Source organism: Conger conger, chromosome 2, assembly GCF_963514075.1.
Source record: "Conger conger chromosome 2, fConCon1.1, whole genome shotgun sequence".
NCBI lineage: Eukaryota > Metazoa > Chordata > Actinopteri > Anguilliformes > Congridae > Conger > Conger conger.
In genome coordinates this window covers 61,477,471-61,585,395 of record NC_083761.1, presented here as the reverse complement: position 1 = coordinate 61,585,395, position 107,925 = coordinate 61,477,471, and the positions used below count along the sequence as shown (strand labels likewise).

Below are 107,925 nucleotides of genomic sequence, written 5' to 3'. Positions count from 1 at the left end.
TTGGAGTAAGTGATACTCACATGCTGCTTATCCCCACACTACTTGAACAAGGTTGGCTAGCCAAGTCAAAACTGCTCCAGGGCCACTTCCTCCCATTTTCTGGAGAAAGTGGAAGTAGGGTTCTGTTTTCAGTGGCAGCCCCTCCATTTTCTAGCTCCATACAGACGTCCAATCTCTTCTAATTTGTCTAATTTGTCGTGCTGAAGCCTGTCAGCTGACGTGACCTGAAGGTCAACAGGCACAGTACCTGGCTAAGCTAATCTGCTGCTGGCTTCAGCCTGGCCTTCACCCTGCCCCACCAGCATGCGACAGCCTGGAAATGTCAACAGCACAGGTCAAAGGTCACCATGTTGTGTCTGAGGTCATTTTAACAACACATTTCCAGGGATTGCAGAAGTTTAAACAGAAACAAAACAAATCACTCACTTTGTGTCAACAGCGCTTCAGGAATCGTTAATCCTTGTTTGAGAAATATCTCACCAAAGCCTCATTCCAGACAAAACAGTTAATGTTTTAAAAGCTATCACGCAGTAACATGAGATCAAACATTAATCATTATAGGTTTGAAACCTGCCACCAGAGACCTGCATGTGCATGGGCCTGCCATATTATAGGAATTACTGTTTACATGCAGGAGAGTACACTGTAACCACTATTACACAACCAGCAATCATAGGCTTGATGGGTCACTTGTGTTTAGAATATTTGCTGGAAGGCTAAAGGACATGGACAGTGACAGTTAACTCAGTACTCTTCAGTTCTGTGCAGTTTCTGATAAATCTGGCAGGCACCAGTCAGGTCTGATCCTGTCATGTAAGGGAGTGCCAGTTGTAATTGCAGTTGAATTGGACAACCACTGACACGCCTGCTCCTTTACCATCTTGCAGTCGCTCATCGTACAAAGACTTTTACTGCAGGTCATCTCACTAAGATCATGTTACCACAGCAGGGTGGCCAGACCACCTCTACTGCATTCAAGAAAAATCCGGCCGCAATGGTTTTAGTTATGATGAGGCTGAAAGATTCAAGCATTTTGGCATGTTTCCTTCATCAGCGAAATTGTGTTGCAAGCTGAAATAAGAGGCCAGTCCATTCAGGATTCAGATCACATACCTCCCATAGGGGTGACCCCCAGAGACCGGGCATCGTGCCAGCCCTCCCTAAGATCTGCCTTTTGTACCGGAGTATAGGGTTGCCCACACCTGATCCACTTTGTGTGGTTGTCTATGGTCAAACTGTAAATTGAATTTCTCGAGTGTAATAACCTGTTTGTTCATTCATTCAGCCTGTTTAGTCATTCACTGTACTTCAAACTGCCATTCATGGTTACATTATACACTGCAAACATTGTTGGTTTATTCAAAGACCTGCTGACCAATTTTATCCGTTCAGACAAAACTGATGTTCCCTGCAGCCATTCCTTTCCAATAGGTCATAGTTCTCAGATTTGAGTAATATACAGAGCCAATCACACTGGGATTCTGTATACTGGAAGTGGGCACACATAATTACTAAAACTACCAACTGCCTGGAGAGGAAAATGGTAATGAGCAGAAATCTGCATTCAGTTATAATCAGTCTAAAGAATAAATCATGGAGATGCATGTTTTCAGTTACTTTGACTGATTGAGAACTCACAGTATATGCCCTTTGGGCAGCCTTACCAGAATGGTTTTAATATAAACAAATTTGAAAATAATCGTAAGTCTGTGACATTCTCATGAGCAATTTGAAATATTAATTTAAAAATGCTGTGTTGTGAGACTCATTCCAGTTGCTTAAATAGTAGTTCCGGGTTCATTTTGGTAGCACAAAGCTGCAGTAGACTCTCCAGGAAGCCTTGTCGGGTTGGAACAGTAGACTTGGACCCCTCTGAAATGCTACAGAAGTAAATGTAAAAGAGCAGGGGTTGGACGGCTGACAGCCACTTATCTAACGCGTCTCTTAGCACCACAATTGAACTGCAGTATGCATAAACACAATCAGTTTCCACAGTGCAGTGGACAACATTTCCACCCAAACAAATACCACAATTGTTGATATTTTGTTTCAGTGTCCTTATTTCACCTCTGAATGGCCTCTTGGCAACAGAAGGAGGGAGAAAGGCCTTTGATTCTCAAGGGCTGCTACCCCCCTCCCCCTGTCCCTGCCCTGTCGCGTTGCTGTGTGTGTGTTTCTGTGTTTTCAGGGCGTGACTTGGAGACCAGGCTTCCAGGAGCATACACAACTCACTCAGCTCAGCAGGTACGTCCTCCACAAGTATGACCCCGCCGGGTGACTACATTCACATGATGTTTCTCAAATGGGTCTCAGCACAGCAGCACACAATTTTACAATTACAATGTACAATTTAGTCATTTAGCAAGTCCATTTCACGTGGTATGCAAACACATGCATACACACAAACACACACACACAAACCTGGTGGCCTTTACCACAGATTCAGCCGATGGGTGTCAGTTTACAATATTGGTTAGATTGCCAATGGCATTTTTGAAAGCAAAGCCAAGCTTTGCTAAAATCTAATTTTATTCACATTAAAGTTTTATTTTTAAGTGCTTCATTTTGGTCTAGCCTGAAGGTGTATCTTTCAAGTTGCTGAGGGGAGACAAGAACAGTCCAAAGACATTCATTCATTTTCTGTGGCCATAATATAGATATTAAAAATCATATTTTCTTCTATCTGCAATCCATATTAGCTTTGGCTAACTTTAGCTCCCCGCAATTTTCAATAACCATTATTTCATAACATTCTTTCACCAGAAATTAAAATCACATGAATGTGAACAATTAAAACCACTATTGAGGCACTATAGGGTTTCTCAGTGCTGGAAATGCTCACCTTAAGTGAGCATTTCATGGAGTGGATTTGTGCATAGCTCCACGCTCTGGGTGACATCAGTATGTTAGTGTATGTGTGACCGTGTCACTATTGTAGCAGGGGCCCAGAGCTGAATGATGGTTGAGGGGGCCGTCACTGCGCTGCTCTTCAGAGGACTGCTGACTCGGGCAGATCCTGGGCTTCAGTCAGGGCTGTTAAAGCTGTTAAAAAACAGACATGACCACCCCCCAGTGCTCCCACAGAGAGCCACAATACGCATTGTTCCCCATTGAGTCCAGCACAAGCGCCCTGCTCAGAACGGCTCTGGGTGGGCAGGAACATTGCAATGTGTGCGAAACGGTCAGATGCATCTCTGCAGTACGAGTCCGTACATTGCCTGTGTTTGCAGGATGGCTGAGTCTACAGCCTTCCAAACCCATGCACTCAGATTATTCATCCACATGTCTCTGTGCAAACGCGGCTTACTTATACTCTCCGTGAGCACTTTATTGGGTATTTATTAGGGTTATTTATTACTTATTTTTTAAGTCTTATGCTGCTGTAGCCTGTCCACTTAAAGGTTTCAATGCGTTATGTGTTCAGAGATGCTCTTCTGCATACTACTGTTGTAATGCCTGGTTATTTGCATTACTATCACCATCCTGTCTTCAACCAGTCTGGCCCTTTGACCTCTCTCAATAACAAGGTGTTTTTGCCCACAGAATTGCTGCTCCCTAGATGTTTTTTGTTTTTACACCATTCTCTGCAAACTGTCTGACTGTTTGACTGTCTCTAGAGACCATGTCTGCATGCAGGATCTTCACAATACATGTAATGGCTCATACAATGCACGTCACCTCAAGCCACGTAGTGACTATGTCACGGTCAGAACAAAATCAGTCGTTAGCTTTGCAGAGGTTACCAACCAAACAATAACAGAAAATAACACATCACATTACATCAGTCACCGGTGAAGGATAGTGTTCACTATATTTGTATGATGTATTATTGCCACGTAGCATGTTCAGCTGAGGGTGGTGTTGGGCTGAGGCATGTTCAGCACTGTGGTGTTAAAGCATTAACATGTCGGGTGTGCTCAATAGGTGAATGGAGTATGTGTGTCAGGGAGACCGGTGCAGTGCTGAACAGATTAAGAGTAATAAGACCATAAGCTGTCAGCGTGTGCAGTCATAATGGGAGGATAAATACCGAGGGTGCCGTGCAGGCAGGAAGTGGGTGAAAGGTAAGGGGGAGGGACGGGGCAGGGACACCAAAATGTGAGAACAGGAGAAGGACACTGCAGATGCTGTGGATGGGCAGAGCCCGCAGCCGGACTGCGACGGCACGGCTCCCGATTCTCCGAGCCGCCGCCGTGCCGTGCCAAAGAGGAGGAGCCTGCGTGAAAGCCAAACAAAAACAAACACGCAGGCCCGCCCACGCAGGCACAGAGACGCGTTCCCGGAGCCAGCGTGTTCTATCACATGTCACGAGCAGCCATGGAAGCACGCACGCACAGACACACACACGCCCACGCTCCAGGAATTATGCGAACGCACCGCTCTCCTCTCCAGCCGCTCGTTTGCTTTTATTTCGGAAGCGGAAGGCTGCTCCGAACGTTACAAACCGCGACCGTGAGGGAAAAACGGTGGCTCTCTCGTGGGTTAAAAATGTTAATTTTTACTGGTACATTTCCTTCCCAGAGGAAAATGAAGGCGGGACGTTTTCCACCGTCGTTCTCCTGCTGCTGTTACATAAAGGCCGATCTGCCAGCCCTCTGTGCTGCGTCATGACTATACCCCCCCCCCCTCCCCCACACGTGACTGAACAGATCTCCCAGCACTGCGGGGTCTGGATAACACACGGCCGTGAGGTTCTGGTAGAAGAACCGGGACTCGTGCTGCAAGCACCGAGACAGCGCCCTTCGCAGTAACCTTGCAGGCGAGCGGTCCTTGGAGAGCCGAGAGTGTGTGCGTCTAGACTGCATGGAACAGGTCAGGCAGGGGTAACGACGGCAACAATGAGCCACCCCCCTCCACACACACACACAAGTCACATGCCACCTGATAACTCCACCCCCCCTGCAACTGACAACATTCAGCTTCACGTTCATACCTTAGACGCTGCCACCCCACCCCCTCCCCCCGACACACACAGTCTCTCACACACACGCACGCACACACTCTCTCATACTATATCTCACAGTGGTGGAGTGTGATTACGGCAGGCTTGGTTCCTCACTCGCGCTGCGTCACCCTCACAGTGACGAATAAGGTCTGTGGCCATGCAGCCATGGGACTCGGTAATTAACATTTGTTACGGCCATGCCGTTAGGCTCTGTGCTGGGGTATAAGAGACAGCTTTATCTTTTATTCCCCCCTCCCCTCCTCACTAAAGAACCATGTGTTAAAGTGATCAATGCACTCTGTTGTGAGGTTTCCATACTGGGACAGAGAGCAGCTTGGTGCTGCCCTGGGCTGCAGAGATGGCGCTCAGTGCATTAGCATGCGCCGCGGAGCAGGGCTCAGACGCCTGCCTGCCTTATATGGAGAGTTCAAATCTGCCTCACAAAAGGCACGCTGGGAGACTGTGATCTAGGCCACCAATCACTGGGGTTTGTAGTGGAAATGGGCTGATTAGCCTCTGTCTGGGCTTTCACACTGGGATGTAGAGGGTAGCCATGGAGCAGGGTTTTATTCAGTTCAGCGCTAGGCTTTGTCGTGACTTGTCTGAGTATTGCCGCTTTGTCTGAATGGCGTCAGATATTCCTCGGCTGTAAAACCACAGAGGGCATTAGTTATTCCTCATCACAGATTCTTTCCAAAATATTTTTATGCTTTTCATGCTTAGTCAGGCAACAGTTTTACTGACAAAAAAGAACATATTCCTTCTTCTGTGCTAAACACACCTGTGCTGAGATCAAGTCCAGCTGTGGCCCTTGTGCAGTCCCTGTGAGACGTTGCTGCAGCAATGTCCAATCACAGTGCTGCAAAGCACATGTTGTAAACGTGTCTATGACTGAGAGGTGGAGACCACCGCTGACCCTGTGTGCTAATGGCATGCATACGATGCTGCAATAGGGCCTCTCTCTCTCTATCCCTCTCCCTCTTGCTCTTTCTAGTTTCTCTCTCTCTCTCTCTATCCCTCTCTCTCTCTTCTCCCCCTCTCTTTCTCTCTCTCTCTCTCTCTCTCTATCCCTCTCCCTCTTGCTCTCTCTAGTTTCTCCCCCTTTCTTTCTCTCTCTCTCTCTCTCTCTCTCTCTCTCTCTCTCTCTCTCTCTCTATCCCTCTCTCTCTCTCTGTCCCTCTCTCTGTACAGTGTCTCTCATTTGCTCTGTGCTACTCACAGAAAGACTCCAGCTGCTGAGCACAAATGGGAAGTGGCTGTCAATGTTTTAATTCAGAAAAAGAAAAAAAAACACACATATGCAGCCAACTCACTAACCTCTCTCTCTCTCTGTCTCACACACATACACCAAGGCCTTTCTTATTCAGGATAAATCCAGAAGAATGCAGTAGTTGCATCTCTAATGCACGTCTCCATTACTCTGAGGAGCACTGTTCTTTAGCTCTTTGTTTAGTGGGACGCTTGAGTAACAGCCAAATCACATGACGTCAATAATATGTCAATATAACTGCTGTCCAAGTGAAGCAGACTCGCTTTACTGTTGTGGACAGTTTTGGATCACATTATAACACATAACTTTCAACTGCATAAACTGATAACTTGTGGATATAGGACATAAACAGCAATACAACAAATAGTAGCTACACCCTTTAACTGCAACTTATTGGCACAATTCCAGATGATTATTTTTACCCAATTTCCTCAAAATGAGTAACATGCGTACATCCGCCAGTTTTTGAAAGCCCTAAAACAGATGCACCAAAATATGCCGGGGCCATTGAGTCTGCGGAGAGCCCTCTGGTGATAAGCTGAGGTAAAACATTGCATATTAGTGTAGTTATGAGATTTGCCTCTTTACAGGTAATTCCACACACAATTTGTCAAACAAATGGAATTGCAGCTTAACCGTTGTCATAAATGATACCATTTGGTTGGCATTTTCTTCTTTCCTTTACGTAGTCTGCTTGAGAACAGTACATTACCGCTGGGCATGTTTTATATTGTGCTGCTGTGCAGACTAACTGATGGTCATGTTGATTGGCTGGTAGACAGGGCAGAGAAACTCAGAATCTTAATGAGATCTGAAACAGCAGTTTCTCTCAATTGACATTACGCTGCAGTTGGAGGCTGGGAACCATATTCCTCTTAGACCTGCATTACGCACACTCCAGGGATTAGTGTGTGCCGCCACCCTCGGCCTGTTACTGACTGTGCTCATTTGAAGTAGGCTCAGGTCTTCAGACATGCTGGCTGTCTGGCTGACATCAAGTCCTGCTGATTCTTCTTCCACGTAGGACCATAGAAAGTCTGCCTTGCTTGCTGTAGCAAAGAGGCAGAAAAATAAATAAATGAACAAACTTAGCATAATGAGTCATATTGGTGCACATAGCACGCTTCAGTGTTTATGCTTCATGCCTGTCTTTCAGCAGTGACTAAGCACACGGTAAAGACAAATGTCTCCCCACCACGTGCTACAGTATCTGTAATTAAGCGTTCACATGAGATCCTGTTTTCTCAAAGGTCACCCAGGAGCAGCGTGAGGTAGTGACCGCGCGGTGGCTGGACTGCCCAGCAGGTCACCCCTCACCTTGCTGTGGCGGCAGGTTTGCTTTGGCACGGGCTGCCCCCCCCCTCCCCCCCCCCCCGTCGGCACGAGGAAGGGGAGCTGACTCCATTGCTGCCCGCTCACCGGAACTGAAACAGTATCCCCAGGCCTGGCAGGAAGGAGATCTGCTACTCAGCACATAAATATTACTGAAGCCAATGTCACACAACCCAAGGATAAAACAACCAGCGCCATCACGACCTCCTCGTGGCTGGCAGACGACCAACAGGACCGTGTCTCCTATGAATTACTGACCGCGACGGGAAGAATAATAGAGCGAGGAGAATGGAGAGAAGGAGATGGAGGAGAGGGGGTGGAGATGCAGGTATTGCATAACATGTAAGAGCAGCCGTTCCTGTTGGTACAGTACGCTTTTCAAATTCCACACAAAACCGGCATGAAATCTCTGTTACTAGGGAAAAGGCACAGTATCACCGTATACTCGTCTTTATTCGGCCTTATCCAAGGCAGCGTACAGAGTACGAGTAATTACAATGCGCAAACAAAGCCACAGCCTACGAAGGCAGGAGGAATCGATTACACGTGAAGGTAAATTCGGGGAACGGAGTCATGACGTGGCCGAGTGTGGCTCGCTGCCTTTTTAATTAGGCGTATGTGTAGGTGCGATGTTATCTGTGGAGTAGCTGCACTGCAGGCAGGCTCCAGTCCACAGCACAGCAGATGCAGGAGCAGGATTAGTGTGGAGTGTCAGGAGCACTGCGGTACGCGTACACGGACCCCACACAGAGACGTGTCTGCCTGTGACAGCTTCCGCATCAGCCGGGGTGTAAAAGGATTGTTCCCACTGCTCTATTTTTAAACTTAAAGCAGAGATTAAATATATAATACCTTCTGTTACACACATCCTCTTCCCCCTGCTTTGTGGCTGTGGCATGCACGATGACAATATACACTATATTTAAAGGGCTTGGTAATATTTTGGTGTGCTAAAGAACACAGTAATTATATATACTTAGGAACGACCGAGGACATTCAGATTGATTTCAGCTGGATTCAAATGATAACAAAAACAAACTGTGTCGAGTCCTGATTCTCTTTCGATGCGTGTGGTGAATGCACTGGTAATGTGAACAGTGTGTGTCCTTAGCTGTGCCGGTGGTCACACTCTCTCTGCCAGGATGGGGGTGCTGGGCCTGGAACAGGGGGGAACAGGGGGGCACAGGGGAAGGCAGGGTCAGGTTCACGCGGCCCCTGTACAGGATGCCCCCAGTCAGTCCCCAGGATCCCAACCTCCTCCTGGAACAAAAGCAGAGACACAGTGTTCAGAAAACAAGAACTCACAAGACCCTTATAATCAAACTGCATCCCCCCGTACAGAAGGAAGGCACTGAACTAAGAACGCACCTGCCACTTTTAAACACACATGAGATCCTTTATTCCAGTGGTCTCCAACCCTGGTCTGAGAGAGCCATAGCGTCTGCTGGTTTTCATTGTTGCACATCATTAATCAATTAGAGCAGCTAATTACAGTTAACTCACCTCACCTGATTAGTTGGGTCTCAAATGGGTGTTCATTTTATGAAAATAAAAACCAGCAGACCCTGTAGCTCTCCAGGACCGGACCCCTACTATATTTAAATTCTCTATCACTAAATCAACCTATGATGTGAGACTGTTTGCTCGGCTCACAGTCCTGCCCTGACACAGTGAGAGTAGAGCCGTGAGTTGGAGATGAGTTTCTGTGGGGGGGCACTGGGTCAAAGCAAACTTCAATGGCGACTGTTAGAGCCAACATGGCTCCTCGCGGGCAGAGCGGGTGTCAGATGTAGCATGCGCACCCATTAGTGTGATTGAATCTGGCCGGGGGAGCAGAGTGACTGTGACAGCTGCCACACTCCGGCCCCCTGCCTCCCTGTCATTAGATCTGTCTCACAGGGCACGCAGCGCTCTCTGCCTTCCAAGCGCGGCGTGTTACAGGAACACTGGGGTCTGGAGCAAGGCATGCTGGGTATGGCCTGTATCGAGAGCAGGCCAGTAAGTCACGGCTGAGTCGGGGCCAACGGCAAGGGACTGGCCTGCCAGCCATACTGGAGCTGTCCGAGCACAGCCTTTCCACCATCTTAGCCCCAATCCCGCACTCTGTGTATGTCTAGACACCCTTTTACATCCACCCGATACCTAGACGGGCATAAACATTTAAACACAGAGTGTCATCTTGGACGACAGTCAGCATACCGCCAGCCTGTTGTCTGTATACAGTGCAGCCTCTTGGATCAGACATGATGATACACAGCCATCTGGCGAGGCTAAAAATCCTCCAGTCCCTTAGAGGGAGCATCAGGCTCATGCTCGCCCTGCAGACGGGGCCCGTGCTGGGGGAGAAGGTGTGGAGGGTCAGGGTGGAGGGTGGTGGTCTGCCAACTGCAGCCCTGTGGCACTGGAAGCCCCCCGCCGCCCGTTCTAGAAGAAATACATTTTTCCAAAAAATGAAAATGCAAAGGCATAGTGGTTGTTACGTAATCTGAGATTCCATTATTACATAGTGTGCAGGCTCCAACACTCTGCAAGCACAAGTTAGCAAATTGCATAATATTACGTTAAAGCAGCCAAGTCTGAAGGGTTTGATGTACATTTTTATGTCTAGTCCTCAACCAATCAGTAACCGCCAAGCCGACTCAACACAGTATCATGCAGTGTGTGTTCATGGTGAGAAGAACTCTTTGTCTGCTGGTTAGTGTTCTATGGAGGCATGAGGTTTAACCAGCAGTCTCACGGATACCATCAGCGCCCCAGAAATACAGCCCCAGCATGCTGATGTTAGTCTGACACCTAGTGGCGAGTTAGTAAAACAGCAGCAACATTGGCTGGCTGATATGCAGGTGTCTGCTTCCCTATCCATCCGTCCTCATCTCTCTCTTCCTCATCTCTTCCCATCACAGGGGAGGGGAGAAGAGGGAAGGAAAAACATAAAAGAAGAGTGTACCCCAGTGTGAGTGTACCTCTCCGCTGGTGGGACCCCATAGACCCAGATACGCCAGGACCGGGAGGCCTGGACTGGACCGTCACCAAGTGCCTAAAAATATGGCATAGATGTTCATGCTTATGTAAAGACAATGTGCACATCTGGCACCACTGCGTGAGTGTTATATTGATAAGACAGAGGGAGGACAGGAGAAACATAAACAGTTTAAGAAGCTGAAATGGGTGGAACAGCGCGCACTCACATTCCTGTCAATATGACTGCGGGCTTATCACAGGAGATGCAGGAATCCCTCTCCAGCAGCTTGCTGAAGGCAGGGACCAAATGGAGACTTTTAAATAATGCAAACCAGGCTTCAGGAACAGCACCAAAATGCAATGGTATCCATATGCCACTAGGGGAAGTCTGGAGTTATTATCATTATCACTATAATGTAGGGTTGTCCAATCCTATTCAAAACATGGTGCAGGTTTTTGTTTGAGCCCAGCTCTACTATACCCAATTCAACAAATGAGTTAATGATGGTCTCAATAAAGTAGACTCGGGTGTGTTAGTGCTGGGCGAGAAGAAAAGCCTGCACCCATGCAGTCCCTTTTTGGATAAGATTTGAGACCCCTGCTATAATGGATGCAAAATCTTTCCTTACAATACAGGTCTGTACTGCTTTACTATTGTGGGGAGGCCTGGCTCAGATCTTCCTCCAGCCCTCTTCCAGCTCCTCCTGCTTCAGAGGCCAGAGCTCCACATGATCTAGCTGGGGACCACAGGTGGCACCACCAGAAAACTTCATAGATGAATACAGCATTTCTGTCTGTGTCTTTTCCTGCTATGTTGTTCAGTTTACAAGTTATTTTACTTGCATAGACATGCATCATTAGAGGTGTTGTAACAGGAGAGCAGTGTCCAATGCATAATAATGTATAATATTACTACTACTACTACTACTACTACTATTACTACTACTAGTACTACTAGTTACTACTACTGCTACTGCTGCTGCTGCTACTACAACTAATTCTACTCCTAGTATTATTACTACTACTACAACGAAGAAGAAGATTATGCATTTATTTAGTATCCTCAATATTGCAGTAATCTGATATCCAGTCAATAATAAAACCACTCTCATTCAGAGATGGAAGCTGAATGGATTCCATAAAGTCAACAAATGGTTCACCCAGGTAGCTAAGTGCCTTGCTCCATTAAAATTGTAGCTGGAAATTTCCGGACTTGTAGCCCTCCAGCATTAGGGAATATTCAGAATAACCATGCCTTAATGACTGAAAGAAGGTCATTAGTAAGAGAGGATGCATTCACATAAAGCGGATATTCACAACATCCTTTTCTGTTGGGGTTTCCTTAATTTTCCTAAAGGAGTGATAATACTTTAGCACAGTGGTTCACAACATTTGCACAAAATGGGGTGCAGTTCCAACTCGAATCTGCTGTATGCCATAATGAAAAATAATCAGTACACAAACTTTTCCCCTTAAGGTCACTTATGGAGATTAAAAGGCATATGAATAATATTGTATTCTTCTATACATTTTGGGAACTGGAAAAGTATATATATTTAAGTATTTTCATTTATTTTGCACACAACATGTTTTGGGGCCTCACATTATGCAGAATGGGCCAAATGCAGCTCCTGGACCACAGGTAGATAAATCTTTGTGTTCTATTACAGTTGTAGTGTCTAGCCATGCGTTTCCCAAATGGCTTTGCATTTTCAGGAAGTTTAATTTCTCTCATTTTTAAATGGCTTTTCAGGCTATCAATCAGTCATTGCTTGATATCCATACAATTGTATAGCTTTAGTTTTATATTGCTAGCCCTGAATTTGATGAGTTTAAAGTACACAGTGAACACGGTGAATTGATTTCAGTTAAAGCTTCTCAGGCACCTAACCTACTCATTATGACAAGTGTTTTCAAACTATGTATGTGACTTTTCACTCCTTCCACAATTACTGAATTGGAACAAACTGTTAATTGTTCTTAATATGACACTTAACATCTCCTGAAGAATGATTTACCTCGTCAAGATTACATTATGTCAGAAATAGCTCTGTAATGTCTGCAGTGAAGAATAAAGATCCACATTCACATCCCAGGACATTTATCAGTCAGAGCATCTTATCCTCTGATTTTCTGTGGGGTTTTTTTCTGCTGTATGACAAATGATACATTTAAAGAGATGTTACAGTATATTTCTGTAATTCACTTACAGATCGGTAGGTAAACCCACCAAGGCCCTAATTGCTGAAGGTGTCACTGAAACCGTTGCTGGCACAAAAAACAAACAAAGTAGCAGTTTGGCCAGTCCCAGTACTGTGTGGGTGATGTAGGCTGCAGGTCCTGCAGTATGGAGCTCACATATTGGGAGTTGGCCTTCTGAGAGAGGCATCCTCATCTCCCAAACCCCCTTACAACTGCCCCTGACCAGGGAAGGATGAATGTGATCAGGTTCAGGCTGCCCAACCCTGTTCATGGACATCTAGGCTGCCCAACCCTGTTCATGTGTTTCTTAATATCTGTTCTTGTCTGTTCTTGTGAAGTTGTTTTACGTCATCATCTTTCAAGTATGGTTCCAATGTAAGAACATGAAAACATTCTTGGAATTGAGAAACACCCCTACTGTCCTGTAGTTTTTAAATTTCAACCCTAATGTGTCACACTCTTTCTAATTCTATGAATTAGCAGCTCAACAAGCTCTAGCTGTTGAAAGGGATGCGCTTTGTTACGGTTGGAGTGAAAACCTACAGGAATAGGGTTGGACAGCTCTGATGTACTCAAGGGCAAACAGTGCTGGATATGTTTAACCTCTATTTTTTTAACAATTGAGACTGTAACCAGGAAGCCATGTTAGAATTTGTCTCCACCCCCTGGGCAGTAACAATAACAGATTGTACCTCACTATTCTCCCCAGAACCTTTCCTCCTGTGCATTTGGTCCCTGTGCGTCACAAGGTGAGACACTCTGCTCTGTAAAGAGGGAATCAAAAACATGAGAAAAAAGAAGCACAATTCAGACAATTTCTAGGTTTCATTCAAATATTTTAACTTCATAAGTATATAATTCTTCCCAAATCATTTTATTCGTAAAAGGAAGTTAACAAAATATAGTAGTTATAATATTGGACAGTGAAACAAATCTTACCATGGATAATTTCTTTAGGAATGAGAATTTCTAGCATAAATGAATGACAATGTGGTGCTGCATCTGAACCTAAACTAAATTAATGGTCACATGACAGTGCAGTCCACTCAACCAAAACAAAAAATGACATCAACAATGATCTCATTTTGACATCAGTCGTTTTCAAGAATTCAAGTTATGCAGCTACACTGCAAACCTATTCTCTATATAGTCAAAAATATCACTCACCACATATACAGCTAACAATATTCTTTCAAACATAAATGAACTATTTCAGTGACATTTATTGATTTGCCAGCATCATACAGCAAAATTACTCTGCTAAACCTGTCTTACCAGCAGGCATATTTTCATGATTTTGACTGGGGATGTTCCCCCCTCACTGGCTTCAGGCTACTTTGGTTCATTTTAATACACTTTAAGCAGATGATGGGTTTCTTCCAGAAATAAATCTTACAAACAAAGTGTGACAATGAGTATTTAACAGCATTTGAACGAGAATGATTACATTGCCTGGACTCTATCATTACCTCAGGATTACTTCTAGATAAAACAATATGCTTGAGTTTCCGAATGTGAGAATATTGGCTTCACCTCCATCTCAATAAATCAATTATATTTATATAGCGCTTTTAACAAAGGGCCTTTGTCACAAAGCAGCTTTACAGAGAAACTGGTCCCCAAGAGTACGCCAAGGGCAACAGTGGCAAGGAAAAACTCCCTGGCTAACAGGAAGAAACCTTGAGCAGAACTCAGTAGGGGAACCCATCTGCTGCTGGTTGACACCGGTGTGTTGAAAGAATGGTTTTCAAAAAGAAAAACAGATTAATAAAAGTACATAAATGTCCAATTAAAAAGTTGAAGCAGAGTTGGGGTAGAGGGATGGCAGGAACACCAATGGGTGGCACTGTCAGGTAAGGGGCCAGGATTGGTCCTACAGCTGAATCAGCAGTGGCAGAAGGGAGTTGCACAGCTGGTCCATCTCTCTGCAGCTGTCCAGCAGTTGCTGAGTGGCAACATTCTGTTGGTCAGATTCGGCACTGACCTCTCCCAGTTTATCCCAGAATGTCAGCAGACCCCTTTGGTATACAACAGCTATATACCATATGTTATACAACTGGTGAGCGTATCGAAAAGAGCCAGTAAAACATGTAGGAATAGAACTTGAGCACAACAAAACACTCTTGGATGATAAAAATATAGTAGGAAAAGGGATTCAATCCTGATTAATAATATGCAGTGGTATTGACTGGCTGGCACAGGATGAAATGATACCATTGCAAGCTGTTTACGTTGTGTCACCTTTGTTTCCCACCTTTTCAAAGCATGTGACTCATTATCCAGGTTTCAAGCATGCTTGCATGTTGTTGGGGATGTCCTTGTTTGCAGTGCGGAGAGATGCATGGAAGCAGGAAGGAGAGAGAGCTCAACAATGAACATTATATCACATACAGTGAGAGAGTCAGGGATTCAGGCATTTTGAAGCAATGCACTCTGCTGTAGTCATCACATCAGCCTGAAGTAATGAGAAATCAAATATTTGCTATGGAGCCTCTCCCAGTGATACACTGAGATAATCCAGCAAGCCTCAAAGGACAGCATGTAGGCCAGAATATGGATCACAGAGCCATGAAAAAGCATACACAGTTGTTACCATGCCCCTATTCTATGACTTTCAACAGTCCTCTTCGTTGTATATTCCATACAGTATTAAAAAGTGATTAAAAAAAATAACCCCCTGGATGCACACAGTTGAAACTAGTGAAGAGGAAAGAACATCTAAATGGATGGGTGTTCTTTTTCAAGGGTGGATGCTTGTGTTGCCGTACCCACTGACAGCGTGAGCTGCTGTAGTTGGTCCTGCAGTGACCCCAGCTCCTGTTTGAGTGCTGCCTGCTATGTGGACAGAGCTCTAACCCTCCACAGGGCCTGCTGTTCTACCTGTCGTTCAGACTCCATGCTGGGCTGATCCTGCGGCCTGGTCTGTAAAACAGGCAGTGAATGTCAGCATGTAATACAAATGACAGCTTAAGTTTTCTTCAGGTGTTAGGTGGAAAAGGGACTGGCTTTGAGAACAGGAAGCTTCCACTCCTCACAATGTATTTTCTATGCAGTAATAGAGGAAATCAGGAACGGTGCAAATAACTATACTTAAGTATTTTTTACCTAATAGCCTTTATGCTTTTATGTGTACACATCAAGGTCTTGTTCCTTAAAGTTAACACCCAGTGTACTTAAACACAAAAGCATAACCAATGGGCTGATATCTCTCCACAGCCTCCTCCATTTGTATCATCCTTTTTTGTATGTCCTCTAATGCTTTCCCAGCCTCATTCACTGCTTGTAAGGTGACCTTTAAACAAAACACAGTTTTGTTACTGTGTCAGTTGGGGAATAGCCTATTTAGAATAGATTTACCAGTAACGTTGACTATAGTGAACCAATGTACATTCTCTTACAGTAGACCGAAAAGCTGACATAAAAACAAACATGTACAGTAAATAAAAGCCCATGAAGGTCACACATATGGTAGAACATTTATTGTTGGTTGTGTTGCTTTAATAATCGTTCAAAATGTGAAACGACGGAATGCTGCAGTCACTCATCTCCTTAGAGGTCTTCCAGGGTATTTGAACAGTGTGAATAGGTGACATATTTCTACAGTGGGTGAGGCTGGGGCACTTCAAAGTTAACCTTTACCTGTATGTATTCACATGAAGACCTGTGGGCAGAAAAACAAGACTGGAGTTGATGGAGTCATTTGTTGTTACAGCAACAGCTATTAAGGTCAGTGTGTGGTTAACTACATTTGAGGTAGATATATCCTGAATGTTTATGTTCCTTACTTCCTTTTCACTGAAGTTCAAAAGTCAAAAAATAAAACATAAATGCCCAAGTACAAAACTCAGTTTACTGAAATCACAATGTACTGTATTACTGCACATGCACAAAGCAGGCATACTATATCACATAAATAATTCAGCTTCTGAAGATCACATTTGGAAAACTGTTTCCAATCCATTCCCCAACTCCAAAATGAACAAACTTAAAAGACATGAGAATTAAAACATGTACTGTGAGCACATACACACTTGCACTCAGTACACACTCAGCCTGGACTTACACTCAGTACACACTCAGCCTGGACTTACACTCAGTACACACTCAGCCTGGACTTACACTCAGTACACACTCGGCCTGGACTTACACTCAGTACACACTCGGCCTGGACTTACACTCAGTACACACTCAGCCTGGACTTACACTCAGAACACACTCAGCCTGGACTTACACTCAGTACACACTCAGCCTGGACTTACACTCAGTACACACTCAGCCTGGACTTACACTCAGTACACACTCAGCCTGGACTTACACTCAGAACACACTCAGCCTGGACTTACACTCAGTACACACTCAGCCTGGACTTACACTCAGTACACACTCAGCCTGGACTTACACTCAGTACACACTCAGCCTGGACTTACACTCAGTACACACTCAGCCTGGACTTACACTCAGTACACACTCAGCCTGGACTTACACTCAGTACACACTCAACCTGGACTTACACTCAGTACACACTCAGCCTGGACTCACACTCAGTACACACTCAGCCTGGACTTACACTCAGTACACACTCAGCCTGGACTTACACTCAGTACACACTCAGCCTGGACTGCCAACCCAGTTTCAGGCTGGACTGGACAGTGTCTGAGCTCCTCTTCAGTGAGCTGCTGCCTAGCTGCTCCAGCACACACTGCAGGAGAGACTATGAGGCTATAAAGATCCTGCTTCAGGGCTACCTATTGCCAGGTTTGCCAGTTCAGTTAATGGCATGACATTCATATTCATAACTGTCAGCTTTGCCTTATGATACTCTGATATGAAATATCAAGTAAAGAGGCATGGTGGCTTGTTCTTGACTTGACCCAAGTAAAATGGCACCAACCCCCCTGCAGCTTGAACTACTGGTCTATGGTAAGATTTCCAGGTCCACTAATCAGGCCATAAACCATTGAGGCAGAAAGGGCTTTTAGTGAACCTCCTCTTTACAAGCCAGGAGACATTTTAAGGGTTGCTAGGGGAGAGATATACACAAACACTTATAGAGAGAAAGTATTAAGCTGAATTACAAATATTATGGCATAAGTATTTTGCAATGCTTGAATGAAGTATGAATGTGAATACAGTTGACTAGGCAGTGTTGTCTTTTTATTTTTACAGTAGCTGACTGTTAGACCTAAATTAGTGAGACATTGGGTGATTATAGGATTTTATTTTTGCTTTTTACCTTCTGCATACAAAATGAAATGTTTTTGTGACTACAAATATGAAAGATTTTGCAGATATATGCTGTAACCTTGTCAACTAAAGTGTTACTTTGAGGATTAGTGAGAACAGTAGCACAGTAATATAGATAATACAAAGATTGTATACATACATTTCTTCAGTAAGATCTCTGATTCTCAAATAAACATATTCAAGATTTTTTTGCTCTACTATTAAAAGCTGCGGCACAAATGCCTGACTTTCTACCCTGTATGACAGGACAGACTTGCCCTAGTTACAGTGCAGTATGGACCAATAAGACAAATGCAATTATTGCAATATTTATATGACCAGATTAATATATGAAACACTTACAGAAGATAATCAAATTAATTGTGAGCAAAACCAGAATGAAATCCATGAAAGAAGTAATGAAGAATACATGTATACACCCACCCACCCCACCCTGTCTCAGGTACCTTCTGGGTCAGGTGGGTGAATTATTGGAAAATAACTATTTCTATCAGTTAGCAATGGCGAAATGGCAATTTTCGCCTTGACTGGGTGAGGTGGGGTAGGGGGTTTGATTAGAGTGCAGTTGCGGAGTGGGAGGAAGGGGGAGGGAGTTTGTGAAGTGGGGGGTGGAGGTTGCAATCATGGACCAAAGGGGAACCTTCGATCACAGCTAAAATCTGGCCTAGTGGCCCAAATGTGCCATCCGACCCATCTGCCATCTGCAAGAATTACCAGACAGCCCGGCTGTGATGAGCAGCCATTTACTTCTCCTGAAATCAGGGTAGATTTGCCTTTCCAGCCAACAGGGTTTCTTGGGATGGTTTTAATTTCAAGGGTCGTGGAGCAGCATAATGGGTGATCTTGGACGTTTTCATAAGCCTGCTCTCCTACTGATGAAATTCTAGCTAAGAGCTTAATGCATTTATCACCATGGGAACCTTGAGAAGGACTGACAGTGCACTGCTGCATCCTCTATTACTCTCTCCCTGTTTTCCTAAAGTAACTGAACATGAGCGTAGCTTTGTATTTGTATTTTGCAGAATGCATGCACACGCTTCCAAAGACCATGTGGTTGCAATTTACACTGTTAAGATTCAAGGTTTAGCTCAGTTTTTAGCCCAGACACTTCGGTAAGGACCACTCCTCCACATAAACACTCCAGGTGATGGGCCACACACTCCATGCCCCCAGGTGATGGACCACAACCAGGCTTCCTGCCCCTGAATTCCTGCCTATGTGGTACACTCCCACAGCATGCCAGCTAACCTGCCCTCTAACTGGAGTGACTTGCCTAGTGTTTAGAAAAATTGAAGTGAAACGTATCGGTCTTTCTTCTTAGGTTTAGTAAATCAATGTGTGGATGGTTCAGTTCTACAAATTGGATAGCTTGTTTGTACATTCCAGTATCAAATGTCATTGGTCACTGGAGAATGAAGTGTGTGCTTACACAAAACATTTTCAAAGGCATATGCGCCTCAAAGCTCATGTTCACTGAAGAGAAAACATCTTACAAGTTGGCATGCATCTATCCACGAAAGCCCATTTTGAAGTCATGAAAAATATGAACTGAGCGGTATCTCAGGGAATAGACAGTAGTTTCTCTTTAGTAAACGTGGGTCCCTGGGCTTTCCTTGCACATCCCCATGGCTCACGCACGGGCTTTTCCCAGGGGGATTTGGTGCTGCTCCTTATTGCCACCCCTTCCCAGGGGCATATATAACCACCGTCATTGTGCCATCCAGGGGTGCTGCCATGGTAACAGGGTTACAAGAGGACAGATCACAGTAAGTGGGAAGACAGATGATGACATATGTGAAACAACAAGAGTGCAGGTGTGGTTTCGGCATCTACTTAATCCCCTGGCCAATTGATGACCTGAAGAGCAAATGCACACACATCCCTATTGCAAGTGCCATATTACACATATTAATGCCTGGCTGGCACACTAATTGTGTAGCCCCCTCTGGTGGACTGTTACAGTTTCTGCATATTTTCTTCAAAAGTCTTTTTGGTATCATAACAGTACACACAATATTACATACAACATTTATGAACCTGTGCTACTTCTGTGGTCAGTGTTAGAGAACAATTTAGGCATATCTCAGTGCAAGACAGATACATATTGGTCACTTTTGCTTTGTTGTTTGTTTGTTTATTTGTTTGATAAAAAAAAAAAAAAAAAAAAAAAAAAAATTAGGCCCTGGTCCTTATCCTTGTTGTACGGGTAGCAATTGAAATTGTACTTCCCTCTAGGGTCTTTCAGCGCACTTATCCCTGGTTATGGGTATGCACTTTGTTGTACGTCGCTCTGGATAAGAGCGTCTGCCAAATGCCAATAATGTAATGTAATGTAATATCCATATGCACACTGAGGAGCCCAGTTTGAGTTATAGCAATGACTCCCTCTCATTGATGGTTGGTTGTGGTATCTTCTGCAATTTCTCATCCATTTTTTAAAATTAATTTCCTTGGGACACCTTTCAGTTCTAGGTATGAAAGGAGTTAACGTCTAGCATATCTAGAACTGGTTTGGGAAAAAACTATAGCAATATTAATAATTGACTATTTTTTTAACATTTTACAGGATCAGACTATATTGGATATGCTAATAAGTTTTGCTGATTCCAAAGGCATGATTTTAGATCCACGATTGAGATTGCACCAGTCTTCAGGCATGAGAGCCTAATGTTTGTTTTCATAAATATGTTTGAGTTTGCTTCCTTAAGCATTACAGTGGAGGAATGCAAACATATCAGACTTTCCAAGAACAGTGTTTATACACAATTTAGACCAATTCTGGCACAGTCACTCGTGCTGAAAACCTGTGTGCAGCCAAAACCTCCTTCCAACATCAATCCCAGGGAAGGCTTCAGATAAAATGTGCAAATATGGAACAAAAACACAACTCAGCCAATACACTGTGCCGCAAGCCAACATCTCCACTGGCCTTCTTCCATAAAAGAAACACAGGTATTAAGTGGAGCTTAAAATGCCCTCGTAATGTAGGATTGTCATATTTTAGGATGACAACACTGCTTTATTAATGATAAGACAATGACAAGAAAGATAAAGTAGTAAATGTTCTGTTACAAGTTGTTCTGTTACTGATCTTCTGTCACCAAGTTTTTCATTACGCTTCGTATGAGAATAAACACAAGGCATTATTATCTGCTGCTGGATTTTTACCAATTTCATCTCTGACGGTTTTTTGTAGGTCGGTAAGTGACACACTTTGTGCACACGCCAACCAGCCTAATACTGTAGCGTTTGCGATCCTGGCCCATTGTTTTAATGGGCCTGACCATCCTTACATAAACCTGCCTCATAGACGAACATCTGGTTAAGTTCCAAATCCAGCTTCTCTGCAAGTTCTTCATCTTCTCTCTCTCCATCTCCAATATTTCACTTAATACAGAATTTGTATTTATTATGGACGGGTCTTCATTTGAGTTGACTCAAATGGGTTTTCTTTTCTTGCAATAAAACTGAATTATGATACATTACTGTATCACTGAAAAGTGAAAGACTGGGGCATTAACCAGATTCTACACACAAACACACAGTACATCACCAATTTTATTAACACAAAAGGCAGATATATACACCTTACAGTGTATCCATTTCAACTATTTACAAAATAGAGCTCATGGATGCGCTACACATGTATAAAAATATGCATTACATCTATATAAATATGTACACAATGTGCAAAACATATGGCATACGAACAATGAAGGGGACAGTCTCTGTAAAGGGTGGGGTGGGGTGAGTTGGGTGTGAAGGCAGAAGAGCTGCCTTGGGTTCCCAAGCCTGCATCGTTTCTTCCAAGAGGAATCTGCTTTCCATCCGTGTGTTTCTGTGATGAATGAGTAAAGCAGTGGTAGACCCTTAAAAACACAGCGAACGACCGGATAGCAACAATTTCTACAGAACAGAAATGAATGGTTCTTAATGGAAACAAACAGAGCAGAGGCAAAAGAAGTGAGACAGAGCCCAATTATACCCACATTTACATCTGCAGTAGAAACCGTTTTGTCATTAAGTGCTTACATTCTCCAAAGCCAGAAAAAATGCTTAAAATGGCTATGGTATGAGACACTGTCTGGTACAAGAACAGCCATTTTGGGTTTCCAACATGGTGTGGCAGAAACAGGATGCATTAGACTATCTTCCCACATTTGTTGTTGGCTTACTTAGAGTGCCAAGTGGTTCACACATTTAAAAAGACTATGTACATCTTCACTGTCCCGGTGAAATAACAATAAATCCCATTACACATATGTCGTTTTTTTTAAACAAAATGATTGCTTGTGTAAAAGTACTAAAAGGGCATTCAGTAGTTTACAGCCCTCTTTGGCAACATGTCAGGGCACTGACTGCAGAAGTGATGCTCTCAGTGCCCTGCTCTTCCACATGGCCAGACCCCACGTGCCCACGGACCTCTGGCACTTTGGCTGGACCGCGGCTCCATCATGGCCACGAGCAGCCTTCTCCTTCCTCTCTTCACAAAACCGCCATTACTACAAATACACATCCTCGCCACTAGAGGCGCAGGAGAGCTATAACTGAGCACCGCACAAATGCAAGTGATTTTGGTTTCTTGTGACGCGACGTCTTGCCGATATAACAATACTATCTATTTGGCATCGTTCCCACACACCCTAACCGGCTGCAGACAGGAGAGGGAAGGGTGTGACCTGGTCAAAGTGCAGAGAGCGCACAACCGCAGTCAGTGGCAGGGCATGACCAAGCCCAGCACAAACAGCCATCTACAGAAGTGGCTGAGCGGTTAAGCACTACCTAGTCTTAGTTAAAGCATAAAAGCAGACACCTGTTTTTCCTCTTCTTAAAACTGGTTTCAGAGTTACTGTAGAGCCATGTTCTATTTAGATGCAAGTGTAGGTGTGCCAGTAATAAAGAAAAACGCTCAACACTGAATTCCAAAGTGCTACAGGCAACCACTAGATGGAGATACCTCTCTACAATACCTCTCTAAGTCTGTACAGTCCTGACCAAGCAACTACATGGTCTCCTTCTGTATTACATTTGGTTGAAAGAAGTTAAGCAGCCAGTGGTGGGCACCGCTATTGCAGGTCAGTATGAAGTGGTCATTAGTGTTGTGTGCATATCGGTTTTGTGATATCCGGAGCTCAGAGGCTCCTATACTCACACACAGGTACAGAAGTGGGATAAGCCTGTGGTTTTGCAGCTTTCCTTTCTATGACTGGACATGTATGACAGCTGCTCTCCAGCCATGTTCGAGTCATTGGCCTTGCTGAAGTCACAGCAACGAGGGATAAACAATATACCACCAAAGCTTTCATGGAGACCTTTGATCATTAAAGGTACAGATGGATAGCTGTCCCTGTCCCCAATACTTGCATCCACTCCTAATTTTTTAACTTCATTATCTAAAACTGAGTTTCTGCTCAGTTTCCCCCCCCCCCCGAAAAACCCACTAAAAACTACCAACAGAATCACAAAGATTTTCAGGAAGAAAAAAAATGTGAACCCAAGATAAGGGTCCAATTCACAGACATTTTGACCAGCAGATACTTCATGCTTCCAATTTAAAGCGTCATACTTTCCAAAGTATGGAAGTTTTGAACCGTGAATGACCACATGAATGCTCTCAAGTAAATCACTAATGAAACCTTTGTTTGGTTGATGACATCATATTACCAGTGCAAAACTCCAAAAGCGACAGAAACCCCCAAATTGGAATTTCTTGGCTACAGTTACGGACTGACATAGAAGATTTCACAATACAGTATTGTTCCTAGGCATTCTGTCAAAGTGATACATGTCATCACTCATTAACAGAGAATACCACTGCAGTGCAGTACCCAACTGGAATTCCTAAAGAACCTCAAATTGATCTTTGTCTCTCTTTGTATATGGTTCCAAACCAAAACCTGAAAAACTGCCTAGCGTCTGTAACCTGAAGGCTGACTCATTCAAATTTCGATCAATATCTATCCAAATACTTCCAAATTCCCCTAAAGGCACGTGCCTGACGACTGAATAACCACATGTGGCTGAGCAGACAGCACGCAAGGCAGTCTGGAACAAGGTACCGGACCGCATGAAGTGCTCAGCAGGGATACAGCCTCAGACTGGGGCTCCCTGTCACTGATGTGCAACGGTGAAGCAGGATTCTGTGCGTTTAGTGTGCAGCCAATGTGGATGGCACCAGTGAGACTGCTATCAATGACAGAGGTGCCAGCATTCAGCAAGTATTGCAGTATGATCTTTAGTGCCCAATTCATTCGTTGTGCGTTGTGCTCCATTGATAATATGTAAAGTTTTGAAAGGAAAACTTTGCAGAGTTGTATATACACAGGAAGATATGGTACACACGCCTTATATGAGTTACATGCACTTGTTGGTAGCCCTATTTGATATCCATTCCAGTAAAGGAATCAGATCCAGACTGATAGTGATATCTGGTTTACCCATCCCCTCTACGAAGACATACACTAGCGCTCACTAGATATACACAGACACATACTCACTCACTCACACACACACACACACACACACACACAGACATACACACACACACACACACACACACACACATACACTAGCACCCACTAGACATACACACAGACACACACACACAAGTGCTCACTAGACATACACAGACAAACACAGACACATACTCACTCACACACACACAGACTAGAGCTCAACAGACATACAGACACATTCTCTCTCTCTCTCTCTCTCTCTCTCTCTCTCTCTCACATACACACACACACACACACACAAACACACACTCAGACACACTCAGACACACTCAGACACACACACAATTAACCACAGCATGCCAATCATTACTGAATATGTGACCTTCGACTGCTTATCATATCCCTGCTGGGCATTAATCCAGCTAAACTCCAGCATGACTGTACAGCAGTTCAACTCCTACGTTAAAAACAGCCCCATTAAAAAGAACTGCCTCCATAATAATTTACACAACATTTACAAAGGCCTCTGCATAGATGCCAGAGGTTTCAATTCTTCGGAAAAAAAAAGACAGATGGTAGATAAAAAGAATGAACTACAATTAAAAGAAGCCTCTCCGTTAAAAAAGATTCTTATGTTGACCAGCTGAAGCGAGCGTTTCCTGACCCTTAAAGCAGATGTGAGTCCCCGCACTGATCTCAGGAGCTCTCGTTGCAACAATAGAGACAGGTGTGCACTCCCTGCCTTTCACATCGCGTGAGAAAACTAAATAAGGACAAATTCCCTTGTTACATATAATGAGGGCACAGTTGACACAAAAATGTTTTTGTAAAGTTGTGGAATAAATCGCCTGCCTTCCCTTGTTGTAGAATCCTGGAGTTTGAATGGATACAAAAAAAACAGCATGAACATAATTTGCTGCCGAGATAAGAGACGAGGAAAAGAATATGTGCCGACCGTTTCAACGTCCGAGTCCCCCGGCCACCACCTATCCTCCCCTGCTGTTATTCTGGAGCGCTAAGCATTGGCAACGGCTCCCCTTTGACCAGTTTCCTGCCAATGAATAACAAAAGGCAGGAGGTAAACTAGCGAGCTCAGAGCCGTAATGTCTGCTGTGTTGATTGAGGTATGTTCGGAAACAAACCTGCCGCAATCAGAGGGAAGCCATTTTGCGGAGCTAAAAACAACAGCCACTCGTCAACCCTGTCACAGCCCAGCGACGGTTCACACAGCCGCCGGAGCGATGTGAACAGCTGCTGAACGACACCTCTGCAGACTCGGCAGAGCGCTGCACTGTTGTGAAGCCAATTACAGTAACCAGCACCAAGTCTCTTAAGGACAGTTAGTGTTGTGTTTAAAAACACCCTGTTTCGGCTAATATCAGTCCCGTATGTCCCAGTTAGCAGTTACTGGTAGACTGGAAAGAAAGGGGTGGGGAGGGGCCGGTGTCCCAAGGCTTAAGAGGAGGCGGTAGCATTCGGTCTGGGCCAGAAATGAAGAGATGGGGGAGATGGAGAGATCCCATCTGTTTGATAGCCTGCCCAGTTCTGTTTGGCACCGGTGGAGAGCGCAGAGGAGAAGTACAGCCGCCGCCTCGGGCCCCGTGAAGAGCAGAGATCCATCTGAACGATTAGGGCTGACCAGGACCCCTCGGGGGGGAAAGGCGGGAGCAGGAACCCAACGCTCCACCACGTACTGTTCCCAGCCCTGCTCACGCTCCTGTTCCACATCCACTGGGACCTCCGGGGAGGGGATATGCCCCCCTTTGATGGGACAGCCCTGGGGAGTGGACCTTCAGGACAGGACGGGACAGACCTTGTCCCACTGCAGGCCTGCACTTATCCTCCCCTGGGTCAGCCGCTAGGGAGCTTCCTGTCTACCGCCCGCCCCCTTACTGGGGGCTTCCTCTTTATAACCCGCCCCCAGGTGGGGGCTTCGTGTCTACAGCCCGCCCCTCACCCAGGCCCGGCCAGGGGAGGGGCTCATGGGTAAGAGCGCGGGGGGCCTCCTGGTGCCAGAGACCGCCCGCCCTCCTGGCTCCCGCACCCTCAGTCCCAGTGCAGCTGCAGGTCGTGTCCGTCCAGGAAGTCCGTGGAGATTCCCAGCGGGGTGAGCGTTCCGGCCGGGCCGGGCATGGTGAGGTCCAGCCACTCCATGTTGTCCAGCGCGCCGTCGTGCAGGTCGAAGGTGGAGGGGGCCGGCGGGGGGACGAAGCCCAGCTCCGACGTGTCCATGGGGGAGTGGGGGTGGTCCAGGAGCTGGCTCTGAAGCTCCTCCATTAGCCCCAGCGTCCGCGGCTCACCCCCGCCCGACAGCGTGCCCTCCAGGAAGGCCTCCAGCTGGTTGTCGGAGGCCAGGGTGGCCAGGCTGGGGGCCGGGTCCAGGGCCAGGGAGGGCGGGGGCCCCACCTGCACCTGGGGAGGGGGCCGCGACAGCACTGTGTTCACGGGCAGGGTGGTGATGCAAGCCGTCACGGGGAGAGTCTTAGCCAAGGACGGCGTGTCCTGCCGTATGAAGGGGGGGATCTCTGCAAGAAACAAACACAATATTGACGGTTATATGAGCATAATAATAAATAATGCTATTCTCAATGCAGAATTCTATATCTGAGGGCATGAAATTACATTTTACACCCACTGGCCAGCCATCACCAGCCATTCTAAATATTCTATCAGCCACATTACCTCTTACAATATAACACAACCTGGTTGGTTACCTGCCAAAATGGCGGCTAAAGTAGAAAATCTTACCAGCCACAATCAAAATTTTCCCTACATTTGCCTGGTGGCTGGTGTCAATTTCACACCCTCCCAGACTCTATTCTGCTTCAGTGATGTGATGATAGGCCAGTGCTTCCAACAATTCTCAACTTGCAGATAACCAGTTCCAAGTCTCATAGGGACCACCAGTCATTGTAAGGTCAACAACATGCATTACGTGATGACCAACTGTAATTACTGAGGCAGCCATGTTGGTAGGGACTGGCGCTGGTACACACAGGCTCTCTCAATTTAAGCAGCCTGTTTGCAGCCTGTTTACTGCCATTATGAAAGAAGTACCATGTAGCCAAACAAAGAATGAGTAATGTACCCATTTAAAAATAACAACAGGACCTGGAAACTTGTGAATTATTAATTTATTTCACCTCCGCTTAGTGAAGGTGAATCGTTTACTGCTCTGTGTTCTGTAGTGGGGTCTTATATTGGGCATAGGGCTAAAAATATTCTTGAAAAAATGTATTTGATGAATCATATTCAGCACATTAAAGTGTAAATGGTGCCTGTGCACTGTATCATTGAAGCACCAAGTCAGCACTAACACCAAACTTCAGCACAAACACCAAACTAAAGCACAAACACCAACCTCCAGCCCTAACACCAAACTCCAGCACTAACACCAAACTTCAGCACTAACTTCAGCACTAACACCAAACTTCAGCACTAACACCAGCACTAACACCAAACTTCAGCACTAACACCAGCACTAACACCAAACTTCAGCACTAACTTCAGCACTAACACCAAACTCCAGCACTAACTTCAGCACTAACACCAAACTCCAGCCTTCCTCACCTCCGCTCTCGATTAGTATGTCAAACAGGTCGTCCATCTGCTGGCTGGTTGCTGTGGGAACCTGTGGAGGAACAGACAGGAGTAAGCGAGTCAGAGGACATCATAAGTAGAAGAGATGAGCACTCCAGCAAGTGCAGGTGTCTTTCGGCTGCAATGTCTGTGCTCATGTTTCCCCAGTCACTATTCAATTCAATTTTATTAGTGTAGTGCTTTTTCCAGAAGACTGCCACAAAGATCCTTTACAGAGTAACCGAAGGACAAACACCAGGCCTGAACCTCCAAACAGCAAGCACATGAGGCAACACACACTCACCTGTGTGAGGGCGGGGGTCTGCAGGCTGCGGGTCTGTTTGACGGCCTCTTCATAGCGGGGCGGGTCTTTGCTCTTGGGGGCGTGGCTAGTGAAGGTGGAGGGCGGGATAATGAAGGTGGACTGTGAGGGGGAGGGGGGCTGGAGGAGAAAGAGATTCTTAAGAACAGACCAACACTTCACTTCACTGACATGTTTAACTTTATACTTTCACTACGAACAAATCACAAAAGAAGAATGATACGGATAATGAATTATGCTGGTATTCCTTTCAGGCCTGGGTCAAATACGCAATTGTTTTGGATTCAAATACTTTTCTGTGGTTGATTGTCTGGTACAATTGAGCCAACCAAGAGGACCAAAAGGTGGGATCGGCACTTTTTGAGCGTATTTCATAGGTTCCAATATATCAGACAAGCTCAGTAAAAAAAGCATTTGAATCCAAAACAATTATGTACATATTTGGCCCAGGCCTGATTCCTTTGCAAAGTGACGCTCTGTACCTTGTTCTTGGGCCCGTTGGGAATGGAATGGATGGGTGAGGCCCGGGGAGGGGGCCTGCTTTCCGGAGAGCTGCTCAGGAAACACTGGGGGATCTCGGCCCCCACCTGGTTCTGTCCGGGACTGTACTGGAACCCGGAACCGGGCGTGGTGCACACGGTGAAGGTCTGCGAAGGATTACACGCATCATGGTCACAAGCTGCGGCCAAAATATTATTTATTGTAATAAGTAATATTGCGGGCGAGCCTGGCTGTGGAGGCGGCGGTGGTGCGGGTCAGATAAGCGTGGTGAGAGGAGTTGTTTTTGGCGGCGGCCGGCTGCAGCGGGTGCCTGGCATGCCGCAGTCATGCAGGGCTGTCAGTAAGAGCACGGTCCACTCATCGCTCTCGCCCGGCTCCTGCAACAGGTGCTGAGCAAAGGCTTCAGCCCGGCCTGCTTCTAATGCGATTAGCGGGGGAATCTCTCATACCGCCCGCACCCAGGCTCAACCGCACCGCCAAGGCGCCGTTACCCGGGCAACCGCACCGCTAACTGACCCTGCCAATGGGTGCGCTGCTAAACCAGGGAGGGCTGCTCGGCTGGTTTGAGAAAGGCGCTGAAATCGGCGGGCCTTCTCCATCAAGTTGATGAACCTCCCTACTCCACCAGCTGGCTGACCCCGAGGCTTTAAGATAAAAGACTCATCGTCGCCTTTGATCAGAGCCCCGCACAGTGATTTACTCTCACTGCCTTTATTCCCGCAAATGAGAGCAGGCAGCTTGGAAATAAGCAGCCCCCCGCTCCTTAGCCGAAGCGTTTGTTGCACAAAATCCCGTTAATGACGAGCGAGAAGACGTCTCGGTTGTTCCCTGGCTCAGAGCACAGTTTGGACGGAGCAGAGATTTAAGGTCATTTCTCTTCCTTGCAGCCACAATAATGAACTCCAGAAGTGCCAAGATAAGTTTTTGAAATGTTAATGCTATTTTCTGTTTAAAGCAAAGGTCTCTCTTGCAAAATTGACTGCCACCTCATTGCATTCCCAGCTAAAAATTTTAATCGAACTTTAAAAGGGCAAGGAGTACTAGATCATCTATAATGATTACAAGTAATTACCAGGAATGTGTTATCTATATTTGAATACAACCATGCCTATTACTGTAAGAACCACTGGACCTCTACTGGACCTCTACTTCTTAAGTTCTGTGGATGTGCTTGAGGGGTGACTATCATTCATATCATTACAAAAGTATGCATCATTTCAACTGTGGCTCGACAATTCAAGCCGTAGCTTGCCTGCTATGAGCTTGAAATTAATCTGGAAGGGTTAATCCTCTCTTTATTGACAGGAGCGGCTGTCAACCCAACTTCATAGACACACAAGGTGTGAAATTGCGCCGCCGGTTTTTTGAAACCGAATCACGATGCAGAAGGTCACCAAGCTGATTAATGGAAAAAATATTTGTTTCATATATTGGTAATCAGCCAATATAAACGCCAGCTGTTTCTGTGTCCATCTGTCCATGTGTATGCTATCCCATGATAATTAGCTAGATTTTAGTAGCAGCTAGAAATGTACCAAAGCAGCAAAGCATTCAGACACATTCACGAGTCTCTGAAGACTCTCAAAGAACTGCAGTATACGTTTCAGTGCTCGAATGGTGTGTTTACTGTAACTATTTGGGCTACAGTCCTGTACATACTTTAGGTCCCTGTATAAAAGGTGCAGTGTGGCTCACCTTGGCCATGTGGTGGTTCTGTGTGGGGAACTCCTGGGGTGCGGGGGTCTCTGCTTTCTGGGGCTGCTGGGTAACCGGGGTCTGGATCAGGCTCTGGGCCTGAGGAGACACTGCAGTCTGGAGGGCTGGCTGCTTCTGCATGGATGGAAACAGCACGTCAGTTAGACACACTACAGGGCATAATTAAACTGCCACTAAACTGGGCCTTTTCTGTCAGCTTAGTTTTAAATTGCATCTACCGCATCTGGAAGTGATGCTCTGCTGCATTATGAAAGCTGAGTATAAGCGTAGGTAAATAGAGAGACTAATTTTGATGGTCTTTGGGACCTGATTGGTCAGTGTAATTGGGCAGTTAGAGGTGAAGAGGAGACAACAGTTTTCCATATGCTAATCAAGAAATTTGAGGGAAAGGTGAAGTACTGAAGGCATTTCTGTGCGGTATCGCCAACATTTTTGCTTGATGGAAACTTGATGAACTGAACATACACCCCTGCAGGAAACCACTGTTATACAATCCAGTGCAACAAGTCATTCAAAAAGAGTTGGGTTGGAATGCCGGGTGAAAGCATTCTGAACATTTTGGGATTATGAGTCTTCACATTTTCTGCCTACTTTTCAACAATGAGAGGAAGCAGAAACTAATTTTAAAAGCCAATCCATCCATCGTGGAGTGCTTGTTGTTCTCATGCAGGCTTAGAGTAAGCCCATCAGTGCTGCATATGTGGCTGGAACAGGGACAGTAATTAAAAGCTCATTTCATCTCAATAACTGCCGGCCCACTGAGTTCAGGCAAATCTGCTCATTGTTCCTTCATGGATATTACAGCGACACAGTGCAGTCTGTAAGTATTTGGACAATGAAACATTTATTTTAGTTGTTTTTGCTCTGTACTTGAGAAAATTAACAGTAGAAATAAAACACTCACTTTGTGGCTAAAGTGCAGTTTCACCTTCACCTTGAGATTTTTTTTTTTTTTTTTTTACATCCATATTGGGTGAACTGTGCAAGAATTACAGCCCTTTTCATACATAGTACCCACAATTTTTGAGGACCAAAAGTAATTGGACAGATTAACACAAAATTGAATTAAGTCATTTGTATTCAATATTTCATTGCAAATCCTTTGCAATCAATGACTGTCTGACATATATGACCCATAGACATCACCAGATGCTGGTTATCTTCCCTGGTGAAGCTCTAACAGGCCTGTACTGCAGCCCTCTTGAGGTCCTGCGTTTTTAGGGGGCTATTTGCCTTCAGTCTGGTCTTCAGCAAATTAAATGCATGCTCAACTGGATTGACTGACTTGGCTAGTCAAGAATATACAACGTTTTGGCTCAAAACTCCTTGGTTACTTTTGGCTGCCTTTGGATCATTGTCCAGCTGCATGATGAAGTGTCGCCCAATCCGTTTTGATGCATTTTCATGGATCTAGCAGAAAAGTTATTTCTGCATACTTCAGCATTCATCCTGCTGCCTTCAGCAGTGACATCATCAAGGAACAAAAGTGAGCCAATTCCAGTAGCAGCCATACATGCCCAAGCCACATACCTCCACCATGTTTGACAGATGAGGTGGTATGCTTTGGATCATGAGCTGTTCCTTTTAGCCTGATTCATTCTTTCCATCACTCTGGTACAGGGTGATCTTTATCTCATCTGTCCATAACAGTCTGTTCCAGAACTTAATGTACGTTTTCCCCAACTGCAACCTGGCCCTCTTGAAATTTTATGCAAGAACTAACAATGAAACTTACCACACCTGTCTAAGAAACATTTGAGCAGCCAATTGTCAAATGACTTTTGATCCCCTAAAATTGGGGGGACTATGAATAAAAAAGGCTACAATTCCTATACTGTTCACCCAATTTGGATGTAAAATTAAGGCTAAAATTCTGCACTTAATAGTCATAATTGATTTCAAATTCAATGTGCAGGAGCACAGATCCAAAACAAAAACAAACGTGTCACTGTTCAAATGCTTATGGACTGCACTGTATGTCATAGGCTGTGATGGACATTGCCATCAGGGTTTAACGCTGGAGTCATGAAGATGACATAATGCTACTTAATGCTCGATAACGTTACCCTACACTTTAACTGTGGAGAATGGGGTGCTTCTGTGGCACAGACTCAGTATGACTCAGGCCAGACAGTGGTACCTGCAGGCTGACCGCAGCGCTGGGCAGCTGGATGGTGGTGGAGTTGCCGGGCAGGGAGACGGGCAGCAGTATCTGGGTGCCGGGCTGGGTGGTGAGCAGGGTCTGGGGGACCTGCTGGGGGCTGATGAAGAACTGGGGCAGGTTGGCGGTGGGGGCCAGCGGGGCGTGGGCCTGGGCCTCCTCCTGCTTCACCGGGCCCTGCAGGGCCCAGACAGCCGAGCAGCTGGAGGACACCCTGCTCTCCTCCTTGACGGGGGTGGGGGCGGCGGGCGAGGGGGGCGCGCCTCCCTGCTGGCTCCTCTTCTCCACCTCCAGCTGCATCTTCAGCGCCTCAACCAGCCGCTGCTCCTGCTCCAGCTTGCGCATCAGCTCCTCGATCTGCCGCTCCTTCTCGTGGAGCCGCCGGTCCTTCTCCTCAGGGACCAGCTTGCGAGGCGAGGCCCCGGGGCCCAGCCGGGGGCCGTCCGGCGGCCCCGCCTCCTCCGAGGCCATGCTGGAGGGGTCGGAGGGCACGGGCGACACGGGGGGAGTGGAGCTCATGCTCTCCGGCGCCGCCTGCTGGACGCTCGAGAGCTGCTGGAGTGTCGGGGAGGCCGCCACCTCCATGGCGACAGAAGGCAGGGCGGTGCCAGCAGGGGGCGCTGTTCCATTGGAGACCTCCTGGTAAGGCCTCAGTCGCTCGATGAGGTCCGTCTTGGTCCCGGACACAGGAAGGCTTCGTAGTTTCAGCTCCAACTTTAGCTCTGCCACCTGGGGCCAAAGAGTTAGCGACAACATTTAACGCCAACACTAACACTTTGACTTCCCCTCCCTTTCAACTCCCCCTTTATTGTCTGACCATTGACCAGAACACTGTTTCCAAAATGCTTCCAGGTATTATCTTCACTCTTTATCATTGCTGCACTTATTTGTATTTGGCTATCTCTCAGATAACGGCTGCTATCGCAGGTCTTCGCACCTTCATTTCCTCCAGGTTGGCGGGCAGAGGCCCGGGTTTGCGGTTGGTCAGCGTGTTGTTGGGGCGCACGGGGGCAGCTGTAGGAAGCGACACCACAATGGAGGTGGGCAGCGTGTTGTTGGCAGGGCTGCTCTGCCCCTCAGCCATCGGCCTTGTGGGGGAAGAGGAAACTCTGTTAATATCACGAGGGAGCAACTTCCTCCACCGGCTTCATGCACAATAAACAATCTCAGAAGGGAACAATACAGGCTGAAGAATAACAGCCTGTGTTAAACAAATCCCACACAAACAACAGCCGTAATGGAACAGGAAGCCGGGACTAACCTCAGCGACATCCTGCAGTTAATTAACGTTACTTAACAGGATCTGTTAGTGGAAAGTACCTTGCGGCCTTTTCAGAAGGTGTAATAAATGTTTATAGTATATGTTTTTCGACCGCGTGAGTACGGGCAGGCTTGAACGCACGCCGCGCCAGCGCTCGGCCGCAGAGCTCAGGACGTACTTGAGCGGGGCGGGCAGGATGGCCTGGTAGTTGTAGTGTTGCTGCTGCTGCTGGCTGAGGATCTGCAGCTGCAGGAAGAGCTGCTGTTGCTGCAGGAGACGGGCGTAGGAGGAGTCCATGGGCGCCTCGCTGGGCTCCTGCTTCTGGTCCGGGGGGATGTACTGGTGGTACTTCAGCTTCTTCACGCGGGGCTTGGCCTCTTTGCCCTTCTTGCCGCGGCTCTTGTCGCCGGGCTGCTTGGGCTGGCTCTGCTGCGGTGGGGAGAGCCGGGAGACGGGTGAGCACACGGCGTGAGCCAGGGAATCCCCCCCCCGGCCACCACGCATTAAACACAGTCAGGCTGAACAACAGAGGATGCGCCAGAACAGGCCGAGGCCGGGTTGTTAGCGCTGAACAGGTTGGATGGGGACTACACGCCCGCGCCACAATAAGGGAAGTGGAAACCGGTACAGCCCGCAAAGGGAAGTGACCCTTATTGTTCACGAGCGTAAAGTCACAGGATACGCGCGAAACAATAACGGCCGGTGCACAGATAATTACTCTAAAGCCGTCTGAACTTTACAGCCCAAGTGGAGGCGGACACTGAGCAACTCATCTGAGCAGCCGCGAAAATGTCAGACCCTATCCTGCAGGCACCGGGATCAGCAATATGCACCCTACACACTACAGCAACCAAGACCGCAGCAGCCTCTGGTCTCTGCCACAACGACAATGATAAACACACTAAATACAAATGATTATTCTCATCAGTTTATAATCAGGAACAAAAACCACAACAATGTATGTCAAATAAACACATACATTTTATTCATCTATTGTATAACATGTTAAAGTATGCAAAGTGGTTAGGTGACCCTTTGGAGAAATAATACACCCCGCTACAGCTGAGTCACATGATATGCTCAGGGGCAGGTTTCAGTGCGTCTCACTGTCTTATCGGACAGGACACCTGCAGAATAACGGTCATCCTGACTCTGTCGAAAAAACTACATGACCAAAACTGGAGGAGAACATACCCTGTACCCTGTACAATAGCCAATGATGTCTCTAAAGTCAGCGACGGCAGTGTCTGAACAGTTAAGAGCTGATAAGAGTGAGTTTAATTTAATTTAAGCAAGAGACATGCTGACCTTAGTACAAAATGGCCAGTTTGAGATATAGCTGGACTGTGGCCAGAAAAAGGATTTAATTTATCCTTGATTATACTGCAAATACTTCTGCTTTCAGTCACAGCAGAAGAACATCTACCACATAAAAACAGTCACTGTGAACAATACATTTTGCCTTCCTATTTGCAAAGAGACGCGTGAGTAATTAGTGAATCCTGTGTGTGACCCTGTGAGTGTTTATCCTCCTGTGCCAGGGTCACCACTGTATTAAAACAAGGGATAAAAACCTTGGACACTCTACAATTACAAATCTGAAATCTCTATTTTGAGTCTGAACCTTTTAATCTGTCTGAATGGTTCCAATTTCTGTACAGGTGACGATGGATAGTTTTTCTTTTTAAGACTCTTACACATCCACAGACAGCTTAGTTCAACACAGCCATTAAAGGACATGACGGTCACCGCATCCTATGACAAACCTTCACGAGGGTTGGCCCGGGCTTTGTAGGTGCAGTGGTGGTGATTGGCAGAGAGGGGACCGGCTGGCGACTAATGGGCTGCTCATTGGTGGACACAGGCTTGAGGAACTCTTGTGTGGGTGGGGAGATCAGAGGGTAGTACTGCGATAAGAACAGAGACAGACAGATGAGCTACACGGCATGGCATGTGCAGCTTATTCATCGGTTTCGCACACAATGGCTGAGAAGAACATCAGCAGAAAATACCTAAAGCACAATTAAATACCCCGAGAAAACAAAGCATGAACGTAAACCAAGAATGCCTTCTCATACCTAGGAATAGAGATAAGAAACAGAAAATGGAAAGTGAAGTTCTCCTTTCACGGTCTAATGCAGGTTAACTGAAGGACTTTTATGAAAGAAAGACAAGTCCATGATGGACAAGATATCATTTGCACTGGGCAGGCCAGGGAGCAGCAGGAGTGAGGAGGAGGAGGCTTAGGAGGGTTGAGCAAACGTACCTGCAGGGTGGAGTTGGGCAGTGGGGAGGAGGCCTCTGCCACTTTGACCTCTCCAGGGGACGCAACTGAGTTTTGGGATTCCTGGCTGGCCGGCTGCTCAGGGGAGAAGGCATCGCTGCTGTCCTCGTCGAACGTGTACACGTCCAGTGCCTGGGGGAAGTTCACCTGACCCTCTGCGGGATCAACACGGGGGACAAGGCAGAGCGCAGCTTATCAACCGTGAACTGCTTTCCACGTACGGGCGTGTGCGTGAAGTGGGCGGGGCAGGGCGAGCCTGGCGCTGCGGCGAGCTCCATTACCAATGATGGCCTCCTTCACACTGGAGTCCACGGGCAGGATGTTCTTCTCCACCAGCTCCATGGGTCCCGGCCGCTGGGCGATCTTCTCGTTGAGGTCATCGGCCAGGCGCGCCCTCTTCAGCTTGAGCTGCGTGGCCTGGAGAGAGGGCTCCGCCAGGGTCTCTGTGACACACGGCCACAACCGTCTCAGCACTCGCCATTCTGCGCAATAAACTGCGCTCGCCGCTGATTCACTCACGTTTCTCAATTTCACTTACCTCCCGTCAAGCGGCTCATCAAAACCACACGGCTCAACACGTTACTGTAATACTACGAAGGAGAGTTTCAGTTCTATCGGCTTTTGGTGGAGCTGTTGCGAGATATAAAAATCTTGGAACACTTGAAGATGTACTACTGTTGACATGTAATACTCATCGCAGAAAGTACAAATGTACAATTTATGGGCTTCAAAAACATTTACTCCTGTAGTTTATGCCCCCATTCCAATTTTCAGTGGTCTCCGTTCAATAACAACAGGTCACCTTATCAATTTCTCCATTTAATTTACACTCTAGAATGCTCTTAAATCATCTCATAAGGGAATAAAACAGTGAGGCTTGTGGAATGGCTCAGATTTGTCCAATTGGCACTCAGCATGATGGCTGCTGAGCCCGGTTGACCTCTCAGTGCCCGGTCCTAAAAAAACAACCACACTCCTCTCGCAGAGTGAGGCCGTTAATCCCGCATTTTACAAACCGTCGCGTCCAAATCGGCCGGTCAACTGAAAGAGCTCATCACATTCCATCAGTGTGGACGGGGGCTACCTTGCAGGATGTGCATGCGGACCAGCTCCGAGCGCTCCGGACGGCTGCGGATCTTGTGCTTCAGGAAATTCTCTGTCTGCGGAGACGATAGGGCAATATCAGACACCGTAGAAACAGCACTTTCTATCCATTAGCTAGGTGGAAACAAAAGGCCTTTTTTATTGGCAGCCGCAAACTTTTCTTATTGTTTACATTGAAGATTAGTGCACAGGTCCTGCTGTGAGGGATAGCGGCAGGGTACATGTGCCTTGCGTTTGACATTAAGAGCGAAAGCCCCTATAAGCAGGCCGGGATGAAGGGATGAGGGCCGTAGCAACCGGGCGCAGCGAGGTGGTCTTACCCGCGCTCTCTCCAGGCTGCGTATCTGCTCGTGGAAGGCCGCAGGGCTCTTCAGAGCTGCAGGAAAGCAATAAAGAAAAGCAAGATCAGCCTCTCAGTAAGACACTTCAAAACCCACACGCACACTCCCTTTCATCTCCAGCGCCTCATCTGGGGGCTGCTACTGTGCTCACACTCCACGGAGGAGGATCCTTCAGGGTAGAATGAAGCTCGATACAGGTTAACATGCGGGCGTTTATGTGTGAAAATCACACTATATGCCGCGCACGATCGAGTTTTCACCCCTCAAACTTGATGACCTCGTTTTCATTTCAAATATAATATAGCTGGGATAAAAAAAAAAATCCATTATCAAGGAGTCTTAAATGACATATAATGCAAGAAATACCAGTACAAGAAATGTGAGAATTATTCTTGACAAAAGAATGTTCTCGCACTAACACCAAGTTGGGTGGCCAAAACCAATGCCAAGTTTAATTTTCACTAAATGACTAGGACACCAGGAACTGTACGGTGTTATGCCAATGTATTACATTTAGCGTAAACACTGCAAGACGTCATTGCCCAAAGTTCTAGCAGACGGCCAAAAAGCAGAAACGGATGAGTATTTTCACTCATCCAGGATGACTTGCATAGCACAGTTTCTAGGTGTTTTTTTTATATGTCTTGTCATACTGAAAGTCAGGAAGCTGAATAACTACAGTACAGGCCAAACGTATGAGGCCACCTTTTTATTGTGTTTAATGTATAACTTTCTTGGCGCAATATGTCTGCTTGGCCTTGCACATCTAAGCCTAACTTCTTTGCCGTATTTCTTGCAACTTTAGCACCTATTTTACTTTACTACAAGCCAACAGTTCGAGGCTACCTGTGGTTTTAAAGAAAACTTGAGGTGGATAAGATTTCAGTCAATTCAGCCCCTACCCCTCATACTCCCTCCCACCCCTCTACCTCCCACTTTTCAAAATGATTGGACAGAATACCAATAATTGTTTTAATTGTAATTAAAGCCAAAGGAGGCTATTTTCTGGAAAGTCATGCCTAAGATTATTTTTGAAGCAAAGAAAAGAAATTGAATGAAAATATTTGTACCTAGGTCTGCTATTCAATAGGTAACTGATAATACCCTATGAACGAGTCAGGTATGAGGAAATAATTGCCCGACAGGGTGGTGCTATGGCCCAACACGAAGCAGAGTTTACCACCCTGAAGGGCAATTATTTCCTCATACCTGACTCGTTCATAGGGTATTATCCCCATATACCATGGCTAACTTGCCAGTAATGTAGGTATGGACAATTTATTTTTAGTTTAGAAACAAATGTATTAATTACAACGCAATGGGAACGGGAGAAAGAACTCCCTGTTCCAAGACTAGGTATATTCCTCTATGCTTGCGGCACTTTCGGTTGTTTTACGGAGCGAATTACAGACAGAAAACCCGGTGTTGAACTGCGGGACTGGAGCTGGTGGGATGCTCTTGTATTCCTGATGCACAAACAATGAAAGCTCAGTACATGCACACACACAATGCTGCATCCCCGGTACAGAGACCTGCACACTCAGACCTCAGGAAATAGCTTTTGTTAATAGAGGCTTGCACATCCACTGAAGTATAAGAACATTAGATATACTGCCATGAGGAAATTGCTAAAAGATTAGGCATCGCCTCTTTGAAAACTTATAAGCAAGGGCTCCAAATTGAGAACACAGCATATATGCCAGCACATGCTTTTTAAGTTACTAAAATTCCAAGCTAAAGTTTCTGTGAAATATTTCCATGGAAAGTTCCGAACAGTGCAAGGCAGAGTGACCCAGACGCAGTAAGTAAGCTGGAAGTTTTTACGGCTGGGTTGTTTAAGAAAAAGTAACGGACCAGAGAGAGAGCCTTCGGGGATGTAATCAGTAAAATAAATCAGATGTACCCGAAGACCATCTCGGCCCAGAAGAATCGTGTCCATTCATTGAGGGTCAGCAGGGAGGTCTGAGCAGCCACTGCTGGGAGGCCAGGAGAAGAGATAATGACTTCAGCCTCAGGCTGAGTCACAGAGCACGCCGGGGCTCTGGGAGGTGCTGTGGGGGCCTTTATGTGCAATAAGGGAACATCCACCGAGCAGACACACCATCCTGCCTGAGCCTGAGTCCCTACTGCTCCATCCAGACGCCAGTCTCACACACCCACACGGCTCAGTTAACCGCAATAGGATGTAACATTTTATCCCAACAAAGAGTGATTGCTCCATTAAAGGATTCTCTGTCACACCAGGGATGGGAGCTCCCTGGAGGATACTTGTGGGAAAACCTGAAAACAGGAAATTAAATCTACCCCACCAGTTGAAATTCAGCTGCAACAGATCGCACTATAATGTTACCTAGCTCAGCTCTTCTACATATTTGTGTGGGAGGTTGTGAGGTGTTGTGAGGAACATGTGGTAAGGGCTGTTAGTGTGCTCTGGGGTGTGTGTGTTAAACAGCATGTAAGTACCTGGGTAACGATAAAACAAACCTGGACGCGATGTACAAATAACAGGAAATGGATATTACACATGGCAATTTACCTAAGAGCTACGGCAGTCAATTTCTATTCAGTCCACAATAGTATGTGATCTGTGTATACATATATTACTTCCTATGGTGGAAAGAACTGCTGTACCACAAAAATGTCAGTTTCCTTAAAACGGTAAAACATACGTAAATACCATGAAATAATAGCTCATTGTCTGTACTTTGTCTCATACTCTTTCCATCTCAAATCCAAATGACTTGCATTTATAGCAAAAGTAACAAATTTCACTTTTGGACAGCACTATATATAGACAGAGATGATATGTATGGAATATATATTTGGAATATTTTTATTGGCAGGCAGAAAAATCTTTACATTGGGAACCGATATGGTTTTTATTTCTCCTTATCCTGTAATAGGAGACTCTAAAAATCCATTTGGACTGGATTATATAAGTAACCAAATAAGAGGTGAAATATTCTGTAATATGGCCAAAACAAACTGCAGAAAGAATTGTACATTTCTCTACTCACTCGGTTCACACTGAATCTGATATATAAGTAATGATATGGATTACAATTATGCTCTTATTCCAAAATAGCAATTTCCTATATATAATGGCCATTACAGGCTTGGACACATAACTTAATCCATCTTTCTTTTGAAATCTCTCAGACGTGATACTTTCAAAGAGCTTTTAAAGTATCTGAACGCCCAAATGTCAGATGCATTGACTATGAGCAGTGCGCTTAGAGAGAATGAGAACCAGCTGTTAGCAGGTATCAGCTTGCAAACATCTTCACAACCCCAGCCACATGTGTGCCTTCACCAAAGGCTAAGCTGTCAGAATGTAAATTCTCCCTGACCAGCGGAGCACAGCAGCGTAACTCTATTGTTTGTGTACGCACCTCAAACCATTCAGACACCGGCTCCTACGAGACACCTCTAAATCAAGTCCTATCTAGCAGCATCTGAAAACACTGACCAGAATAACATTTAAACCTGCGGGATGCGGCAGCAATCCAAGGACGATTGGCACCCTCTTCCACTGGGAACTCCAGCGGGAGTTGCAGCCTTTGACTTTGATTGGTAAGAGTGCCAGGGCCCGTACTTACGAGGCATGATGCCCTGGTCCACCAGCTGCTCCCGGGTGCGTCTCTGCTGCAGTCGGAGCTGGAGCACTGCGGGAGAGGACAGAGGAGAGGGTGGGGGGTTTATTCTCCAGCTGAAACAGCGCCGGCCGTCTTTAAGGGCCTCCTGAGCCGTCTGTCTGAGATTTCTGGGCAGGACGTGGCCTTATGTAACCTTGCGTCTAGTCCAGCACATATATGCAGACACACGGAAGCCGGCTCCCTGCACCATAGAAAAAGCACACGCTTCCTGATCAACACGGAGAATAAAATCGCAATACCAGGCGGCAGGACTGCACGCGGCAGCCAAGTGTCTCAATTCAAGGGCAGCACATGTAATTTTACTGGGGGAAAAAATATTTGCCTTTTCAGCTACAAAATTATTTAATGTGGAAATAATTTGGATTTAAAACATTTGAAAAGTGAGGCGAAATTCCACAGCTGCTTGTACAAGCTATACATCTTCTTAGTCTGTCGTTGTACAGAGAGCCTGAAACACAGACTTTCTGACGTTGGTTTGCCCATCTATAAGCAGCCTCTGCCAAAAATAATCAAGCCTGGTGATTTTATTTTCGATTGCAGTCTGATGAAAATAATTACTTGCAGTGGAAAAACAATCTGTACAAATTACTGACTTGGGAAATGTGATAAAATCTTAAATTCAATTACCATAACGGCCTGCCAATATGTCCACATGAATGAAGAGAATCGAGCATGCCGTGATCTTCAGGACTGAAGTACACATAATTCTTATGCAAAGGTGTGAGGTGAAAATCATGCAAATAAAAAAGCTGTGCAAATTAGGAGTAGGGTTACACTGCTGATCTAATGACACGCCAGAGTCAATTACAGTACGACAGCTGATTAGCCTTCAGAATTTCTAAACGCTGATAAATACATATAGGCTACATATAAAAGCTGACATAATTTGACATTCTAAGGAATAAGCATACTGAAATGAGAGCTTCAAAGTTAATACTGAACAAGGTGAAACACGGCCTAGTCATTGTACAATGTATAGTAGGCCATTTCCAATCACATCCTGAGCTAAAGCCAGCACTGTGGGGTTTGTGTTTGTTTCCTGAGAGAAAGCAGAAGCTAAACTGAATTCCAATGTTTGAATGTTTGCTCTGAGAAACTCCAAAAGGGGAGTGCTCTCAGTCGTTCAACAAATCTGTTTAATCATCTGAAGATGTCACCCCACTAAGCATCTGTTACAAGTGACTGCAGAAAACAATTATCTTTACACATAAAACCGAAGCCCATCCCATAGCTGCCTATGCAAAAGCCAGTGCAGCGTTCTCAAACATGAGACGACCAAAACTATAATATAAATAATATAAATAAAATGGAAGAATTGTGGAATTTACTATACTGGATGATCAGATAGATGATGTATCTGTAGATGAGGCTACCTCAAGGAAGTTTGCCAGTTCCAAATCATAATTGGGTGGGATTATCACTGGAGTGAGGCAGTCTCAATGACTTCTGGTACATGTCCATCGTTTGGTCACTTACTGATGGCTTTCTACTTGGGAAGGTCAGAAATAATTAATAATAATAATAATTTGTTATTTAGCTTTTAACCTTTTATCCAAAGCAACTTACAGTTAATTTTGACTAAGTAGGGGCCAATCCCCCCAGAGCAATGCAGGGTCACGCCCAAAAGCTGTGCGGGTCTTATCATGGCTACACCAGAGTTTGAACCACCGACCTTCTGGATCCCAGTCATGTGCTTTACTCACTAGGCTACAGGCTGAAATGTTGCATCCAGCAATTTGTTCAGAAGGGATAAAAGTAACATAGCCACAACAGGGTTGGGTGGTGCCGAACAGTGTACATCATGAAATGAGAACCATAAAAACTTGGCCGTGGAGTGGAATGCATGATAATGGAGCATCACTGTGATAAAGGAGAAACTGAACAACGTTTTTCAGATGCCAACTAACCCCCATGCAGATCAATAGATAATTCATAGGCAAAGTGCCAGCAGTGAGCTTTACAAAATATACTTCTTAGACTGACTTTTATTATAAAGTAAATTCTATGAGGTGCCCACCAACAGCTGTGCAATTAAAATAATTTCCCTAAAGTGATCAGCATGCTGCTGAAGAGGATGTTATAAAATATGGCGATTAACCAGAAAGTCAAAATTCTCATTGATTATTTTTCTGTAATCTCATTAATATACTTGTTCAATTAGTGTTACTTTAGTCAATAATTTTATTTTATACCATTTTCCATCATTTCAGTTTCATTATCAGTGATGCATTAGTTCTGTTCATTGTCTTAACTTAATTATCTTGTCGCTAAAAGGACAGACATCAGATAATGATTAATGTTTACTAGACTTCCTAAAACTGTGAGCATATATGGTTATAAGTTCAGACACAACACAGTTACAGCCTACGTACACAAAAGCAGAATTAAGACACATAGCTACACAGTGACTGAGAACACTGCTGCTGACCGCTCCAGCAAATCCAAGTTCCTGGGAAGAAAGCAGTGAGAAGATGCAGTACTGATTCCACCAAACAAACCTGTTTACATGGGAGAAACAGAGCAAACACTGGATACACTGGAGTTAAACGGCCACATTAATCATTTTGCCTGATAATAAACAACTGGGCAGGGAATGTGGTCTGAATCCAGTCTTTTCTTCATAAGGGTGCCAGCTGCACTCAAAATCCAGGGTCTGCGTCTAATTTTCAAGAAATAATTGCCAAAGGTTACCGCAGAGATATTATCCAGCAGATATCATCGGCAATTCAGCGCACAGTGAGCACGCTCACAACGAACCCGTGGCATGCAGATGATTGGCTTGCGCAATTTGGTGTTGTTTGGTTATAAGATGCATATGGTTGAAAAAAACAAACAAGCACATATTTTAAGACATTAGTCATTTTCATGTGGTGTTACATTTTTGAGAATATGTTTCAGAAGACAGAGAAGAGCTCAATAAGGTCCATAGCTAGAGCGAAACTAATGGGAGAATGAGACGCCAGCAGAGAAGGCCTCTTGAAGGCTTCATGCTAGACAAGCAGTTTGCACATCAGTTACTGAAATAGAAAAATATGCAGATTTATGGTCCATGTTTGTCAGGCTAAATATAGACAGACATACTATTATTTCAGCAGTTCAACAGCAACAAAGCTAGGAATTCAGAATAGTAAAAAAAGATTTTTATATCTCACACTTTGGAGGTTACTTTTAAACGTAATGGCTTTCACATTGCACTCTGCAAAAAGACGGAATCTCTTTAATGTCCTATTTTCATGTTAAATTGTAAAACGCATGTAATAGTGAATATAGCAGAACCTGTTGACATTGTCTTTTAAATTTAAAATCAGAACTGGTCAGAAATTAAGCAAAAACTCTTGCCATTAATTCCAATAATGAATTCCTCCAGGGAGTTAACAGTTACTTTACTAAAGAAACATAACATGGAAGTAATAATGGGTGGAGTGAGTGTTTCTAAGGCGAGGATGTAATAAATTTAATGACTGTCATATTTTTATCTTTACACTATCTGTACAAGTTAGTCAGCTGATCTGTGGGTGACATCATCCACATTGAGTGCGTCCCCCATTAAAAAATAATTTACATGTCAAGCCCAAGTTAAGCCCACCGGACGAGAAAACTACACAAATATTTTGCGTTATCGGTCAATGTTTTAAGAGAATTAAACAGAGCTCCCCATCTTTTGCCAGATCCATGCAATTCCTCAGTCATAACACAGCACCATGTAAGCTCAGTTCAAACATTGACCATATACACACATAAGCTAGAATTAAATTGTTATTGCGACAAGAGATACACTTCAGTAAAAATGTTTAAGAGGAAAGGTGATGTAACGCACGGTGTGCTTCGAGTGAAAGAAGCCCCCGCCATCAAGCCCTGCCGGGGTCCCTGTAAACTCTGCCTCTGAGGGAGGGAGGGTCTTTAAAGCTGGTCTAAATCTCCAGAGAATGTCAAGACACTGACTCACTTCAGCGAAAATAACCGGCCAGCTGTGAGAACAAGGCTTGGGAATCACAGAAACATGTCTTCCCCCACATAGAGGAAAAAGACATAGGTGGAGGAGGGGAGGAGGCTGATTCAGTCTTCATTTTTTAAATGTAAGGCAGTTCACAGGGTTCAAAACACTCTTGCTTCTTACGGTTTCCTGTGTTGAGTGCGTCTGCTTCAGATACTTCCAACAGGAACAGCACAGCACAGTTCGATACTGCGGGCAGAATGGTGAAATCTGGCCCCGAAAATTAAACTCTTCAGTGGTACATTACAACGTGTCTCTCAATTCATCTGAAAAGGCTCACTTTAGATGTAAAAGAAAACATAATCTGGTCTAAAATAACCCAGAAAATGAATACTTTGTGGCAAGAGAGCAGGAAAGTAGCAGTGCTATTGTATTACTAACATTACATTAAACTATACGTCTGAGGCACTATTCATTTTGCTGACACCAGTGCATTAGCGCTGACGTTATAATTGACCCCTCACTCACTCCTGTATGATGTAACTTAACAGCCAACTGGAAAATCTGTCTAGCAAACTGCCTATTGTCCCTCTATCCTTATGTTCTTCTATATAAAACTTGGGCTATATTGACCCACAGTCAATGCACACTGAAGTAACGCAGTTACCAGAATACTAGTTTAGCACCAAACAGCATGATGTGTAAAAACAGTCATCTACAGCAGCCTCGTTGAGCAGCAGAATAATTTACAACCTGCCAAAGATAGCTGGACTTAAATTATGTTTTACTGCCACAGTGAGGGACTATAAAGTTGACACTGACAGAACAAAAAATATTCCCAGTCCTGGTTTCCACACATTAATTTTCAGTACACTCATAATACTGAAACAGCAGTTGCACAGGGAGAAGGATAAATGAAAATATATTTCAAAATAAATGGTTTGGAGCGGTGTCCAGATGCAAGGAGATTAAATCAAACCCACTGAAGCTGGATCTAGGCCGAGGCGTGCTGCTGAATGTTATGTCAAAATCTATCAGGCAGATATTGTGTATAATATGCACCAGCATTAGCCTGGCTCTTGAAGCACATTTAGAAGTACGGGAACTGAGACTCCTGTTGCGGACGGTATCTGTGCGATTCAAACGGCAGTGGAGTAACACAAACAAACCCCACCCCCACAGGAAGGTACCTAATCATTCCACTGTTGAGACAAAACAGGTTACAACATGCATTAGGGTCTGGTTATAGGTCTTCCACTACTAGAGAATTTCCAATTATTCTGCTATTAAAAATGTAGATGTATATAGCCTACCTAAAGCTTTACCTGTTCAAAAACGTAAAACAAAAAAATGATGTAATACATTTCTTAAGGCGAATTATTCCTAAAAGCAAATTATCTTCAAAGGAATGTATAAATGTGGAGATCACTTTATTTACTTTATTTATATATATATCTCTTAACTGGAAAAAGTGCTGAGTTCAACTTCTCCTGTTGATGTAATACTTGTCAACTCGCTCCTGCGGGGCAGACTGTACTCCTTTCAGCAGGTTTGCACTTTAAAACCTTGCCAAGCCCATCCTAGCCCTTAGGGAGCTGCTCATCCCCTTCCTGTAGCCTTCTCAAAAAGAGTCCTCCCAGCTCTACTTCCTCAACACTACAGCTCTTCTTCTATCAATCTTACAATGCCAAAGCATGAAGCCTGCACTGCTTATCAGTGGCAGAGTAAACATCTCTGTTTATGTTTCTGTCTGCGCGTGTGTGTGTGTGTGTGTCTGCGTGTGTGTGTGTGTGTATGTCTGCGTGTGTGTGTGTGTGTGTGTGTGTTTTTCTATGGGCGGGCCCAGCATGGGCTATGAATAATGCTGCATTCTACTGCCATTCAACCAACATACCAAAACAGCAGCTGACATGGGGAAAACTAAACACCTTCTGAGCATGTGCGATATAGTGGCACGACTCTCACTGACAACGCTAGCCAAACAGGGGTACCCCCCAAAAGTACTGCGCTGCTTCGTGGGTCACGTAAAACCCTTTACTTTCGCGATTACACACCAACACACTAACAAATGGCAGCGATTCCAACAACCGATAACAATAGCAAAAGTACAGTCGTAACTTACGGCAGGAATAACAGACACTGACACGCCTCCTATGAGAGGCTGACGCCTGGCTGAAGCCAGGGGGCTGATGTCATACTGGGGGAGAGAAAAGAGAGCGCGGCACCTGATCTGAATCTGCCTCGGCACACAGCGGGGGGCTCCACGTCCAGACAGGCCATGGAGGACAGGAAAAGGTCCGTCAGCAACAGCGTCTGTGTGGCTGTGGGCTGGAATCCCATGGACCGATCCGGGCGAAGGACAGCGAGGAGGAGGAGGAGGAGGATCGTTCGGAGGGAATAACCTCAGTCTGGGACATCCCTGACTGTTTCCTGACAGTCCTCTCTGCTCTCTCTCTCTCTCTCCCTCTCTCGGCCCGTGTGTGCGCGAGCGCTCTCAGCCAGTGAGAGAGCAGGAGGAGGGAACAGGCGGTGAGTCGGCTTTAACCCCTGCCGTGCCGCCCTCAGCCTCCAGCGCCCCCTGCTCCAGACCAACCAGGGAAATCTGGAACGTTCCGCTGTGCTGTACATATTGTGTACGCAGCTGGGATATCTTGGGAGGTTTTTTTTTTTTGTTTTTTTGGCAACAGAAAAAGATGTGATTTCTAAAAGCAGGGACACAAGGTTAAATACAAGTCACTTCTGCGCTTCTCACAGAAATATAGTGGGAAGCGAGTAACCGTGAGAAAAACAGGCGCCACATTCTGTTGTGTCACAGTGCAAAAATGACTAAATAAACAGGCTCGGGCCTCTGGGATCATTAGTGTTTATCTTTTTTGCAGTTCTGCCCAATTGCAACTGCAGTGTATTTCCAACATCTAGCATTCACACTGTTTTGTTTTTTTACAGAATCACTATAATGTAATGTACGTTGCAAAAAAAGGAAACAACATTTGTTTTTTGTTAACTTTCTCATAAAAATGATTATTTGCTGGCTTTACACTCAGCAACTTCAAAAAGTATTCTATTATGCATGCATTAAATCTAAATAGTTCCAATGCTTGAGAACAATAAATGCGGGCGCATGAAAAACTGGTCTTTCATCTTCCGTAATTTGTGTAATTGTTCTGTGTACTGTAGTTCTCTGTGACCTTTGTACAATTGGAAGATCCCGGTTGGTGGAAACTTCCTGTAAAATATCGCAGAGGGATGTGCGCTGCTGACACCCGCGGGGCAGCCGAGGCCGACGGCACGGTGTGTGAGCGACTCCTGTGGCTGAACCCCTGGGCACCAAACCGCTCCGCATGCGTGAAGAGGGCCTGAGTTCAGCGGCAGAGCCAGCGCTCCGTACGGGAGCCGGGGGAGCCGGGCAGGAATTTCCAGCCGGTGACTAAGTGACCGACCCAGCCGGAGTTAGTCAAAGCTGATACGACCTGTAAACAGAGCCCACGCAACGCTGGAGGCAACCGGCCTTACAGGGGGTAGATGTCACTTCCTGTTCGGTCAGGCCCAGGCACGCTGACCATCTCCGGCTCCGCCTTGGACCGGGGGGGGGGTCAGCTCTCAGGTCAGGCCGAATTTCAAGGACCGGGAGGACTTTGACATATTTGCTTCTCCCACATGTAGTGAAAATATTTTGTTTCTCCCCAATCCCCCGAGGGGGGGGTGTATTTAGGCGCAGGAAAATATACATTCCAGATGGCCTCCCTTTGCAACTGGGAAACACGAGAAGCAGAACTGGATGTTTTGCAATGGCTTTGTTTTGATCACAAACAACAGACACTCTACACTAATATACACTGGAATGGAACATGACATCATCGGCAAAGAAAAGAAAACAGCTTCCATAAAAAAGTGGCAGTTAAATTTGAGTGGCTAAGACAGGGCTGATGTGTTCACTCGGAGGCCCTGATAAGAGCTCTCAGATGGGGAAGCTCTCACACATCTACCTTTCTCAGCACAAGCTCTCATTGTTCAGACAGGCTCTTGGTACATATTTGCTTTCCGATAACGCCGCTGACAAAGAGGGTGTTAGAATGCGACGCCTCAGACGAGAAACGGGAGGAAAGCTCAGCGTATTTGAAAATAGCAGTCGGGGGGGGGGAGCAGGGACAGGCGGCCATCTTGCGATAAGCGGAGGAAAGGCTTGGGAGAGGCCGCTGCGGGGGTCTTCCAGTGAGAAAGAGGGGACGGGCCCGGTTTCTGAGACGCTCGTGGTAGCACGCGTCTCTGTCAGCACTGCTGAGGGAGAAGGGGAGCGGCGGTGATTTATCCAGCCCTGCAGCCCCCGCTCAGCCAGCCAACCCTGGGATCAATGTTTCTCACACAAACACACAGGGGGAAGAGGGTGGGAATGAGAGTAAAAACACACTGAGCGCCCCCTGAGTCACTCAGTAACTCCTGCTCCTAACACGTGACCAAGGCCTGAAGCAGCACACTTGCCTACTGTTGAGTACACACGGGATGAGATAGTTGTTTAGTAGGCAAAATTTTCTCTAAATGCAGCAATCTTAAAATCCCCAGATAATATACTCATTTCCGGGGTGTAATCGGGAGCACACTTTTCAGGAAGTAAACCATAGTTTTTAGGAGGTCCCACAGAGAGGAAGAGGCGGAGCCATCATTGGGTCCTGTAAATCAGAGGGGAAGAGGCGGGGCCTTCTTAGTACAAGGGTGGGAAATCTTCAACAGTACCATCGAAAAATAAGATATATATATAAAAAAGATATTTTTCACATACTGCCAATCACGTACTAAAAAATACGCACTAAAAATTGGCAGTACGTTTAGTAGACAGTAAATATTCAAAGTAGCTAGGAGGCTGTTTCGAAGCCAGCCCAAGTGTGCAATGCTTCGCACAGCCCCGCTGAGGCAGTCTGTTCGGGACACAGACCAGGAGTGCTTAAATAAATCATGCTTTGGCTGAAAAACAAAGCATCTCCACAAAATCAGGCTCAGTGACTTCAACATTATGCGCAGCTCTGCTAATAATAAAGGAAGAATTTTAATTATGCCAGTCCTGCAATTGCGCAATCAAAGAATGAAATAACAATAACATTTTCCACATACAGTACAGTATGTACAGTATTTGATATGACGAGGCTGGCTGTCGGAGAATAAGTGAGATGGAATCCAGACAGTGACAGGGTTTTATTTCCGCAGCGGAAACAGGAAGACGGCTCAATCTCAGCGTCTGTCACTATCACAAATCAGCTAGTCATAATGGAACCTAAAGGTGCTTCTCAGAAAAAAGTATTCTCCTAGTGATGTATCCTGCCAGATGCCCTAAGAGCAGGGATGTCAGTTCTGGGGGGACTCCAGAGACACTGATGTCCCACTCTATGCCTCATGCTGCAATGCCAGTGTGCCACGAAGTAGGCATTCCTAACTGAACCCCCCCACCCCCTCCGCCATCATACCCCCTCGTCCGCCAGACATGTCCCACCGCACCCTCTCCCCCGTCTTCATATGCCAGAAAACATTTCAAGGCTGCAGCCAAGGGAATGATGGGATTGTGGGAACTAGAGGGATGAGCCAAAGGCAGGACTAGCTGAGGGGAATGTCAAAGTCTTCCCAATCCTGACCGAGGCTGAAAGGTTACGGGACTGCTAGGATGGGGAAAAACACCAGTGAAAAGAATAACACCAAGGTTTACAAGATTAACCGACACTGTTCCATTTCCACCAGGAAGGACAAGAAAGAAAATATCACCGACATAGCATGGCCGTGGATCTACACAGAGATATTTCCATGAGCGGGAGGGTTAAAAGTGAAATTCCACAAACCTCTTAAACTGTTATTACAAATTTGCCTCCAATTACAATCCCAGTGTAGATCTCTACTGAACTAAATGTACTGTATCAACTCATTTGAGCATTTCATTTCTCAATGTCAAAGCCAGAGTAATTAGCGTTGCTAACAGAAGAGCAGCCCTCGCCCAATGGCTGGAGTTGCTGCTCTGACTGTCACGGTGTGAGAGTAGCCTCGCCGGGCAGCCACTCACCGTTCTTGCGCTCGTTGAGCGGCGGAAGGTTCTGGCTGGGCTGCAGAGAGAGCTCCTCCAGCTCGTGGGTGACGGCCTCGCTCTGGGGGCTGGGCACCAGCAGACCCTGCATGGCAGCCTCCGCCTCTGCTCCCAGCAGCCCCTGGGGCTCCATGTCTCCTCGGGGAGGGAGTCAGGGGTCTCCCCGGCGATCAGACGATCTGCGACCTTGTCAACGCGGTTTCTGCGAGGGGAGAGAATTAGAGTAGCATTCAGCCTTTCCCCCTCAAAACATTCAGTACTTTTGTCCTTCCCCCCCAGAACATTTTTAGTACTTTTGTCCTTCCCCCTCAAAACATTTTCAGTACTTTTGTCCTTCCCCCCTCAAAACATTTTCAGTACTTTTGTCCTTCACCTCAAAACATTCAGTACTTTTGTCCTTCACCCTCGAAACATTCAGTACTTTTGTCCTTCCCCTCAAAACATTTTCAGTACTTTTGTCCTTCTCCCTCAAAACATTTTCAGTATGTTTGTCCACGGATACAGTGAATTGTCAAAGGAGGGCCGTGGAGAAGGGTTAGACTGTACATGCATCAATGCAGAAAATTTGTGGTCTGCTTGGCCAGTGTTCCTGCCCATGTTAGAACAGTATGTAAACGATAAAGGGGCCACTCCGCTGGATTACAAGATGTTTCACATCGCTCACAACAGCACAGTTTGTTCCTCACAAACATTTACTTTCTTATTAAATTTCAAGCCTCTAACTTACTCATCTTCTGGAACAACTCTCCAACCCCTGTTAAATATTAATGCGATATATTAACATTTTATCTGAGGGATCGATCAACACTGAGAGCATTAAGAGGTAAACCATAACGGCTAAAGCTAATTATGGATAAATGGATGCATCTTGGAAAAGATGTCATCTGAGATTATGATATAGAGGTACGGTGAGGGGAGGGCAGTAACCATGACTCCACACAGACCTATAACTGAGTAATGACTGATTACACTCCATTATCATAACCTGCAACATTATAGAACCATGTGGAATTTATTGCGAAAGATTAAAATTTCCAGGAGGAGCATCCTGAATCACTTGAAATATTCCAATCTTTCAATCTTTTATTGAGTTTGTATGCAACACAAAAGAATATCCCTCCAGTACCAGGCAGAAGTCTCAGCACAACCAATACTCCAAATTATGACCCCTACTCAAGAGTAGAAAAAATACAATAAGGTACAATAAAAATGTCAAGCCGTAAATAAAGATTACTCAATAAAATCAGTACTAAATATAATTTCTACTACAGAGGTAAAGCAGCTTCACAGTGAGGAGTTTTGCCCCGGCTCAGTTTAACTTCTTTCTGGAACGCAGATACGTGCACTTTTGTCTCTGGAGAGAAGAACCATTCCATAAAACAGAGACGGTGCCACACAGCCGGCAGATCAAACGTTTCGAATGTTCGTGCCCTGACGTGACCTACCCATGTATAGTTCAAAAGCAGAAACCAAATATGAGTGTTGACAGTCGGTACAACGTAAAGCAATGTCAGCTGCAAGAATCATCTGCTGCGGTGTTCAACCGCTGTGTTCTGTGCAAAAGACTCGAAAAAGTATTTTGGAGACAGTCAGCAAAGAAAAAAAAAAAAACATTGATGATTTGCAATACCAGTAACAGAAGTGCATGCATGAGAGAACCAATTAAGTTCTCATAAATAATTTGTTTTGTTACATAAAAATGACGTGTGCGTTCACACAGGAACGAAGGCTCCAGTTCCCCCTCACCTGGCCTGGGGGCACGTGCTCTGTCCTCTACACCACACAGTATGCCATCATATTCTCCACTGCCGCTCTGCAAGAAGACACTCCCCCGCGGTCAAGGATTAGCACGGCGCACATTGTTTACGTTTGTATTTTTAACCGGCCGTCCGTACCCAGAAACGTGTAACCGGATCTGCAGCGCCCTGCGTTGGGCAGCCAGCACGCCACAGCTGCAGCTGGAGGCTGCATATCCATAGAAGTGACCTCACAACATCTCACCTGTGGGTCAGCTCCAGAGAGCACACTCTGTGTCACATTCCTGGGCTGAGGAGCTTTACATTCCACTGCCCAAGCTTCAGAAAGAACAGAGTCACCATCTCAATTGCAGTGTGCTTAGATGGAGTTTAAACCGCAGGTTAAACCCTAGACCACAGATCAGCATTTCGACTGGGGCAGATATTTAAAGCTGTGGACTAAGATTTAGCAATTCCAGTTGAAAAGCAGATCTGTGGTCTAGAGGTTTAAACCTGTGCTAAACACACTGCAGTTGACCCACCATGTTCAGATAACCCACAATCTGACACTCTCTTTATCTGAACCATTTCAACAATGCCATTGTGTGCTTAAAGCAAAGCTTGACTTGGGGTTGTTGCATTGTGAACAAGCAGCCGGGCCTAGTTTCAGGAACCAAAGAGGAAGACACAAGGAAGGGGGTACAATTGCAGTCCAGTCTCTCCTCAGCAGCTTGTGTGCGTCTCTGGTCAGGAGATGAAGGGAACGCAACGTGATACGGCACACGAGGAGATGGCCTTTTTTTAGCCTAGCGAGGGGGCTAGGTGGTAACACCCCTGCGCATACAGGCCAGCTGAGAGGCATTTCAACAGCGGGACCACAAACAGATAGCATTCCATTAATGATTAAATCAGTCCTGTTAATCTTCCAACAAACTGACGTCCTGACCCCCTCTACCCCAGACTCACCCCCCAGAGCTTCCTACTACGTAGAGGAGGACTCCCCTTTTCAGCCAAAATACTGTCTCTGAGTTCAGTCCACTCTCTCCTTTCTTTCACTGTCATAACAGTTTATCCTCTTTGGGCAAGCACAATATTGTAGTCTAAGAAAACATCCCATAATGTAAGTAACACATGTTAATTAACTGGTCAAAACCAAAAAATGCTGGAGGCTTGAACGGTCAATATAAAAGACTACTTATATAATATATATATATATATATATATATATATATATATATATATATATATATATGCATTGGATTTCAGAACATTTAGGTTGGTTTCAAGGAACCGGAATTGATTTTAATTGAAAGGATTTTATAGGAGTATATAATTCATTGTATACTTTATGAGTGTTTCTTTGAGGGGGCTGGGATATTGACAATGTTTATCTGTGCTCTCAGAAATCCAGTTTTCATTCCGGTTTTTTGCTGGATTCTCAGACACATACAGTTCACTTGTCCAAATCTACCAGCCCATAAACTGTAAAGAAGAGGCAGTCTGGAATTTGGTTTCTACCTTGCTTGACAAAGCTGCTCTCTCAAGCCAAAAAAAACAGAATAACAGCCCCCACAGGACACTCCCATTTACTAGACAATCAAACTGTGAAAACACTGCACTTTGCCCTCCTGTTGAATGAAGCGGCAGTGGTCTGCAGGGCTCGTGAGTTTCCTTTGGGATCAGACGGCAATGACACAATCCCGATCTTCACCTCCCTGCTGCTAATCACTCTGTGCCTGACCAACTCCTCATGAGTCAGCATGTCGGCATCGCAGCTCAGACGGAAGGAGACAGCATCCACACAAGGCTCGTGGTTCCCCTAAAACAAAGGCCGCTTTTAGCAATAATGCTTTTTTTGTTCTAAATGCTTTAAATCACATCATCCGGGCCCCTCTTACGCTGTAGGTCTCTGTTAAGGATAAAAGCATTAGTGCGTAACTGACGTTTTTATCGGCATGCTACATGACGTGGGTGGAATCTCTGGAGCAGGAGACAGTTTAATGGCTAACGGATGAGACTGGTTGTGGCTGGGGTTCAGGCTGGGGTTCAGGACGGATCGTCTGGGGAGCAGTGGACTACGGGCCTGTGTGTGCATCTGGTGCCACTCCCTCCCCGTTTCCTGTTAGCCAGCCGCTCTTCTGAGAGCCCTCCCAGGGGGCTCTATGGCAACCTTCCTTTACGGGACAAGACTCATTGAAAAACTCAGCTACAGTACTGCACTGACTGTGACTCGTCACGCGAAATAACCTTGCACACACAACAGTATCAGTGTCACTGCGGCTCTAAAGCTTATATGGAGAAAAAAGGCATTGCATTAATAATAATAAAACATCAAAACAGTCTGCGCATAATATTTAGGAGATTAGGTGTAGCCCATTCCTATGATTCTACATTTTTCCAAAAATGGCAACATGAGTATGCTGCACTAAAATATAAGCTCTGGATTCTCAGATTTCCAGAAAAAAAAAAAAAAAAAACAACCTCTGACCTCTGGGATGTGGTACATGAAACACAGAAATGATTGGAGGTAAAAAAAAAAAAATAACAGGACGGGTAGGGGATGTGGGCAGGTTGTCAGATGGGGCAGTGTGAAAAGCAGGTCAGGTCTGGGCGAAAGTTGCCCTGGCTGGGTTATGGAAGAGAACGGGCAGCCCACCCTCTCTGGCTCCTCTCCTGGGTGTTTGGGTGATTCTGACAGTCTGGAGATTGATTACCAGGGATTTCGCCAGGACACAACCAGCCATGTGATTTATAAGCTGTGGATAGCTCTAATTGCCCATTGGATGGACTGGTATTTATTACAAGCTAGCATTGCAACAAACCTCAAGCCTATTGCTGTCACACGCAGTTGAGAAATGAATAAAACGAGTAACGGCGGACCATCACCGTTCACCACAGAACAAGCACATTAAAAGGTGAGGGAGAGTCATGTGAGCACCAGAGAACGTCCACAAAACTCCTGGACCTGCAGACCAACATCTCTTCGTTTTCACACAGAAAACACTGAGTACCTTCATCATCTCTCGAAACAAAACCGACAATAACGTGCACTGCCAAGGCACTGGAAGTCAAAAGAGCTTTGTGGAAAGAGGCAGCGTAAAGAGTACAGCTGTAGTCATCGCCGCCTTGTGGTTTGGACACACTGGACCCAGTCTCCCAGACATCTGGGGAGGATGAGCCTCAGCGTTCCGGCGAAACCGGATCACACCATCCCCGTATCCCTCTTTCCAACCTGTCTCCAATTTAAAAGCCCTTCCGCGGGTCCCGACATCCCTGGCAGTGGTCGGACCACAGCTCTTTTTCCTAAAGGCTAGAACATGCTATTCTCTCTTTCTAAGGAGACGCAGTTGTCCCACCTGGCTCCAGGCACACTGACACAATCTGTAATTAAGAACCGCTGCAAAAAACCACAGAACCCCCCCACATCATCACCACCAAAACCCCTCTGACGTACAGCTGTCCTCAGTTGGATCTGTCCTTGATAAAGCTTAGTTAAAAAGTCGGCTGGCTTTACATCAGAAATGATGAATCAGTGTACTCTGTGTATAGGCAAATCCCAACCACATGAGGTATTTTGATGTGGAAATGACAGAGACTGAGCAGACAGTACTCTGCAAACTCCGGCCATTTGCAAGAGGTCAAGCTGAATAAAAGAGCGCTATCTGGACATGTGATCAGTGCAGTATTCCCTGGCATTAGGCGGCATACAAATACCTTTCTTTGTTGTTGTTTCTTGTTCTTTGCTGTTATAACAAGAGAATAATATTAATTTTAGGATATTAACATTAAATTAATTAGTTGGGTGAGCCCGTTTAAAGCAGGCATTCAACAATCTAACTGCGTCTGAGATGCACTGAAGCACATGTGATAGAAATGAATAGGTCCTTCAGCTGAGTGTAAACATTACCTTATTTTCACTTTCAGTTTATACCAACGGTATGCACAGGTGCTCAATTAATTCACTATAACAAACAGTGTCTGGCATATTTACTGAAATACAAATCACAAATTCCTCAAAACACTGAGGCCAGCCAAAAGTGTACATTCCTTTGTAACCTCACAGATAGTATTTTGCTATAGGTGCACATTTAATGACCTAAACAATAAAAAAATATAGGCCTATATTTTACTAAAAAAGAAAAACAGCTAGTTCAGGAAAACACATAAAAGGACGTGGCACAGTGACCCATCTGCCCTCAGGAAGTTCACCACACATTAATTGGTTCAACAGTAAATAAGCTATTTTTACAATGCTTTTACAATTTTTACAATGCCAAAATTAAATGTAGTGCTTATATGTCTTCAAAGTTACAGTATATTAAACACAAAACCAGAATTCAGTTCCCTTTGTATTAGCAAGTAGCAACCTGAATTGGGTGAACATGATTATTATTATTTAAAAAATAAGGAAGACCTGTTGAGATTTTTTATCTCTTTGGCAGTGACCTGGCCTTGATGAGCAGCAGTATGTCAATACACAAAGGTTTCAGACTCCTATAAAAAAAGTTTGCACAATCATGATCATAGACACGAAATGGGCTAATAGGTTAGCTAAAACAGACAGGCCAATGCTTTTGCTTCATAATCCTCCATCAACACTAAGTAGGACAAATTTCAGATAATTTTGTAGGGTATCAATGCCCTTTTACCCAATTCAGGACTGCCATATGGACAGACAGCAGGAATAAATCCTTAGAACAAGGGACTAGCCAACACTTTTGTGAAGTATATAAATAGATAAATAAGAAGCAAGTAGAGCTAAAATAGCCTTATAAATAAAGGCATACAAGAGACTAAGTCTACGGGTGACCCGATAAGGCCAGCCATGTGTGTGTGGTGATGTGCAAGTCATTTACAATCCCTGATGAACCTCACAGCTCCATGATGAGTGTTAACTGCATAAGGACTCTGAGAGGACACATGCAGACGTACAGCATCACTGTAGTCAAGGACAGGCATGCAAGTTGCAGAAAAAAGTCTCTCTTTAGCTCCAAAAGAAGTGACCTAGAGAGCTATAATACTGACAGAGATGCAGAACACATTGGCTGAAATGGGAGAAACTGTCCGGACATCAACAATCTCTAGAACTTCAGAGATTTGGCCTCTTTAAGAGAGTGGCTAGACAGAAGCCACTTCTGAGACAGGCCAGCATTAAGTAATGCCTGTGGTTTGCCAGAAACCATGCGACAGACCCTGTGACCTACTGGAAGAAGATTTTGTGATCTGATGAGACTACCATTGAGCTCCTTGGCCTCAAAGCAAAGCACTACTTTTGGCACAAACCAAGCAGCCCATCACCCAGGTAACGCCACCCCTACAGTCAAGTAGTGTCCTCTATAGGGTTTGCTTTTCAGTAGGAGGGACTGTGAAGCTAATGGAGGGCTAAACCTTGAGGAGAAATGTCTTAGACCGCAAGACATCTGTATTTAGTGCAGAGATTTGTGTTCCAACAGTTCAATGACCCAAAGCACATGGAAAAACTACAAAGGAATGGCTTGAAGATGGAGAGTATGCTGGAATGGCCCAGCCAAAGCATAGACTTAAAATCTGTGGTATGACCTGAAAAATGCTTTTCGTGTAACTTGGCAGAGTTGGAGTAAATTTGCATGGACGAATGGCCAAAAATCCTAAAATGTAAATGTGCACAGCTCATACAGACATACCCCCCACAGACTTGGAGCTATAATTGCTGCCAAAGACTAATACAAAGTATTGACTCTGGCAGGATGAATCTTAAAATGAGAAATGTCTTACATTTTAAAAATATTGTTGTATTTTTTGTGTTACATTTGTGTTGGTGAAGGGAAAAATGTTTCAATGTGCTGAAATTTTAAGATGCAAAAGGAGGAAATGTGAAAAAGGTCGGGCGTGAATAGTTTCGGTGTAATTCGCTAACACAAGTCACTGCCGCCAATTCAGCCTTCCCTGGCTACATCTCCAGGCAGCTCCCAGCAAAAGATGTGTGCATGCTTATTGGCGCCACACGGAGTCTAGGCGGATGTGCGTTTATCGAGGACCATGGCACACTTACATAGCACTTGCTCTGGCTATATCACCGTTAGTGGAAGTTCTGGCAGAAGAAGGCTTGGAACAGCCAGGCAAAGCAACCCTATTCAGCACAGTTGCCTTGTTTCTACGGTTAGCTTTTTCTGGAAGGATCTCCAAATCTCTTCAGTATTTGCATTTTCACCTTCTGCTTCACAGGGCTTTTCGACTGAGTTTCCTCTCAGATGGTATCACTTCTCGGTATCACGGTCTAAACACCAGTCTTAACGTCTGCTTGTTTCTGTTTACAGGGAGAGCATGTCTTGCTATTGCATTTACATTTTGTGCTACTGCGTGATTATGGTTTCAGAGTTCTGGGCAGCCAGTTGCTTAGAAACCTTTCATTCACTCCCATGAACACAAAACATGAAAATGTGCCCACACCACAACCACATGTCTTTCATTTTGGCTCTCAATACCTTCACTGCCAATTCTCTCAGATCACTAAATTTGAACATTTTCTCAGGACTCAACTTGGCCTTTTTAATATGTGGATTCAATAAAACGAATGAAAAAGGCCTCAATATGAAGACAAATGCACTTCAGACCCCGACGCTGTATTTAGATTTCCATGGAAAACATCACAGCCGCACTATCCATCCATCCATTATCTGAACCCACTTATCCTGATAAGGGTCGCAGGGGGGCTGGAGCCTATCCCAGCATACATTGGGCGAAAGGCAGGAATACACCTTGGACAGGTCACCAGTCTATCACAGGGCACACACACCATTCACTCACACACTCATACCTACAGGCAATTTAGACTCTCCAATCAGCCTAACGTGCATGTCTTTGGACTGTGGGAGGAAACCGGAGTACCCGGAGGAAACCCACGCAGACACGGGGAGAACATGCAAACTCCGCACAGAGAGGCCCTGGCCGACGGGGATTCGAACCCAGGACCTCCTTGCTGTGAGGCGGCAGTGCTACCCACTGCACCATCCGTGCCGCCACACAGCCGCACTATCTGGAACAAATAATTAAGGATACATTCATATCGTCATCCCTGGCTGGGTGATCCATGCAGTATGAATTTTACAGAAGAATAATTTCAGAGTGAATTATTAACCGTCTTTTGTATGTTCAGGCATTCCAGGCCATGTCATCCAAGAGCTTCACGGACCACCATCTCAGATATTTAATGAAATTCCTTCCAGGTGTTAAACTTCATCAGTGAAGGCTTGCATACAAAGTTTCAGATTAAAAAAATCTATTTGAATAGTCAGGAGAACACGGCTTGTGAAAAAATAAAAGTCAGTGTAAAGTCACAATCACACTTGAAAGGTTACAATTATAAATGAGCGATGAGCAGTTAAATACTTTATTTTCCTGTTACATTAATGGTTTAAAAGCTCTCACTTAACTAATACAGCGTCACAATTATTGAACTATTTAAGTGCCATTGAGCTTATACACTCACTGAGCACTTTATTATGTAGACATGTACACCAACTTGTTAATGCAGTTATTTAATCAGCCAATTATGCAGCAGACGTGGTCAAGAGGTTCAGCTGTTTTTCAGACCAAATGTCAGAATAGGGAAGAAATGTGATCTAAGTGACTTTGACTGTGGAATGATTGTTGGTGCCAGACAGGGTGGTTTGAGTAGCTCAGGAATTGCTGATCTGGGATTTTCACGTACAATAGTCTCTAGAGTTTGCAGAGAACGGTGCAAAAAACAACATCCAGTGAGCAGCAGTTCTGCAGGCAGAAACATGTTGTTAATAAGAGAAGTTAGAGGAGAAGGGCCAGACTGGTCGATGGTGACAGTAACACAAATAACCACACACTACAACAGTGGTATGCAGAAGAGCATCTCTGAACACACAAAGCATCAAACCGCTAAGCGGATAGGACACAGCAGCAGAAGACTTGTCTAAAATTAGGTCAAATAAATACCTAATAAAGTGCTCACTGAGTGTATCCTGGATCTTATTTCACATCTCAAAACTGAGCACTAATATATTCTCATCACACCGTCTTCAGTACAAATATTCCTGTGAGTATGAAAACACCTGTAACCACATGCACATAATACGACTGGGACACAAAGAAGATTCTCAGCACACTTAATATAGGAGACAAGAATCAAGATCTTGCTCAAAGCAGCAATTAATACGGTTTTGGCACAGTTCCTTCCAACACATGCCAACCCACGCAGAAGAAAATGGCATGAAAAGCCAGCAAAAACATAAATGAATAGGAACGTCAAGGGCCTTTATCTGAAAACCTTTGGCATTTGGCCTGAGCTTTCATGTGGTGAACCAGAGTTAAAACAATACTTCTGTCTTCCGATGATGTACACTGGGGCACATGCTGATATGTACTGCTTCTCCTGACTCTGAGCCATGTTTGTTCTGTAGCTCAGCCCAGTTTCCACTGCTGCAGGTTTTCAGGGGGGGGGCAGGTACTGCTGAACTCCCTGCACGACACCCAGGCAGACAGCAGGTTGATTGGACAATGAGTGAAAGTATTCACACGCATGCAGCCTCTCCCCAGGCCCTTAATCCCCAAGCAAGCAAGGGTCACCCAATCAGGAGCTCTTCAAGGTCACCCAATCAGGAGCTCTTCAAGGTCACCTAATGAGGAGCTCTTCAAGGTCACCCGATCAGGGGCTCTTCAAGGTCACCCGCTAGACACTAACACAGTTTAGCCCAGTGAGGTCCCTCGGCGGATGGCTCTGATGTCTCGCCTTGCATGGGCTGTGGAGGGAGGCCATGTCACTATTAGTGCAAGGCAATTCAGCTGTTGATGAATGTGTACTCTTTCCTCACATTTGGAACAATGTATTACAGTGTCATTTAGGACAGCACATATTAGCCACAAAGATTTTGTCCATGTGAGTTCTGCAATCGGCCGCACGGATGGTGCAGTGGGTAGCACCGCCGCCTCACAGCAAGGAGATCCTGGGTTCGAATCCCCGTCGGCCAGGGCCTCTCTGTGTGGAGTTTGCATGTACTCCCCGTGTCTGAGTGGGTTTCCTCCGGGTACTCCGGTTTCCTCCCACAGTTCAAAGACATGCAGGTTAGGCTGATTGGAGAGTCTAACTTGCCCGTAGGTATGAGTGCGTGAGTGAATGGTGTGTGTGCCCTGCGATGGACTGGCGACCTGTCCAGGGTGTATTCCTGCCTTTCACCCAATGTTTGCTGGGATAGGCTCCAGCCCCCCTGCGACCCTGTTCAGGATAAGCGGGTTCAGATAATGGATGGATGGACGGATGGATGGAGTTCTGCAATCACTTTGGAGGGCTACACTTCAGCCAGAGTAATTCAAGTACGAAACCCAAAGCAAAGGATTCAGAATAATGCTGAATCAAATAGAAAGCCACAGAGCTTTCTTTTTCATTACTTCAATAATCCTGCTGCATTTCAGCAGAAAATATGGTAGTAGAATTCAAATGAAAAAAAAAAAGAAATGCAACCAATGTATTTAAAATATTATTTAAAATATATATTCACTTATTTCTTTAAGAAAAGAAAGATATGACATTACTTAAATTTTTTTATCAAGATTACTTTTTCCTTGGTGGTGGCAAAAAAATTTGATTTTGGTTTAGTCAGTCCAAAGCACATTGTTGCAAAAGGCTTCTTAATGTTTTCTTTTGCATACTTGCATACATACTTCTTCAGATGCTTAATTTTGTGTTGAGGTCATTCCTTCTGGCAACTCTGCCATGTAGGTCTTTGTTGTTTGAAGTATGTTGCATTGTTGTCCGGTGAACAGTTAGAGCTAGGTTTGCTACTCCTTTTTTGCAGCTCTTTTGTAGTAATATGTGGGTTCTTCTGAGCATTTCTTACCAGGTCTCGAGCCATTCTATCTGAAATCATGCTTGATCTTCCAGACCTTGCCTTGACTTCAACTGTTCCATTTATCTACCATTTCCTAATAATGTTTTTGTAGCCTTCTCCTTCTTGGTGGAAATGAACCATTTTCATTCTAAAATCCTTGGACAACTGTTTAGAGGAACCCACAGTTGTTAACACCAGACAGAACAGCCACAGTAGTTGGATACTTTTGAAGTTCAGCTCTGGAATTAGACTCATTGAAGCCCTAATGAGTAAAACACCTGGGTCTGGGCCTTAGTAATCTTTTTTTTTTTTTTTTAAGAATGATCCAAAAGGTTTCCCAAAGTTTTGCACAGGGCCCTATTTTATCATTTATAAACCATAAAAAATGAAAATAAAAAGCAATCTTGCTTTAAAATTTGCAGAAATGTGTTTAATTAATGTTTAATCAGACAGATTCATTCTAACAGACCAAGGGTGTCCAAATTCTTGCACCCCACTGTGTATGCATAGCCAGTATCTACAGTATTAACTGACCTTGGAAATAGCCTCTATATTTTCCTGAAAACAAATTCCTCAAATATGTACAGGACAGCGCCAAGTTATATGGAGTTGGTTAGGACTTCAACCTTGCTTGCAATAAATAACCAATTATTATAAATCACACTGAACTCGGAGTCAGAATTATTGCTCCCATCCACACATCCCCTCAATGTTGGCCCAGAACAGAGACCCAGATGTTGTGTATCATTTTGCTTGTTTACCAGCGCAGGTCAAGTCTGCATCACATACAGCTCGCTGAACACCACTGTCGAACAACATAAATAACCACCCGATTTCTACACAGCTTTAGCTATTTTCAGAGTTTCTGCAGTCAAAACGTTCAAATATATAACTAGAAAATAACCACCACTGAGCCCTTAATCAAGATCTGAAGCCAAAAACACTATAACTATTCTGACTAGGTAATGGCTAATATCAAATGAACAAATGGTAAGATGCAAAAAAAAAAAAAGATCACAAATTATTGCTTGGAAGTTAGGATCTGAAAGGATTACATTACATTACATTATTGGCATTTGGCAGACACTCTCATCCAGAGCGACGTACAACAAAGTGCATACCCATAACCAGGGATAAGTTCGCTGAAAGACCCTAGAGGGAAGTACAATTTCAAGGATAGGTGATGTTTTCAGATAATAAAATCATCAATAGACACCCAGACTCAATAGAACTTATGAACATGGGAAAGTTCATCATTTATGTAAGAGATTGCTAAAAACACAGGTCATCAAAACCCCACAGCCAACATTACATTCTGGAGTTAAGGAATGTCAGAACGAATTAAGATTCATCTTGACAGACCTGCATCCCCACCTGTACATTGACACTCTCTTTGGGCTATCCGTGATGCAGGGTAGATTGGATAGTGTGAAAGCTAGAGAAAAATCCCTTTAAGGCTCTTCATCAAAACTATCTGAGGAAGTCACAAGCAGGCAGTCACTTGACAATAAAGATCAAAAGAAAATGACGTGACGTCACCGTGTCTGCAGCGGTAAACTTAGTTCTGAACACTTGACATGAGTGTACACCTGAAAGCACGCAGGCTCAGGAAAAATTCAACCAATTACAAATGTTTATTTTGGCAGTCATCAATGCCTCAAATAGCTTGACAGATTTTCAAGCATTTTTACAACTCTTTCATGCTCAGCATGGTCTGGCATGGTAGCACATTTCCCATCAAGCATTTCACCAAACTCTCGGAAATATTACAGACACTTAACATAGCACAGCAAAAAACTATGGGAACTTGAGGCATGGAAAATGCTAAAATGCCTGCATACACATCTACGTCTTTCAAGATAAGGTTTACTGACTTTCCTGATTAAATATACAGCACATAATGGCTTTTGAAACCAAAAAACTGTGAAAAGTCACCGACTTTTCTTCAGAACTACATCAGGAGTAATTCCTCTAACTTTTAGGAGCATTATTTCATATAGTAGGGCATTACACATATTTATGAAAAGTTAAAACTATGTTTTTTGGTGAAATTTTGAGCACAATGGCTGTAACAATATGGAGTATCCACAGTGTCCAAGATATATATAGCATTGGAACAGTCATGGTGACATGTATAATCTCCTTTAAAAAGAGGTTATATTTATTTTGGCAGCTGGGCCAGTGCAAATTTACTTGGGGCAAGTACAACACTGATGAAAACAATCTTAATTTTGAGCCCTGGATAAGATATTGTTCACAGATTGCATCACTGCTTGATAACCCTGGCAGCTGATACTCAAACAACATTGCTGATAGGCCAATAAAAACACATGGGTGTCTGCATCCCTTTTACAAGTAAACAATAATGGTTCATTAATAATAACCTTATAATTAACTCAAGGGAACAGTTAGCCCCAAGTCCGGGATTCCATCTAAAGCATGTTCTGCAGAAATTAGGAGAAGAAATATATAGTAAAATAAAGAAATATCTAAAAACATATCCAACATTCAAAATATATTGTGACATTTTAAGACATGTTGCCCAGTCCTACAGTCATCAGCATGGTTAAACTGAGCAACATCAATGGGGCCAAAAATCTATGAGTTTTTAGAGCAGCTTCAGCAAAGATAAAAATGTGATGGATGACTGAAAACCATAATAAAAGCAGCCATTGGTATTCCTCTCCTCGAGCTGGACACCGCTGATGGAATACGATCAACAGCCTGAGGCATTACTGGTGCACCACAACAAGGTACTCACCTGGATCAAGTGTAAACTGTTTGAAGAAAATGACCTTTGGATGAAAAGCAATCCACATTAGTTTATCCCAGCAGATTGATTCCGATTTAAATCCTACAAAAGCTACCAAAGATTCCTGTAGTATATTTATGCTATTTAGTTTGTAGTACATTATGTGAGTATACACTGCTGTGTGGAGAACATAGAACCTTTCTAATTTATTCAGAATAACACTAAATACAAGAACAATGTATCTCCAGTCAGATGGTGCTACAGCTCTTACACTAGCGAAGAACAATGAATACTTACATAGCAGATAATGCAAATTCATTCAATTAAAATATACAACATCTGTGACATGAATGTGACATGCAGGATAGGGGTGTTGGAGTAAGCGGAGAGACCAACAACAGTGTCTCAAATACTATCACTTTTCAGTCAACTCTGAGGCCAGTCAATGTGTCTATTAGCACATCAGACAGCGAATATCTCACAAGCTGACTGACCGGACTGTGAAGTTAACAGCAAGGCGTGAATATTCACCTGTACTGTTCAGCAGTAAAGAAAACATTAGTGTTTGACTGGAATTCGGCCAAGGTGACGTACAGTCCTGTTTGCTTACGTATCTTCCCTGTACAAGAGTAAACAGAAGGGCCTGCTCCCACAGTCACCCATTCACAGTACCAACATTCCCCTGACATGATGCCATTTCAGTGCTTACAGCTTCCCATAACAGACATAGGTAATTTGACAAACACCCAGTCATAAGAAAGTGAGTGAAGATCGCTGGACAACCAGGTCACCTCTTTCTCAAGAAGTGGTTTATGGGTTGTTGATACAGTAAAGTGGGGACATTACTAGAAGGTGGAATCCATAATACAAACAAACAATCTTTTCAGTCAAAATGAGATCACAACTTCTCAAATTTTGCAGATAGTTATTCACCTATCTACATCTAGCATTAAACAACTACAATATAATGAAAACATCCAAAAGTGTGTTTTTACAAATATTCGGTTCTATTTAACTTAATACAGCTGAAGTTAATTTCCACAGAATACATTAACAGAAAGGTGATGGAACTTATAATCATAATATTATTTAGAAAGTAGCTACTCCTGTACGTTAACTTCAACCTAAGATAACAAACCACATGCAGTGTAGCATAAGCAATGCACAACAGCTATATTGCAACACAATCCTCACCATATATTAGTTTTCAGGGGAGAGGGAGGATGTTACTGAGCCAATTGAACATTTCTAGCATCTGGCATTGATATTTTTCCCACCTTTCTCTCATTTCGTCAGTCAAACTTGTTATGTGCGTTATGAAAATGAATGTTTCGCCTCCAAATGTTTACTCATCTATCAGTGTACTGGTTCCATCTTAAAAGCAGTTTACCTTTCATGTTTTCCAAGCCCACGAGAGATTAAGTTAGAATTTCTCTTAAACCTAGTCCCCAACACATGAAAAATTTAACAAAACTAAGCTACAGTAACTGTTTGGATACCCGTGACAACAACTGTCATACAGGCCATTTACGCAACTATGATTTATTAAAAGCAAACATATGAAAATCCGTTAGTGGTTAACTTAAAAAATGTGATTTCCTCATGGCAACAAAGAGCCCATTCGTTTCATGGAGAAAGCAGGCCAGAATCTGACCTCATCCCTAGATGGTTTTCTTGTGGCAGAGCAGTATTCCTTTTTAATCCATGACAAAGTCACATATTTGGCTATGTGAGATTCATTTTCCCCTCCAACGCATGCATACGAACACACACCACAGCACAGCCACCTTACCAAAGAAAACTAACCTTTCAGACCAATAGATGGCACTGCAACAGCTTTGATGTGGGAGAAACACAATTACATCTCATTCTGCTCCTCCAGGCAGTACACTTACTCCTTCAGCATGCATAATGATAGTGTGACAGAATGGGGAACATTACAGCTTATCGCTTTGGCTACTGCAGCAATGAGGAGGGTCTCGTAGAGTGAGAGACCGAAAGCAAAAGCCTTTTTTGCTCTATAATCTGGTCAACGCACTTAGAAAGTGACCTTGTCAATGTGACGACATGGCTCAGGCAGTAAGAGCAGTCGTCTGGCAGTCGGAGGGTTGCCGGTTCAATCCCCCGCCCGGGCTGTGTCGAAGTGTCCCTGAGCAAGACACCTAACCCCTAAATGCTCCTGACGAGCTGGTCGGTGCCTTGCATGGCAGCCAATCGCCGTCGGTGTGTGAGTGTGTGTATGAATCGGTGAATGAAAAGCATCAATTGTACAGCGCTTTGGATAAAGGCGCTATATAAATGCCAACCATTTACGTAGCTTACCTGTGAGGGGAGAAGAGCACCTGAAGGGAGACTGCTGCGTTTCCAGACACTAGGCCATGGTGTCCAACCTGAAAAACAACACAGGAAACAGCTCATACTCTGGACAGCAACAGAAATAACCTGAGAGCGGGGAAGACCTACCCTCAAGATTGACAGAGTCAGAGTTCAGAGTAACTGAATTAAATGTGCCATACTAAGAACTTACTTGTTCCTTTTCATTTCAATCTACTTTTTGGCAAGATAAACATACAGGCAGACTCCCAAACTGACCATACACATCCACTGTTCAACACACAGTGTGGGGCTAGATGTGCATTTAATACATCTAAAATGGGATGTTCAGAACATCAAAATGTAAACTAGACACAGTGTTGGTGCTGGTTTGCATCCTTTCCTCAGCTGTTGCTAGGGAAACCGTAATTAGTCCTTGTGGTCATGGCAGCAATGTTCAGAAGGAGACAATAGGCGGCCAGGCTTTGATAGACATGAGGAGCACTTCAGTGAAGAACCAGACGCAGAACGTTTCCGTCCCAACAGACAAGGACAGAACACACCCTACCTGCAGAAACTGCCATCATCCACCTCGTCCACCATCCTAAGATGTCCTTATGAAAAGAGATCTGCAGTCTTGAACTGCACTGAGGGCTTTAATCAAACCAACAGAACACACTCAAAGACCAAACAGACTGGGTGACGTGAGCTCATAAAGGCTACAACATATGGTAGGAATGGTTCAGCAGGCTTTCACCTCATGTGCAGCTCAGTGTCATAACAAATGTAGAAAGAATGCTTCCAGAGAAGTCCGTTATAGGTCAAGCAAGCCGTAGCACATCTGCTAAATAAGCCACAAATACAACAGTAAACATGCTCTAATGACTAGTATTGAACGCATACAAAAAAGGATGGATATAGGGATAGCACCCCATGCCTAGTACACTAGAACAATGAGTCATGCGTGTGTGTGTGTGTATGAGTGTCTATGTGTGTGTGCATCTGTGTGTGTATGACACACCTGCACTGCAGCTGCACGCAGACAGGGCGTCCTGTTTACTTCCCTCTCGTTCCTCAGAAACACGGGTTCCAGGAAGTGTCCGTATGTCGGGATGTGTTGCTGCTGGTGTGCAGGCCCAGCGCACGTCTCCCCAAGCCCCCGTCCTCAAACAGGAAGCATCCTTCATGCCTCACAAAGCCATCCCGCACAACAAAGGCTTTTCATTGTCAGGATGCCGTTCTCCGCTACAACAGAGGAGGAATTCGACGATCACTCGCTCTGTTACGTAACGGAAACAAACCGAGGCACCGGGGCTCTGACGGCGGGAGGGATCCGGGTTTTTATTCGGGAAACGACGGACAGCAGCCCAAGCGTGAAGAGCTCCCCGCCCTGCGCCCGGATGATGGACAGAGTCAAGTAACGCAAATCAACTGGAACAATCCTCAGGAACAACTGACCATGGATCATCTACAGCTCTGAAAACACCACATTTCAGGCCAAATAACCTTCAGTGTAAGAGCCTGAACTGCGACAGCACTGCAGAGCTATGCAGCGGTACTGAGCTGACATACATAGCATCGGACTCCCTCTACAGAGCCCTCCAGAGACTTTCTGTGGCTCCACAGCAAGGTAGAATCAGGGAGTATTAAACGGTGTAGACTATGTGGATAAGCCCTTCCAAAGTGAACACTTCGCTAGCCTCCTGGCATGACCTCATCCTCTCCCGTTGCACCCGCAGGGCCCCATTAGCCAGCGGTGTGTGCCAGAACACATAGAGAGGGGCTGTTTCCATTTAGCGCCAGCGCGCCCACCCTCCACCCCGCTCTGCTCTCCGTGGGTCTCAGCCAGGCCCTACCTTGTCCCTTCACATGGGGGGGAAATGAGCCTCGCGCGTGACTAAGCGCACTGGCCGGCACGCGCTCCGCTCGCCGAGATCAAAGACCGAGTGCAGCTGGCAAGCCTCAGGGCCGTTCTGCCACAAGCACAAAGAGACAGCTACCATGTGTTCACCAAAAGATAAAACTCCTATGTAAAAGACGGGCCTACTCCCATTTGTTTAACTAACAGGTAGGGCGTGTAAAGATTTCATTCATCTCTTTTTTTCAGCAGATATTATTTGGGTGCAGCATAGCAGCAAAGGTTAGTTTTGTGTAGACCTAGGCCTAATTTAAAAGATAGGGAGGGCACAAGAGTTTAATGGTCTTAGCCTATAACTTGGTCTAGCCAAAAGTAGACTAGCCCTTGCTCAGAGACAGCTGGGGCCAAAGCTACTGAAAGCATGTTGGGCGGAGGTCGCCTATCCCTTCATTACATTACAGGCATTTATCAGATGCTCTTATCCAGAGCGACGTACAATGAAGTGCCTTCAGTATTAACAAAGGGCAGAGTCTCATGCTTCTAAATTAAATACTGACCATAAAAGAACTTTCCACAGGATTAATGTGCTTCATAAACACGGTTTAAATATTAAAAACAAAGAAAAGAGTGTCATGTCAAAAATGAAAGGAATAGAACAATCAGATGATATCAATTGACAACATGCTCCATACCAACTAGGTAGATCTCTTATTGGGATTCATGTTCTCTGTGTAATTTCACTGAATTTTAGCCCCCTGCACTGAAGAAGCATTGAATGAGCTAGTGACTTGCACGTATTAGTGACTATTCAGAATGAAAGTAATCAAAATAGCTTGTGTTAGTCAACTACTATTCTTGCCATTTCTTACAGTTCGAATGGATAGTTTGCCACTTTGTAACTAACAAATAGATAAAAGCATGCACTTATGGGTCAGTAGCTTCAGTTAATGTTCAAATCAACCATCAGAATGGGGAAAAAAATTAATCTCAGTGATTTTGACTGTAGAATGATTGTTGGTGCCAGACAGGGTGGTTTGAGTGTCTCAGGAACTGATGATCTCCTGGGATTTTCATGCACAACAGTCTCCTGAGTTTGCAGAGAATGGAGCAAAAACAAAATAGGTCTAATAAATACCTAATAAAGTGCTCACTGAGTGTATATGCCTTTTTAATAGTTTAAAAATACTTGGGCCAAAAAGAACTGCCCTACAAATCTGAAGAAACTCAAACCTCAAATGGCTATTAACGCAATTTACAATGTAGGCTAACCATTTTAAATACAAGTTATGCTATGATTGCTTGATGTTATGATTGCAATAAAAAAATTATGAAGCTTTGACAACCAGTATTTTACCGGCATATAAATCTGTGGGATGAACTAAAAGTACAGCCACATACAATATATGAAATTAAGTGCTAAAATCTCAGCCCACATACGCAATACTCCAACCAGTTTGGTTTCCATGCAGCCAAACAAGGCTAAAATAAACACGGTATACAAAGGGGCCTCTTATTGTGCATAAAGCACTGCATTACATAGTAAAATCAAGAGTATACAAAACTAAAACACTTTAATGTGAACCAAGGGACATTATTAAGATACATATTCCCAAGAAAATCAAAGCTCAGTACATAAACGCTTTTATGATAGGGCTGGCACAGGTTTCAAGTTTCAAGAGCAAGGGGCTTTTGGGGTATCAATTCAGGGAAAGGAGAGAGAGAGGATATTGCACAAGGGAGACATAAAATATGTGGAATGCATTACAGTACTGCCCATTCAGTCATGTCATTGCTGCCCTGTTGGGACAGTTCAGGGAACAAAAACACGCAGAACACCGCTGTCCCCTCTCCCCCTGCTCCCTCACCACTACAAAGTAAGCAGAGGTCATCTGTGGGACTAAAAATAACTCACCAGCATGGCTACAGAGCCCACCAGAACAGCTAGCTGGGTTACAGCCTCCCCCCTCCTGCTCCAAGTATGCCCACAGCAACACTGATAGCACAGGCTTCCTACAAGCAGCAAAGTCCACTCTGATAGTGCAGAGGAATTCAGTCTGTGAAAAAGACCCTTCATTTTTTAACACTGAAACTTTCTCATAAATGCAGCAATTCTCAAGAGGCCCTTGAAAAGAAATTTACATGTGACCGCTCACCCTCCCAGCACCCTCGACTATTTCCTGTCCAACCCGAGCAGGGGGCTCAAGCAGCGAGAGGGGCTAGATTAACCAGATAGAAAATGACTGCTACTAGGACGCATAACGTTTTTGTCTGTCTGCTTATATACTTATAGTTACAATCACAGTATGCCGGAGGACTAACTCGGTGTCAAATTTTGCCGCCCTGAATACATCTAAGCCTGCAAAGCACGTTATAGTGACATTTGAAACTCCCCGTGTCTGATGGATTTCAGTCTAGATTTTTCCAGACAATGGGTGCAACTGTTACTCCATGACGCACCCTTAGTTTGACACCAGGCGTATCACAGACTGAGGGTTAAGGCAGCCTGTGGGTAAATTTAGCCTACATGCTGACCTGCATGACTGCACAACAATCACAGACCCACATCTCCCACGATCTGCACCAAAATGCAATCTTGTCACTGAATCTTGTTTAGTGTTTTATAGCAGGTCATCTGGTGCCTCGACAGTCACAGAAGACAAGGAGGAGCCGGGCAGGGAATTTACTGTCGATAAGTACTGGATAACAAGAGCGACAAACAGTTTGTGGAAAGCGCCTGTGTAATACCTTGTGAGCAGTGATGACAAAGCCAGAGAGAAGTCAAGGGTTACACGCTGTTTTGCTGGACATGGCAGCACTATTTTTTTTTTCCTTCTGTCCTTTTGCTCTAGTGGTGAGTCACACATCATGGCTGTTCCCAGAATGTGCAGTGCTGTCAGCAGCATGGTTATTGCACTCTTCCTGTGATAAAGAGGTTGAGAAATGCTAATGCCATGACCAAATCACAGTCACGTTTGCAAAACTCTGTCTGCGCCCCCCTCCAGCCGAGCAGTGATTATTTATCGGCCAGACAGTTTCCTGACAAGCTTCCGATTGCAGGCCAATTTCAGCCTCTAGGCCTAGACAGGGGACATGCACACACGGGGTCCCAGAAAAAACACGAGGCTCTGCCTTTGATCGGCGAATGCGCAGATGAGACTGCCCCCCAGTTGTCTGTGTCGGAAAAGGACGCGCGCGATGAAAGTTTGCGGCCTCCGCCGCCAACAGAACAAAACAAAGACCAGACGGCGACGGGAGGCGTAGTCTATAAATACCCCGACTTCTCAGTCCCAGCGCTGCCATTTGAAAAGTGCGAGCATGACCCCGTTCTGCTCCATGAAAAGAAGAACTGCGCTGCGATGGGCCCGGGAGGGAAAATCAGGACATTACATTTGGAGCACATCGAAGCCTGCCTCAATCCCACAGCAAAGGCAGGGAAACTCCAGCTGTGCTTCTTACCACTACAGCCGAGTATGAATGAGGGGGAAAATCATCAGCAAGAGGTAATGACCACTTACCTTTGACAACAAAAGCAAAGGTGGGAGAGAAAATGACCGTTTCATTCCCATGAAAAGGAGCACTGGCTCTGCACCAAGAGCTACAGTCATGAGTCTGAACCAAAATGACTGCAATCAGATTTCAGCACCAGCTGTTTCACCACTGTACCAAGGCTGCCAAGCATTACATGAGGCGTTTACTTTCTCATTCAGTACACAGACAAATCCAAGTCCATTTTCACAGATTAGTTTTTGACCTCGGATAGTTGTTTTGTGAAGTTTTCCAAGAGCTAGTGAAAAATCACCTGCAGACACCAAGACTGAGCTTAGAGTCAGTGTTAGTCACATATATCCAGGGATGATGAAAACTTTGGAAAATCACTTCAGTTTTTCAACAACTTCATTATTCTTCTGTAAATCATACCCATATGGTGAATTATTCTACCCTGTCATATAAATGTTAAGTACTGCATAGTTTCTTTAATGACAGAAAAATGCAGAAGGGGTGGCTTTTCGGTTAAGTAACAACAAATTGATATTTTATGGAAGATTAAAAACTATGAGCCATTCATCTTTTTCTGCATGTGGGGTAGCTACAGTACTTCTGCTTTGTGTGCCCCTAAAGATTTGTGATTCATAACAATTTTGAAAAATTGCATCAAAGTTGATATAAATGCATCAGCCCTTGTGGGTCCCATTAGCTAGAAACATTAAAAACATAAAATCCTACACTTCACAGCATCCCTCATCAGAAAGTCCTTCTCCAAGATGGCTTCCACTGTCGTCAGGCAGAAGACACTGGAGTAGGACCAGCGGCATGAGTGAGACTGATGCTGGCCAGCTGCACTGCTTGCATAAACACATTTTAAACCCACAACTGTGTCCTTTACGAAGCCCCCCAGTAAAACTGAGCATTAAACAGGACTCTGTCTCCATTAGGGGAACAGGCGCTCTTTACCGTGCCTAGCTACATACATTAAGATTCATAGAGCTTACAGAAGGAGGACAAAGGTTCAAAAACCCTTTTATTTTCCAGGTGGTCCCTTCCTGACATGTTTGCCTTTGATACCTTTACATTGTAGTGTGTTATATGAAACTTGTCCGTCTTCATTCATAGGCCCTGCTGCTTTGTGAGCTTAAGCAGGCCGATCCCAAGGCTTCCATGAAATGTGTTTTAATAGCCTTTAGAAGAGGACCCCAAAATTAAAGTTGTACCATATGGTCTGAGTAATTACACACCTCATAAAAGTGTATTTGGCCCATTATATGACTGACTGCAAAGAAAATAAGACATGCTTCCTTCTCTTTTAGAAAATAAGAAAGTGTGACTAAAGCTTCCTGGCAACACAACATGCGATTTCAACAAATAAATGAAAAACATATAACATTGAAAACAGCCTTTTTTTTTTGTGGTAGCTGCAGATTGAGTCTTAAATCCCAGCTGCTACGCTGATTATGTTCTTCACACAGGGAGAAAGTAAGGTAAAAATGTGAAGAGCTGTACACATAATCTATGAAGTGTCCCAGAAATGAGAACAAAGGTATTTTAATCATGTTATTTGGTGGTGCGGTCAAAAAAAAATCAATTGGTGAATGACCTGCTGTATGACTCTGAGCACTGTTCAACAGTTCATAAGAATAAAAGCAGTATTCATACCCATTATCAGCATGGCACTGTAACACGAGGCAGTTGATGCTCTCAACAGGCCAACGCTCTTTCAGGTTGGATTAAATGTCTCTGGTTGTTTATGCAATACACTGAATACATTTTGGGTTGAGATAAAAAGATGAACATGAGACCAGAGTTCAAAATTTCAGCTTTTATTTCCTGGTATTTACACCAAGATGTGTTCAACTACTTAGAACATAGCACCTTTGGTATCAGACCACCCAATTTTCAGGTGAGCAAAAAGTATTGGAAGAGAGAGTATAAGTAAATTAAAGTAAATAATAACACTTAATATTTGGTAGCATATCCCTTGCTTGCAATAACTGCATCAAGCCTGCAACCCATTGACATCACCAAACTGTTGCATTGTTCTTTTGTGATGCTGTTCCAGGCTTTTACTGCAGCCTCTTTCAGTTGTCACTGGCTTCGAGGGGATTTTCGCTTCAATCTCCTCTTCAGGAGGTGAAATGCATGCTGAATTGGGTTAAGGTCTGATGATTGATTTGAACCTTCCACCTTTGTTGTGTTGGCAGTGTGTTTTGGGTCATGGTCTTCCCAATTAGTTTGGACGCATTCATCATTAGATGGCAGACAGAATATTTTTGTAGACTTTTTAATTCATCCTGCTGCTACCATGATGAGTTACATCATCAATAAAGATTAGTGAGCCCACTCCAGAAGCAGTCATGCAAGCCCAAGCCATGACACTTTCTCCACCGTGGTTTGCAGTTTTATGTTTTGGATAATGAGCAGGTCCCTTCTTTTTCCACACTTTGGCATTTCCATCACTTTGGTAGAGGTTAATCTTGGTCTCATCAGTCCATAAAACTTTGTTCCAGACCATCACTGCACTTTGGCAATTGTAATCTCACCTTCCACTTCTTACTACTGATGAGTGTTTTGCATGTTGAGGTATAGCCTCTATATTGCTGCTCTCCGAGTCTTCTTCAAGTGGTTGAAATACCTTCACCCCTGCCCTGCGGAGATTGTCACTCACTGATGTTTTTGGGGTTTTCTTCACAGCCCTCAAAATATTTCGGTCATCAACTTCAGTTGTTTTCCTTGGTCGACCTGTTCGATATCTGTTGCTCGGTATGCCAGCACTTTTCCAGGACTTTCCAAGTTGTTGTACAAGCTATCCCCAATGTTTGTGCAAGGACTCTGATCGATGTCCCCTCTTTTCTAAGCTTCAAAATGGCTTGCTTTTCTCCAAAAGACAGCTCTCTGGTCTTCATATTGGTTTATCTTTTCTAGCACACATGCAGTCTTGACAGGCAAAACCCAAGGCTAAAACTAAGTGTAGACATTCAAAACAATTTACTGTTTAACCAATCAATCTAACAGGACACATCTGGGCAACAAGAAACACATGTCAGTCACATGTTCCAATACTTTTTCTGACCAAAACATTTGGTGGTCTGATACAAAAAGTGATATGTTCTAAGTTGCTAAACAAATCTAGATAAAAAAAAACTCATGTATATCTTTTGACCTAAAAGTCAATTGTCTTCAGTGTATAGAAAAAACAAAGGAATTGACCTTGCTGTTCCAATACTTTTGAAGGGGACTGTATGTGTGAAGGTGCTAACAGATGTGCATGTTTCATTGTTCTCTGGGCCAGTGGGCCACCACTATAGCCCCCACAAATTACTGAGATTTTACTTGGCCATACATGTTAATTTTCTGGATTGTTGCTCACTCTACAATGCAGTATTGTGAGCTCTTCACGTTCCTGGCAACACTAATATTGTGATTGGTAATCGAGAGCCTCATAGACATATCTGGATGAACTGCAGTACTGCTATTAAAATCAGGAGTTACGCTGCAGGGCTGAGAAATAATGGCTTTGGTTATTTCTTCTTAACATGCTATTTGGATGACATATTCACAGGCATTTAAACAGAAAGGATTTATTTTTTTATTTTTATTTTTATTTTTTTAAGTACCACATTTTTTTAAAGCGGTCAGTCTGAGATGAACCTGAACACCTGCTTGTGACTCACACTGAAGTCTCTTTGATCTGCAACTGATGCCACAGCTCCAAAACCTTGCTTTCATCTCCCTCTTTCTCTGTCACCGTATCTTTCATCTTCCCTCTTTTTCCATTGGCTGCTGTCCCCCCAGGAGATGCTCCCATTCTTGCCTCAAATATTTTATTCAACTAAAGAGTTGTCTGCGAAAAGCTGCCTTTCTGGAGGGAAACAACATCAAGCCCAGACATCAGGTTGAGGTCAAAGAGGTCCTGAGATCGACACCAACACGATTTGGAGTGTTATATATAGACTTTTTGCAAACTCTTCCCAGCAGACACAGCTGCAATCACACTCAGGTTTAGCAGTGTGAGGAATTACAGGTCATGCAGTACCCCAAATAATAATAATAATAATAATAAGAATAATAATAATAATAATACTACATTTTATTGGTGAAGCGCTTTTCCCAAGCTCAAAGTGCAAATCTAGCATGGCCCTCGCAGGTACACAGTGCAGCTATTTACTTGGTGCTAAAGAAATTACCTGTAACAACTCACATTTCAGCTATGTAAATATATAACGGGGCTCATTTGTTGCTTTCTTTTCCCTATTAATCCTAAAGCAAGCAGCATTATCTATGGAGTGTAAGTTCAGACTGGCAATGACTGAGGCAGTTTGTGATAAAAAAGGCACAAATACAGATGCAGCCTGCTACATTACATTACATACCATTTGGCTGATGCTTTAATCCAAAGTGATTTACAGTTAATTAGACTAAGCAGGGGACAATCCTCCCCTGGAGCAATGCAGGGTTAAGGGCCTTGCTCAAGGGCCCAACGGCAGTGTGGATCTTATTGTGGCTACACCAGGGATCAACCCACCGACCTTGTGGGTCCCAGTCATTTACCTTAACCACTACGCTAGTGTGCCTAACACAGGCACCACATCATTGATGCCTGTCACATTACAATATACATTCACACATTGAGTCAAAGTCACTGCTGTTTTACAGAAACAATCTCATCACATTAACATCACACCACAAACATTTTCCCCCTCAATGAATTGGAATGTGGTCTCTAGAACACCAGTTATGAAAATGCAGCATCAAGCAGGTAAGGGCTAATCAACGCAAAGTGCCCTCCACCAATTCAGATGTAAATAACTGTTGTCTCTGGCAACTGGTTTCTTATAAGGCCAAATCAGCATTAAATCTGTGATAATGCAGTCCAAAATTGTGTTGTGTTGAAATGGAATGACCCACGTTACATTCTTTTCTAACCCCAATTGCTACAGATCTACTATAATGAATATAGCAGATTCAATACAGAGCAGCTTACTACAGTGGTACATACTAGTACAATATTAAACAATCATACTCAGCTGTAGAATAAATTAAAATTCTAAATTCAAAACACATTGACTAAAGATGCAGACCATGCGATACCTATGTAGAAACACTTTGCACTCACAATTCATGTTAAGCATACATTCCAACACAAGTCAACACAGACATTGCCAAATATTTTTCTTGAGAGGTTGATTGTGAACAGTACAGCAGGATTATTCTAAATAATATGCCATGTTCAAGCTGAAGCTCAACTAGAACACTCTTGGAGAGATATCAATCTTGTATCAACAAATACCCAGGCTACAACCTATATTTAGCCTAATATCCAAGTTACCAAAACACCTTTTTTCTATGGGCTATTTCAAACTACTGTACTATATCATATAGAAATTAATATCTTAAATGTGTGGCATACTGAATGCAAATACCATTAATATTACACAGTACGCTTATAATGAAGGCTGGTTGTGGTAGTGCTTGAATGTGTCAGAACCCAATTATATCCCTGTTATAGCCGTACATTACAAATACTGAACTGAACAGAATAGTAACCAGGTAGACCGCTTGCAACTTCGGATCTCAACACTAGCTCACTTACTGGAAATGTGCCGCATGCAGGCGGCGGGGGGGGAGGAGGGATACAAATGAGCTAACATTAGCTATCCAATACGGTTGACTGTAGCCGTAAAGGATAGCAGTAGCTCGCTAGCAACAACGAACCGATATCGAACACAAATGTAGCTTAGCTAACTAACTTAGCTAAGATCCCATTCATCAAAACAGTTTAGCCAATTGGTAAGCTACATATTAAAATGGATATAAAATTGGCTAACACTGATTCAACCACACCTCTGCGCTTGCTTCTGGCTTCTAACTTTATAGCAGCTAACGTTAACTTAACGTTAATTCGCCTTTCCGGAATATAGAATGACATCCGAATAGCGAGCTTCGTTTATTTATTAGCTAGTAGCTAGTTCCTAACGGGTCTGAAGTACATCCAAGCCCTGCGTTATCCCATCCATGCAAATATCACAAAGCGGCAGTACGTTAGCAACGGATATTGTTTGCTTCAGATGGCGAGCAAGCTGGTCAACATTATGTTAGTTAACGTTACCCTTACTAGTTTTACCCTTACACTGAAAGTTGCCGTGAACTTGGCCATCGTATCGCTAGTAACAATAGATCTAACATTGGTTAGCTGAATAGATGGTTTATCTCAACTGCATATGTATTGTTAGCGAGCCCGGTGGCAGGTTATATCGTTTTACGTCATTTCATTATGAGAACTTGATATTATTAGCTAGCTGCATGACTAACGTATGTCTGTGAGTTCCGAGACAGCCAATTTAGCTAGAGCGATTGGCAGCTAACGTTAAGTTACAAGACAGCTAACAAAATCATGCCACTCGGTGTATTTTTTTAATTTTTTTTGGCAAATACTAGCTAGGTAGTGACCTTAGCGACAATGCAACCGTTACCATTACAATCCGAAGACTAACAACTTCCAGCCAGATTTGACTGATACGTAAAATGCCAAGACCGTTTTAGACCGAAAGACAGCCAACGACATTAGTGACGTTAGTAACATTTCCAGTCACCAAAACACTTGCTAACTAGCCAGCTAACAATGCAATGGCATGGCAACAAGCTATATAGGCTAGTATCACGTTGGCAGGCTGTTGCTCAATTTCGGTTGCCATAGCGTTAGTGTTTCTCGTCTGTGCTACGAATCACTGACGGTGTTTTAAACAAGCTTGAAAGGATCAACTGGTTTTGATAATCTGCAAAATAATACTGTCAGACAACTGACAAAGCTAGTTATCAAGCTAATCATCATTGCCAATTTGTGCAGCGAGTCAGCGTCAGCCAGATTCTATGGCTGCTGCATCACGACAGTTCGCTAACTAGCAATGTAAATGGGAAAATGATCAATCGAAGTGAGACCTTACCAGAATTATTTGTTGTCCTTGGTTTGTGGCTAGTTAACCCCTAAATGAACGGATACACAACGTTAACGTAAATGTTGATATTTCTTCTCTGCTGGAATTGAAGTTGCTGGTCTTGGAATAAGATGGCCGCTGCCGAGCTGTTCGGCTGAACTCAATGACGTAATGCCTGGTGATATTATTTGGCTTAACCCATTCATGTCCTACAGCCACCTGACAAGGTAACATTATAACTTAGTAACTTATTCTGTATAGATCGAAGTTATCTTTTCCGTTTGGATCACTGTTTTGGTAACTCATAACTGATTCCCTGCATTTTATAATGCAATTCTCATTTTTTACGGTGTCACAAAAAAGCGTAGGCCTATGGGATACCCACATTTTCTGACAATCGATTTACTAGCAAATCATGGCACAAGTTCCCTGACAATGTTTGCAGCGTGAACAAGTGTCGCTTGAAAGAAACGCAGATAATTGACGCTTCCCTTTTAAAAAACGTGATGCTGATCTTCAAAGTTTCAAAGGCAATTTATTATTTTATGTGCTATATGAACGTATTTGCAATGCAGTACAATTTCCAAATATCCGCGAATATTGACGTAATTAAGTTCCTATATTACGCCCTGTGATCCACGTCTGACTCATGGGCTTGAAATCCGTCCGTTGAAGACCGAATTAAAGTTAATTCAAAGATTTGAATGAACTACAGCGCACCATTGTAATGTCTTTAAAGCAGCCAATTCTTTATTTTTGTTTAAATGTCCGATTGTGTTTGTTCTAGACAAGATCGAGGTTCTGTGCGCTCCATACAAAAACCGCAGTGCGGTTGTGCGCTTCTGCGTGCGGGGGCGTTCAACAGTATCAGCAGCATTGAACCGTGTTTTCATTAGACTTTCCGTGCGTGGGGAGGGTTCAACGAGCTTCGCATATGTAATTAATTTGCCGTAAATACCATCAACACATCTTCCAGTCAGTTCATCGTAGTCGAATATTGATACGGTTCATCAATCGTGCGCGACGGGAAAAGGAACATGATATGGAAAAGCTGAACGTTCCCTGGTTTAAATTGGTTTAAATCCCTCTGACCCAACATAAATCTTCCCAATCTTATGCGAAGAGAATCTCATAAATCCAAAATCAACATGGGCCAAAAATTCAATGAAGTAGATTAAATAAAGTAGATACAATAAAGATGCAGTTTATCGCATTTAATAATAAGCAATATAGACTTTAGCCTGTTTATTGCGTCATTTGTTTCTCTACTGCCAATGTCGGCACGTCATACCATTCATGTGCTGCACAAAATTACAGCTGATAGACTCTGAAGCATGTAGGACGACAGTTGCTCCTTATACCATAGGACGTGGGGTGCTGCCCAAAAATGAGCACATTGAAAATTACGATTCTGAAGCAAAACAGTCCATTCGTTTCGTCAGTTCTCTACATGATATCGCCATCTAAAGCTAACGAAAGCAACTACACCTCTACAATAGCGTGAGGAACGACACCAGGAATTAAGATGTGATGTATACTGTATCATCTATCCTGATGTAAGCTGCCACATTTCACAAAAACATCATATATAGTATATAGTGCTTCACAATAATTCTAAAGATGCATCACTGCAAACACACACACACACACACACACACTGTATAAAGAACATGTACACGGTTAAGTACTACTTATAAAAATACACTTTCTAAATTATTTTTCATTTTACGCATGTAAAAAAAAAAATGTAGGTTTCAAAAATGTGATGTCAAATTTACAATATTAACAAACTACATTAAACAAGAGTTTTTCCCACAAATCAAGGCACACCTATGTCCACACCCATGTGTGGGAACTGAGTCAGGTGGGAACTGAAGAGGGATCACCTCTTCCCTCGGGCCTCTGTCATCTTGCCCTTTTGAGCCAGCGGGACATCCATGGTTCCGTGGAGGAACTGGTACAGCTGCCTGGCATTCGTAGCATTGCCCAGGATTTCAGCCAGTCTGTCCTGGCTTAGCGTGGCCAGCTCCGCCAGGTTTGCTGCATTGCTGATAAGAGCCCGGTAGTTCTTGGTGTTGACCCCAGGCAAGCGGAGCAGGAAGTCGTGAGGGCCGGGGTTGTAGAGGTCGGCGGACTCGCTCACGGTGTCTGACTCCGCCGTGACGGCCTGGGCCAGGGCCGCGTCGGGCTCGGGCCGGCCGCGCTTCAGCTCCTGGAAGAGCTCGGCCGTGGCGTGGGGCGAGGGGCACCAGAGCAGTCGCAGCCGGGGGAAGTGCAGGGTCAGCAGGGTGAGCTTGGAGCTGACGTCGGCGGAGGAGATCTCCTGCCGCATGTCCGAGCGGGCCACCAGGGAGAAGGGCTTGGCCGGGTCGAACTCGATGAGGAGCACGGGCCGCCGGTAGTAGCGGGTCATGGAGAGGCACTGGGTGTACAGCCGGCCGCTCTGCAGAGAGCTGATGAGGTCGCTCACGCTCTTGCGCTCCACGCACATGTCCGAGGTTAGGATGTAGTCCCCCACCTCCAGGGTGACGGGCTCGATGTCCAGCCCCCGCCGGTGCAGCAGGGAGGGCAGCTCGCTGCGGAACTCCCGCATGTCCACGATGACCCGCGAGGGCACCGCTGCTTCCTCCTGACCTCCTGTTTACACACGCATACATCAGACATCGAGACGTCAGTCTGCCCTGTCCATTAAACAGAGTGCATTTCTCTGAACTCAAGTGGGTTCCACCATCTCTTATTCCGGGCTACTCCCTGTGAAGTTGTGCGGGTAAGAAGTCTCATATAATCTGTCCTGGTTGTACCAATTTGATCCTCCTTTTTTTTACTGGCTTGTAGCATGTATGGGTATGAGGAATGAGTAGGAACTCAAATGGACTATTTCAGAATTAAAACTGTCTTAGATAGACCAGGCAATGTTACAATATGAAAGATTGTAAATATGGAGCTAAGTGAACAATACTTCATGTACAGCAGTCACAGAAGAAAAGGTGTCCACAGTAGAGACCTTACCTGCTTTGCGCGTATTGGTGGTGGCATTTGCCTGATCTTGGTTGCGCACCAGGTCCAGATTGGTATCCTGCCGTCCCTCTCTCTCTTCAGGTACCACCATAGTGGCCTTCTCCCTGCGCTCGCCCACAGAAAGCAGTCTCACACAACAGTGCCTTAAGGTGTTTCCACAACAATCAGCTCTAAACAAAGGCTACAAGGAAACTTCACAGAGCTACATCATGTTACTGTGATGGCAGTAGTAGGATATAGAAAATGTTTTTGCTTGGTGAGAACTTATGGTGTAGTCAGTAGGGAAGCTTGGTCAAAACCCATATGCAAATTCTCATCAGGGGTTCAATTCTCAGCCATGGCACGCAGTACTGTTATCCCATCTCCATCTATGACTCTGCTTTCCACTTGTCTGAATACATTGAAAGACTACATGATGGCAGACTCCCTGCTCTCCTAATTAAATTAAACTAATGAGAAAATCTTGGGGGTGTCTTTGCTGAATACATATTTTATACACAATACTATGACCTGGTTCACAGTGGAAAACACATCCTTAGTTGTGTAAGGCAGTTGGACCTCATTGTGGTACACACTCTCTCCAATACTACATGAGCAACAGTGATCTATATCTTCCTGCAACAGGTCAGTCTCTCTGAACCTGGCCACACCCCAACTTTTTAAAATTAAACATTCAAAACATTTTCAGACAAACATCCATAGCACCCAAATCTAAAGTGAAAAGAGACATAGAACGTGCAGCATGGGAATTGCTTTGTGCCACTTTAAAATGCTAAGCTGCCTTATCCGAGTTAAGATAGTTGAATTTGCATTACAATAGCACTTTTTTTGCTACTATATGATCACATACTGTGTTATGCATTGTATATAACTACATATGAATATGGTCATACTATACGTCCGTTTATTAACATACAACCATGAGATGCAGTGGTTCATCTCCAGCAACAAAGCAACTAGCAAAATGTGGAATACCACTGCAACTGAAGCTTGTAAGCTACAGTACAGGAGACAAAACATCCTCCACAAAGGTCCCCTGAGGAATGGACCACAGTCCAAAGACAAGAAGGAAACAACATATTACATTTCAGATGCACCGTGAAGTATTCCTTTACAACGGCTACTCTGTTGTGGTGACAGTGGAGCTATTAATAGAGGATACTGGCAAACTGCTGACCTGATCAGATGTTCAAAGGCTTCCTTCTCTTTGCGCAGGGCTGTCAGATAGCGCTGCTCCTCAGTGGAGCCACCATAGATGAGGAAATACACCCTGAAAGATGGATGAATACAAGCCTTTATGGTTTACTGTGGACATTACATCAAAACACACGTTATCGCACTGTAGTGTCAGAAACACTGATGGAACATAAATGCTTACTAGAAATTATTTAGGCCATTCAAAGCTCTTATAGTGGTGGTATATATTTGAAAACATATTTTAGGTCCTTGCAATCTTGGACTATGTTAACTGCAAAATACTCCATTATTATAGTGACAATAATAATGATAAAGGCTGAGAAATGAAAACGCATTACTGCTATATTTGAATACCTCAGCTGTTTTCCAGGCCGGCTAGCTTTGAAGATCTCCAACTGCCTTACAAAGGAGAGCTCAGCGTCATACAGCACTACATAGCTGGGCTCAACCTCATGCAGTACACGGGTCAGACTGTAGGGGTCAGTGCAACCCCGAAGTGGATGGATTACAGTCAGTGGCTCCTTCAGGATACCATAGTAGGCATCAGAGGACAGGTCTAAGAGGACCTCCTCTTCCTCCATCGTCTCCTCCTGTTCTCCTTCATCTCCACTGCTGCCCATGTGCTCTCCCCCCATCTTCTCCTTCCCCACCATCTGGGTCAGGGTCAGCTCTGGCTTCAGGCTCTTCTTACAGCTCTTGGCTTGTTCGGCTCTGCGTTTCTTGCCGTCGGGCCCCTTCCCCTGGTCTTTCCTGCCCTTGGCTTTCCCCCTCTGGTCAGAGGCTAGGTCAAAGGGAGCCTCGTTCTTCCCGATGGTGCGTGTGTAGAGGCGGGTGAGCAGAGAATCAGCCCCTTTGGTAATGTACTCTTTCAGCTGGGCACAGGTGCGGTCGTCGCTGGCACAGATCAACACCCGGCCTAAGGGGAACAGCAGACCGCCATCAGTGCACATCTGATGAGCTTGGGCTCGCTGATGCTGTTATTAGTGAATTTAACATAACATAATGATGAGAACAGGCCATTCAGCCCAGCAATGCTTGCGTTTTCCTATCACTAAAGTGTACCTACTGCTTAGTTTGCCAGGCATCTAGCACCTTATCAAGCCCCAGTGTTTCTGCCTCCACTTCATGGCCTGGCAACTATTCCACACAGTGACCCTGTGTATCTTCCCAACTAATTTAACTAATTTATAGGCAAGGAGCGAAAAACGAAATGTTTATCAAGAGATGGCAAGGCAAGCTTATGCATATGTTGCTTCAGATTAAAGGTACAATAGGTAAGATTTTTGTGTTAAAACGTTGTTACAAGACTATTGTAAATCCCTTCCATTGAATAAGGCTCACTGACTCACCCTCTGCCTGTGTTTATAGTCCTTTAATTCGGATTTCAAAATATACAGTTGACGGCCCCACATTCTACCAAAACATTGTATGAATGAAAATTGGCTCTAATTGCCACAGTCAATCGTGTTTCAATGTCAGCGCATTTTACAGAGAAGGGGAAGGGATAAACAGTGTTGTGGTTTGAAGGTGTTTGTTGCTGCTATTCTTCTCTTGACCGTTAGAAGTCCAAAATTACCGACTGTACCTTTAAGACTGAAGTTATAATCAACTTTTTTTATTTGTCCCTTACAATGGCTACAGTCATTCTGAGTCATTTGGAGCAAGGATGACATTTGAAAGAAACAATGTATATGACGTATGACAGTCTTTCCTGTTGATATTAAATGAGTACAGTTCCAGACCTGGGTTGTTTTCCAATTGGCTGTTCTCTCTCTCGATCTCTTGCATAACCTCTGAGAGAGCCTCCCACTTAGGGTTCGCCTCGAGAACCAGCACCCTTTTCACCTCAGCTGCAAACAGGCAATCAGGGAGAAAGTACACTGAACCCACCAATCATTCCTTCACCACTGGAATTAATTACATTAGCTTACACAGAACAACCAAATATCAAAAACAGTAGGGGCTGTGTTCCTAAGATGGTATACAAATGAAAGTTGTTCCAAATGAAGAATAAACTTGTGAATTACAGGATAGATTTATGTAGTTAGCACTTACCTGAGCTGCTTGGTTTCTGTTCTGGGTCACTGCCAATCTTAAGTTTCTTCTTTGCCTCAGGCACTCTGTAGACACGTGTACGAGCATTGACGAACATTGATGTACTGGAGTCCAAGAACAACCATCCTGTAGAACCAGTCACTGTTAGCCAAGGCAGGAAAACCCTGTGCCAACCCAAAAACTAAACTGCTCCATTTATGTAAACAGTCTATTTGTTTCCAGTGTAGATACATTACAGTCTGTACTAAAGTCATGGTCACTCCCAAAGCTTAAAGTTGGCCCTACCTGAGTTACTGCCAAAAGCTTTCTGGCTGGACCGCAGAGATTCTAGAAGGTTCAGAAAGGTGACGCAATCATATTGGGTCAGGTAGAGCAGCAAAGTGCGCAGGATTTTCAAGTCCTGGACCAAAGACTTGGTCCTGGCCCCCAACTGATGCCACAGTGGATCGAGGTAGTGACGGATCGTCTGGAAAGCAAAAAGTGTCAAACATCAGGTTACCATCTACCTGCTGCGACGCAGATGCAACAGTAGAAAAGCATGAGCCTAGGTCAGAGTCGTCAGAAAGCCACTTTAGTCATCGCAATTTCAGCATACATGAGGAAAGACATGACATGTACATGACAAATAGGTCTTCCAAAGTCAAGTGCTACATTTTGTCACGTTGTGCAGCTGATAATGGGGAAAAGACAAGCCACACCTCTCATTATCATCTCACTGAACTCACATTTTTGTAGTAATGAGTCTGCATTAATTGTGTAGTAATATAACACGCTTTATTTATATAGCACCTTTGATAAATAAAATTAGGCTCAAAGTGATTCAGCACTAAGATCAATGCAATTGCTAAAAACTTTAGTGTCACTAACAATTCTGTTCAGATGTTTCTAGTTGCCAACAGTATTTTCACCTTGTGCTGTTTACTATAATGACATTGGACAAATACGTATTTTTGTTGAATGCATCAATACATGTTTGTGGGAGACACAGTCCACCCTCTCCACTAATAGAAAGCTGTGGGCATACCAACCTTCTCAAAGGCAGCTCCCAGAGTGTTCTCCAGGGAGAGGTCCTCTGCCTCCAGTGTGGGGTTGTAGCGCTTCAGCTCTTTCAGGCAGGCGTTCATGATGTCCAGCACTGAGCTCTGGATGGCACTCATGGCTGGGGTGAGAGTCACGTGGAGCTCCACCACATCAGGCTTATGTTGGTCCAGCAAAGAGTTCACAGCAGCATGGAATCTGGCAAAAACACCATAGTCAGTCACTATTGCCAGCAGCTGAATCACTACTTGCCAATATAGCATAGCCAGTAGCGTGCATGCAATTGCTGCACCAATGAATATTTTATGATGCCTATCACTCTACCGCAGGGGTCCACAAACTTTTCCAAAAAGGGCCGGTGTGGGTGCAGGTTTATAGGACCTTTATGAGTAGAATTATGTACCTTTATGAGTAGAATTATGTACCTATGTGTGTATTGGCTGGGCCAATACACACAGGCCACACAGGCCGACTCTAGTTTCTTAGATCACTCTCGTTGATTTTTGGTGGCAGTTTAATATACACAAACATTTTAATGAGGCAGAATCGCTACACTGCTACAAGACTCTCAGAAGTATGGGTTCTATGTATTATTAAGCCCAGAGAATCTCAGACCTGGGCCAGAGGAAGAGTTTCTTGACGAATAGGTTCCTCATAACCCGCTCCACCTGGCAGAATCCTGAAGAGAAGGACGTGGCCTTGTCTGTGAAGGCCTTGATAAAACCGGTCTTGTTCTTCTGCCGGAAAAGCCTTAGGATGAAAGCTTCTTGACATGACTCGATGATCTTGTGGGCCCGATATACCAAGATTCCTGTACACACATACAGCAAATCAGCTGTCTAGAATCAGAAAATTGGGCATAAAACTGAGTATTGTATCTGCAGATATCCTGTGCATTTTGGTAAGTGGGAAATGGACTGCATTTAAATCTCACTTTCATCCAAAGCGCTTTACAACTGATGTAAACAACTGGTGACTGATCACACACCAACAGCCATGCAAGGTACCAATCATCGGGAGCAATTGGTTTAGGTGTCTTGCTCAGGGACACTTAGACACACACAGCGCAGGGGATTGAACCAGCAATCTTCCAGCTGCCAGACAAGCACTCTTACCTCCTGAGCAACTCATTTTGATGTACATAGGTTTCTTATAGAAAAACAAAATTTTCAAATTCTACAAATGTGCTTGAAGAATGATGAGTAAGAGTGAGTGAGAAAGAAAAAGAGAAAGAACAAAATCAATCGGTTTGAGGAGGAGACCTGAGATGAGATGTGCTGGGATTCTGTCTGTGAGAAAGTCCACCACCAGAATGCGGCTGGTGACGAAGAGAACTCCTCCCCGTGTGTACACGCGGTAGCGCTCGCTGCTCTGCACCTCACTCGTCACAGTCTGAGGAAGGTGACTCACTCCCTCTGCCCGCAGCTGTTCAGTAAAGTACTCCTGGAAATGTACATATCCAACACCATTTTCAGTCAAACGTGTGTTTAACTTGTGTCATAGCTTACAATTTGTGAAGCTATATAAAATAGCCAACTTCGCTTAGATAAGTATATTTAAACAGTTCTTTCCAATTACACTCATTTACCCTATAATTTATATTGTATACAAAGCTACATACAGATACGCATATAGTATTTTTGTTCAGTAAACTAATAAGTAATTATACATACTATATAGTGGTCAGCCTCGCTAAAGGCAAAGCTGCAGATTATGTACGAACTATATGGTTGTCATTGTACTTTAAATGACTAATTAGCCAATTACATGCGATAACACGATAAACACTGTGCTTAACCCACCTGTTCAGGTGTAGTTGTATTTAACAAGAGCACAAGACTCCCCTCCTCAGAGTACACCCGCAAGAATTGGAGTAGTATGCGATCGATGCCCATTCCTTCTGCCGTCACCAACAGCCCATCAGTACCGAAAAGACTGAGAAACATCTCCGTCTCAAACTCCAGCAAGGGACCCGCCATCGTACAAGCGAGTAACTGTTACCACACGTAGCTCTCACCCTCCTTCGGTGTGAAGGTGAACACAAGCACCTCACAATACGCTGGAATTGTAAACCGCGCTTGTTAATAAAGCTGACATCTGGTAACCATGTTTTTCTTTCTTTCCCGTGTTCATCGGAATTCTGATGTCTCAAATGTAACTTAGGATATATAACGCTAGCTAGCTAAAGCCACTTCGCCAGCTACCAACCTAGCTAGTGCGTTAACTCCGGACTCATGTCTAGTTGAGGTAATGTAATACAAATACCGACCACCATCACCATCACAATCATTCATTTAGAATGTTATTGTCAAGTGAACTGGTTTAAAAAAATCTTCGATGTAACTGACTGTTAGTTTTATAACTTAATGTTAGCTCCAGCTAGCTAAGTATAGCTAGGCTAGACCTAGTTATCTATGTCCTTGTCATTTAGGTAACTGTTTCAGATTTTCGCGAATATTAGGTAATGTAAAAGTAATGCTAATAAATGCAATATTCAGTAAATAATACAAACTAACGAGGCGATGGCAAACTTTAATTTGCATAACTACTACTGCTCTTGTTGATTCCGTAGTATTTTGAATTTACTTAAAATCTCACGTGATGTGTTTCTTTTTGTGTCAAGATTTTTGTCAAGATTGTGCACTTCTTAAAAAAGAATTGCAAAAAAATAACACCGCCGTCTAGTGACTGGAGGTAGAAAGAGGCGTGGAAATCAGGCAGTTCACGTTTTCACATACTGTATATGCCTTTGTAAGAACAAGTTGAATTGTCCACAAGGGTAAGTTCATATAGGTCTATTGATCTTTGTGGTTACTTCATCCTGTACGGATGAAGACCTACATGTCGAAAGGTTAAACACATTAAATTGTTAAATTAAATTATCACACCATTGTTGTAGCATAAGTCAGTGTTCAAGTTATGCTTTATGTATTCCTGATATTCTAGCGGCAACCTATATGGTGTGTGTATGTTAATTCCCTTATTATGAAAAAACATGACAGTACTTCAGCGTGTTACAGTTAATTGAATTCATTCTGTAGTTAAATAAATACAAGAGGAACAACAAAGGAAGCCAAAAAGTGAATATGCAAGGAAAATAAAGAGATTACAAACTAAAGTTCAAAAGATCAGTAGCTCAGATGGAAAATATAATAATAGATAAGATATGTTTGCAAGAAAATAAAGAATAAGGAAATCAGAATAATAGGCTCTGGTCACCTGCATTAACAATTTCAGTAGGGACACATACCAAAACCAAGAAAAAGGATTGTTTCCTGCCAAATGAATGTCCTCTCACAAAGAAAAGCCATAGTACTCTTCCTGGAAAAGCAGAAGGCTGAGGAAGAAGTCCACATGGAGACACATTAGACAGTATATTTAATCTCGCCAGCAGGAGCACTGAAATGAGCAAAAGGCTGAACTGCTGACACAACAGAAGTGCTGAGCAGCTGTGCACCACCATAGCAGATTCACACTTGCAACTTAATATACCGAGGGATCTGCCGTGGATTTATTGCTATATTCTGTCAAGATCATTTACAGATAGTGCTCATCTCCTGGGTAGAAACTGAACACAACACCACAGGATAAAAGCTGCAGTTCTGTTTTATGCCGATGCAAATATTTAATCAGCCAATCATGTGGAAGCAACTAAATGCATAAAAGCATGCAGACATGGTCAAGAGGGTCAGCTGTTTTTCAAACCAAATGTCAGAATGGGGAAGAAATGTGATCTAAGTGACTTTGACCATGGAATGATTGCTGGTGCCAGGCAGGTTGGTTTGCGCATCTCAGAAACCACTGATCTCCTGGGATTTTCATTCACAACAGTCTCTAGAGTTTGCAGAGAATGGTACGAAAAACAAAAACATCCAGTGAGCAGCAGTTCTACATGCAAAAAGGCATTGTTAATGAGAGGTCAGAGGAGAAGGGCCAGACTGGTCAAAGCTGACAGGAAGGTGACAGTAACTGAAATAACCACACATTACAACAGTGGAATGCAGAAGAGCATCTCTGAACACACAACACGTGAAACCTCTAAGTGGATAGGCTACAACAGCAGAAGACAATATATAAGTCTAATAAAGTGCTCAGTAAGTGCATATTCAATGATTCTTGCATAATGCCTCTGGAGTATTCTCACAAAACCTACGACATAAAGATAAAATAAATGCTTGGAGTATTCTTCTTTCATTTTATTGTCTGCTATTGACAATTTGTGCTTTATTTTTATTCATAAGTGCTCACTTCCATGGACATTTAAAGAATGAGCCTCATGACAGATTATATCCATACACCATAGTGTATTATATTCTGGTGCCCACATTGGATGTGAAGAATAGGCCCAAAAGGCATGCGTCACATCTTGGCTTCTGTAAACAATGATCTTGAGAAAATGCCCAAAAACGTGCAATTAACAATGTGACAGAATTGAACAGAGTGGAAAAGAAAGTGTTTTCTGGTGATGCAGAAGTCATGACAGGATTTTGCTCTGATAAGACAGCAGAAAGCTTATTTAGTGAACAAGAGTAGAGAATCTTTTTCTCCATGCTGTTGCTAATCCTGTGCAGGCTTTATATGTCCACTGAACCCATGGCTCACCCTCAGAGATGTCATTTTCATCAGGCCCCAGAATACTGCAGGTTATTTGGGAGAAGCGGAGGGTCGTGACCCCAGCTGACCTGGAAGAGCACAGCAAAGCCTTGCGCTAGTCCTGCCTCGCAGTGACGTGTGAAGTGACTGATCACAGTTCTGTTTCGCTGCTTCCCTTCTTTGATGTTGGGAGTGCGAGCAGACCTTTCGTGGATCTAATAACAGAGAAGGTGAGTCACAAAGGCAGTTGGGGTAGAGGGAGAATTTATATCAGCCAAGAAATGAAACCAAAGAGGATGTGTGGAAATTTTAACACATGGCGATCAGGTCCTCTGTCTTCAGTTCAGCAGAATTTAAAAGTATCCTCCATTGTCCTTTAAGAATGCAGCATTTCAAGATAGATCACATCAGCGCGCCTTTGCAGTATAAATGGAATACATAACTGTGCCCCATTAGATATTTCCACACTGGCCACCTGTATTCTAATTATATTCAGAAGCATAACGCTACAATATTTTATCATATACAGTAGCAAATATCCATCACTATGATATTATTTTACCATCATCAACAAGGAACAGGGCACGGCCTGCAATGGCTTTTGGGGGGTAGGGCTGCTTTATGGCACAGCTCTTAACAAAAGCCCAACCTCCGTGGCAATATCTCCTCTAGATAGCCTTGATGTTGGGATATTGTTTTGAGGGATATAATTCTATGTTTGTTGGTGTTTCCTTTAAATCTCAAAAAAATGGGCAAAAGATTATTGCATCCTTTTCGTTTTACTGTTCTTCCTGGTCAATACAGTGATTCCTCCGGATGCTGCACTGCGTAGTTAGCTATTGATCATTTTAAGTTCCAATATTAACAACACATGTGAACAGATTAATGCACATATTACACTTTATGTTCTGCACTAGGCTACTTGCAACCACAGTAAAGTAATCAAATTGACTTTCAGTTGGTGTACTTCTGCAGTTCACAACATTGGTTTCAATAAATATATATTTTACCTTGAGGTTTATTCAAGCCAAAATCATTGAAAGTGTTTTTCATCCATCTGTGGAGTTTTAACTGCATGTATTGTGTTGTTATTTTCTTGAAATTGCCAATACTGCACACCTGTCTGTGCTGCAAGCGAGATAAACCTGTGATACCAACTGCAATAACACAAAATAATGCTTCTAATTGTTTTTTTCTGGGAAAGAAACTAGTCATTGCATGAGTCGATCATAAAATGTCTGTTCTGGCAAATACATTAAGATTCTTTTCTGCAAATCTCTGTAATTTGTTTCATTTTGGTTTATTTTGCATATCCCTTTCTGATTATGAAAATAATATCCAAAAATATAACTTAATTTGTTCTGCTCATATTCCCATTATGCCCTGATTCAGACATATTTTATCTCTTAAAAGTATTCCAGAGTGAGTTATTTTTGTCCAGTGATATCACTCTTACATTCCTATTTAAAGCAGGCAATACAAGCAGGGAGCTGCCAGATAAATTCTGCTCGACAGCAATGTCAGCTGGTAAGTCTCAGACTCTTTTTGAAGTCAGTGGATTAACAATGTAGTCATTTGCTGAGTGTCTGTTACCAAAAATTTAAATAGTCTTGCTCTGGGAGTGGATCCAAGGACTAAACATTTTACTGAATTGATTACATTGGCGCATTAGGAAGGAAACATGTAGGTATTGAGGCACAACAAAGCAAAAATAGTTCCATTTATGTTTAAACTGAATACCTGGTGAGCTCCTCTCCACCCTCCAGCCAGGCAAACGCATCTGTTGTATTTATATATCCCTCCTCTGTCGTGACAATGGTGTGCATTGGGCAAATAAAAAATTAAAGTGCATCATTTGTCAGTTTGCCAAATTTTGAGGAGTCAGCTGTGCTGAGATATGGGACCAGCCTGGTTGGGAAGCCTTCACTTCCAGCACTCTGTCCCATGTTGGGGGTACATTTTAATGGTAAAATTATTATCAAAGAAGTCTGTGTTGCAGCATGAGAACAGAATGTATTTACAAATACATGGCTGTAGATGCATATGCCCTTCTGTGTATATGCATTAGAGCACAGTTGCATGATTGAGAACTGTACTTGAGTCTGGAATAGTGGGAGCCTTATAAAATGATTATACCCTCTTTTTATACAATTTAACGAGTTCAAAACAGGAAGGAAATAATAACTGAATAACATTATGAGGTTTTGAGCTGCCTGCCCCTAACTTCAATTCTCACTTGTAAGCAATTGCTTCACACATGGAAAGAGGTGTTAAATACAATCCTCTAAACTGCTGAATTTTGTTTGCACATGTATTGTTTCATAATATGACATAAATATGAGGATGTGTATCATAAAACAACAACTAGAGGGCAGTAGAGCACTGTTTGTATTTGCGCATGCTGCACCAATCAGTCTTTCCGATTTACCTTCTTGTCACATTTAAATTGAAATGTTCCTACCGCAAACAAGAGATAATGGTAACAATGCATAAACACAACAATATGAATGTGTTTGAAAAACATTCCGTAAATCTAGCTATAAACCACAGTCTGACCCTCTTGTCTGAATTGATGTGACCAATTTTCAGGCTATTTGGATGAGTATTCTGAAAGCTTTCACTACAGCATTTCCTGACATTTCACTCAGTTTTAGATACTTCCTTTTGAATCATATCCTCTTCTGCTTTGGGGTTTGCAATTTTGAATATATATATATATATATAGAAGTACTTAACATATAAACACAAATGCATTATACTGCATAATAGTGTCAGTACTTAATATATCAATACCATAACATACAAACTGAAATATAATAGACATATTGTAAAAAGATAAATGTAACATTTCCTTTAGAACAAAGAAATCAATGCTGTAAAATTAATCCGCACATGGAATTGGATGAGTGGCTTTTGGTTGAGTTGATTCCAATTTGGGTCTTGCATATCATAATGTATGTTTGATAGGAAATATTTAGTTCTTGAATAATCACTTACCCATGGGCGCATTCTACTCAGGTTTAGATTTTTTATTTTTTTTCCCCTCATGATGGATGAAGTCTGCAGCAATTCCACATCATTGGTATCAATGTGTTTACTAGTGCTCTGACATTCCCACCAGTGTCAGTGGTAATGGCATGGAACACAACGAGATATTACTGTACCTCAAACATGCAGGTTTCCATAATGTGGGCTAAATGTGAAAGTAGCAGCAATTTTACTTTTTCACCACCAGGGAATAAAGCAATGGAAGGCAGTAATGAGACTCATATTTCCATAACATGTACCTCCAACTCAAGAGTTCAACTGTGACTTGGAGGTAACGTTGACATTTCTGTTAAATTCAAGTGGCTCCAGGGACTTGCCAGACATCCGCAGTAGTGCTAGGTGGAAAACCTGCTTTGATTTTCTCATGTAATGACCATGGTATGAATGACATCAAGTCTGTTTAATTCATTAGACTGCTACCTGTGAATATTACATTTAAATATGCTCAGCTGTCCTCTTCAAGGACAAAACCTCCACTGTTCCCAGAGAACCAACTAGAAGGGAGAGCCTAGAGGAGACAGGTGCTAGATCTTGTTCAGGTGGATTCATGTGGATATTCAGTGGGCTCCACAAGTATTAGCACCCTTGATAAATATGCACAGAAAATGCTGTAAACTTAAAAAAAAAAAAAAAACAGTTATTGACATATGTTTTCCCCCCCAACGTGTGTAAAGTACTGTGCTTCACTAATGATTCAATGAAATTAACTAAAGTCTAAAAAAATATATTTCCCCAGAAAACGGGTCACACCGTTATTGACACCCCCGGTTTAATATACCCCTTGGCAAAAATGACAGTCGTGAGTCTTTTCCTATCATTCGTTAAAAGGTTAGAGAACACACTTGGAAGGATTTTTCACCATTCCTCCATGCACAACTTTTCAGAATCTTTGATATCCTTCAGTTCAGACCACAGGTTTTTCACGAGATTTAAGTCTGGAGACTAACCATTGCTGTTGTTTTTACTTAACCATTTCTGTTTGGATTCATGGTGTGATGTACACTTCTGTATTATTGCCCTTACAGTGCTAAGTGGTATGTTTAACCGTTTATGTATTTTCTTTTGTACCCATTACCTGACTTGTGATGGTCAATTAACATCTGAATTGACAGAAACAGAGGAATTGTTAGCCCTTCAGTCTGAGTTTTAGAATATCATGCAAAAAGAATCTGTTCTCAGTCGATACCAGCAGACAAACTGCTGTTGAATCCAAAACTAATTCTGTTCAATACACAGCTGATTCTTTGTAGTCTTAAGAAATATAAGAGTCAGTCTGTCTGTATGTTACCATACAAATTAGTGGACCATCTGTTGTAGAACCCAGTGAGTGCTGATTAATTTGCTTTAAATAGCAATGTGTTAAGTAAAGATACAAATCACATACTGAACTAATTATAGGGCCTATTATTTTCTGGAGATGAAGCGGAGAGAATGCAGAGCTCATCTATTTCTGCCAACAATGGGGGCACAGATTTATAAGGATTGGAAATCAAGAATTTCCGAGTGTCTGTTCGTGCAGTTCCAGAAAGGGGGTAAGACAGAGAAAATAGGGCCTGTGCATTACCTCTAGCAGGATGGTATCTGTATTATTATGCAACAAACAGATCCAAACTGAATTCCTCTGCGGGTCTTTGATGTCTATGGGATTCAGTTAGTTTATTACCTACCTGTCTGTTCAGATATGAAGACCTGCACCACAGTCCTGTGGACCGACTCATAATGATCGTGATTAGTCCATCCCAGGCGACTGCTCTGGAGCTCCAATCCACACAATACCAACCCCACCTGTCAGCCGCTTTTATTTACTTAATGCGCTTCAGAACGCTAAAAGGATGAGATCTACTTTTCAAAGAGCATGAGCATTAGAACGCAGTGTGCTGATGGCACCATTTAAAAGAGCAGTAGTAAAAAAAAAAAAAACTGCTATAAAAAACAGAAAGGGAGAATAACCTCCATTTCCATCAAATTTATGGTTCTGATTTGTGGTGTGGAATGTTTTAGTCTGTCAGGTCCATTTAAGTAAAACAGAGCAACATAGAATGGCAATGAAAAACTGTGAAATATTGTTTGGAGGCGAGGGGAGAGAGATATATAACTTGGGAAAGTAAATTTGCAGAGAATAAGAAAGTAGGACCAGAACAAATAGACATCCTGGCATCGGTGAAATACTGCTGTGACTGGAGTTGTGAGAAAACATATTAGATGCATAATTCTGCTGGGCCTGGCAGGCTGCAGACAGCCTGAAAATATGTGAAAATTGTGTCAAACAGTGACAGGGACTGGGCCCTGACAGGGACTGCACTGTGTGGCAGAGGTAATGACACAGACTTATCAAAGGAGGCCAAGGAATTCTTCAAGATGAAAACAATATCACTTCTGTCAGCAAGTATGCTAGATCGATGAGCTCCAGTGAATACAAATTCATGTTTTGATTTAAAATGGGACAGAAGCAACAGCAACCACAACAACAATAAAATAAAAAGAAAACCGTTGAAAATAAGTTCACAAACCAGGGATCTCCTTCTGTGTTGAAAGAGAACCAAGTGTGCCTGCGGAGAGACAGAGATGTTAACTGTGACATAGAGATTATATGAAGCAGCAGTGTTGTATAGACAGAGAACATCTTCATCTCTCCACTGCTACTGAGTGCTTTTGGCAGGCACCAATAAAGACACTGGTGCTGGCTGTGCCTTGTGGTTCTGGAAAATAATTGGCTGTAACCTTGCCCAGTGAGGGAGGGTTCCAATCAGTGGTGTTGACCTAGTCTTGGGGTACATCAGTGATTCCTCTGGTCTCTTTGGTGTCTGCAGTGTACCTACACTGCCTGTGACACAAATGAGCTCATGAAATACACGTGGCAAGTTTGGTCAGGAAACTCGCTGTAGCCAACAACTGGTCAGCAGCTACTGTACACACATGTTCTCATACTCAACCAATCACATTCTGTACACACATCACTACATGTTCTCATACTCAACCAATCACATTCTGTACACACATCACTACATGTTCTCATACTCAACCAATCACATTCTGTACACACATCACTACATGTTCTCATACTCAACCAATCACATTCTGTACACACATCACTACATGTTCTCATACTCAACCAATCACATTCTGTACACACATCACTACATGTTCTCATACTCAAACCAATCACATTCTGTACACACATCACTACATGTTCTCATACTCAACCAATCACATTCTGTACACACATCACTACATGTTCTCATACTCAACCACTCACATTCTGTACACACATCACTACATGTTCTCATACTCAACCAATCACATTCTGTACACACATCACTACGTGTTCTCATACTCAACCACTCACATTCTGTACACACATGACTACATGTTCTCGTACTCAACCACTCACATTCTGTACACACATCACTACATGTTCTCGTACTCAGCCAATCACATAGTGTTTAGCACAGCTCTAATACACAGTCTGAATATCATGAATATCAATGAAAATGAAAAATATTCTCTGTGAAAATGTTATATTTTGTTATTAGCACTGAGAGCTGTTCTTCTGAAGGACAGAGCATGTGCTGGGCTCATATCACATTGATGCAGACTATAAAACCAACACAGCTCTGTCAGTATTCTCAGTTTAACATTTGGGGAAAAAAAAACAATCTTTCTTCTTCCTTTTATACCTTATTTCCTCATGGGGGACCGATACCATGTGATCGCAGCATCTCCCAGCATGCTGTGTTCACAGTTGGGTATTGACACGGTTAAAGAAGGTCGCATTTCTAGAAGGCTCCAGAGAGCCTGGCCCGATGGATGATGGTGAGTTAAACAGCGGAGAACAATGGATACTCCGCCCCCATCTCGCCCAATCCAGCACATCCCCTTTCTCTCTCCTGCCTCCTCGCAAACGTAGACTACGAAACACGAAAGCTTACCGCAACAAAAGCAGTCTGTGACTGCCTCCTATTTGCCTTTCAGTGTCTGCTGTTGAGCTGAATTGTGAAGAAGATCAATGTTGTTCTCTAAATTACAAGTAAGATATCACTGGTATCACTGCACTACAGTATACAGTTACTTGCACATATAGTTTATGCTTCATTGAATGGCAGTAAATTGGCTGTAATTTCCTTAAATCCGAGTGATAACATTGAATGTAAAATAATAAATTAAGAAAGAAAGACATCAATTGGCTCGTGTTATTTTCTATTTTTATTCAACTGTCTGGGAAACCAGATAAAGGATATTGCCTTAAAATCCTTGCGGAATGCAATTAATATGTGGTTTCAAAGAAATCACTTTCACTTATACTTGTTTGATTTTGTCTGATTAATGCCTGAAGCAAAGGAAGGAATCTATCTGCATTTCCTACTCCAACTGAGCTCTGACAATATGGACCATTGTATGCTATAACAATAACCAAAAAACGATTGATGTAACAGATGGAACAGAATTTCCATTACATGTGTTACTAATTTGCGGTCATCCTTTGTAAATATTCAAAGAAACATATTAAGGTCAATACTAGAATGATGAATAAACTACAGCATACTAAGTACACATTTCAAGTACAAGTTACACATTATGAGTACTAGAGGTATTACTGGTATTTCCGGCCAGGAAATATAACAATAAAATAGTGGATTATGACACTTCCCTCCTGCCACCCAACCCCTCCAACCGCACCCTGCCACCCACACTCCAATTAGAAAGCAGCTTCATTGTCTCAGGCTGTAGGTGCACAGCTCCAGGTGGGAGTATGCTGGCTGTGCCCATCAGCCCCAGAGTGGGGGAAAGGAGCTCTTTTGATTTCCTGTAAGTAGGATTGGATCAATGAGGCTGGAGAGCTGCAGTGGCTCTGCACAGGCTGAGCCCCAGGGAGCTGGATATCCACGAGGGCTCGGTGTCTGCGCCGATATGAAAAACACTCATCAAAAACAAAGGCCTTTTGTGAGAGGTGCTTTTCTTCTATTGAAAGGAGAGAGGAAACGGTGGCGGAGGCAGAAGTGGCGGTGGCGCTGGGCTCGCTAGCCCGGCCCTGCCAAGCTGCAGTGGAGAAAGATCCTGACGAGCAGGGAAAGGGGTGTTCACTCCCGGAGATTCACTCCAGGAAGCCAGAGTCCCAAGATTGCCTAAGCTAAGGGTAAAGACTCAAATTCATCAGACTAACTGAGGGCTTCAATGCGTCTGATTTGGTAAAGGCCCTCACAAATGATGGAATCTGAGGTCTATAGCCAAGACACTGTAGGTACAAATCTGGGCCACCCTTGTCATCATTAGCTGACTGTGATTGGGAGTCATAACTTTCATAACTTTCAGTGCAGTGTTTTGAAACTTCAGTGGCTTTGTCCTGCCCAGGGTAAAGTCAGCTAGACTAGAGTAAGTCAGACAGTTTTTTGGGTTAATGCTGCATTTACATCTCCTGACACCATGGCAGGTCCCCACAGGGGGAACAGTTATTATCAGTAAGAGAGACAGGAACACTCAAAAACTATATAACATTCTTTGAACATCCGAGACTCATCCAGACTGTCTGGACTTTGCTGGCTGGTTGTGGACCACTATAAGTGTCATCTCCATTACATCTCAGGACATTATAATACTGCACAGACAACCCAAAAGAGAAAGAAACATAATTTGGCTGGGGTAAAAGTTTCATTATATATTGTGTATATCATCTTTAGGCATTTAGTCACTCTAATGAAATCAATCCCTGAGCTTTACATCCCAATCGTCTCCCATGTTCCCACCATGTTTAGTCTCCTCTGACCCCAGACCAAGGGTCAAATAGTGGTCTTGTTGTATTGAGCACTGGTTTATAATGTGAAAGAGTACTGCATTTTTGGAGGAAGTTCAAACCCAATTTGTGTTTTGTGTGGTTTTAGATCACAAGTCTATGTTCTGCTATTTTTATGTTGCGAAACATAAACTAGGCTGCATAATGAATTGGCCGTCTGGGACCATAAAGTGTTATTGAATCAAACTAGATTGGGACGGATGTGGCAAACTGTGCAGGCTCAGGTGTGACAGATTTCCACACTCGCTGTTTCGCCACGGCTGCCTGTTAGGGCTCTCAGTCATGCTCCACACGTCCGCTCCACTTCATTTGCGGAGAGTTCTTCTCTCCCTCTCTCCTTCGGTAGTGCACAGTTATACCGTTCTCAGAAAAGTGGCTCCATTACCGTGTACCCAAACCATAATGGCATGCAGATGAGCTGCCAACAAAGAGACCCAGCGAAGTTGCGGCAAGGCATGATTGACGGCTTAAAATAAGCACCTTCAGCTGTCATTTTCCCAGGAAAAGCCTATTGACAAGAAAACAGGCAGTCAGTAAATCGCTGTTGAAAACTGTCTTCAGAGAACTTTCAGCCAATATGGGGGGCTGGAGCTTAAATATGAAATTGCAAAGACCTGTGCCAGCTTCTAAGCTCAAAGTTTCGAAGTATTTTTTATTTAAACTAGCAATACTATCAGAAAGCTTGATTATGTTATCACTTATTCCTGTAATCCTCTGGGTGTATGTGAAGTGAGACATCCCAAAATATCACACGGAATGAATAATGAATACTAAGTAGTTCATCAGTTATTAAATACAACATTAGCAAATGATGCAAAGTTTGCTGGGGTATTGCAAATGATACTATATTGTACTGAAAAAGCCGGCTTAATTTTCATCACATTAGATTTTATTTTCAGAAGTAGAAAACACTTAAATAGACTGTGAAAAAAATGTTTGCAATTTGTGGGAGACGGAAAAAAGCCAAGCCCAGCATGCTACCCCTGACCGGGCGTCATGTAGGAGGCCCAGGGAGCTGTAATATTCTTTCAGAGACAGAGAGAAAGATTTCTTTCTGAGAAAGAATACAAGTGCAGTTATTACGAATTAGAATTCCTCCTGATAGACAAGTGGTTAGGCGAAAGTGCAGTTTCCTCAATGTGGCTTGAAATATGCTGGAGGTTGCAGTGTGACAGAGGAAACACTGGTAAATGTCAGTGCCCCTTGTTCTAATTTGTTCCCTAAACATTGGAGCAGAGTGGAAAACAACATCTGACTGAAGAAAAAAGAATGCGCCTGAATACTTAAACTTCCGCCTGTGGTTAATTTACAAATCAACAATGTTTTGACCTACACGGTACACCCAGCAACCTTGTGACAGGTTACTGCAGAAGCCTTGGTCTCATTTTGGCCTCATGCAGATAGACATTCTCATTTTCAATATCGCCAGATTCACACCTGCCAAAATAGGACTTGTTTATTAAGTAGCTGGGACAGCCACAGCGGGGACCTCCATATATTTCAAACTGCCTAAAATGGCTGCCGCTGCAACAGGGAGCTGCCCTGCTGGGTCATTAATATGGAAAAGCCACACATCCGCCAGGACTGATCATTCCGCCCAGCCTGAGTCACTTCATCATCACCCACCGACCATCCCCTGCTGGCCAAAACAGGCCTGCTGGCGCTACACAGGCCTGCTTTTTGCACCGGAGGAGAGAGGTGGGTGAGGGTACGAGGAGTGTCACTCTTCTACAAGGTCATTGTGTAGGCATTAATTAAACTGATCATCTTTAATTTATTAATTGTGCTTTTATCTCTGAAAGCACATGTTTGAACATGTTTGAACATTGCACACATGTACAGTACAGCCACATATCACATTCTCCTTCTGTGTTCATGTTACTTTGAAATGTGATCTATTGTACCCTTATTTAGAATAATGCACATTAAGTGCTTTGGGGAACACTGAATACACTCATCCACACATATCACAGATATCATTTTTCCAACCTTTCTAACCATGCTCTGCAGGTTAATTTACTTACATGTAGGACCTTCAGTCTGTTGTTCAAGAAACAAAAGTAAGAGCTTCTATGTTTGTAAAAGAGGCAATACATAAATAACACATGTTCAAATACTTGGGATTAAACAACGCTTTATGGCGGATGTTATTTTAATTACAGATCATTTACAGTTATAATGTATCAGACTCAGAGGTTACAGTTGACAATTTTTCATCACCTCATAAACGGATTATTATATGATAAGATAATAGGGCTGAAGTGGGTAGGGATGCACGGATGGCGGGGGAACCTTGAACTGCCTGGCAGCTCACGCTGGTGAAAGTGGGCGACAGGCCAGTCGGGCTGAGTCGCCGGGCAGGCGGGAGGCTGCTGGTCCCCAGATGGTGCTCTCTCTAGGGGCAGATGGCAATAGGGGTGGTGTGACTGTGCCAAAAGTGATGCTGGATGCTGAGTTTTAATTCACAATCCCAACACCTGGTCCCCTTGGAAAACAAGGGACATGCGGCCTCACTACTGGAGGGTGAGTATGAAAAGTCACACAGAGCATCTCCTTGATTCCTTGTGGGTCTGCTTCTTCAAGTCAAATTAATACGGGCTTGTTTTGCTACTTTATCTTCATTCACCAAGCAAAGGCCTGCCTCAGTTGTTTTCACAGATATATCATCACAGACTACATATTCACTGTACCAACACTTTAATGATCTCCACTGTCTGTGCAAACCGAGTCTTTCCTGCTCAACTAATTATTAGTAATTAAAAGCTAAACCCCTCAAATAGCCTATAGTATTATTTCAAGAAATTATGCTAATTACAGCAATAAACAAGAACAAATGGAAAACAAATAAAACATAGCTATCAGCTTGCCAAAGGTCAAGTATGAATAGCAAAACATCTAAAATCTAAACAGCGTTGTTGTTCATGACCAGGTTCCTGGGGCTATCTTGATATCACCGCCTTTTGTCCCAGCACTCCTATCCAAATTAAGACTTCTCTTTCATGAAGTAGATTGATTCAACAAATTATGTTTTGGGAAAAAAGAGAAATATTAATCCACCTAGGTCTTTCAGAAAAACAACAAAACAATAAAGCTATACCCCTGCCTGTGAAACAGCCACTCATCTGACTTCAAAAGTTCTCTGAAATGCATGAGCACAGTGGACACAATTCAGATGGCTGCTCAAAGGAACGGCAGAAGTCACATACAGCCCTTCCTGCTGACTAAGCCCCCATTGTTCAAATTCAGCCTTGTGCCACAAACTGCATCTTATCTTCAAATACTGCTAGTCTGCTGTCATCCATTTACTATGCATCATGTGTGCCTTAAACACTGTATTTTTTTATTCATAAGGTGCTAAATAGAATAACCATACAACATGGATAGCAATACTGTGAGTAACTTTCAGCAGAGTCATAAGAGACATATGACAAAGGAATCCTTCAGACATACTCTGTTTTAACCTTGCTAGAAGCTGGGTTCCTTATAAGTTGGCAAATATGAAGAACACAGGATCATGTTACTACTCCTACACCCACAGGTATAAGATAAACTACATGAACCAATTGCAAGCTAAATCACAAATGTATGTGTAGGAGTAATACATTACTGTTTTTGTCATTTGCTATTTGCTATTGCACTATTTTTTACTGATGTTTAATTCAACATTTTATTTGTTCTAGCCAGTGCAAAGCCAATAGCCTAACTTGAATACATCTCATGCAATAAATATTCATGCAATTCACAATGAATCAGGAAATAAAATGTAGAAAAATTAAAAAGCAATTTCCTCTAGGCAGGGCTAGTTGAGGATACCAATCATTATTGGGAAGTTTGGGCCATTAAATGTAATACATTTCATGTGTGGGCATCAGGTCCTTTGGAAGTTGAAACATAAGTCCCTCTGTAAATCACTGTGTAACATCACTATGGACTTTATGATGAAGAATATTTTGGCCATTGACCTTATGCAGTCTATGTCCAAGAAATAGTGATTTATAAACGTACACTGTTCCTGGACCATGTAATGACAGATAACACATTGATTATCCGCATATCACTAAAGGCCTACTATTTCACAATGAATACAAACTTTATTCTTCAAGGCTCAGGCTGGGAGTAAATGACAGTTTGCTTTTGAAATGAAAGAGAGATGTTCTTGTCGTAGAGTCATGGGCAAAGAAAAAATATTTACAATTTTCTCTGGACAAGTGAAGCACGTGTCAGAGAAATAGTGATTTCTAACAAATATATCTTGAATCAAATTATCATAATTTGTTTTTAGAAGTTTAGAAGTTCCCCGTCGGCCGGGGCCTCTCTGTATGGAGTTTGCATGTTCTCCCCGTGTTTGCGTGGGCTTCCTCCGGGTATTCCGGTTTCCTCCCACAGTCCAAAGACATGCAGGTTAGGCTGATTGGAGAGTCTAAATTGCCCATAGATATGAGTGTGTGAGTGAATGGCGTGTGTGCCCTGCGATGGACTGGCAACCTGTCCGGGGTGTATTCCTGCCTTTCGCCCAATGTATGCTGGGATAGGCTCCAGCCCCCCTGCGACCCTATTCAGGATAAGCGGGTTAAGATAATGAATTAATTAAGTTGTGATCACCAGAGCTAGGAGTACATTTGCTTAGAATGTATGTTTCCCCCTTCAGCCCAGTATACAAGCAAGGAATGAAAGAAGATATTATTTAATATACTGTGCAATTTAGATAGCATGAGAAAAAATATCTGCCTCCAAACTGCTGACCAAACATAATTATGAAGATTTTTTAGAATTTAATTTAATATAAGCAAATAACTAAGAACATCTGCACATGTGAATGTGACAATTGAAATGTAGAGCTTCCATTAAATGAAATTTCTGTAAAAGAGCCATCTTCTGTGTGCTTTAAGTGGGAAAAAAAAGTGTTTTAAGAAGGCTTCCAAGTGCTAAAAGGCTATATGAATCACTTTGACACAGTTTTTTGCACTTAAGAGAACTCATGATCTGAGAGCTTACTTACATGCAATTGAGAGTGCAGTATAATGAGTGGTAGTGTAATGCTGAGGGAATTGGGCCATTTCCATACCCAGGTGGGACTCTGCCATTCTCCCCTTGAGGAAAGCAGGTAACCTGAATTACTTCATAAATATGCTGCTGCATAAATGGATTGTACATTAAAAAACTGTTAACTGTGTGGGTCACTATGGAGAAGAGTTTATACATAATGGTATAGACCTAATGGACAACAGTTTCTCAAAGGCATACAGTGCTGTGCTGTACTACTTCCCAACATAAACAGCAGTACTTACAGTATTTATTTTTTTGGTCATTTATAAATGAATAATGTAATGGGGGAATGGCGCCTTCAGTTTCCCTGTGTCCTTAAGTAGCAGCAGACGTTCCCCTAACCTACATACTGTTACCAAATGTAGCTGTGTGGCAGGGCAGGGCAGCTGGAAAGGAGGTCATCGTTAATTCTTTCAAATAACAGACTTGAGTGACTGTGAAAGAAGTTACCTTACGCCATCCCACTCTATGTCACATACGTCTTTGAATACAATGCTGATCGAAACCTCAGATAAAGACTGTGGATCAGCTCTCATTAAGTATCCTAGCCCGATCTGTCAGGAAGCTGCGGTTAATATATATTCAGAACATGCCCTCTCTCTGTGCTTTAAGTCCATTGCTCCTGTGGTTAAAAACATCTGGCCGAGCAGACTGGTAACAGCATAGCCTCCAGCACGCTCTAGCTGATGTCATTTCCTCCATGATGCTGGTGTCCCTTTGCAGCCCTCAGGGAGTGGCAGTGTAGCTCTCACCCTCCAGCTGGTTGCTACACAACATTTGTCAAGCAGGTGTTGTTCACATTATCAGTGTATCAGTGCACCTACCAGTGAAATATTGGCAAGCTTGCACCAAAATGCGCAATATGTGGGGCAGGAGTTTCATTTATTGACAATGCTCTCAGATAATTGTTTAAAGGTAGGGGGCAGGGGGACTTAAAAGAACAGTGTACACACTGGCCAATTTCACAATGAAAAGGGATCAGGTTTGGCTGACGCCCTGTGCTTTCAGACACAAATAACTGCAGATCAAAATAATTTAATCTCTCCAACAACGTGGAGCCTTAGGTGCAGATTCAGAAGGTATAGAGGAGAGGTGCAGAGAAATTTCATGTGTAATTATTGGCACACCTGACTGGCAATGCACAAAAAATACTTTATTAATGTTTCAATGGAACCAACCAAAATCAAACATTCATCTCATTAAAAAATAGATTTCACCAAAATCAAGGTTTTACAATAATTGGCAAGGGTAACAGCATGGACTAATTTCCTGTAATGACAAGGTTAAGGAACACATTTGGAGGGATTTTGGACCATTCCTCTTTGGTTTGCAAGGTATCATGTTATACATTTTAACAGTCTTCAGTATGTCATTTGTTACCACAAGACATGTATTTGTCCTTGAAAATACACTGTTCATGGACCATATGATGACAGATAACACATTGATTATCCATATATCACTAAAGGCCTACTATTTCAAAATAAATACAAACTTTATTCTACAAGGCTCAGGCTGGGAGTAAATGACATTGTTTGCTTTTGAAATGAAAGACAGATGTTCTTGTTGTGGAGTCATGGGCAAAGAAACAAACATTTGTTAAGCACACTCTCTAAAACCCATCTTTCTCCTGTTCCGTTGCAAGAGGGCAAAACTGCCTCATATCCCTGTCGGTACACAGCCATGTGTTTTTCTTCTTGTACAAAAGTGCTTGTTTGAGGGAAAGAGCACCCCAGAGATTAGATGAGAACGTATGGAGGGGGGGAGCACAGCCCACAGTATCTCAGAAGATTTAAGCCTGTCACTGATGACTTCCCACTTTAGAACCGGCTCTCAACCGACTCCTCACATCCCTGACACAGGTGAGAGCCAGACTCAGTTACTCTGGGAG

At 43.6% G+C, this 107,925-nt stretch overlaps 2 protein-coding genes across 5 annotated transcripts; both read right to left on the bottom strand.

The window, feature by feature from the left end:
• Positions 1 to 21,494: 21,494 nt before the first annotated feature.
• mrtfba (myocardin related transcription factor Ba) lies at positions 21,495 to 80,381 on the bottom strand. 4 transcript variants are annotated; one of them, XM_061230632.1, is made up of 17 exons: positions 80,261 to 80,381; positions 67,976 to 68,043; positions 51,309 to 51,531; positions 41,278 to 41,343; positions 37,658 to 37,713; positions 37,318 to 37,393; positions 36,515 to 36,676; positions 36,216 to 36,388; positions 35,716 to 35,856; positions 34,128 to 34,378; positions 33,626 to 33,776; positions 32,668 to 33,417; positions 30,507 to 30,641; positions 28,793 to 28,957; positions 28,293 to 28,430; positions 27,980 to 28,040; positions 21,495 to 26,934 (listed from the first exon to the last, which is right to left on the bottom strand). In XM_061230632.1, the coding sequence occupies exons 3-17, from the start codon at positions 51,460 to 51,462 to the stop codon at positions 26,456 to 26,458; spliced, it is 2,958 nt and encodes a 985-aa protein (XP_061086616.1). In that variant the 5' UTR covers positions 51,463 to 51,531; positions 67,976 to 68,043; positions 80,261 to 80,381; the 3' UTR covers positions 21,495 to 26,455. The 4 variants fall into 4 exon arrangements, with proteins under 4 accessions (XP_061086616.1, XP_061086614.1, XP_061086615.1 ...); XM_061230630.1 differs by having other exon boundaries at positions 36,216 to 36,400; positions 36,518 to 36,676; XM_061230631.1 differs by having other exon boundaries at positions 34,128 to 34,375; positions 36,216 to 36,400; positions 36,518 to 36,676.
• Positions 80,382 to 81,450: 1,069 nt separating this feature from the next.
• Positions 81,451 to 90,150, bottom strand: ercc4 (excision repair cross-complementation group 4). The gene is made up of 11 exons (XM_061231616.1): positions 89,362 to 90,150; positions 88,822 to 89,002; positions 88,175 to 88,370; positions 87,550 to 87,757; positions 86,807 to 86,987; positions 86,522 to 86,647; positions 86,209 to 86,316; positions 84,821 to 85,382; positions 84,447 to 84,539; positions 83,261 to 83,373; positions 81,451 to 82,888 (listed from the first exon to the last, which is right to left on the bottom strand). The coding sequence occupies exons 1-11, from the start codon at positions 89,536 to 89,538 to the stop codon at positions 82,134 to 82,136; spliced, it is 2,700 nt and encodes an 899-aa protein (XP_061087600.1). The 5' UTR covers positions 89,539 to 90,150; the 3' UTR covers positions 81,451 to 82,133.
• Positions 90,151 to 107,925: the final 17,775 nt, after the last annotated feature.

What these genes read in the sequence shown, in the direction of transcription:
- mrtfba (XM_061230630.1), bottom strand. Translation starts at nt 51,462, where the DNA reads ATGGAGCCCCAGGGGCTGCTGGGAGCAGAGGCGGAGGCTGCCATGCAG. An exon ending in GGACCAGGGCATCATGCCTC is followed by an intron (nt 37,714 to 41,277) that starts GTAAGTACGGGC and finishes GCTTTCCTGCAG; the next exon opens with CTCTGAAGAGCCCTGCGGCC. An exon ending in AGAACCACCACATGGCCAAG is followed by an intron (nt 28,958 to 30,506) that starts GTGAGCCACACT and finishes AATCCTTCGCAG; the next exon opens with ACCTTCACCGTGTGCACCAC.
- ercc4 (XM_061231616.1), bottom strand. Translation starts at nt 89,538, where the DNA reads ATGGCGGGTCCCTTGCTGGAGTTTGAGACGGAGATGTTTCTCAGTCTT. An exon ending in AAACTCTTCCTCTGGCCCAG is followed by an intron (nt 87,758 to 88,174) that starts GTCTGAGATTCT and finishes TGTTTTTGCCAG; the next exon opens with ATTCCATGCTGCTGTGAACT. An exon ending in AGCTTTTGGCAGTAACTCAG is followed by an intron (nt 86,648 to 86,806) that starts GTAGGGCCAACT and finishes CTGGTTCTACAG; the next exon opens with GATGGTTGTTCTTGGACTCC.